Source organism: Eretmochelys imbricata, chromosome 26, assembly GCF_965152235.1.
Source record: "Eretmochelys imbricata isolate rEreImb1 chromosome 26, rEreImb1.hap1, whole genome shotgun sequence".
NCBI classification, from domain to species: Eukaryota; Metazoa; Chordata; order Testudines; family Cheloniidae; genus Eretmochelys; species Eretmochelys imbricata.
In genome coordinates, this window is record NC_135597.1 from 303,568 (window position 1) to 447,746 (window position 144,179).

Below are 144,179 nucleotides of genomic sequence, written 5' to 3' on the forward strand. Positions count from 1 at the left end.
CCGGGCCTTTAAATCCACGCCTGAGCCCTGCTGCCCAAGCCCTGGGGTAGCAGCAGTGGAGCTCTGGTGGGGATTTAAAAGGGCCCCGGAGCTCCAGCCACCGCTACCACCCCGGGCCTCTAAATCCCCGCCGGAGCCCTGCTGCCGAAGCACTGGGGTAGTGGCGGTGGGGCTCCAGAGTGGATTTAAAGGGCAGGGGCGGTAGCAGTGGCTGGAGCCCTGGGGCCCTTTAAATCCCTGAAGGAGCCTGGCCGCCGCTACCCCAGGGCTCAGGCAGCAGGGCTCAGGCGGAGATTTAAAGGGCTCAGGGCTCCGGCAGCCGCTACCACAGTGGAGCCCCAGGCCCTTTAAAGCTCTGCCAGAGCCCAGAGCAGCGGTGGCAGCCGGGAGCCCCCAGGGCTCCTCAGTGATTTAAAGGGCCCGGGGCTCTGATAGCAGCAGCTGGAGCCCCGGGCCCTTTAAATCGCCCCCGAGCCCCAGGGTTCCCAGACACCTCTGCAGCTGGTAGCTCGGGGGTGATTTAAAAGGCCCTGGGCTCCCAGCCGCCACTACTGCAGCTGGAGCCCTGGCCCTTGAAATCAAGATTTAAAGGGCCTGGAGATTTAAGGCCCTGCTTCTTCTGGTTAAGGCCACCCCTCTTCCGGTTGAGGCCATGCTCCCTGGTCAGGACTCTGGCGTACCGGTAAGTCCTCTAACTTACTTTAACCCCTGAGTATTAGAAAACATGCTTTGTAGTGATAAACTAAATAGATTGAACTCTTTGAGTCTAACAAAGATAAGGTTAAGGGGTGACTTGATTACAATCTATAAGCATCTATATGGAATAATGGGCTCTTCAATCTAGCAGAGAAAGATATAACCCAATACAGTACTGGAAGTTGAAGCTAGACAAATATATGTGAGAAATTAGGTATAAATTTTTGACAGTGAGGGTAATTAATCATTGGAACAATTTACCAAGGATTGTGGTGGATTCTCCGATCACTGACTGTTTTTAAATCAAGCTTGGATGTTTTTCTAAAAAATGTACTCTAATAATTGGCTGGGGGGCGGGGGGGGAAGGGGAGTTCTATGGCCTGTGTTATACAGGAGATCAGATTTTATTATCACAGTGCTCTCTACTGGCCTTGGAGTCTATGATATAAAATTCAGCAGAGATAGCACCCCATTTATAATCATGTGAAACATGGACAGTTTACTGCAAACACATTAAATATCTTGTAAAATTTCATATGTGCTATATCTGCTCTATTCTAAAGCTCCACTGGTGAGACAAAGTCTCAAACATTGAAGTACTTGAAAAAGCAAAAACAACCAGCAACAGGGCAATGTAATCAAAGCTCTGCTTAGACCAGAGGTGGGCAAACTACGGCCTGCGGGCCACACCCGGCCTGCGGGACCGTCCTGCCCAGCCCCTGAGCTCCTGACCGGGGAGACTAGCCCCCAGCCTCTCCCCCGCTGTCCCCCCTCCCCTGTAGCTACGCCGCCGCACGGGCAGTGCAGCTTGAGCCCGCCCACCTACCAGGCTTTCCAATAAGCCTGTCCTGCCGCTCTGAGCGACATGGTAAGGGGGCGGGGGGAGGTTGGATAAGTCGCAGAAGGTCCAGGGGGACAGTCAGGGGATGGGATGCGGTGGAGATTTGGGGAGGGGGGCGGTCAGGAGACAGAGAGCAGGGGGGCTTGGATCGGGGGTGAGGTCCTGGGGGGTTGGGAGTCCCGGGTGGGGGGGGACAGGGAGCAGTGGGGGTTGGATAGGGGGTGGGATCCTGGGGAGGCAGTTAGGGACGGAGGTCCCAGAAGGGGACGGTCAGAGGACAAGGAATGGGGGGGCGTGGATGGGTCGGGGGTCCCCAGGGGCCTGTCGGGGGGTGGGGATGTGGATAGGGGTCGGGGCAGTCAGGGGACAGGGAGCACGGGGGGGTTTAGATAGGGGGCGGGGTCCTGCGGGGGCGGTTAGGGGTGGGGGGTCCCGGGAGGGGGGTTGGATGGGTCAGGGGTTCTGAAGGGGGCAGTCAGGGAGCGGGAACTGGGGGGGCGGATAGGGGGCAGGGCCAGGCTGTTTGCGGAGGCACAGCCTTCCCTACCCGGCCCTCCATACTGTTTTGCAACTCCGATGTGGCCCTCAGGCCAAAACGTTTGCCCACCCCTGGCTTGGACAGACAGGTCATAGTGTAAGAATGGGCGACGATAGACTCCCAACAAAACTTTTCTATGGTGAGCTGAAACTCAGAAAATGCAAGAGGGGTAGTCAATGAAAGCCCTGCTAGGACAGACCTCAGCAGAATCTCACCTCATGCAGCATAACTACTGATAACTTTGAAGACAGAGCCACAGACAGATCTGAATGGAAAGCAACTATCCATAAAAGTTGTAAACACTTAGAGGAAGACAGATGTGAAAAATCGATCGAAAAGACAGCCAAGTATCAAGTGGGAGCCTGCACATTCCTGTGTAGATATCTGTTTGTGATCTTGCTCTTCACGGATTGGACTATACAGCCACATAAGAACACACATGATACCATGACATCACTGTTAGATGCAACAGTTATCTGCCTATTATTTAGTTAGTTTTAATTATTAAGATACATTCTCACACTATTAATTTATTCTGAATTTAAAGCTTTTAGTAACATAGATCTATGGAAAGAAACTCAAACAGGTTTTAAACATAGGACCCATGAGCCAGATATGGTCTGTTTCTGTTATTTATTCAGCCTACATGACAGATTTTGCAGAATGCAAGTGTTCATGAAAAGAAGCATATCTCTAGCTCTTACTATTGTAAAGAAAATCTTAAAAATATGAAACACGTGTAGCCTATACATAACTGAGGCAGAGCGGTTTTCCTGAATCTGTACACAGCCTGAAATAACAGCTCTAAGAGACGTGAACGAGTCATCTAATTGGATTCCAACTCTTGAATCACGTCATGAGCCATATTTTAGAATAATAAAGGTACATGACTGATCATGTAACTTGCATGGTTATTACCACTTGGTCAACAAATCAGTTATTTGCGTGCACAAAAAAAACCAAATAATTTTAAACAGCAATTTGTCTTCTCAACAGAATTAATTTGGTACCCTTACTGAAAATAACTGAATATGCTGTACACCACAACACAGAATATATGGCAAAGAAGGCGACAAGAGTGTGAGTCCTTGTAGTCTCCCCCGTTCTAATGCAGCACTGAAGGCATTAACAATCCTTGGTCTCTTGAAAGCCACGCTGGGCAATCCACCTTCCTCCATCAGAGTGAAGTAGGATAACATTTTTTCAACAAATATGTTATGTGCCAAAAATGCACTTTTGATTGAGCTGAAACTATCATGAATTTGACCCAGTTAGTTTGGGCCAGCTTCAGGGAAGTGAGAGAGAGCATGTCCATTCATCTGTCAGCCTAGCAGTTAGAGCACTTACCTGGGATGTGGGAGATGTGAATTCAAATCACTCCTCTAAATCAGGCAGAGAGAAGATTTGAATCCACAACTCCTACCTCCCAGTGAGTGGCTTAATCACCAGGGAACTGTCATTTTCACTAACTCTCTCTCTTTGGTCCAATGAATATTTAAGTATTTATACAAAGTAGAACACCTTTAACAGGAGAGACTGAGAGTGACCCATCTCAGAATTGTCTGTAGCCTGGTGGTTAGAATGCTCATCTAGGAGAGTACAGCTCTCAATTGAATCCCTGCTCCAGTGTGGGGATTCAAACCTTAGTTTTTTCCTTCCCAAGCAAGTACCCTTAACCACTAGGCCGGGCGTGACCAGCCTGAGAAGGAGCCAGAATTTACCAATGTATATTGCCAAAGAGCCATGTACGTCAGCAGCCCCCCATCAGTTTCCCCCCACCATTCCCAGCGCCTCCCACCCACCGGCAGCCCTGCTGATCAGCGCCACCCTCTCCCTCCCCCACCTCCCGATCAGCTGTTTCGTGGTGTGCAGGAGGCTGGGGCTGGGAGGGAGGAGCGAGGGCACAGCAAACTTAGGGGAGGGGATGGGAAGGGCTGGAGTGGGGACAGGGCCTGTGGCAGTGCCAGGGGTTGAGCTGTGAGCACCCCCGGCACATTGGAAAGTTCACATGTATAGCTCCAGCCCCAGAGTCAGTGCCTGTCTATACAAGGAGCTGCATATTAACTTCTGAAGAGCTGCATGTGGCTCCAGAGCCACAGGTTGGCCACCCCTGCACTCGTCTAAAGGTCACACACATATTTGCTGACAAATTCTGAACATTTTTGGAATCTATCTAACTATTGTTTCTGATTTTTCAGTTTGCAGGTTGAACCAAAAAATAAATTATTTACCCAGCTCTAGATGTAAGATGCCTTAAACAAAACCTTTTGAAACCAACCCAAACCAGCAGGGGGCACCATTGAGATTTGCATGCAGGACACTGAAAGTCTGCTGTCTATACTTCTAATTCTCCTACCTCTCTAGGTGTCATGTAACAAAAATTAGATTCACACTGGTTCTCCCTATATTGGCCTAAACTCTCCTCTCCTCCCTTGATTTATCCAGAACCCTAAAAAGGCTAAATCCGCACCTGGAGAACATACAGATCATTGTAGACCTCTGTTTCTGTGAACAGATTTACACAAAAAGAAGTCTTTCACTGTGTCCTAAAAATGGCAAGACTCCAATTCTTCTTGTGTCTCCCATGTGATGTTTACACAAATGTACCAATATATATTTCAAATTTAAGGTGATAACCCTGGTGAATGATGTCCTTTCTCTGACTTGGTTTGAAAAGTAATTGAAAAAACCAATACATACCTCAAAAATACATGGTAATGTTATCTCCACAGAACCTTCAGCTAGTGTATCATGGGTGGTCTACAATAACACAAGTACGAATTCAAGGACTAAAGACAAGATTAAAACATGGAGTGTAATAAACTTAATGAGAATCAAGATATCCACCTCCTTAAAGTCCTCTGCAGATTCTCCCTTGTTTCTGATCTAAAACTGCTGTATACTGTTTCTGTGAACTATTAAACGGTTGCTGCATTTCATATTAGAAATAATTCAGAGGAATAATAATTATAACCATCAATTTAGGCCAGAAAACACAATTTTCAGACGAAAATTAAGTAATGTGAAATGAGACCCTGCCAAGCAGCTTCTGGGCAGCAAGCAGCAAAGAGCTGCTATTAGCATGTCTGAAACTCCATTGACATTGGAACTGTTCTTAAGTCCTCCATAGCCATAAATCAGTAACCACAGCATCTGTCCTTACTGGGATCATCCATGCACTTAGTACCAAGCAATCGGTTATTTATAAGTTTTCACTTTCCCTGTCAATGTTCAAGGGACTTCTTTTGGGGATTTTACTTCCCCTTTTCAAATGCAGTAAAGGCTTGAACTGAGAGGCTTAGGTTGGACTTCAGCTTTTAAAAACTCTAAATACAAATGATCTTCCAACTTGCTCTGTAACCAAAAGCTGAGAACCAGGACAGACAGAAAGCAATTTATGGTGAAGAGGGGTTAGAAGAAGAGTCCCAAAAGAGTGCTCTAATGGCTCAATGTGGAGAATGTGGAGTAAGTGCAGCTTTGGCTACCCTCCAGTTTAATTTATCTTAGGCCTTGTCTTCACTAGGAAAAAAGGAGTATTTTGCCATATATTAGCTTTAGGCTTTCCCTAGTTAGCATTTACCTCAACCTGCTAACATGTGAGAACTAAGACTGCCCTGTCCACACTAGGATGTTACCATGCGTTAGCTAATATATGGTAAAACACCTTTTCTTCCTAGTGTGGATGCGCACTTGGATTGGGAGATCTACCTTTCTATTTAGGTACTTTCTAAACCCCATTGCCTTAGCACCTGTTGCCTCCCAAACTGAAAGGATAATAATAGTCTCTCTTCCTTCCCAGCCTGTAAGAGAAATAATTTGATTAGTTTATAGGCAGTTTGTGTGCATGAGTGGGTGTCTTGGGTATCCATTTGTGTGTGAAGAAATTATTGAAGGGAAACTAAACTGAAGAGATGAGATTTACATTTAGAAACCAACTTAATTACATTGGTACAACTTTCTTGTAGACAAGATCTTAGTTCTGAATAGGGTGAGGCTTGGTGTCACTCATCTCTTGCAGAAGTGAGTTTCATCGTGTAGATCTGGCTGCTGTGAAAGTTCTGTCCCTCACACTCATGAGCCTCCTACTATTGGTCAACAGTTTCATTGTTTTTGTGGAAAGCATCTGTTGTGGGAGGTCATCACTGTGGACATCTTGGGTAGCCAGCGCCATTTGCATGGATGGTTTTGAATATCTGAACCGATACCTTGAAATAGACTCTATTCAGTGAGGACCAAATACAGAAGAAGGAACACTGGGGTGATGTGTTCACTAAGAAGACAACTGCATTTTGTACTGGTTGATGATTTTCCAGATGTGAAGCTTCATTCCTAGATATGAGTTGCAATAAAGGAGCTTGGAGGTACATTCATGGACACTACAAATTCTATTAGGCCAAATCTCATTTCTGCATTTCCCTTCTAAGAACGGTTTTGTTTTTCCATTGCAGGTAAACTCAGCCAGGAAGAAATTTCTGTTAATCTACTCAGGAAGATAAAAACACAAATACTAGAGTACATTTACTTTTTAGTTGTAAAAGTATATAGATGCAAATTACCTGTCTCTCTCATGTTCCTGGCAATTGATAACGTGGCCCTTGATGGTGAAATCTGAATGACCCTAGATTAGCAATTGGGTTTCTAGCACTGGCAACAAAACAAAAATATAGAAAAAAGGGTATAGATGAAATGTAAATGACGATTCAAGTGTTTTCTTCTATGATTTGATTATGCTATGTTTAAATATATGTTGAATTAATCCGTTCTCAATCAGAGACAAGTAGCAGAAAGGAACACATCATTTTACCGCTCATTAAACAGATTTTGGCAACTAGTACTCACACATTTCTTAGCTTTAGTTTATGCCCTTTTCTTTCTCAGCCTGTTACCCCGACAAATGCATTTCTGACACTCACATTCCCTCCATCCTTCAAAAATGGCTATCCCTCAGTCATACCCTCTTCTCTTCCAGGGAATACAAACCCTTTCCTCTAACTTTGGCTTATGTATGTACCCTCTGAGAATTTTAGCACCCTCACTGCTCTCTTGGGGGTGTGCCTAGCATAGCGTGAGCACTACTAGAAACAAGAGTAATGTTCAGTATCCTCTTTGCTATATGGAACCCTGAACTGTGTCCAGCACTCCAGGTTTGGTCTCGCTGACCCTGTGACCCTTTCTCATTTCTGCCTTATCCCTCTATCACTCTCTCCTTTTTGTGCTTTGATTTCTTGTTGGCTGAGCTGCTAAGTTTAGTTTTCTGTTATCATTGTTCTCCAGACCCTTCTTCTAATCAGTGCCTTGCTGATAGGGATAATTTAGGGCAGAATCCACTTTGTCCTTTTCAGTCCTATCCCTATTATATTATTATATTTTTCTACATTAAAACGCAAAAGTCTCTTGTCAGCTCCAGTCCCCATTTAGTGCCTTTCAAACCAATGCCCTGCTCTATGGTACCAGCTGGCCTTCCTAGTTATGTCTTCAGCAAATTTGCACTCCTTGCATATTCCCTTTTCTGTGTCATTGATATATTGTGAGCAAAACTGGGCCCAACAGCAATGCCTGCAACATGTTATTTGTCACTCCTCTGCTACCTGTTCTGTAACCATTTACTATAATTCGCTCATCTCTGTTACTAAGTCAATTGTTATGCAATTGAGTAATTCAGTTGCTAATATTAGATAGCCTTTTATTTTGCTGCTTCACTACTGTCTGTTCTCATTGTCACTTTCCAAAAGCAATTAATCAAGTGTGTTCAAGTAGCCTTTACTTTTGGAAATCCCTGGGTACTGTCTTTCTCTTACAACATACTGGTTTAAGAAGGGCACCCTTTCTGGCCTTCTGAATGAGCTACTTACATGCAATATATGCAGCAGAGTAACACCTACCTGCTTCACTGTGCAGGTCAGTTAATTATACATAAACACACACAGCCCTTTGTTACCTGTCCGTCTGAAGATCATTTCTCCCTCCTTATGGTGATGTCAGCTGCTTTTTTCCCCATTTCGGCTCTAGAGTTGGAGATGCCAGGAATATTTCTTTCTTTTCCTTTGTAAATCCAGAATATAAGTCACCCTTTATCAATGAGGCTTCTAAATTAGTCCAATGACTGTGACCCTCTGCAATGCAACATGCACACATGGTGAGCTGTTGGAGCACCATATCAATGAAAGGAGTTGTTACTGTATCACAACAACATTTAATTATACTTAATATAGCACCAAAGACGTACACGGAGCTGTTCAGTAGATAATATGTGCCTCTGCCCTGAGGAGCAGCTTCTCATCATTATACTGCTATTATACAAAAGCTTCTCGTTATTATACTGCTGTTTTATCACCAGTATCCTAACTCTGCCTTAAATATATTCCAAATAACATGCAGAATAAATTTAAATGACATGCCAAATGGCTTCCTTAATGAGAGGTGTATTCCAGGTATACATGGCAGAAACATGGACCTCTGAGTCTGATAGCTAGGATATAGGAACTCTACACCCATTAGGAGGTATTTACAGTAGTTTTATGGTCACTTTCTGACAGCTCTCCGTGATACCACTGCAAATTGTGCCCACTGTGTCTCTCCTCTTTTTTGCCTTCTGCACTTCCTTCCCTGCAGTAACGCCCAATTTCCTCCCTCTTCCCCATTCCACCACTAAACTTATAAACAATTAAGTAGTTAATGCAGACACTTAAAATGTCATCATTGGCCTTTAAAGTTATCACCATATTGAGATTAAGGGAGCAAGGCAGTTTGCATTTCCCAGAGTAGTTGTTTCATGTTGTGTGAAGACCCACGAAGAAAATATTGAATCTAGTTACTTGTTTCACATTTGGAAGGTTCTCTTTGCAACCATAAGAGCTACATATTTTTTAAATGAAAATTTAAATTCTGTAGAATTTGAATATACCACAAGGTGAGAAAAGTATCAAAATCATTTTAATCTTAATCTAGGACCACAAGAACTAAAATCCCTTAATTATAACCCTATGTTTTCCACATGACACCACTACAGGGCAGAGTTAAGAACATAAGAATATCAGAACGGCCATACTGGGTCAGACCAAAGGTCCATCTAGCACAGTATCCTGTCTTCTAACAGTTGCCAATGCCAGATGCCCCAGAGGGAATGAACAGAACAGGTAATCATCAAGTGATTCATCCCTTCGCTCATTCCCAGCTTCTGGCAAACTGAGGATAGGGACACCATCCCTGCCCATCCTGGCTAAAAGCCTTTGATGGACCTATCCTCCATGAACATATCTATTTCTTTTTTGAAACCTGTTATAGTCTTCACCTTCACAACATCCTCTGGCAAGGAGTTCCACAGGTTGACGGTGCGTTGTATGAAAAAATACTTCCTTTTGTTTGTTTTAAACCTGCTGCCTATTATTTTATTTGGTGAACCCTAGCTCTCATGTTCTGAGGAGTAAATAACACTTATTTACTTTTTCCACACCAGTCATGATTTTATAGACCTCTATCATATCACCCCTTAGTCATCTCTTTTCCAAGATGAAAAGTCCCAGTTTTATTAATCTCTCCTTATACAGAAGTCATTCCATACCCCTAATAATTTTTGTTGCCCCTTTCTGAACCTTTTCCAATTCCAATATATCTTTTTTGAGATGTGGTGACCATATCTGCACTCAGTATTCAAGATGTGGGCACACCATGTATTTGTCCAGAGGCATTATGATATTTTCAGTTTTATTATCTATCCCTTTCTTAATGATTCCCAACATTCTGTTCGCTTTTTTGACTATCGCTGCACATTGAGTGGATGTCTTCAGAGAACTATTCACAATAATTCTGAGATCTCTTTCTTGAGTGGTAACCGCTAATTTAGACCTCATCATTTTATACATAGATGTAAGCAGTGTCAGGATGAGCTCCACCCTGACATCTGGTGGTGAGGTGTGGCAAGTTGTGGAAAAGAACTTCAGGGGCCGATCTCATTTGCATAGGCACACCCACCACGCCTAGAATGAGACCATAGCTGCCCAAATGGTCACTTTGGCTGCTGTGGGATCCCCAATGTCTCTGTTATTGGGGCAGGAAGAATAAATTGTTATTACCCTGATTATGGGAACTGTGCTTGGAACTGTACGTGGCCTTTTGTTATGATGGAGGGATTCACCATCTATTAAGTAGCACTCGCTAGGCAAGGGTCATGGGTTCCAAAACTCTGTGAATTGAGAGAGGCTGGGGACAAGTATTAATGTTTGGTGGTATGGGCCCCTTGGTGCGGGCCTTACATGCTAATTGCACTTCCTCCTCTCTCCACTGTGGAATATCAGAGCTAATTTTGATTTCATTAGAAGTCTAGTTATAGGCTACTGAGCTCGCTTTGGGCTAACAGTGCACCAGCACTGGGGCTCCCCTACTACAAGCTGAATTCACCTAAGAGCTGAAATCACTGAGTGTTGTGTTAAGTAGTGGGAGAGCCTGACGATATATTGTGGAGCAGTTTGCAGGATGGCTAGAGTGCCTTGTGGACAGGCTGGTGAAGCAGTTCGACGCGGAGCAGTTTGTGGATAGCAGGAGCTGCTTGTGGGCCGTGGAGCTGAGCGAAGGAGTTCGTGGGCGGCTGGCGGAGCGGAGCACAGCTGAGCGAAGGAGTTCGTGGGGCGGCTGGCGGAGCGGAGCGAAGCTAAGCTATGGAGCGGTCAGCTTCAGATCATGTAAGGTGCCTCTTACCCCCGTCCCATCTCCACCCGGGTTGGGAGGTAAAGCTCTGCAGATAAACTTTCGAAAACTCTGGGGCTGCCCTGACCAGGGACAGAGATTTTTGGGTCATTGGACTTTTGGGACTTTGGGTGATTTGGGGTTGCTGGACTCAAGAACCTAAGGGAAAAGGGCATGCCCCAATTTGCTCGGGGTGGGTTTTTTTTGCTCATGGGTTGTGTTATGAATCCTGCTGGTGGTGTTTCCCTAACATAATGCCACATTGTTTCTCTCTGTTATTAAAAGGCTTTTTGCTACACTCAGACTATGTGCTTGCGAGAGGGGAAGTATTGCCTCTTGGAGGCGCCCAGTGGGGGTGGTATATATTTGTCCCAGGTCACTGGGTGGGGGCTCGAGCCGGTTTGCATTGTGTTATTGGAATGGATCCCCTAGATATTGAACCCGGCCCTTGTTGCTGCCAACTCTGACGGGCAGAAGGGTTACATATAGTTGGGATTATGTTTTCCAATGTGCATTAGTTTGCATTTATCAGCATTAAATTTCATCTGCCATTTTGTTGCCCAGTCACCCAGTTTTGTGAGAGCCTTTTGTAGCTCTTTGCAGTCTGATTGGGACTTAATTATCTTGAGTAGTTTTGTATCATCTGCAAGTTTTGCCACCTCACTGTTTACCCCTTTTTCCAGATCATTTATGAATATGTTGACTAAGACTGGTCCCAGTACAGACCCCTGGGGGACACCACTATTTACCTCTCTCCATTCTGAAAACTAACCATTTATTCCTACCCTTTGTTTCCTATCTTTTAACGAGTTACCAATCCATGGGAGGACCTTCCCTCTTATCCCATGACAGCTTAGTTTGTTTAAGAGCATTTGGTGATGGACCTTGTCAAAGGCTTTCTGAAAATCAAAGTACACTAAATCCACTGGATTCTCCTTGTCCATGCTTGTTGACCCCCCTCAAAGAATTCTAGTAGATTGGTGAGTCATGATTTCCCTTTACAAAACCTATGTTGACGTTTCCCCAACAAATTATGTTCATCTCTGCCTTTGACAATGAATGCTGTTTGAATTCATCAGGACTTGTCTACACGTAAAAGGCTGCAGTGGCACTGCTGCAGCTGTAGCTCTTCAGTGTAAATACCACCCATGCTGATGGGAAAAGTCCTCCCATCATTGTAGGCCTCCCCAAGAGGCAGTAGCTAGGTCGATGAAATAACTGTTCCGTTGACCTAGTGCTGGTCTACACCGGAGGTTAGGTCGGTATAGCGATGTCTCTCAGGGGTATGGATTTCCCTGAGAGACATAGCTATACCATTGTAAATTCCTAATGTAGACCAGGCCTTAATTGTGCATTTCTTACCCGAGAGAGACAAGGTATGTGAGGTAACATATTTTATTGGACCAACTTCTGTTGGCGAGAGAATCTGGTCCAAGAAAAGATATGACCTCACACACCTTGTCTCTCTAATATCCTGGGACTGACATGGCTACAACTACACTGCACATAACATTTCTTATCTTGACATCTTTGGATTTCTTTCAAGTGTAACCTTAACTAGGAATTTTGTGGATTTATTATGCTTCATTTGGGGATAATTATAATATCCCCATTAGTTATATTTTTACCCTTAATTTACTAATATGTATTCTCAAACTCAGTTCCACCTTCATGTAGGTTTTTTTTTTTTGTCTGAGAATACATATATGACTCCCTTTTAAGAACTATCCCTACTATCTCTGCAGGAAAGTCCTTTCCCCTTCCCCAAGATCAGGGGTGAGGCATGCGGGATGGGTAGTGTTTGTGGAAAGCCTGCCCTGCTGTTCCGCTTTAGCTGAATAGAAGACCAAGCCAATGCCTTTCATCAGCACTAAATCTACACAATTATTTAAAGCCAAAGATGATATACAATTTAGCTAATTAAATCATTTGCATAAAAAGTCTCACATGGAACTGCACAAAACTTGGCAGCTCTAACCATTCCCTATTTTCTGCACAAGTCAACAGCCGTGCTGGGCATTTGGGAATACCGAGGCATTGTTATGACAAAAGGCCAAAAGGTAAATGAACTCTAGAAAAAAGCATGAAATGTCACAGACATGGCCACATAACCGCATTGTAACAAACTGTAAAAAGTTCATGATTTTTCCCAAACATAATTAAATCAGTGTGTCTAATTGGGATCATTAGGGCTTTTATCTTCTGCTCTCTATTGGATAAAATTGAGAGTCTCTGCAGTTTGAAAGGGTCTTATCTGTATTGATGAAGTCTGCCCCAAATATTATGAGTTGGTCTACAGACTTTGTGATTGTGAGCTGAATGCAGAAGGCCATCTTTTCCGCAGTGGTTTTTCATCTCTAGAATGGTCAGAAATTTCAGCCTTTCCTTCCAGACTTTGACATTTTCACAGTAACCTAACTAACCTTGTCCAGGAAAACCAAAATGAACGGTTCTCCCTCATCCCTTTCCTAGTACAAAGACCACACAGGCCTCCCCAACCCCCAAGGAACTGGCCAGTCCTGAAGCAATGAAGATGAGCCAATGTCCTAAAGCTTATTAATTGCTCTTAGTTTATTCATTGTACAACATCCAGAATCCTTCAGCAAGGAGAGATTAAAAGTAAAGATGTATTATTTATTATAGTATATTTATATTTTCTATTATACATTAAGGTCCTGACCATTCGTGAACATTAAAGATCCTGTGACACTTTTTATAACATTATGGATGTTAACCCAGATGGCCTGGCCAACTTCCAGCTTAGGAACTACATCCAGCCTTCCTAAATGCCCCCTCTGCAGTTGGATACAGGATTCCCCTTCACTTCCTCTCCAAAACGGTTATGTAGTGTTAGCGTGTACTGTCAGACAGCAGCTGCCTTTGACCCCAAAGCAGATGCATGTCAGTTTTGGGTGAAGTGATCCTTGAGTAGAGCTTGTGTCTCTGTTTAAGGCTGTAAACTATTTGGGATCTGTGGCTAAAAAGAGCTCTCTGGAGTAGGAAGAAGAAAGAGCCAATTTAAATGCCAGATCATCATTATGCCTCTAATATAGCACAGCTGTGGGTCAATGGGTTGAGAACTCTATGTCTGCACAGACCTCACCTTTACATGGATTTTGAGAGAGTTGGATGTTAATTGATCCTAATAGATAATATGTTTATACTAGTAGATTTTATTTGAGGGAGAAATCGTAAACATTTGATATTCAACATAAGGATCTATGTGAATAAAAGCAACAATATTACCAGGTGAAAATGGCTGAAAAACAACAAGGAATGGATAGTAATGCATGTTATTTTTAATCACCATAATACTTGTGGCATTAATGATGCCATGCATATTATTATTATAAAAATTACTATTAAATAAATACCATTTGTTTGGTTTGGGTAAACCCCTAAACAAATGGGATATTTGTTATCACAATACTTTTTCCTTTTTAAAAGAAACAAGTTTTCCTGCATTGGCTAAGCCTGCTACAGAGCCGTGCCAAACAGAAAATACAGCAGGAAACTCTGTAAACAGCTCTGTACAGGTCTTTTCTTCTCTATAACTTTGTCATGAAAAATCATGGACTCTTCTTTCCCAAGATAACTTTTTATTTAAACAATAAAATAATTAAAGAGTCCTGCCCAGGCAAAGAAAAGCAATGTTAGTATTACTATTTTCCATTCATCTATTTCCAAAATCTTGTTATTCTTTCTGCATTTAAAAAAAAAAAAGAACTGTACATCTTTTATCTGCACAAGTTCTCATGCCAACTCATAAGCAACCCTACAGTAAACTAATGAGCACACAACAGAACAGTTTTTGTCAAGGAAATAGATTTCCGTTTCAAGCTTCCAAGGAGTTATGGAAAACTAAATCATAAAATTATTATGTAAGATACCTTGAAAAGATCCTGTAAGCTCTTCTGGCCTTTGAGAGACACCTGGATCAGTTGGGACACTACTCTGAAATTCAAACTTTTCCAAGAATGTTCTGGTGTCCTGCTAGTACCTGTGAAGAGCAATTTGCAGTTACACAACTGTTTACTGCTGCAGAAACGCAGCTTGACTGCTTCTGAGCTGTCAAAGTGGAGACCATATTTCATTCTAAACTAAATAAAAGCTCTTCCCAGGATTGCTGGGGATTTTACTATAAACCTAAAGGGGAAACTAAAAGGAGAAGAATCCAGTGAAAGATGCTTCCAGCGCTGAATTCAGAGTGTTGTTGGCTAGTGTAGGAAGAGCCTGAGGAATCAAAAGTCAGCAAAAAGCCACAGCTGAGTTAAGAAGTGCACAGCCCAGTGAAAGATCGGTGCAGCCACAGCCAAAGGACTGGGCATTTGAGAAATGATGTTGCCAAAGTGTACATTATCTCGATGGGTAAAACAACTTTTTATTATCTGCAGCATGCCATATGCAATGATCTTGCTGGTGTAACTGTCAGCTTGTGCTGTGAAAATGGAAAGTGGGGCGAGGGGGAGAACAGGCAGTATTTGACTTCTGAAAAAATTCCTTATTTTAATTGTATCACTTTGAACATTTTCTAATTTGATACTAGTAAATCCAACCTAACGTAATCAGAGGAAGGCATCATTCAGTTTCACGTCTGTGTGTTCAATCCTTTCAGTTTCACTTTCCTTACCTTCAACTCCTGGAAATTATCCTCACCTCTTCATTATCTTTCTCATATTCATCATTACAGCTCTGGGACCACAGGACCTGTGCAGCACCCCCACACCTGAGCCATGTGGGTTTGGGGGAAAAGAAACTGCAGGAAGGAGCCAGCTTGGAGCGGGGAGGGGAGAGGAAAGGGAGGAGGCCAAGAAATTCTTAAGCCTGCAGGAGCAGATGCAGAAGTCGCTGGAACAGGGACTTGTGGACACGGATGTCACACTCCTTTCTGCTTTCGGACTCTGCCCTTCAGCTGCTTACTCCAACAACTTCTGCCCCCTTCTGTCTCTTCTGCCTGCCCTGCATGCTCCCCTCCCTGCCTTCGCCTGTCCGCTGTGTTTCCATTTAGTTAATCCCATAACAATTCCCCCAAAGAATTAAACAACCCATCAGATCCCCACAAAACAATCTTGACACCAGCATGACATTTGCAAACCATCACTCTGCTTGTGAGTTTGGTCTTTTCCCCTAACCTTTGCCTGTGATGTCAATTTAGACTGAAAACCCTTCAGGGCAGGGACTGTCTAGTACTCTGTACAGTGCCTAGCACAATGAGAACTTGTTCTCGGTTGCTCCTGAGGCAGTACCATAATGCAAATAATAAATAGTAACTCACCCAAACAGTCCCTTTTAACTTGGATAAATTATTGTGGTTAATGTTAAACAACTTCCTCTTGCCCCAAAAGAGAAGTTTCTGAATTCAAGACATTAAACGGAAAGAAAATTAGAAAAAGCCACAAGTTTACTTTACTAATTCCCTGTCTCAAAACAGCTTACAATAATAGGACAAACCTATTCTTGCTTTTATTAAAATATACATTTAAATACAAGAAGGTCCACCCAAAACTACAGAAGACACCTGTCCTGCAAGTTATTGATCACAATCACAAAACTGCCTATAACACTGTATAGATAAAATTGTGTTTGCCTAAGGATACAAACCAAAAGTCAGATCTAAAGCAAACTAAACTTTCTAAAAAAAAAAGGAGTCCTTGTGGCACCTTAGAGAAGGACTCCTTTTCTTTTTGCGAATACAGACTAACACGGCTGTTACTCTGTAAACTTTCTAAGGAACTGTGAATAACACAGGGAATGAGACCATACAGTACATGCAATGCAAAACAAAAAAGCAGATGAAACTTGCAAAGGCAAACGACATTATCTAGAGTGAATATCCTTAATCCTGGAAAATGAGATTTTCCTCAAATCTTACACGTGCTGGTTCAGCATCATAGAGGTGCAGCGCTGAGAAGAACCAAGCCCCAATCTTGCAATTAGAGCCATGAAGAAGAGCCCTTGTACTCACACAGAGCCCCACTACCTTTGAGACCTAAGTTTGTATACAGATCCTGAGTCTTTCCAGGACAGAAGGCTTGTCTTTCTGGTAACACACAAAAGCTTGTAGTGTGTTACCTTTTCGGGGGTGGGGGGGAAGGATGATGAGATGTCAGAAACTCAACACAAATTAGAGTCCCAAAATATCTGAGCTAGAGAGCATTCCCAAAACATGCCCTATTGTGACTCTTAGGCCACATCTACACTATGGGTGCTACAGTGCTGCAGCTACACCACTGTAGTGCCATAGTGTAGATGCTTCCTACAGCAACGGAAAGGGTTTTTCCATCCATGTAAGTAATCCACTTCCCAGGGAAGTGGTAGCTAGATTGGCAGAGAAATTCCTCTGTCGATCTAGCTATGTCTAGATTGGTGGGTAGATCAGCTTAACTATGATGCTAAGGGTGTGAATTTTTCACACCTCTAAGTGCCCTACCTGTGTCGACTTAAAAGTTAACTGTAGAACAGGCCGTACTCTTTTACACCCACTGCAACAAAAGACCGAGGCCTGGGCTGCACTTAAAACTTAGGCTGGCACAGCAAGGCTGCTGAGGGTCTGAAAAATCCACACTTCTGAGCACCATAGCTATGCCGAGCACACCCCTGGTGTAGATGCAGCTAGGGCAATGGAAGAATGCTTTCGTCGACCTAGTTACCCTTGCTCAGAGAGGTAAAAACAGTCTCCGGTTTGTTCCATCTTCACCACTCCAGCGCCACCCGAGAATTGAAAGTTTATCTGAATGGTCAGAAGGTGAAGCATGAGATGAAGTGAGCTGTAGCTCACGAAAGCTCATGCTCAAATAAATTGGTTAGTCTCTAAGGTGCCACAAGTACTCCTTTTCTTTTTGCAAATACAGACTAACACGGCTGTTACTCTGAAACCTGAAGTAGAACCAGTCTATCTAGGTGTGACCTTAGACCACACACTGCGTTACCATACCCACCTGAAGAAAACAGTGCAACAATCGTCTTAGCAAACTGGCAGGTTCGTCATGGGGTATTCGTGCTCCAACTTTGCGGACGTCAGCTCTTTCCACCTCGTATTCGGTGGTGGAGTACTGTGCACCAGTTTGGAGTCGATCATCACACACCTAACTGGTGGATACGCAGTTACATGCCGCCATGCGTATCATCTCCGGCACCCTGCATCCGACTCCACTCCCATGGCTTCCAGTTCTGAGCAATATTGCTCCTCCTCCTATCAGACAAGAGGCTGCCACTGGCAAGTTAGTGGAGAAAGTATGTGCCAACTCAAGCCTGCTGCTGCATAATGATCTTTTTAAACCACTAGCTGCGTGTTTGCTGTCATGTTGCCCATTATGGTCTCATCTGCCACGGCAGGATGTTAGGGCATAAACACTCTGGCTAGAGGAATGGATATCTGTTATAATCCCCAACCAGTCCCTTGCTGCCAACCCCACAATGTTTCCACCTGGTTTTGACCTGCCCCATCGCCAATGGTCCCTGTTGAACAGGTTCCGGACCAGGCAAGGTCTCTTTGCAGCCAACCAGTATCGCTGGGGCCTTCATGACAGCTCTTTGTGCAGCTGTGGTGCAACACAGACGATGACGCACATCGTCGATGAATGCCTGCTGACTAAGTTCAGCGATGGCCTACTGCATCATGCCATAGGCGCTGACTTCTTCTGGCACCGGTGGGTGCTCAACCCCCCTCCCCGGACATACCCCGACTCCACCCCTGCCCACCCCCATTCCAACCCCTTCCCCAAAGTCCCCACCCTAACTCCGCCCCCTCCCTGCCCCTATTCAACTCCTTCCAAAAATCCCCGTCCTGGTCCCGCCTCTTCCCTGCCTCCTCCCCTGACCGTGCCACGTTCCCGCTCCTATCCCCTCCCTCCCAGAGCTTGCTACAGCTGTTTGGCGGCAGCAAGCGCGGGGAGGGAGGGAGGGAGAAGCGGAGATGCGGCATGCTCAGGGGAGGAGGCGGAAGCAAGGTGAGGCAGGGGGAGTGGGGTGGGGAGCTTGGCTGCTGGTGGGTGCAGAGCACCCACTAATTTTTCCCCGTGGGTGCTCCAGCCCCGGAGTACCCACAGAGTCAGCGCCTATGCATCACGCCACTGAAGATGCCATCGCTTAGCTAGATTATTATACACATGCTAAATTAAATAAGGGAGGTGAAGTTCCTACAGTGACAGAAAAAAACTTTCTGCTACTGTAGTCCACATCTACACTATGGGGTTACAGCAACATAGTGAAGGCCCTGTAGCATTTGCAGCGTAGACAAGTCGTGACTTGCTGCACATTGATCTAAATTAAGAAGAGTGGAACTGCATTCATTTGAACTGCATATCTTCCATCATGCAAGAAACTAAGAGATGTCAGTGTTCATCTTAGTGATCTCATGCATTCAGCTCCTCCTGCCAAGAGATTCTAGGTAAATTAATTAAAGAGTCAAGAGAATAACTTTATAGCAATTTTAGGGGATATGTTTTTGAAATTAGCTATAAACCATTCCATGGAAGAAACCCACTAAAAATAGAAGGGAATCCTCAATCAACAAAACTGGTATAGGCTAGATAGAGGTGCCGCCCAAGCTAAATTAGGCTTTACTATAGTTTAAAAATTCTACACCAGTTCAGCATTCAGAAGCCAGAAAATGCCAAATTAAAGTTGCAAGTGCAACTTTAACTGTGCCTCCTTGTGCATGTATGACATGCAGCCCTTAATTCATAGATTTTAAGTCCTGAAGGAACCATTCTGACTTCCTTTATACCACCGAATTTCACCCAGTAATTCCTGCATCAAGCCCATATCTTCCAGCTGAGCTACAGCATCTTTTTTAGAAAGACATTCAATCTTGATTTAAAAACTTCAAGTACTGGAGAATCCACCACATCACTAAGTAAGGATTCTCTTATCGGTATAGGTAATTCACATCCCCAAGAAGTGGTAGCTAGGAAGAATTCTTCTGTCAACCTAGTACGGTCTACACTGGTGGTTAGATCCGCATAGCTATATCTCTCAGGGGTGTGGATTTTTCATACCCAGGAGAAACATAGCAATGCTGATGTAAATTCACAGTGTAGACCAGCCCACAGAGAGCTCCTTGGCCAATACTTTTAAAACTCTTGGGTGCAAGTCATCCAATCCTGGTTTACACTACAAAATTAGGTCAACACACACTGCCTTGTGTTAATCTAGCTGTGCATGTGTCTACACTTAAATTTGTTTCCCATTGATGTAAGTGCCCTGTTATAGCAATGCAGTGACACCACTTCCCCAAATGGCATGGAGCCACGGTTGACACACTGAGGTCAATGCAGCGTGAGTATGAGTATAGCTGTTGCGTTACTTATGTTGACCCTAACAGTCCACCAGCAGCTGTTTCACAATGCCTGCCACTGACCACTCTGGCCACAACTGTGAACTCCAATGTTCGGTGTGAGAGACCAGGAGGCCTCCCTCACTTTAAAGCCCTGCAAATTTTTGAAATGCCTTTTCATGATTGTCCAGCTTGGTGAGCACATCTAGCAGCTCTCCAGCGTTATGTGCAACCGCCAAGCTGACCAGGCCAGATACACACTCTAGAAATGCTCTGGCTTGGCGTACACAGAAGATATTGGATCTCCTGGGCCTGAGGGGACAAGAGGCTGTGCAAGCACAGCTATGGACCAGCTACAGAAGCGTGGACATCATACAAGCAGCCTGCACAGAAGGGACAGAGGTTGCAGAAGAAAGGGTATAATAGGGACCAGCAGCAGTGCCACGTGAAAGTGAAGGAACTGTAGCAGGCAAAGCACAAGGGCCAAGGAGGCCAACAGTCAATCCGATACCAAGCCACAGACCTACCATTTTTACATGCCAAACTGGGTGGAGATCCCACCACTACACTGCACACCACTGTGGATACCTCCAAGAAGCCGAGTCACAGGCCATTGGTGTGAACAGCGAGGACAAGAAGGAGATAGAGAAGAGGAGGAAGAGGAAAACATGTGACTGGAGAGGCTCAGTTATGTTGTGAGCCAGGACCTATCTGAGACTCCACCGCAGTCCAATCAGTCCCAACAATAAAGCATGGGTGAGCCCAATGCAGCGTAAGAAATCTTAAGTAATGTGTATTTGTATTTCCCATTACAATGATGTATTGATGGCACCCCAAAACATGGGTGGTGGGTGAACCGTGGGCTTGGGAAAGCTAGCCCCCGGCAGCCCGCCTCCCTCTCCCCGGGGCCCTGCCCCCCCCCCCCAAGCCCCTTACCCCGCCAGAGCCCATAGGGTCACCCCCAGCCCTGGAGCGGCAGACAGCTGAGTGCAGGCCCCCAGCATGGTGGGCAGGCAACGCGGCTCTCCCGCCCCAGAGCGTGAGGGGGCCGGACAGCACAGGGCAGGCAGCATGAGCAGCATTTCCAGCCACCCGCAGTACCTGGCTGCAGGCCAGCCCCCACTAGCCTCAGAGGTAGCAAGGGCACTGGAGCCCTCCCAAAACTGGGGGGAGCTGGGAGCCCCTACCCAAGGTGGAGGTGAAGGCAGCTCCCTGCCAGGGCAGGTGGAAGGACCCAGGCCCCCCGCCCAGGGCAGGTGGAAGGACCCAGGCTTCCCACCCCTGCCCACGCAGCTCTCCCCAGAGCTCCAGCCGGAGTGGGGGGCCTTGGAGCCGCAGCCCGGCCATGATAAGAGCCGCGCTGCAAGGTTTGGGGAGCTGTGGCGGATTCTCTACCTGCCCGCAGTGTGAGGGGCCCAAGCAGCCCCTGGCCTGTGTCCCTGCCCCCCGGATTCCCTGCCCGCCTGGGGAAGGTGGAGGGTCCGCTACTCCGTGGCTCCTCACAGCTGCCCACGCAACTCTTACCAAGGCCAGGCTGTAGCTCCGAGGCCCTCCCCTCTGGCTGGAGCCAGGTCAGGGAGAGCCGCGTGGGCAGATGTGAGGAGCCAGCATGGAGTCGTGGACCCTCCTCCTGCCCTGGGTGGCTGGAGAGTGGGGACGTGGGCTGCGGACTGCTCTCAGCTCCCCACACCCTGAGCAGGTGGAGGGTCCACGGTGGCTCCCCACAGCTGCCGGGGCTCCCCGGCCAGGCTCCACACTGGCCTGGCCATGGGGTGAGGCCTCAAGAGGAAGAAGAGGAGAGAGGGGCGGGGTCAGCCCTGGCGAAAAGTGGTAGGGCCAGGCCCATCCATTTTCAAAAAGTAGGAGGGCTATAACCCCCTGGTTCTGGTGCCACTGGCCCAGGGCCCGAGCCACAGGGAAAGGAAGAGCCGCAGCAGAGTGCAGTGGGAAGCTGGAGGAAGCCTGGGGGTGGAGTGTGGGTGGGGCCACGCAGGCAGTTTGGGTAGGCTGAGCCTTCCGCTGACTTTGATGCCCGCTGCCCTGCCCAAAACAGGACACACCTATCAACTTTTCATTAATTTACTTGTGCTAGAAGAGGTAGTGGTACAACAAAGAGATGTAGCATTATCTGTACATTCTGCTACATACATATATCATTCATTCAAACAAACAAACAAACTGCTCTGCATGGCCCCCTCTCACCTGTGTACATGGGGGTGGTCCCTTGAATCCTCCTGAGAGATTTTGATGAAATGTTCATAGAGGTACTCTGCAATCCTCTCCTGAAGGTTTCTAGGGATGGCAGCATTACTTCTTCCTCAAGGGTAGGACACTTTCCCATGTTAGTTAGCTGCAACTTCGGCAGGCACCATTGTAGTACACAGGCTAGCAGCATACAGGCCGAGGCAGCTTCGGGATGCCAGCAGCAGCTGTGTTCTCTATGCCTTTGTTACACTCAGGAGTGAGTTATCAGCTAAAATTAACTCTGCCTGTGGAAAATGGTGCCAGTATTCAGTGCCAGTATTCAGTGCCACTGCTTAGTACTCATAGTAGCATGCAACTAAACATTTCCCTCCTCATTTCCCTTACTCCTGGTAAGCTATACTCACCACGACTGGTGCTGTGAGTGGGGACGTGCACAAGCATTCTGAAGCAGAAGTGTCAATAAGCATGTCTTGTTTAAATCTTTAGAGGAGCAAGGGAAGGGAGCTCTGAATCTTAACTTTTACTTTCTGTTGTGACTATATTGACAATGGTACCTCTGTATGTTTTATCTGTAGCTGCTGCTGTTGCGGCCTTAAGGGGTTCCCCTTCCACACCTGTGGGAAGGGGAGTCAGATAAGGAGAAAAAATAAGACAATTTGGGATGACATGTTCAGTGCAATCCTGCAAGCCCGTGCTGCATCAGACTGTGAGCACAGGGCCTGGAGGGTGAACACTGCAAACAACCTGGAGAAGGAAAGAGCAGACAAGAGAAAGGACCAGGAATTTCAGCAGTAAAAGGAGAGGGAGATGCACCAGGATGTAATGGAGCTTCTCCGGCAGCAAACACAGATGCTGCAGACTCTTGTGGACCTACAGGTTCAACAATTATAGGCTCACCTCCTATAGCAGTCCATGGAGAACTTATTACAGCATCTCCCTAAAGCGCCCTCAACATTCCACCTGATATCAGGGGCCACATATCTACCCCTACCATTCCACACCATGGACATTAAGGACAATCACAGCTTCACAGGCATTGACCTGTGAAAGCGATGGTTGCTATATGTATAGGTAAAATGGCATGAATATTTTTTCCCTTTGTTAAGGTCCGTTCCATTAATGTATTAAGTTTTTAATGTATTTGTTTTTAAACTGCACAAACTTTTCTTTGCACTGGTTTTGTTACTGAATAAAATTCTATTATTTGGAAATTAATCTTTATTAGTTCACAGCATAAGCTGCGGAATGCCTAGCAGTTCTGAAAGCACCCACTTGTTACTGTACAGGTATGACATACCTCATATGACCAGTAACGGTGTAAAAATCCTAAATGTACAGCAAGCATAAAAAAATTCATAGGTGAATTAACAGCATTATATTCATAAATGTACACCACATAATTCCTAACACGCCCCAAAAGAGAAGGGCCAGGTAGAGCACAGTACAACAAAATGCATTACTAAAAAGAAAAGGAGTACTTGTGGCACCTTAGAGACTAACCAATTTATTTGAGCATGAGCTTTCGTGAGCTACAGCTCACTTCATCGGATGCATACCGTGGAAACTGCAGCAGACTTTATATATACACAGAGAATATGAAACAATACCTCCTCCCACCCCACTGTCCTGCTGGTAATAGCTTATCTAAAGTGATCATCAGGTTAGGCCATTTCCAGCACAAATCCAGGTTTTCTCACCCTCCACCCCCCCACACAAATTCACTCTCCTGTTGGTGATAGCCCATCCAAAGTGACAACTCTTTACACAATGTGCATGATAATCAAGTTGGGCCATTTCCTGCACAAATCCAGGTTCTCTCACTCCCTCACCCCCCTCCAAAAACCCACCCCCACAGTATGCCAACATTTTTATGGCTGATTTAGAACAACGCTTCCTCAGCTCTCGTCCCCTAAAGCCCCTACTCTACTTGCGCTATATTGATGACATCTTCATCATCTGGACCCATGGAAAAGGAGCCCTTGAGGAATTCCACCATGATTTCAACAATTTCCATCCCACCACCAACCTTAGCCTGGTCCAGTCCACACAAGAGATCCACTTCCTGGACACTACAGTGCTAATAAACAATGGTCACATAAACACCACCCTATACCGGAAACCTACTGACCGCTATTCCTACCTGCATGCCTCCAGCTTTCACCCTGACCACACCACACGATCCATCGTCTACAGCCAAGCTCTGCGATACAACTGCATTTGCTCCAACCCCTCAGACAGAGACAAACACCTACAAGATCTCTGTCAAGCTTTCTTACAACTACAATACCCACCTGCAGAAGTAAAGAAACAGATTGATAGAGCCAGAAGAGTTCCCAGAAGTTACCTACTACAGGACAGGCCTAACAAAGAAAATAACAGAACGCCACTAGCCGTCACCTTCAGCCCCCAACTAAAGCCCCTCCAACGCATTATTAAGGATCTACAACCTATCCTAAAGGATGACCCAACACTCTCACAAATCTTGGGAGACAGGCCAGTCCTTGCCTACAGACAGCCCCGCAACCTGAAGCAAATACTCACCAACAACCACATACCACACAACAGAACCACTAACCCAGGAACTTATCCTTGCAACAAAGCCCGTTGCCAACTGTGCCCACATATCTATTCAGGGGACACCATCACAGGGCCTAATAACATCAGCCACACTATCAGAGGCTCGTTCACCTGCACATCCACCAATGTGATATATGCCATCATGTGCCAGCAATGCCCCTCTGCCATGTACATTGGTCAAACTGGACGGTCTCTACGTAAAAGAATAAATGGACACAAATCAGATGTCAAGAATTATAACATTCATAAACCAGTCGGAGAACACTTCAATCTCTCTGGTCACGCAATCACAGACATGAAGGTCGCTATCTTAAAACAAAAAAACTTCAAATCCAGACTCCAGCAAGAAACTGCTGAATTGGAATTCATTTGCAAATTGGATACTATTAATTTAGGCTTAAATAGAGACTGGGAGTGGCTAAGTCATTATGCAAGGTAGCCTATTTCCTCTTGTTTTTTCCTACCCCCCCCCCCAGATGTTCTGGTTTAACTTGGATTTAAACTTGGAGAGTGGTCAGTTTGGATGAGCTATTACCAGCAGGAGAGTGAGTTTGTGTGTGTATGGGGGTGGGTTTTTGGAGGGGGGTGAGGGAGTGAGAGAACCTGGATTTGTGCAGGAAATGGCCCAACTTGATTATCATGCACATTGTGTAAAGAGTTGTCACTTTGGATGGGCTATCACCAGCAGGAGAGTGAATTTGTGTGGGGGGGTGGAGGGTGAGAAAACCTGGATTTGTGCTGGAAATGGCCTAACCTGATGATCACTTTAGATAAGCTATTACCAGCAGGACAGTGGGGTGGGAGGAGGTATTGTTTCATATTCTCTGTGTATATATAAAGTCTGCTGCAGTTTCCACGGTATGCATCCGATGAAGTGAGCTGTAGCTCACGAAAGCTCATGCTCAAATAAATTGGTTAGTCTCTAAGGTGCCACAAGTACTCCTTTTCTTTTTGCGAATACAGACTAACACGGCTGTTACTCTGAAACCTGTCAAAATGCATTACTGTGGCTTACCATTAAAGAGCTCTTTCAAAGCCTCCCTGAACCGTATAGATCTGCATTGAGCTTTTCTAATAGCCCTTGTGTCTGGCTGTTCAAACTCAGCAGACAGCCGCTCCACCTCAACCATCCATCCTGGTGGCAACTTTTCCCCCTTTGCTTCACAAATGTGCAGGACACAGCAGGAAGGAAGAACCATTGGGATTTGTTTTTCATCGAGATCCATTTTTGTGAGTAAACAACGTCAGTGTACCTTCAATTTACCAAAAGCACATTCAACTGTCATTCTGCACCTCCTGAGCTGGTGGTCGACTCTTTCCTTGGCGCTATCAAGGTGGTTGGTCTACAGCTTCATGAGCCGGGGGCAAGGGGTAGGCTGGGTCCTCCAGGATCACTATTGGCAATTCAACATCACCGTAGTTAATTTGCCATTTGAGCAAGAAAGTGTCTGTTTGTAGCTTTCTGAACAGTCCTGTGTTCTTAAAGATATGAGCATCATGGACCTTCCCTGACCGGCTAAAATTGACGTCAGTGAAGCAACCCCAGCGATCCACCAATGCTTGCATAACCATAAAAAAGTAGCCCTTTTTGTTGATATACTCTGTGGCAAGGTGGTCTGGTACCAAAATAGGGATGTGTGTGCTGTCTATTGCTCCACCGCAGTTTGGGAACCTCACTGCTGAAAATCCATCCACTACGTCCTGCACATTGCCGAGAGTCACAGTCCTACATAGCAGGAGATGATTAATGGCCCTGCACACTTGCATGACAACAGACCCCACAGTGGATTTTCCATCTCCAAAATGATTTCCCAATGAGTGGTAGCAATCCAGCTCTGCGAGTTTCCACAGTGCAATTGCCACTAGCTTCTCTACTGCCAGTGCAACTCTCATTTTAGTGTCCCGGCACTGGAGTCCTGGGGCGAGCTCGGCACTCACATCCAGAAATGGGACCTTGTGCATTTGAAAGTTCTACAGACAATGCTCCTCATCCCAAACCTGTATTACAATACAATCCCATGCAGGTGCAGTGCTCCAGCAGCAGCAGCTGCTCTGTGAATGCCATCAACAACCTTGAATTGTTTCTTTCTATGTCCCGCAGCAGCTTGTCCTCCAATAACTCACCATGTTACCTGCTCATTCAGTTCTTCTTGCAGCTCTACAAATACTGGAGGAATGCATGTCCTGTCCTTGTAATGCTTATGACAATAGTGGAGAGTCCGTCAGAGATGGCTGACAGCGAGGAAGGCTGTGTGGCTTTGTGGGATTTTTAAAAAAGGTCTGAAAAGTATGGGATATAAGTGACATTATGAGACGGAGACAGTTGCATGGCGGGAGGTTAACCCCTTGCTACCAGTCACCCCTGAACAACTCCTTTCTGCCCCACAATGTATTGCCAAAACTTTCCAAAAGACAGTGTGCTGGATGGTGTCAGGTTGCGCACTGGGATACCGACCCATGGAGCACTGCACTGTGCATTGACACAAGCACTCCTGGTGAATATGCACAGCACTGACACAAGAAGCCAAGTATGCATGAATACAAGTGCCATACTAACTGTGACAGCTTTATGCCAACATCACTTGTGTAAGTTTGTAGTGTAAACATGGCCCCACTCCTACATATTTAAAAAGTTTAAGGTCAGGTCTATACAAAGTTAAGTCAACCCAGCTACGTCGCTCAGGGGTGTGAAAAATCCACACCCCTGAGTGATGTAGTTAAGCGGACCTAACCCCTGGAGTAGACCAGCACTAAATCAATTGAAAGATTCTTCTGCCGATCTGGCTACCATCTCCTGGGGGAAGTGGATTAACTATAGTGACAGGAGAACCTCTCCTGTTGCAGAAGTGAGTGTCTACACTGAAGCACTGCGGCTGTGCCGCTGTACCATTTCAAGTGTAGACGAGCTCCAAGTTTAGCGGATGCTGTTTGGCATCCTCCACAGTTACTGTTGAAATAGAAAGTATTTCTTTAATACTGTAAGATATGGATATGCCATGCCACTTCTTTACAAATACAGGACAGAAATATTTATTGAACACTTGTCCATTTTACCATCCCTGTCTAGTACTGGGCCTAGATCACTGCGGGGGTCCTCCAGTCCCGCTAATTATCTGATCACACATGATTCCTTATCCCCTCTCCCTCTAACCCCCCATCCCTCCCTCCAGTTATCTATCCCCTGCCCCATTCCTGTCAACCCTTCCTCAAACCCCATCCACCCCTATCACTCCTCCTGCTTGTTCATCCTCTCCCCAAACTCTTCCATTCCCCCAACCACCACCCAAGCCTTTCCATCCCTCCCACAGCCCTCTCCCCAACCCCCTCCATTCCCCCATAAATAAACCCCTCCCCACCCCCCCGTCCCCCACAGACCCCCCCCGTCCCCTCCAAACCCCCCGCCCCTCCCCATCCCCCTAGACCCTTCTCCCCAAACCCCTCTTCCCCCCAGACCACTCCCCAGCCCCTCACAACCCCTCCCCCAGCTCCTTCCCTCCTCCGGCTGGCCCGCTCGCTCCCCTCAGGCGCGCTGCTCTCGGCCCGGCACCCCGGCGGCTCCCCGACCCCGCGCAGCCAGGCTATTCTCTCGGCGAATCCCCCTCCCGCCGCAGGCGATTCCCCTCCATCGCCCCCTCCCCCCGCCGCAGCGCTCCGGACCCAAGATGGCCGCCGTGTCAGTTTGGGGCTTCGCCGCCGTCCGGCCTCCGGCTCGCGGTTTGCGTCTCTCGCAGGCCCCGGTAAGTGGCGTCGTCTCGGCCGCTCTTGGCTCGGGTGCCCGGCGCCGCGGGGGCCGGGGGCCGGCGGCTGGCCGGGCCCTGCCGCCCGAGGGAGCGGGAGGCCCGCTGGGTGCTCCAGGCCCCGCGGCCTGTTCCGGCCCCGCCGCCGCTCTGCGCCAAGCCCGGGCCCGGCCGCCGCGCTCCCCCGCAGCGCGCTCCAGCCCAGCAGCCGAGCAGGCGGCGCCCACGGGAGGCCGCGGATGAGGCCGGCGGCGCGGGCCGCGGCGCTTGGGCTGAGTCGGCCTCCGACTGCGGCTCCTGGTGGCGCGGCTCCGGCGGGCCCGGCGATGCGGGAACACTGGTCCGGGCTGGACTGCCCATTACTAGGGGGAGGGCAGCGCCGTGCCCCCGGGGTGCCGTCTGCCGCTGGGGTCGGTGCCCTGATTCCCCGGGAACAGAGTCCGGGGTGTCCAGCCGGGGGCGCCATCCCGTGGGCACTTCTGTACTGTGGCCCACCCCATAGCACGGGTGGGGAGCGGCTGTGACAGGTGCAGGGGTACTTGTGGTGCAGCTGGAGGATGAGTGAGTGACCTCTGGCACTGGGGCCATCACCCCTGTGTGACACCAGCCTCAGCCTGGCCTCGCTATTAAGAGTGTTCAAGGACAGTGAAATGTCCTGATGGCAGATTGCAGGGTCCCCTTCCCTGGGGTCCATGTATGGGGTGGCTCGGGGCATCCCCTGCCAGGTACAGTTTAAACAGAAAAGTGCAGACAGGTGTATGCGTGGTCATACCTACCCTTATGTTTGTTATAGTGGTAATACAACCCTTATTTAAATACTATTTTCCTTCTGTGTAGATTTTGTTTTAGGCAGAGGTTCTAAACTTCTACCTAATTATTAAACTTAAACCTGTATGTGGGGGACAGTGTACATGATCTAATTTTGGTGTTTTAAAATCCTTTGTTACTGACAGATTCTCTAACAGTTACTAGAAAGCAGGGTACGGGAAGGAAGAGCTAGAGGTAATATGTTGACTAACTTGGAACTTATAAAATCTCACCTATAAAAATGGTGATGTTTGCAATAAACTGTTCACAACTCCTTGAATGTCAATGCAAGAGGCAAAAAGTACCATCTGCCTGTGGCAGTCAGAATCCTTTAGTTACTTTGTATTGAAGTCTCAGGTTAAGGCTATGTCTTCACTGCAAAATTAGGTGCGTTTATTGCATCAGGATAGCTGTCATGATATAAAATTGTAATGGAGGTAAGGCACCAGGTAGTTTTTACCTTGATGTAGCTAACTGAGGTCAACCCTATATCTCCCACCTGGGAGTTATGTTGACTAGCTACATCCAGGCAGAAACTACAGTGCTTTATCTCCAGTAGGATTTTACATTGTTAGCTGTCTCAATGTAAAATCCAAACTTTGTTTTTAAGTGAAGACATAGCCTAAATGTTACTTCAGTATTGTTATAAAATGTGCTTCAAAACTTCAGTGATAGATTAGAAGAACTTACAATATTCTTGTATATTTGTGAATATACAAACTGGAATGGGACACTTGTGACTTTCTTTGTGGGTGTGACTATTTTCTCATTTTCTTTCAGATTTAATGTTCCAGTTTTGCTGATGTGAGATTGGAAATCCAAAGCTGAGGTGAGAAGTGCTGAGTTCTTTACAACTTCGTGAAAACCTTGCTCTGGAGCTGTTGATGGATTTATTGAAAGCATGAAGAAATTCCTAACAGAATATATCATTTTTCTACTTTCAGTTTAAAAATATTAATGTTTGAGAAACAGAGTAATTCAGCTCCAAAAACGTGTATGCTATGGTTAACTGGTTCCCATCCTCCAAAAATCTGTTTTCCCACGGTGTGAAACTTATTCAGCATCGGGATAAAGGATAACGACTCTATGGATATACAGAATTCTTCACCATGGTAAAACTCGCTAACCCGCTGTATACGGAGTGGATTTTGGAGGCGATCAAAAAGGTGAAGAAGCAAAAACAGCGCCCTTCAGAGGAGAGGATATGCAATGCAGTGTCTTCGTCCCATGGTTTGGACCGTAAAACTGTTCTGGAACAACTAGAATTGAGTGTTAAAGATGGAACTATATTAAAAGTCTCCAACAAAGGTCTCAATTCCTACAAGGATCCTGATAATCCTGGGAGAATAGCACTTCCTAAACCTCGAAACCATGGAAAGTTGGATGGTAAACCAAACGTGGACTGGAATAAACTGATCAAACGGGCAATTGAGGGCTTGGCAGAGTCCAGTGGTTCATCCTTGAAGAATATTGAACGCTTTTTGAAAGGTCAGAAGGATGTGTCTACATTGTTTGGAGGTAGTGGCACTTCCATTTTTCACCAGCAATTGCGACTGGCTGTCAAGCGTGCTGTTGGCCACGGCAGACTCCTTAAAGATGGACCTTTGTACCAACTCAACACTAAAGCAGCCATCAATGCTGATGGGAAAGAGAGTTGTGAGTCTCTTTCCTGTCTGCCTCCAGTGTCGCTCCTTCCTCATGAAAAGGATAAGGTAAGAGCCAAGTATACACCAACATTTCCTTGGAGCTGATGAAACATGGTGATACAGGCTCAAAATTTGAGGTCACTCTCTTTAATATGTAACTGGTAAGTTGAAAATGGGCAGGAGGCTTTGAGAACTCTACAGCAAATGAATGGTTCTGTTTCCTCCCAGTTTCTGAGCATGAGCAGAGAAAACCTCATGATTGGTAATTTGTGCCTGCCGCTTGGAAACTGCAAATGACAAATTTCCCTCCCCAGTATTCATGGTGTTGAATCAAAGGATTGGTTGGAGACTCTCCAGAATACAAGGTTGTGTATAAAGAAAAGGAGTACTTGTGGCACCTTAGAGACTAACCAATTTATTTGAGCATGAGCTTTCGTGAGCTACAGCTCATGCTCAAATAAATTGGTTAGTCTCTAAGGTGCCACAAGTACTCCTTTTCTTTTTGCGAATACAGACTAACACGGCTGTTACTCTGAAGGTTGTGTATGTATATGTATATGTTTAACTCCATTTATATCAATAGGAAAAGTAGAGAATTATCCTCACACACTTTCAAATTGGATGGATTTTCAAATTGGATTAAGTTTCATTTAGCTACCAGCCCAATTCACTATTTTGGACCCATTATTTTATTATTTATTTGTATTCTGATACCATCTAGAAGCCCTAATCATCTATCTGAACCCTATTGTGCTAAGTGGTTTTTTTGCACATAATGAATGAGGGTTCTTGCCTCAAAGAATTAAGTTTTAGCTTCTGAAAAGTCAACAGTTGGATAGAGCAAATGAGGGAAGGGATAGGGTACAGGGAAGGTAATAGTGGAATGAACACTTCTTATGTATCTTAATGAAATCAAGTTATTTTTACTGTGTCATACAGAAACTCAGGTATAGACTCATTGTAAAATGAAACACTTATCTTCTGTATTTTAGTGTCTCCTTTTCTGTGAAAAGAAAAGGAGTCCTTGTGGCACCTTAGAGACTAACCAATTTATTTGAGCATGAGCTTTCGTGAGCTACAGCTCACTTCACGAAAGCTCATGCTCAAATAAATTGGTTAGTCTCTAAGGTGCCACAAGGACTCCTTTTCTTTTTGCGAATACAGACTAACACGGCTGTTACTCTGAAACCTGTCCTTTTCTGTGCTTATTTTTGGCTTGTTTCTTTCTATTCCTCTCTCTGTATAAGATTTTTGACCTCTCCAACTTCATCATCAAGTTGGCAGAGTGAAATTGACACCCAGTCAGTTTCTTTCTTGCCCCTGTTTTACCTTTGGGGATGTTATGTCAATGAGTTTATTTTCAAGTAAAGACAAGAGTTGCCAACAAAGGATCTCTTTGCACTGCAAGTCTCTAATGCCTTCTGCAACAGTGCTGAAAGTGTCTTTGTCCCATCCACACCACTGGCTAAATTATTTTCAACTCTGATGGAGGGGTCTTGTTGCTGACGTCCTTTTTTACTGATGAGATCTCAATGCCTCTCTAATCAGCTTCATGCTCCAGGCAGGGTTCTTTCCTATGGTCTTAAAAAGCTTTGAGGCCTTGATGGCATTAGGAAGTTTCTTTTCTAAAATTTCCCACTACTGCTACCACTAGTGAAAATCCACCAATGACTGTACAGGTGAGAGCACTATTGTAAACAGAGCACTGTTACTTTCAGCACTGTGGGACGTAGACCTGCACTGAGTAGGATTAGAGAACAGTATACTTAATCCCTGTGGCTTCCTGGAGCTCTGTCTACTCTAGTCTAAAATAATGTTCTTACTATTAGTAAAGTCTGGTCTACACAGTTTTTGTACTACTTTAACAATATTGGTTACTAAACCAAAATAGTTATAGCAGTATGGAAATGTGTGTACACAAGCAGTAAAACCAGTAGCAGCTGAACTGATGGTAGTAACAGTGGGAAACCATAGCACATCTTAGTGTCAGCTGTCTGACAGAGAATGTCTAGGCTGTGGAGCGGGTTGTGTATTAATACTGTGGCACCAGTATGATCCTTCAGTGGGATTATTCCATGGCAGTGTCTTAAAATGAGGGTGTGTAAATGCAGTGAAGGAATATGGAATACCACAAATCCTGTGTCTTATTTTTTTTGTTCCCCAAGTATATCCCCCAGTAAAACATTAATGAAAATTTCAATAAAGATGATTTAAAATGCCCAACCCCCTCTGGAATAATGAACACATGCACTTCCTTGTAACTGCTCAGATCTGAGATTTCTCCTGTAACCTCTGCACTGGAGCTATGACAGAAAGTTCATCTGGCCATGTACTGAAGAAAACTATAATGACCAATCCTGCTGACTTTAACTATGCTCCTTCTTGAACTCCACAATGTTTCTCTTCAAATACTCTTGGCGTACGCTGCATGACCCATGCTGAGTTTCTGACCTGCTTCACTAGGGTCATTACTGCCAGTTCTAGTTGGTCTGCAGGTCATGACATAGTTAAAGCCACAGGCATTTGGGTGATGGGGAGGGATGTACTTGTAATGTGACAAAGGCAGGACATCCAACTTTTTGTAATTTATTTGAATGTTAAAGGTTGAGAAAGATATTCTTTGATTCTGTTGCCCTTTTGTTTTAATGAATCTGATGTTTATTGTCAGCCCTGGAGACTTTAGTTCCGTTATCCACAGAACAAGTACAGTACGAGTAATGGTAGTACAGTGTTCCCCCTCATAGCCTTTGACTGTGATATAGTGAGATGGCTCAGGTTGAGAAGAGAGCTCAGTCTCTGTATCCAATTCAGGGCATGGATTTGCTGCTGAAACTATCAACAAGGTGGTTAATTACCCAAAGACCATAACTGAGACTATGTCAACACTGCAATTGAAAACCTAAGGCTGACCACTGTCAGCTGACTTGGACTCAGGCTCTGGGGCCATTTAATTATGTGTAGATTTTTGGGCTCAGGCTGGAGCCCTGGCTCTCTGGGAACCTGCAGGGGAGCAGGGTCTCAGGGCCCAGGTTCCAACCCGAGCCCGAACATCTACGCCGCAATTAATGGCTCCAGAGCCTGAGCCAGAGTTAAATGACATGGGCCAGCCATGGATGTTTAATTGTAGTGTTATCATACCCTTTGAGTGTGAAGAACTGTCTAGTAGGAATTGACCTGAGACACAATTTATTTCCTTTGTAGACCATGTATGGAATAGCCATTAGTTGGTGGTTACTTTCACTCACTGCTGTTCTGGGCTGGATTTGAACTAGCAATCCAGATGTGAAAGGCTCACTGTATTATAATCAATCCCCTGAGCTGTTCATCCTACCTATGTTTTTAGAAGAGTGATAATTGTATAATTTTAACATTTATTTGCAACAGATGAACCTCAATCAGTCTAGAAAAACTATGAATAAAAGAGAGATCATTTGGGTTTCCCCACTGCCACTTTCTCTTAACCTTTCATTGTATTTAAATAACTGTTAAAGGGATGTTGCCAGTTTAAAGAATCATATGGTTCAAATTTAGGATCCTAAAGCAATGTTTAGTTATCTAAATAACGCTGGCCTGACTTTCAGAGATGCTGAGCAATAAGAGTTTCCTCTGAAGTCAGTAAACACTGCAAGTACTCAGCATCTTTGATGAATGCGCCATACTTATTTAGGTGCTTAAATATGGATTTAGGAGCCAAGTGTGGGCACTTGATGTAGAAAATTTTACCCAGGAATTTTTCAATGAACTTTCTTTGCTATACTATTAATAATGCTTTAAGTTAGAAACAGGACACTTGACAAATCTAATTTATGTCTTTTGCAATTTAGTATGTGCATTTCTCTTAGCTTGAACAATGAAACTGAAAACCAAGTATCAATTGTCTATAACTAGTTTCTAGTCAGTTTCACTTTCAGGTTCTCATGTTAAGTGCACAGTTATGTTTGGGTTGCAAACACTCCAGGGGAAGGTTTATTTAAAAATGTTTCTATTGACGTGTAAAGAAAACCTCTTTTTGTAAAATATAACTTTTATGCCAAATTTTAGCTGAGTGTCCTTTTAATACCGCATAAGCATTCAAGGCAAGGAAAAATCCAAAACATAAACTTTGGCTTCAGAGATTAATGCAATAGAAACACCCTCCCAACTGCTAAGTCTGAAGTCTCCCAGAAACATTATCTAGATTTTGAAACGGATTTTCGATGCAGAATTCAGCACTGAGGTTTGGTATCATCTGTTTATGATGATAGTTAATGATAGACACCTTAAAGTTCTAAAGTGCTGTGCTTGCCCTCATTTCTGTTCTCTAGTAGGTGGAAAGTATTGTCTTTTTTGTTATTGTTGTTCACTTCTCTATGCTTTATTCTGTAGCTTCTGTTGGCCCTATTTTCTGTTGGGGTAGGCTTGTACAGTAAATTGGAGAGCAACAGGCTGAAATGTTCTGGGATAATTGGGGTGTGGTTAACATGGCTGTTTTAAGATCGTTTTAGTTTTTACGTGATAAGTTTCTGTCCTACCTGCTATTTCTTTACTTCATATATCTGTGCAGCAATACTTTTATTTCTGTGCTTAACTTCAGGTACAAAAGTTTGCAAGTGTCTGGCAATAAATGTTAATTTCTCATAAGATTACTTGTGTTTGAGCTCTGTGGTTAATTTGACTGAATTGTGAAACGTAAACAGTAATTCATATCTAAGTAAGTTTGCATATATGAAGTATGTGTTATGTACTGTGTTTAATGCTGGGAAATTTCCTAGAGCTTTTGGGAGATTCTGGATATTTGTAGAGGGAATTGCAGTATTTCAAAAGAAAGTCTTCCCTGGGTATTGAAAATCTCAAAATAAGCAACTTTGGATCAAAAAGCAGGGATTTCTAATTTTTCTTGCCAAGGGACTGCATTGTATTCTAAGCACCTGTTAAATCTGCACGTCTGACCACAGGTTTCTGGTTTAAAGGCTCTTCATCAACTGATAACATTTGTCACAGGAGAACTCATTATTAACTACTTCTAGTGTGGTAGCTCCTGCAGGCCCCAGACTCCCTGTGCTAGGCACTGTAAAAACACATAATAAATAAGGTCACTGCTCCAAAAAGCTTACAGTTTAAGTATAGAACAGGTGGTTACAACAAACATGGGGGGAAGCACAAGATAACAGTAAGATTGTTCTAATCTGTGTGATAAGCATCCTTCACAGCACACTAGCTACCTAGTCATAGCTAAAAGAAGAGGAGTACTTGTGGCACCTTAGAGACTAACCAATTTATTTGAGCATAAGCTTTCGTGAGCCACGGCTCACTTCATCGGATGCATTCAGTGGAAAATACAAAGTGGGGAGATTTATATACACAGAGAACATGAAACAATGGGCGTTCTCATACACACTGTAAGGAGAGTGATCAGTTAAGATGAGCCAGCTCTCCTGCTGGTATTAGCTCATCTTACGTGATCACTCTCCTTACAGTGTGTATGATAACACCCATTGTTTCATGTTCTCTGTGTATATAAATCTCCCCACTGTATTTTCCACTGAATGCATCCGATGAGAGCTGTAGCTCACGGAAGCTTATACTCAAATAAATTGGTTAGTCTCTAAGGTGCCACAAGTACTCCTTTTCTTTTTGCAAATACAGAGTAACGCGGCTGCTACTCTGAAACTAGTCATAGCTGAGTTTTTGACTCTATTCTATCCTAGCAACAGTAGGAGCAAAACACTACATCCATAGTTCCAAGATCTCAAAACGTATAGCGGACACATACTATCATGATTGAGCCTGACAGAAGGTGAAGCCTAGCTGTGAGGGCTGTTTGGCACAATCTGTAAGTTGCCTAGTGTGTGATTGAGGGATTTGGGAGCAAGGACAGAGGTTGAACTAGTGCAGTGGTTTTCTCCCTTTTTTCATTTGCAGACCCTTAAACAACCTGTGAGAAGCTCAAGTATATTGCATTACTTTATTAATGCAGTGTTAAGGTTGCATAGTTTAAAAAAAGTCAAATGCAGAAGATAATCTTATTACAGCAACTATAAGTTGGCCACATAGCAGATGTTGCATATTTTATTGTATTTTCTAAACAACAGAAATGTTTAACAAGCAACAGGAATAAAATTTACTCATCTCATATGCAACATGTCAGTTATTTTTGCTGTACGACCTTGATTTTAATGTAACTTTAAGATTCCATCAATGTAGTTTTTTTTCATTAATAAGATACAATATTCTACCCTAATGGTGCTAAAGGTTGCAGTACAATTATATGTGGTGCTGTGGACTGTTACTTTAAGTCTGTTTATGATACAGTAGATGTTATCCCTGTTTTATAGACAGGTGAACTGATGCCCAGGTTTACACTGCACATTAGTGGCAAAGTTCTTATAGAACCCCAAAGTCCTGATTCCCGAAATTTAGGATTCTCCAAAAGTCATAAAGAAATTGCAGGCTGGCTTATTTTTAACCAGCATTGCTATTTGACTTGACCGAATAATGTTTTCATAGTTAACTTTTATTTTGTCCTGATGAATGATATTGCTTAGCGGAGAGACTGTCCCTGTCCTAGTGGCCTGTTTTCAGGAATTAAACTGTACTATGGAATCACAGAATCATAGAAATGTAAGGGTGAAAGGGACCCTGAGAAGTCATCAAGTCTAGCCTCCTGTGCTATTGCAGGACCAAGTAAACCTGGACTATTCCTGACAGTATTGTCCAGTTGTCTTATACGGTAGTTAGAAAGTTTTGTCTTATAGTTAGAAAGGTCTGACCCAGTATGGCCGTTCTTATGTTCTTCTGAGTAGTTAGAATGTAAGAATGGCCATACTGGGTCAGACCAACAGTCCATCTAGCACAGTATCCTGTTTTCCAACAGTGGCCACTGCTAGATGCTTCAAAGGGAATGAACAGAATAGGACAATTATCAAGTGATTCATCCCGTCTTCCAGTCCTAGCATCTGGCAGTCATAGGCTTAGGGACACCCAGAGCATGCAGTTGCGTCCCTGACCATCTTGACTAATAGCCATTGATGGACCTATTCTCAATGAACTTATCTAAATCTTTTTTGAGCCCAGTTATAGTTCTGACCTTTCACAACATCTCCTGGCAACGTGTTCCACAGGTTGACTGTGCATTGTGTAAAGAGGTACTTCCCTTCGTTTGTCTTAAACCTGCTGCATGTTGTTTTCATTTGGCAACTTCTGGTTCTTGTGTTATGTGAAGGGGTGGATAGCACTTCCTTATTCACTTTCTCCACACCATTCATGATTTTATAGACCTCTATCGTATCCCACCTTAGTCGTGTGTTTTCCAAGCTGAACAGTCCCAGTCTTTTTAATCTCTCCTCATACGGAAGCTGTTCCATACCCTTAATAATTTTTGTTGCCCTTCTCTGTACCTTTTCCATTTCTAATGTATGTTTTTGAGATGGGACGACCAGAACTGCACACAGTATTCAAAGTGTGGGCATACCATGGATTAATATAGTGACATTATGATATTTACTGTCTTATTATCTACCCCTTTCCTAATGGTTGCTAACATTGTGTTAGCCTTTTTGACTGCCACTGCACATTGAGCAGATGTTTGCAGAGACCTATCCACAATGACTCCAAGATCTTTCTTGAGTGGTAACAGCTAATTTAGACCCCATCATTTTGTATGTATAGTTGAGATTATGGTTTCCAGTATGTATTACTTTGCATTTATCAACATATTGGTGAGGAAGCTGGGCATTTCCGGCATGAATGAGAATGGGACAGTCTTTTTAAAATCATCTGGAAGGACCTGTACCGCTTGTGATTCCCATTTCTACTTTCCCATTTGATTCCCATTTCTACTTTCCATGGAATTTTTATTATGTCAGTTAAAAGTAGAGAGGGTTGTGTTATTCTGAAAATATTTAAACACTATCCTGTAGGAGATGTTCCTATAATCACAGAACTATGCACAAGCAATTCTGGTGCTGAACAGTAGGAGAGTTTCTATCATTGAATAGTGTCATGGGAGAAGTGTTTACTTTAGTGCAGTAATAATCTGTTTGCCATAAGGAGCATATCTGATATGGCTGTGCAAAATTAGTAAGCAAACTAGCTGCTATTTGTATCCGTCTATATTTATTGCACTATAGGTTTGTCACTTGTATTGGAGAATATAATGGACACAACATCCTTAAGGTCTTGTTCTTGTGGGGCTCTCCTGCCCCATCGCAAAAAACACAGAGGCAGCTCTAGGCCAGGATTGTCAAAGTTAAAGCTAAACTTCATTTATCCAAGAAGAAAACTCACTTGTCAAAGGCAGATATGCGTTGTGGATGGTCTGGGGAGGAGGGGGCTTTATTCACATGCTGGAGACTGTGCACAAAGGATCTGCAGCAGCTACAGTGATGTAATTAGACTCAGAGTCTAGTTGTGCTGGCATTGGCTCCCAGCTGGAGCAGGATTAGGATTTGCTCTGTTCCAGCTTGTTCCTTGGAAAGGGGAGACTGTTCTCCTCTGACAGGAAAGTCATGGCTTCTAACAGATGGCCTCCATCTGCACTTTGTTTAACTCTGGAAACCCAAGTGTCATAAAATTACTGTAAACTTGATTTGCTTGATTTAATGAACAGGTGAAGTAGTTTCTAATAACAAAGGTGTCAGAAATGGATTCCGTATTTGGGTTTCCTTGATAGTAACAGGAGACAATGCACTATGAGGACAGCACAGTCTGTGTGGGACTTTGTCAAAGGGCGTGGCTGACTCTGGAATATTGGTGCTAAAAAAAAATCCAAAAGTTGGTGAGCCTATGCAAAGACATTGGAGTGTTGTGGTGATAGAGTTGTCTCAGCTGTGCACGTTAGAAAAATTGGGTTCTAAACAGCATATTTGGACACAATTTCAATAGGAGTTGAATACAGGATACCGACCTTTAATGAAATGAAATTGGCCCAGCATGTTGGCTGGAACCCTAGTGTTTGTACTTTCTATGCAGCAGACTGTTGGCGGATGTGGAATGGCACATCCCTGAAGTGCAGTTAATAAAGGAACCTTATTTATCACAGAGAGCTTTAAAATATGGACAGACTGGGAGGGTGGATGCTGGAGTACGTTGCTAAGTACACAAGAGCTTGATTCTGGTGTTAAAGCTGTTATGTAAGGAGAACAAACAGCACTGAGAATGACAGCAGGTCACCAACTCGCCTCCAGGTTCCTGGCTAAGTTGATGCACTGCTTTCGTTTTTCCACTCCCTGAATGTCACTGCTGTGGTTGAAATGAGCTAGTTAAGAATGGTTTAAACTTTGGATAAAATAATTGCCTATTAGCCAAAGGAAAATTCTGAATTCTTATTAAAAAAGAAATACTTGATATGCTAGCAATAGAAAATATGGCAATACAAATCCTGTGTGTGACAGAATTCCTTTGACCTCTGCTCTCTCTGCAGAGAAGGTAGGTCGGTGTGTATTGCTGTTTGCATTTCCAAAGGATCATGAACTAAATTTGACCTAGAGAGCTGTTATAAGTAGTGTTAATCTCCATTCTGTTTTACTTAGCAGCTTTGTCCCTTTATTTTCCAAATCTGAGGACTACAGTGAGAATCCTTATCCCCTAAGGGATCTTGGAGGATGTGTGAATACCTTTCTGTGGAGCAGATGCCAGTTCTGCTGCCCACATCAGGTGGGATACTGTAGGAATGGTGTTAGTTTAAAGCCTGTTCATTATCCAGAGATCCGCAGTATTTATCCGTAATACAGTAAAACCTGTAGACTGCTTAAGAAGTTTCGCCATAGTAGTGTAGGCAGTGTTAGATGTGTACCACACATGCTGGAATTCTTCTGAATCACCTATGCTTTCTTAATTGTGCATACTCCCTTATCAGTTCAGCACATTTTTAAGAATTAATTGGGCAGAACAAATTCCATATCTCACTGTACTGCTATGTACACAGAGTATTGTTACTTAAAAGTGGGACTGGGAGTTCGGATTCTCCTGGCTTGTTAGTTCCTTTACTGGGCCCTGGGCAATTTAATCCACCACTTTGTTTACTTACCTATAAAATGGATATTGCCGAAATTACAGGGGTTCTGCGAATCGTAGAAAGGGTCACCCATTCTGACTCCTTGCCCTTGCTTTCTAGTGTTTGGTCCAGTCTGGTTTTAGAAGTCTCAACTCTTTTGCACAGCACCTCCAGTTGAGGGGTTGTGAACTTGTTTGTTGTGGGATTTTTTTCTTTTTTTTAAGATTTTTTTTAAAGAATGGATTCTCAGCCATGTGGATTCTTAAAATCTTCAAGGCTTCCTCCTAAGTGTTTAATGTTGGTGGGCTTTGAATGAAGGCTTGTGTCTGCCAACTTATATGATTGGAGTGAACTCCCTGGGAGAGTATATGAAAGAAAAAGAGGGAATATTACTCCTAAATGGTCTGTGTAAGCTTCAGGATGTGATGACCATTAATATACATACAAAAGAGAGATAGTGGTATCTGGGTTATCTTCGTCTACATAGAGAAAAATAGAAAGATATTTCTTGTATTGTATTTGGATGTGTTACAATATTGTATATTCTCTTAATTGTCCATCAGTAAAACTGTGGTGACTAGCTTACCTCTCAGTCAGCAAGGACGTTTCATCTGCCTGTAAGGCAAACAGGATACCTGTGCATATCCAGTCTATCAGCAGCAAATATGTTTGCTGGTGGTGGAGGGGATCTTTTTGTATGTGTCAGGGCTTTTTCTGTGCTGTGGAGGACTGATCTATATGCTTGTCCAGTCAGTACATGGGATAGGGGAAGGAGAGTGAGTCTGAAGGCTTTGTGCTGTGTTGAACATATTAATGAAGACTATGGCTCAAGGACATGAGACTTGGTTAAATCTTGCTGTGAAGGGAGGCCTGAGAAAGCTGTTTATAGTGGCTTTTGGTAGAGAAGGGGTATATGTAGAGTTAGTTCTTTGCATTGCATAATTAGGTAAACAGAGCTTAACTGTAGTTGTGAGGCTGGATCACATAGTTTCACGAAAGCTTATGCTCAAATAAATTTGTTAGTCTCTAAGGTGCCACAAGTACTCCTTTTCTTTTTGCGGATACAGACTAACACGGCTGCTACTCTGAAACCCATAATTTCACCTGTGTGGTAGGGCTGAGTAAATTGGAAATAGAATTCTTAAATTCAAATTTTTCACCAGACAGTGAATTCTAATGTCTTTTTAATCCCTTTGTAACCACTCTGTCTTCATCAGGCAGTGTTTTTATGTAGGGCGCTGTATCATATTGGATGCTCCTGTGTTAATGGCAGTTCAGATTCAGACTCTGATCAAGGTGTTGTTTCTTACCTGTGACAGGAATGACTAATCATGGCCTGAAGCTGTAATAGTACCCAAAGCTAGAAAGAGTCACTTTGATTGTGGAAATTATTTGAGTAATGACCAGAAGAAACCTTGTTATTGTTAGAAACGATAAAAAGACATTTATTTACTGGTGTTCAGCAGGGGTTGGGATTTGGAACCAACATAATGCTGGTGGTTTGGTTGATATATTTCTCTGCCATGGCTGTATAAAGCTATGGCCTCTTGGAGAAAAATCTCACTAGCTGAAAAGGAGTGTTATGACCAGCTACAATTTTCAGACTCCTCACGCGTAAAGATGACACCATAGCTTTCGTGAAAAATTGGGGAAGTACCTGCAACAAGAGCAAGGCAGGGGATATTTGCAGAATGCTGCTTTGGGTAGAGAAAAACTTCATATTATTATCAGTAACTAGTATTAAGAGTCCTGAATCAAAGGGCCAGATATGATCTGCATGCAGACTGGGGAATTGGAACCCAACTCCATACTTCATTGGCTGATAACTTGGAGATGGAGACTTCTTCCAGGTGAATCTGACCTCTGCAAACAAAGTCCCCGACTCTCAGAATTGAATCAAGGACTTGTTGGTCCTGGGAGAAGTTATACTCGCGTGAGCTTGGGATTTTCTCCTCTGTTAGGCATACTATCTACAAGATTGTCAGCATTTGAGCTGATGTTCTAATGGTTCTGGAATGGTTCAGGAGATGTATCCAGAGCTATATAGTGCTGATGGTAATTTGGGAGTCTCAGTCATATGAGACAAAGGCCCATTATCAACAAACACTCCAAGCTCCCCTGCCGCATGTCATGGGTTTAGAATTGGTGTGTTTCAAAGGTGAATTGCAAATGAAAAAACATTTTCTATTTACTTAGATATCTATATTGTCCCCATCATGCTATAAAGTTCCTTTGTGATGACTTACTAGTAAATTTTTAATTGCAAAATAAAAATTTGTTTCTCTTTGTCATATGTTTGAAATTTCATCCCCTGACTCCATTTCTGCCGTTTTTTCAGTTGGCCTTTCACATGATGACGTAGCTGCCATGAGTTCAGCCTTGATGTGCCATGCTAAAATATGAGCAATTATCTTCCCTATCTCACCTCAGCCCCACAAATATGGCACTCTTTCAGATGTCCCCTCCAGTGTGACATAAGCCCCCCTTCATAAAAACAAAAAGAGCAGGTATTTGTATTGTTTTTCCTTTTAGCTTCACATGCCTCTTACATTTACATTATGAGAAGGGATAAATTAAAAGAGCTTGTGTGACCATTATTTTATATTTCTATTGCCATCTCTCCTTTTTCTTGTCTGTAATCCCTGTCCTCACTTCCTGCCTCTAAATTATTTTCGTTGTCCTTCTTTGGACCCCAGCTTTTTCAGGTGTAGTTCTTGAGATGAGGTGACCAAACTTGACCACTGTATTTAAGGTCAGGATGTATTGTCTATTTGTATAATGCCATAAAGACAAATGTTGTATTTTCTTTTATCTTCTTAGTAGTGCAGTGTAATAATTCGGCCTCCATGAGAATGTCTGCACTTCAGCTGGGAGAGTGCTTCCTAGGCCAGATAGACATGCATGCGGTAACTCTGCTCACGTTAGTGTACGAAAAGTAGCAGCACAGACATTGTGGCAGGGGCTAGCCACCTGAATACAAGCCTGCCCAACACCCTAGGACCCTAGATCTATGCTCAGGTGGCTAGGCTGTGTCATCGCTAGGCCTCTATCAAATTCCGGCCATGAAAAACATGTCACGGACCGTGAAATCTGGTCTCTTCCCATGAAATCTGGTCTTTTGTGTGCTTTTACCCTATACTATACAGACTTCATGGGGGAGACCAGCGTTTCTCAAAGTGGGGGTCCTGATCCAAAAGGAAGTTGCAGGGGGGTAGCAGTATTGCCAGCCTTACTTCTCCGCTGCCTGCAGAGCTGAGTGTTTGGAGAGCAGCGGCTGTTGGCCGGGCACCCAGCTCTGAAGGAGGCACCCGCAGCAGCAGCGCAGAACTAAGAGTGGCAATACCATACCGTGCCACCCTTACTTCTGCTCTGCTGCCTTCAGAGCTGGCCCGCCAGAGAGTGGCGGCTTCTGACTGAGGGCCAAGCTCTGGAGGCAGCAGTGCAGAGGTAAGGGTGGCACGGTCTGGTATTGCCACCCTTACTTCTGCGCTGCTGCCTTCAGAGCTGGCCCGCCAGAGAGTGGCGGCTTCTGACTGAGGGCCAAGCTCTGGAGGCAGCAGCGCAGAGGTAAGGGTGGCACGGTATGGTATTGCCACCCTTACTTCTGCGCTGCTGCCTTCAGAGCTGGCCCGCCAGAGAGTGGCGGCTTCTGACTGAGGGCCAAGCTCTGGAGGCAGCAGTGCAGAGGTAAGGGTGGCACGGTCTGGTATTGCCACCCTTACTGCTGCGCTGCTGCTGGCACTGGCTCTGCCACTACTCTCTAGGTGCCCACCTCTGAAGGCAGAGCCACCGCCAACAGCAGCGCAGAAGTAAGGATAGCAGTACTGCAACCCGCCCCCCCATAACCTTGTGGACCCCCCAACTACTTTTTGGGTCAGGACCCCTACAATTACAACACTGTGAAATTTCAGATTTAAATAGCTGAAATCATGAATTTACGAATTAAAAAATCCTATGACCATGAAATAGACCCAAATGGACCGTGAATTTTGTAGGGCCATAGTCATTGCCCAAATATGGACCCACAGGGTTGGGCAGGCTTGTATCCGGGTGGCTAACCCATGGCTCTGCATCCACGCGGCTGTGTTTAACATGCTAGCTTGAGCAAAGCTGTATGTCTCTCTCATGAAGAGCCAAATCACTTTGCTTTTGGGCAGCAGTCTATCAAACGTGACTCACTTCAGTGAATCTCTTCTAAGGAAAATGCCCACCAACATGCAGGTACACAGAGGAATGGATTATTGCAGTGGAGCTTTCCTTCAAATACTTTCTAAAAATAAACTGCTGAGGCTATTTCCTTGGGCACAAAAATGTATTTTAAGTAGTTTCTGGTGTTTTCAGTTCATGCTGCCTTATGATTGCCCCTTGATCATCTTGTTTGCAGAGAGCAGCAGGAATTGTGATTTGTTGGCACTCAGTGAGAGGAGGAGTGGTGGCTGATTCTGCAGTTCCTAAACCTGCACCCAGCTGTGGTCCAAAGCAGTCTTATAAAATGACCTTTGCCTACTAGCCCTGTAGGGCTTTTCAGCCACAGTTCTCAAAGCTGTTTACAAGGGAAGGTAAATATCATTAGTTTCATTTTACAGAGGAGGAAACTGGGGGCACAGAGGTGAAGTGATTTTGCCAAGATTGATAAGGCTGGGAATAGATTCCCAGGTCTCTTGGCTCCCTAATCCATTGTCCTGCCCACAGGACCATGGTTTCTTCCATTCCAAATAATTTTCTTCACAGGATACGGGTGTTACTTCTCTGGTTCCAGACTTTCCCCTCTTCTTGCAGTTGCTGTCACATGAAGCAGATATTGGGTCAATTTGAGCAGCAAGTACCTTTTGAAATAGCATTGAGTATTTTGAACCAGAATAAATGGGTTGTGGCTTAGTCCTATCTGGTAAATGTAATACACTATAGCTGTGGCAGTTCTCTTAATAGTCACTGTGTGGTAGGTTATACATTCCCTTACAAGAGCAACTCAAACACCTAAGTGTACGTTTGTACAATGTGATTTTAATTCTGTGCCTGCAACGTTTCAGTGCTTCTATTTCCTAGCTCCATGACTATGTAGGTCCTTCTTCCCCAAAGCAGGATTGTGTACTAAACCTTCTGGTGTATGTGGACATATATGCAGTAGAGGTGGTGCTGATATCTGATGAGCATCTGACAGCACTGAAATGTCTGTAGGAAGCGGAGCACATTCAAGTTGTTGACCATGACTTGCACTGATTCTATGGGTCACTGGTGTAACCCAGGAGGTTTTTCTGTGGGGTTATAGGATAGATTTTTTTCCTCCATGAATTATGCGAGTTGCAAAATCAGCCACTAGTAGAATGCAATGTTTTTGTAGCTGTATTGGTCCCAGGATATTAGAGAAGCAAGGTTGGGAGGTAACACCTTTTACTGGAACAACTTCTGTTGGTGAGAGGGACAAGCTTTCGAGCTTACACGGAGCTCTTCTTCAGGTCTGGAGAAGAGCTCTCTGTGTAAGCTCAAAAGCTTGTCTCTCTCACCAACAGAAGTTGTTCCGATAAAAGATCTTACCTTGCCCACCTTGTCTCACTGGCTGAAAACAGTCTTTTTAATTAAAGGCTTTTTTCCTTTCCATAGGCAGTTCTCTTCCTGCAGATGTTTCTAGGAGGGGGTGCAGTCTCTGAATCTGTACAGCACATTGGTTTTCTAAACATCCTTTGTATAGTAACAGCATGTGCTGAGAGGTTGGCAGCCTATAAAACACTGTCACTCTCTCTCTCTCTGCCTCCCTCCCTCTCTGGATCTGATGACATTACACAGATAGATGTGCTTGCAAGAAAAACAGCAGAAGGAGTTTTGAACGTCTGCCAAAAATCTGCAGCATGAAGCTAAGCTGGCTGCTTCTCATCTTGTTTTCCCGGATCTCTTATTGTGTGCATGTATTCTTCACTTGCCAGGATTTTCTTTGCTGAGCAAACAGACCAGCAATGAGATCTCTCCATCCTTACAATTATGTTTTCTCTGATACTCTCCCGAGGCTCCCATCTCCATTCAGCCTTATTATAATTATCTTAATAATATTAAAAATGTTGTATAGGGTGGGATATTAAATACAAAAATTGGAGCTGATTGGACATGTAAAAGTGTTTGCTTTTAGTGTCTTGTTTGTTGAGTCTCAGAATTGATGAAAACAGGAAGTCTCCTAGTTGTGAAGGAAAAGATTTTTCACCTTGTGCTGCTGGATCAGGGTTAAATTCTTTCTGTTTTCTTTGAAAGAGTGCTACATTTACAAGATCCCTTACTGTAGAAGACTGTGGGCAAGAAGGTGAAAGAATCAGTGATAAGAACAGCACAGAAGATCAAGAAAGAGATAACTCAGGTTTTTAATTGTACTGAGACTTCTTAAAATTCTCTTAAGATAAGTGAGTTCTATGTGAACTCTCTGCAGGCATCAGCTGCATGAAGTAGACCAATGCTTATTCCCAAAGGAAGTACCATAACGCTTTCCCCTGCTGTACTAGTGGGTTACTTTAATAAATGGCACGGCGTGGCTGCCAAATTGGATTATCCACAGAGGGCAGTGGCTGCTGGTTGAGCACAACTATCCTGAGTGAACTTGTTTTCAGTGGAGGGATATACACTTAGTTCCTCCACTCCAGGCTGCAGAAAAAAATTGTATTTAAGGACAAAAAAACCCCAATTTGCAAGATAGTTAGTGCATCCAGCTCTTAAGCTTTGCCAGTTGTCCTCCTGCCCTGTCCCAAACATACAGCCACATACATTTTCCCTCCTGGGGAGAGGAAGAGAGAGAAGGAAAGAGAAAAACACATGTGACAGAAGCTTCACATCACTTCATGCACCACTGGAAAGCATGCAGATACCCCTTTGATAGGCATGATACAAGAACTTGAATAGAATAGCTGGAAATCTGACATGCTTATTTTTATCTGAAACAGAAACTGTTAATGAGATTGTCTGAAACCATTCAAAAGTGAACTGCAAAACTAAATGAAGATTTAGTTAATATTTTAGGTTAGTAGTTGTGGAATGCCCCTTAAAACATGGTTGGTTGTATTTAGTACACATCTGGGATTCAATTTTTATTTTAGTTTTGCAGTTCATCTTTAATAACATGCTGGGTTGCGTCAGGGTGTCATCTTACACAATGTTTCATCTGTCTGAGAACTTGTGTAGGAGATAAACAGAAGCATGATGCATATGCACATTTTAATGGTAATGAGTGGTTTTATATTCAGTTGTAATATGGGGGATAGGAAGATCCTGCAGCAGAAAAGTTTGTCCTTTACATGAGATTTGGCCCTTTTCAGCTTCTCAGGAAACTCCCATTGACATAGTCTATAGCTCTCTGACAGGAAGTTTCAACTATATTTCATTTATGGATGAAATCCCCGTTGAGGTCAATGGCAAAACTCCCATTGACTGCAGTAGGGGCAGGATTTCACCCCAAATCTTTAGTATTCCTGAAATATTTTAAAACAAAGTTGCTTCCCTGGCAAAGATAAAGGCATGGTTACCAATCACTGAGAAGTGATCTCTGAGATGGGTAAAGTATGAGAAAAGCACATGTAAAAGTGGGAGTTCTCTTCTGTGGAGGTGATCTTGGAAGTTAGTTCCTTGGGAGGAGGATGCTGGGATAAACAATGTAATGAAGTACACTCACTGGAACATGCCTCTCACACCCACCTATTAGTTAATTAGACCCTTGCTCATTAGATTGTACCTCTCTTGTTTGCTCCTGCTTGCTTAGTGCCATAGTGTAGCCTGCTGGACCTAAATCCTGCAGTAACCACCCTCAATTTCTTATGGTCAACTGCACTAGATATTATGAAATTTTGACAACTTCAAGTAAATTCAGAAACAGGTTTTTATTTAAAAATGAAAACAAATACTGCAGTCAATTTAGTATTCCATGTGTTTATTTTCATGTTAAATTAATTTCAGATCAGTTTTTATAACGTTTCCACTGCTGCCCCCAATATTCACTTGATGATGTGGCACTGGACTTGTATTGGCAACGTTCCTGGTAGGTAAAAGCAATCAGGAAACACAGGAATTTGTCAGAGGAAAGATGTAGCTTTTGGCTACTGGATAAAGGGCTAGTTGGGGACATGGGGAGAAGTGGCTTGGGATTTTAGCACTTAGAATATGCTTGAGCTGGAGAGGACATGCATATCCATCTTTCCTGGCCCTGGAGTAGGATCATAGAGGACTAGAAACTTGAGTGGTGGCTTGAGCTATCTGCCCCTGAAACCCTTGGCATAAACCAACTATCCCCATGCCACTACTACATTCAGCAATGATGGATACATGTTAACTGCTTGTTTCTGCCAAAATGATTGAACAGTGAAATAGCAATGATGGCCTTTAAACTGTCAATAGGTTTCAGCATAAAAAATATACTGAATTGGATTGGCACATTTCACCTGTCAGTGATTGCTTTAGACACACTGTTCACATACTTAGACTATATCTACACTTCAGCTTTTGTCAGCAGAACTTACATCGCTCAGGGGTGTGAATAAACCATGCCCCTGGGTGACGTAAGTTACACCAACATAAACGCCGGTGTGGACAGCACTATGTCCATGAGAAAGCTTCTCCCGCCGACATAGCTAATGCCTCTCATGGAGGTGGGTTTATTATGCCAACAGGAGAGCTGTCTCCTGTCAGGATAGAGTGTCTTCACCAGATGCACTGTATGGGTAGAGTCCTTAGAAAAGAAATTTTGCCTTAGGTCAGAGATTCAGATTTTAAAGTCTTTTCTCTCAATCATGATGGCTACAAAAATTTAGATTCTAGACATGGGTGGTGGGTGAACCCCGGGCTCAGGGAGGCTAGCTCCCTGGCTCACCTGCCCCTTCTGCCCGAGGCCCCTCCCCTCCCACTGAAGCCCAGGGGTCCCCCCTTCCCCATGCAGCCACCAGCCCCACAGGCTCAGGCCGCCCGAGCACGTCCCACCCCCAGTGCACTGGTGGGACAGCATGGCCCCCAGCCCCGGAGCGCCGGGTGGGCGGGCGGCGTGGCCCCCAGCGCCGGGTGGGCGGGCGGCACGGGCCTTCTCCTCCCCTCAGCCCCAGAGCGCAGGCCAGCTCCCATTAACCCCAGCCTCTGGCCCCGGCCCCAGGGGGAAGAGCCCCCCGCAACACAGTGCCAGGAAGCAGAAAGGGGCTTTTGAGGGTGGAGCAGTGGGCAGGGCCACACAAGGCTGTTTGGGGAGGCTCAGCCTTCCCCTGCCTTCAATATCCGCGGCCCATGATTCTAGAGCACATTTCTTTGGCAAATAATTGATTCTAGCAAGGATCATGTCTATTTCACTGTGTTGCAGAGGAATGAGTACAGTTTTCTCCTATGTAAGATTTTAAAATTACAGAAAGGTAGGATTTCCACAGTCCCTTGCTGATTTTAAATATTGCCTCCCCAGATGCCTTATGAAAAAAGCAATATGCGTAATGTGAAATCTTAAAGTAACATTTTTCATATGTATTTGTATAAAACAAGAGTTATGAGGTGGAAATGTAATTCTGTGAATGAAAATACTATTGGGCATAGGGCCCTTGACAAGGAAATATTTTCCGTGTTCTGGATATTAGTCATCCCACTGTGTAAGGAAGTATAAGGCACAGCATCTGAACAGCTGAATGGTGTTAATGTAATATACATCCCCGGAGTTTTGGAATACTGTATTATCATTAATACGTAAAAGTTGAATGGGGAGAGGCCACTTAGTTAGATACACTTATCCATGGAAACTTGCTCCCCCCCCCCCCCCAAAAAAAAAAAATTGTGGAAAAAGGAGAACTTTTCAGATTCTTCAAAGGGAATGAATAGAACATGGCCGTTTTCAAGTGATCCAGTCCCAACATCTGGCAGCCCTAGCTTTAGGGACACCCGGAGCATGCGATTGCGTCCCTGACCACCTTGGCTAATAACCACAGATGGACCTGTCCTCCATGAACTTATCTAAATCTTTTTTGAGCCCAGCCATAGTTTTGGCTTTCACAACATCCCCTGGCAACGTGTTCCACAGGTTGTGCGCTGTGTGACTAGTACTTCCTTTTTTTTGTCTTAAATCTGCTACATATTAATTTAATCGGGCGACCTCTGGTTCTTGTGCTATGTGAAGGAGTAAATAACACTTGCATATTCAGTTTCTCCACACCATTCATCATTTTATAGACCTCTACCATATCTCACCTTAGTTGAGTGTTTTCCAAACTGACCAGTCCCAGTCTTTTTAATCTCTCCTCAAATGGAAGCTGTTCCATACCCTTAATAATTTTCGTTGCCCTTCTCTGTACCTTTTCCATTTGTAATGTATGTTTTTTGAGATGGAGTGACCAGAACTGCATACAGTATTCAAGTGTGGGCGTACCATGGATTTATATAATGGTATTATTATATTTACTGTCTTATTATCTACCCCTTTCCTAATAGTTCCTAACATTGTATTAGCTTTTCTGATTGCCACTGCACATTGAGCAGATGTTTGCAGAGACCTATCCACAGTGACTCCAACATCTTTTTCTTGAGTGGTAACACCTAATTTAGACCACATCATTATGTATGTGTAATTGGGATTATGTTTCCCAATATGCATTACTTTGCATTTATCATCATTGAATTTCAGCTGTCATTCTGTTGCCTCGTCACCCAGTTTTGTGAATTACTCAGCACTGAATTACATGTATGTATGTGTGAAGCATCCATCACCCTAGTAACTGTGGACTTGATTTTCAGAGGTGCTGAGCGCCTGTGGCTCACGTTGCCTTTAGTTAGAGTATTGGGTGCTCAGCTTTTCTAAAAATCTGGACTTTGTGTTCTTTATATCATAAAAGTGTCATATTTAACAATCAAAAAGACAGAGACACAAGGTAGGTAAGGTAATATCTTTTATTGGATCAATTTCTGTTGGTGCGAGAGACAAGTTTTCAAGCTTACGCACTACTCTGCAGTCTAAAATGTTGTCATAACACTGTGAATCTGGATAACATGGTGAGTCTGGACCATTGCTGAAGAATTCTGCAAATTTTTATGAGGGCAGGTAAGTGTTATCCCCATTTTATGTATTAATAAACGGAACCAGAGACTAGTGAAATTACTTGTCATCTTTCCCATTAGTAAATAGAAGGGAATTCACTTTCTGTTCCAGAAAAACAGTGCATGCCTTTTGGGAGTGTACTCTAGGGGAGTCGAGCACTTACCATTAAAGGGAATCACTCTTTATTCTTTTATTTTGGTTACCTGGTTTGGGTTCTGGCAGACCTCTTGCAGGCATGAGTTCTAGAATGCACTGCTGCTGACTTCTTGTATTAAAATGTGTGAGGGATTTTTATTTAAAACAAGGCTTTAATTTCTACTTTAAAAAAATACTGTGTGCTTTTTGCATTTCTTTATGCTTTGGTTCCCTTCCTAGGTGTCAGCATGTTTCTGTGGGAGGTGAGGGGACAGAGAAATAAAGAAGCAGGAAATACACACATCCCTTTGGAATGAAGTGGTAAAGCTGCCAGCTAAAATAGCCAATCTCATTAAAATCAGCTACAATCCTGAAGGATTGGAGAGTAGCAGCTGTTGTACCTATATTTAAAAAAGACAGTAGGGGTGACCCAGGGATTATACAAGTAAATCTTACTGCTGTTCCTGGTAAACCAGTTGAATTTACAATTAAAAATAGAACTATAAAGTACTTAAATCACGGTATGATAGGGACTAACCAGCACAGATTCTGCAGTGGAAAATCATGCCTCACTAATCTACTTGAATTCTTTGAATGTGTCAGGATATTGGTGGATAGACGGGAACTAGCTGACATTTATTTAGATTTTCGAAAGACCCTGGAAAAAGTCTTTTACAAGGGATTCCTAAAGAAACTAAGCAGTCAGGTGAGAGGCAAAGTTCTGTATGGATCGGAAACTGACTGAGATAAAAAACAAAAAATAGGACTAAATGATTAGTTTTCACCAGGGGAGAAAGTTAATAGTGGGGTGATGTTAAATATATTTATTAATTATATGAAAAGGGGGGTGAGTTGTCAGGTGGCAAAATGTTCAGGTGACACAAATTATTGAGGTTAATTAAGCCCACAGAAGACTGAAGAACTTCAAGAAAGATCTAACTAAGCTAAGTAAAATGGTTGCACAATGACATACGAAAGTCAGTATGGATAAATGCAAAGTAATACATATTGGAGGGAATTATTTGAACTTCTCATACACCTTACTGGGTTCTAAATTAACTGTTCAGTTCTGGTCTAGGGATGTAAAATGTTAGCCGATAAGCATTAGTTTTACCAGTTAACCTGCCTTACCTGTTAACCCCCAGGCCGGCCGGCTGACCCCAGTGGCCCTGCGCTGGCCGACCCCAGCCCCAGCCCAGGCGGCTGGAGTCGCCCCAGCCCCTCTCCTTTTAATCAGTTAAACATTTAAACTATATAATTTTAATTGTTTAAACGGTTAACTTTTTAAACAGTATTTATATCCCTATTCTGGTCATCACAGCTCAAAAAATAAAATAACAGAATTAGAGAGGGTTCAGAATCTGACAACAAGAATGGTTAGGATCATGGGAATACTCATATATTAAGGGAGATTGAAAAGGCTGGAACTGTTTACTTTGGAGAGGAGACAAATAAGAGGGGACATGATAAAAATATACAAAATAATGAATGGTATAGAGAATGCCAGTTGGGATCTTCTCTTCACCAAATCCCATAATACAAAAACAAAGAGACATTCAATGAAATTGTAAGGTTACAAATCCAAGACTGAGAAAGGGAAACTCTTCTTCACACAGTACTCTATTAGCCTGTGGAATTCCTTGCCATAAAATATCACTGAGACCAAGATCTTAGCAGAATTAAAAAAAGGATTTTGTGTGTGTGTGTCTGTACACACACACACACACTCTTTCTCTCTCTAACATGAATGTACACACACACACACTCTAACATGAATATCTAGAGTTGTTGGGGGAGCAGGGAACTGTTTAAAAGGCTTATAAACCCTGTTTCAGGGCAGGCACCAACCTCTAGCTGTTGGGGATTAGGAGGAAACTTTCCTGTTGTCAGATTGTCCCATAACTACCCCACTTCAGAGCTCTTGCACTTGCACTTTCCTCTGTAATAACTGGTACTGGCTGCTGTCAGTGCCAAGATTTTGGACTAACTGGGTTATGGGTCTGATTCACTATCTTAATTCCTTGTGTTCCTAATTGAACTCCTTTCCTTTTAGCTTTACTCTTGCAGACTAACTCATATTTTTAAGTCAGTTTCAAAACTTGTGTAGCTTGAGAAAATTGAGCAGCAGCAGAGACTGACCCTGGAGTGATTCACTGTGCAGAAGTATTGTAGCAATGACATGTACACCAGATGTACACAGGCCTCCCACCAGGAGGCTCTAGAGTGGGGTGAAGTGAGAAAGTGGTGGACTGTTTTTCCTTTCATCTAGCTATTATGTCCCACAGGCAGAAAATAGGAGGGACTGCAGTGCAAAGTGCTTGAGGCCCTGCAATGGCAGGGAAATTATTAAGTGAGATATACCCACCCAGATAATTTTGGCAAGTGTCCCACATGCTGCAGAGGAAGATGACCCAACTCAAAATTTTTTGTTTCAATTTTGGGCAATTTGACAAAAACAAAGGAGAACTAGATTCATAAAACGGTAGGGGGAAGGAGAAAGCAGACTCTCTATAACCATTGGCAGATGTGCAGGTAAATGAGCCTCTGATAGTGTGGCTGATGTGATTAGGCCCTATGATGGTGTCCCCTGAATAGATATGTGGACACAGTTGACAACGGGCTTTGTTGCAAGGATAGGTTCCTGGGTTAGTGTTTTTGTTGTGTGGTTGCTGGTGAGTATTTGCTTCAGGTTGGGGGGCTGTCTGTAAGCAAGGACTGGCCTGTCTCCCAAGATTTGTGAGAATGATGGGTCATCCTTCAGGATAGGTTGTAGATCCTTGATGATGCGTTGGAGAGGTTTTAGTTGGGGGCTGAAGGTGATGGCTAGTGGCGTTCTGTTATTTTCTTTGTTGGGCCTGTCCTGTAGTAGGTAACTTCTGGGTACTCTTCTGGCTCTGTCAATCTGTTTCTTCATTCACCTGCACATCTGCCAATGTGATATATGCCGTCATGTGCCAGCAGTGCCCCTCTGCCATGTACATTGGTCAAACTGGATAGTCTCTACATAAAAGAATAAGTGGACACAAATCAGACCTCAAGAATTATAACATTCAAAAACCAGTTGGAGAACACTTCAGTCTCTTTGGTCACTCGATTACAGACCTAAAAGTGGCAATTCTTCAACAAAAAAACTTCAAAAACAGACTCCAACGAGAGATTGCTGAATTGGAATTAATTTGCAAACTGGACACCATTAACTTAGGCTTGAATAAAGACTGGGAGTGAATGGGTCATGACACAAAGTAAAACTATTTCCCCATGTTTATCATCTCATCTCTCCTGCTGGTAATAGCTCACCTTACCTGATCACTCTCGTTCCAGTGTGCATGGTAACACCCATTGTTTTATGTTCTCTGTGTATATAAAATCTCCCCACTGTATTTTCCACTGAATGCATCCGATGAAGTGAGCTGTAGCTCATGAAAGCTTATGCTCAAATAAATTTGTTAGTCTCTCAGTGCCACAAGTACTCCGTTTCTTTCTACTTTTTATAAATAGTCATTGGAGCAAGGTTCTCCCAGCTCTAATCACAGTCCTCAACCAGATTGCTTGCATATCCTTTACATATTTTCAAGCAATTTATGTTTGGAAGGAAAATAACCGTTAGCTGATATTTCAGCAAATATCTGCCTTCTTTAGGGCCATATCTGTTTTCATTTTAATACAGTGCCCCAAAATTTACTAGGCATTTTACAGATATGTAAGATGACATGTCCTTGTCCCAAAGAGATTACCTTAATAAAAAAACAAAACACATACAAAGGATGCACAAGAAGTAACATAAAAAGGTGATTGAACTGTTATGATTGGCTCATAAATTGTGCCATGATTTTTACGATATTTTTACATTTTAAGATTAGTGTTTGTAATAGACTGCAACCCTTATGTATCTTATAATTACTGTTAACCTAGTCATATCACCTCTATCTAGATTGTGTAGGTTTAATTAGGATACCTGCAATCTTCTAATTTATTATTAGTCAGTAAATCTTGTATCAAAGTGGGCAATAACCCACAGTACATATTTAGTCAGGTTCAGATTCTGCAGAGATTTATGTGTATGCTTAGTTTGAACTTGATCTCATTGGAACTACGTATGTGTTTAAAATTAAGCACGTGTTTGCAGAATCAGGGCATAAGGTATTACAAACAGGAGTTCACTATTTAATCATTCTCAGTCTATTTCCTCTTAAGTCTTGTCACTTAGTAACGTCAATTAATTGTAGTTACATGAGCATGATGAAAGTATATATAACATCTAAATTAAATAAAAATCTTACCAGTTTCTGAAAAGGTTACATCATTAAAATAAATTATTTTCTAGTCTCAGTATTTAAGTCAAATATAGCCCTAAAATGTCAATGATTGTTATAATCATATCACCTAAGAGCTCTAGTCAGAGACCAGGACCTCAGTGTGCTAGGTACTGTACAGACACAGAATAAAAAGACAGTCCCTGCCCCATGGAGCTTACAATCTAAGTATAGAACAAGAAACAACAAATGGATACAGAGAGACTGATGGAGTAGAAGGAAACAATGACACAAAACACCCATATATCACGAACCTAATCTGGCCCTATTGATATATGTATGTGGTCCACATGATAGGCTCTTTGGAATAAACCAAAGGTCCCCAAACTATGGCATGTGTAAATACAAAACTAACACTAATGCAACATTAAGGTTTTGAGATCAAACACTCAAAAGTTAGAAAAGTCCAAAATTAAAGTTTCTCTGGCAACATTAACTTGACCATATTGCACATCTAGCACATTTCATGGTAATTCTGTCAGATGTTGCATTTAACAAGTGTGAGAGAGAGAGAAAATTCTTCAGTGCCAATACTGCAGTGCATGTGTGCAAAATGGACAAACTAATGTCTTGGGGGAAGGAATTAAAATCTGTGGGTTACTGGTTTGTGTCACTTACATTCTCTTTGAGCTTCACCAGAGGGCTTGAAAATTCTTGAAACTAACATATGTGCACTTAACTAGTTGTGCATGTGCAGTTGATCTGTTTAAATGTGCACATGTAGGTTTAAGGTAGTTTTCTGCTGTATATACTGAGTTTGCAGTTTTCAAATAGCCATACCTTGATTAAGACAAAACCAGTCCAGATTGCTGGTTTTCATTCGAGGATTATCTCCTTTGTTTCATGTTTCAAATTTAGCTGTTTGGCCAAAGACCTATCTTAAGTATGATGACAATTTTTTTTTCATGGTGAAAGTTTGAAGGGATATTGCTCAAACCTTCAGCAGCAGCAAAAAAGTGCAGTTTTGGGCAGAGATCAAGTACAGAAAATTTGATTCAAGGTTACAGTGTTAAGAAGTTTTTTGTGTATGAAAGCAGCCAAGGTCTTTATTTGAAACGGTTTTGCAACCAGTCATCAGTACAATGAATCAATAGCTGTAAATTTTTAGTCCACTTCTGTTTATAGTGTTATAATACATGGGAAAGAATGAACTAACATAGATCTCAGTTCTGCAATTAGATTTGTGTACCTGGACCTTTGTGCATGTGCTAAGCCTGATTTGACATAGCACATATGCAGGGGTTCATGCTGGTGTATCTGATAGCAGAGCTGTGGCATGATGTGTTGCTCCATCACCTGTGTGTGTTGTTTCTGTTCCCTTGTCTATGTTGTCTCTTTAGAGAGTAATTTCTTCAGGGTTAGAACTGTCTCTTGTCTGTAAATCACCTAGCACTCTCGGTGCTGTATTATTTGTAAAAATACATCTCTCTCAAACTATTGTATATAAATGAATTCAAAACTAATATTCCAGTTGTATAATATAATTTATCTCTCTGATCAAAATGATTGAATCATTCCATTATAAATTTATGGAAATAGGACAAGTTAGAACTGAGGAGAAAATAAGATTATTATTACTAGTGAAACTTTTTGGATATTGCTTTAACAGTATATTGTGAGTATAGTTCTTTAAATTCATAGATCTCAGAGTTCTTTCTAAAAGTGGGTGGTGGCATCCCAGTTTTACAGATGGGCTAACTAATATACCAACGGGTTAAATCACATGTTCGAAGCCATACTATGGGTCAGTAGCAAAGATGGGAATACAACACAGGTCTTCTGACTCTCAGCCAGGTGTTTAGTCCATTAGACCACAGCTTTGGACCCTGGGCCAAATACATCCCTGATGTAACTCCTGAATGTCAGGGGAAATACATGGATTTTTACTGTAATCACCAGAAACGGGCACAGTGTTCCAGTTGTGATTTCCTGTTTCTTTATCCTGTGTGATGTATGTACCTGCAGTCTGCTGGTGCCTCTGTGATGCACATATACATACAAGTGGGAGAGCAGGCTGCTAGTAGTTTAATTACAGCTTTGCATTCTTTTGACGTTGTATTCTCTTGCAGTGGTGACTTCTTTCTATGTGATTTGCATTAGCAATTCATATTTCCAGATGACATCTTAGTGTGAGACTTGAACACTCTTATGGCTTTGAAGAGTAGATCAGAAATACTTCAGGCTTATTGGAATGTATGAAGTAATTTTATCATCCTACAGTCCTTTAAAGATGATGAGGCTTCATTACCAGTAGCCTGTAAAGTTTTCCTTGAGATATGTGAGTGACTGAGATTAGGATCTGACACAGAATTCAGTCCTAAAACGATGAAGTTTATTGTTTATATTGAGTATTTATCCCAGCTCTGTTAGAACAGAACTTTTATGTTCAAAGCAAATCTGTAAGTACCCTTAATTGTTTAAATTTTACTTTCTGCGTTGGTGGTGTTTTGCCACCTTTGAAACAAAGTAGCATAATATAAAATCACAACTTGGATGTAATTGTAGCGCTCTCTTCTAGTTACATTGCTTCTGTCAAATAGAATTTAACCAAAGGAACATTAGCATCATGATAGCCCTTAATTCTGACTGAATTGGAAATCTATACAGTTTCATATGTTGGCATAGAGATATCATTATTTATTGTCTAATGGTCAGTTATGTAAAATAGTTTTCTGTTAGCAACAGCATTTATGTTTCATATACTAACTTATGTCAGAAAGATTATTCTGATGTAGTTCAGATTCATTATGCAAATGGACCATAGGACTTTAGTCTGAAACAAAATATCCCTTTGGAGGGGAGATGAGAGAATGGGGCACAATGAAATCCAAGATGTGAAATGGTCTTATTTTTAGTGATCAGGTTGCTGGCAGAATTAGACAGGTAGAATTGAAAACAAATTAACATACTAGTTTTAAAAGAAGTTCATGAATGAGAAATATTTTCTGATTAAAAAATGTTAATGATTGATCTAATCTATCTCTGATTATAAATAATTAATTAAAAATGTCAGTAATGGTTGTTTTGATGAGTTTAAACCCTAAAAGGATTGTACTGCATGTACCATTGCTTTGAAAGAGAATAGCTATTCTTGTTGGGATTCTTATTGAGTAGGAGCTGCAGTGGCCCAGAGGACAGAGTACAAGACTAGGACTAGAGGGATGTGGGGTCTGTTTCCAGCTCTGCCACTGGCCTGCTAAGTGACCCTGGGCAAGTCACTTCACCTCTCTGTGCCTATGTATCCCCATTTGTAAAATGCAGATAATGATACTTTGCCTCCTTTGTAAAGTGCTGTGAGATCTTCTGATGAAAATAGCTGTGTAAGAGAGAGGTGGTAATGTTATGGCAGAGATCATGTTTGTTTAATAATAAGGTGATTTGCACTTGGAGTAATAAATGCTGCATAGAAAGAGGACACTGCAGCTAAGGAGAGGCAGTGGGATAAAAACATCTGACAGGAAAATACAAAAGGAAGAGAGTAAAGGCAATTTCCTAAAATGTCTCAATTCACATAACATAAATTAATGCACCAGCAAATCATATATTTCCCAGAACTAACCTTGAACAACTAACTGTCTGGTATCCTACGCCTAACCAGGAATGGAAAGATAAGGTTTGTGGGTGCCTGGTATTATCCTCTCCTCTCGCAATTTTAAATGAAGACAAGGGATCCATGCACATCACCATCCTAACTGTGGATGGAGATATTTACACATGGCTCATTTTACCTGGTTTTCCCTTCCATCAAGAAACATGTCAAACCCTGCCTAGCTTCCTCCTTCAAACAAGAGAAGAAAGTGTCTGTGTGTTGCGTCCATCTATTGTCGTGTTGTTTGGTCTCTTATCCAGAATTCTAACCAAGAATGGAGGAAATGGAAGGGAATCCCTTAGCTATCCCAGGGATATAATTAGATACAGAACCAGTGGGATAGCCACTTGGACATTTCTCAGTAGGTTACTCTTAAAATCTCCTTAATCTGAGGGTGAGGATTAAAACTTCTGATTTTATCCATACATTTTTTGTTTTTTTTTTTTTCCCCCAAGTAGTCATTCCTTTCCAGATCCTGCTATGCAGTTAGCATCTAGCCCCAAGATACACACTGTGGGAATTTTCTACAGCATTTGTCTTGAGTGCTTCCATCTGGTGGACACTGTGGAAAACACAACCCAGTCTCTGTCTGGTGTGTGGTGTGCACTGAAGTCTGACAGAGAGAAGTGACAATAGCATCCCCCAAGTTGTATTACTGTTACATAAAATCAGTCTTTTGCTTGCAAAAAGACCACTGTTGGATTGGTCCAGCTACATTGAAGCATCTTGTATATAAATGAGATCTGCGCATTTCTTTCTGGCATAGAGTTGCATCCAGTAGTAGATGTGATGAACATCTAAGATTGTATAATATATTGGAGCACTTTAGTATGTGATTGTGTAATTAAAAACTGTATCTTAATGCAGATGTACAAAGGGGGGCACACTGAAAGTACAGAATTAAAGTTGGGAAATGCCAGAATTAAGGTTGAGTGCTTAACCTGCAACCTTAGTGTTCTCTTGATATAGTTTTTTAATGGAATTTTATGTGTATGTTAATTTCCTCTTAAAGCTACAATTCCCAGCCACATCAATACAATATATGTTGTATCATGGGGTTAGCACTAACTTGTATATAATTCTATATAATTTTTCCTCTGCATGCTATGTAAGTTGTATAATTAGTTGAAAATTTGTTCAACGGGCTATAGATTGATAAATTATTGAGCACTTTGATCTCTGCTTTTCCCTCACAGCCGGTTGCTGAACCAATTCCCATCTGCAGTTTCTGCCTTGGTACAAAAGAACAGAATCGTGAGAAAAAACCTGAGGAGCTCATCTCGTGTGCTGATTGTGGCAACAGTGGTAGGTGACCACTTGTAGTGCTCCTGGAAACAACTGTATCTCTCAAATGCGGCCACCATGGGCCTTCCTTGTGGCCACAGCCTCCTGAGCTGTGATGAGTGGGGGAGGAAGGGCAAAGTCCCACCCCCTTCCCCTCCCTGTTGCTCCTGGATGCACTGCCTTGGTGTTGATTGCTGGGGCTACCAGCAGGGATTGGGCCCTGCCCCCTCTGGAGTCACCTGGGGCACAATGCTGTAGGAGCAGGCAGCCAACAAGTTTCCCGCCTTCCCAGGGGCGTTGGGCTTCAGCCCTGGGGTGGCAGGCTCTGGACATGGGGCTCCAGGCTCCAGCCCCCCCGCTACCTCCCTCAACCCCTGTCTCCGCTGGTCCCACTGCCTCCCCTGACCCTCCATCCAGGGCTTAATTTGTCCCCAGGCTTGCCAGGGTTGAGTAAGTCTGCTGTGAAAAGTGATACTTGTATGTTTGTTAATATCACTTTTCACAACAGACTTACTAGCTATCAGTAAATATATACATATCCAGATCATTATAATTTATGCATATTTATTTGGTTTTCCTAAAGCTAATTAAGTATTTTAGGAAAAAGTGTGAGAGTGACCACCAAAAATTTTGTCCTGAGAACCTCTGATCTAATATGATGTGCCCACATGACTGTCCTGGATGGGGAACAATAGGGTTTGGCTAGCTGATCTTTGTGCTCCTTCAGCTTGGGGGACAGTTGCATTTAAGTGCCACATAACTAGTTCAGTAAGCCCTTTGTAAACTTTTTAGAAAGCTGTCTTCTTTATGGCTAATTTTGTCATTTCTTTGACCCGAGTTCAGCAAAGCACTTAGGCATTTAAGTAGGTACTTAAGTGCTTTGCTAAATGAGGCATTTATACCACACTTATCCAAGACATCCTGAAGGTGTAAATTTTTAACAATGAGAGTAATTAACTATTGAAACAATTTACCAAGACTCATGGTGGATTCTCCATCACTGGCAATTTTTAAATGAAGTACTGGATATTTTTTTAAATGATCTGCTCTGGGAATTAGTTTGGGGAAGTTCTATGGCCAGTGTTACACAGGAAGTCTGCCTAGATGATCACAGTGATCTCTTCACCAATTCCAGGGCCAGAAGGGACCATTGTGATCATCTGGTCCAACCTCCTGTATAACACAGGCTGTAGGACTTCTCCAAAATCTGTGGTTTCAGAGTAGCAGCCATGTTAGTCTGTATCCAAAAAGGAAAAGGAGTACTTGTGGCACCTTAGAGACTAACAGATTTATTTGAGCATAAGCTTTCGTGAGCTACAGCTCACTTCATCAGATGTATGTACCCAATGAAGTGAGCTGTAGCTCACAAAAGCTTATGCTCAAATAAATCTGTTAGTCTCTAAGGTGCCACAAGTACTCCTTTTCTTCTTCCAAAATCTGTCTCTCATCTTAGTATCCCACAGTCATCCTCTGTGCCTTTGTTCCATGTTGATGACTCACTTGATCCTTTAGCTGCTCAACTCCTTGCCCTCACCTCATTTTACCTGCAGCACTGGATCAGCTCTCCCATTGACCATAATGGCCACTCTAAATCTTGCCACTTTTTCTTGCATAACTTCTCTAAGACCCAGACTTTGCTGTCTTGCCTCATTTATATCCATTCAGAACGCTTGCTGGAAACATCAATTTTCAGACTCACTGCTATTTCTTCTCTACACCACATCAAATGCAAACTACTTATCTTCACTTCACCACCTATAATCTGTCTCCTCTACTACCAATGATGCCAGCATTCATTGTCCATTTGTTAGCCCAAATATGCTTATTTGAAAATTTTTCTCTCATGCTGCACCATATGCCTCGGAGAACTTCCCCTTAAACATCTACAAAGCCACCTCGTTGTCCCCTTGCCAATCCTTCCTTAAAACTCTGTTCTGCCATGATGCCTGCAAAAAACTTGACAGTGGTTAGGTAGCTGATGTACTGTGACCACTGCTTAACTTAGCAACCATTACTGTCTCATTGTTTCCTTGTGCTCCCTATTTGTATCCATCTGCTGTACCTTGTCCTGTACTTAGATTGTAAACTGTTGGTGGCAGGGACAACCTTTTTGTTATGTAGTTATAAAGTGCCTGCAGTGTGGCTGTGATCTAAAACGAGTTATAAATGACTACAAAAAATATCAAGTTAGAAGTTCACTTTAGTCATCTGCTCATGTGTTCAAAATGATATACAAAGGACAATTTAGCTATAAAAAAGATCTTTATTTGTCTCTATGAGAAAGAATCAATCAGTTCACAAAAATTTCTTCAGTTAAGTCCAAATGTATTCAACTAGGAAAGGGGCTGCCAAACTTCATGCAATATATCTGATTTTGAGCTGTAAGTTTATATGAGCTGGAGCACCAAGTCCTGGTGAGATCTGTGTTGAAATAGAAGGCGCTTCTGGGTATCTGAAACTGTATGTGAAAGATATGACTAATTAGGCCTCCTCTATGTCTGTCCCAGAGCAATGACAGCAGCAGAATTGCTTCCTTGGAGTTATCTATCCTTTTTTCATAGGTCATCCGTCCTGTTTGAAGTTCTCTCCAGAGCTAACAGTTCGAGTGAAGGCCTTACGATGGCAGTGCATTGAGTGCAAAACTTGCAGCTCCTGTCGAGATCAGGGCAAAAATGCAGTGAGTACTTCTGGAACCAAACATTTACAGCTTCTGCTTGGCTTATCTTTGGTTACCTAGTCAGACTCAGAACTAACCAGTACTCTGTACATTTATGGTTGGGAACTTGACGTAGCCTGTCTGGGGTCAGTGGCAACTGAGAGCTGGACCTGGTGCAGTCCTCTGGTGTGAAGCTAACCAGAGCTGTCTGTCTTTTTCGCAGGATAATATGCTATTTTGTGACTCATGTGACCGAGGTTTTCACATGGAGTGCTGTGACCCACCTCTCACCAGGATGCCGAAAGGTGAGGATTCTGTGTAACAAATGGGGGAATTAAAAGAGATGTTGGGAGAGAGGCAAATTGAAAGTATCGGCATATCAGAAAATAAGAGAATTCCCATCTCCTCCTTACCTATCTTTATCTCACTCATTGCACCACTTTTCCAGTATTAAAAGCCATAGAGTGAGGAGAGCATGTACTTTCCATGTAACCTTCAGATGAGAATCCTTTATTCTCTTCCTTTTCTACTTTCAATAGAAAGAATCAAAATGTTAAATTCCTGGTTTAAAAGTTTTCAGAGGTCTGAGGGGATGGAGGTTATGGTAGCAGATTATCATTATCAACTTCTTTGGGTGAGTGAGTAGCTTTGTGTAGAAGAAAAAAACTGATATGCAGTCCTTCAAGTGGCAGCAGATATTTCTGTTTGTGCAGTTAGTAGCTCCTGGAGCATAAGCTCAATTTATTCTGTTCTTCTCGTACCTCAAAGGCCACGTATAAGGGAAGTCTATATCGAAGTCTTCCCACGTGGTGTGGTGATGTCTCCACCTAGTTTGGAGGCACTATCCTTAAGTAAAGTAGGAACTCATTCAATGGATTTCCTTCTGTACTATTCTTCTGATAATCTGATGCCGGGGCTCCTCTATGCTTGCAGGAAGCATGCTTAAAAACTTACCTATAGAGCCTTTCTGGAGTGAGTGCTTCCACTAAGGCAGGATTTGAGTTTAGGTTGCTAGGACAGAAAGATAGTTTTCTTACAACCTTATAGTAATGGGGGTCTGTCAGACTGTTCTTCACTCCATCTGGAGGGGACCTGTACTCTTTCTTGCCTCTGTTTTTTCTTTCATCCTGTGATGAGGCTTTGTGTCTTACAGGTATGTGGATATGTCAGATATGCCGGCCACGGAAGAAAGGAAGAAAACTTTTACACAAGAAGGCAGCACAGATAAAACGACGCTATGCCAACCCAATAGGACGTCCCAAAAACAGGTTAAAGAACCAAAACACAGCGTAAGTTGCTTTAAGGAGAAAAAGAAAGTAGGGGCAGGGGAGGGGGAATAAATGGGACTTCTGTGGAGGGCTTAGTGTCCTACTTAAGGTGAATATCTCTAGCCCTGGTCTACGCTAGGAACTTACATTGGTATAGCTGTGTCTCAGGGGTGTTAAAAAATCCATACCCCTGAGAGATGTAGCTATACCAACCTAACCCCTGCCCTAAATTGATGGAAGAATTCTTTTGTCAAACTAGTTACAACCTCTCAGGGAGGTGAATTACCTACGTCGACAGGAGAATCCCTCCCATCTGTGTAGGTAGTGTCTACACTGAAGCACTACAGTGGCACAGCTGCAGTTGTGCCACAGTAACATTTTAAGTGTAGGCATACCCTTAGTACATAATTTTTTTCACAGTACTAATATTAACTGTTTTATACAGAATTTGATTTCTCAGACTACTGTGTACAGTCAAGGGGTGTTGGGGCATTTGTTCAGTTCTTCTTTCTCCCTTTGCTGTAACTAGAGGTTTAGATTTAAAGTATTTAACCCTTGTTACTTCAGACTAGCTTTGCTGGTTTACAGCAAGACTCTATTGCAGCAAGGCACCGCTCCTGTCAACGTAGGCTAGTTGCACTCTAGTCCTCTGGAAATATTGGTAGGAGTTAGAAAAGTTGTAGATTACATACACTGCAACAATGAATGAGAAATCTGAAACAGAAGTTGCTGAATGTGAGCAACCCATTAAAATGATATTTTGTGAGGGTCTTAAAGGGGCACTGATGTTTAGGTCAGTGGAGGGAGCATTCTCTTTTGTTCCTTCATTGTAGTGGGGAGTTCTACAACATAGTGGGCTTAGATGAGACCACTCTTAAGCCTAATAGAGTACAAGAAAGGCAGGTCATGTGTATTTCACAATTTCATGACTGCAGACTTAGTTGCAACATTCAGATACCAAGCTTGCATTTAAAAAAACATGTTTCTTGCCCCTATGAGTATGTCCACACAGCAAAATAAATCCTGCGCCTGACCCATGCCAACCATCTCTGGCTTGGGCTGCGGGGATGTTTAACAGCTGTGTAGACTACCAGGCTCGGGCTGGAGCCCAGGCTCTCGGACCTTGGAGGAGGGGACCAGACAGGGAGGAGGCAGGCAATGAAATAGCCCTGCAGCCAGAGCCCCGTGAGCCCGAGTTGGCTGGCACAGGCCAGCCACGAGTTTTTCTTTGCTGTGTAGACATACCATTAGGTTGCAAAGTAAACCTGTGAAGAAAATAGCAGTTGTTTCATTGATGTCTGCCTGAGTCAACAGATATTCTGAAACAACAGCTCGGAGAAGCATGAACTGTCTTATCCGTTTCAATGGGTTTTTAAGCCTAAAACCTAAAAGATGACAGTTTAAATCTCAACACTCTCTTAATTTTTTCACTGGTGATTGTTTTAGCAGAAACAGCCAGCTAATGTGCATATCCCACAGTCCTTAATTGTTCGCTCAGCTGTCAAAGCCTTCAGCTTCTTCCTGATGGTTTCTACAATGCAGGTGTGCTGGCAATATAAAATCTTTGGCATATCAGAAAATGAAGATGTGGGGACAGCATAAATAAACTGACTTTAACATGAACATTGCTAATACTGTGGCTGCAGTACAGATTGTATAATTCAATTTCACTTTTCATTCAGTAAAAACCTACATTTTTATATTTAAATAATCTGCTAGAGAATTTCCAGTAAGCAGGAATAGTCTAGGAATTTTGCTGTGGAACTTAGGCCCAGACTGTCATGCAGTAAACAGGGCTTTGATTACCACTTATTGAATTGTGCAGTTGATGTCTAGATACCGTGGTGATTGGCGTGGTACATAGATGTTAAACCAGTTTATTACCTTACCTAAATCTCTCTCTCTCTCTCTCTCTGCCACATCTACTGTCTGGCCCTTTTTTCGCCTCCTGGTTCTTTAGATCGAAAGGCCCCTTCAGTAAAGTTCGAACTGGCCCTGGTCGGGGCCGGAAGCGCAAGATCACTCTATCCAGCCAGTCAGCGTCATCGGCAGAAGGAGGATACCTGGAACGGATAGATGCCCTGGACTTCTACAGAGACAGCAGCACCACCTTGAAATTTAACAAGAAAACCAAAGGGCTCATTGATGGCCTTACCAAATTCTTCACCCCCTCCCCTGATGGGCGGAAAGCCCGAGGGGAAATGGTGGACTATTCTCAGCAATATAGGATCAGGAAAAAGGGCACCAGAAGATCTAGCACTTCAGACTGGCCCACAGGTAAAGGATCTGTCCCCTTGTCAGTCAAGGCAGCCTCTTTTAAGCCAGGAAAGGGTTCACTGAGGTAGAAGATATTGAACAGAGCTGGTAGATGGTAGAAATTTGATCTAGAGAGTAACAGATTCAAGTGCAAAAATGAATTGGACATCATAATAGAGTGACAAAGTGGGTGAGGTAATATCTTTTATAGGACCAGTTTCTGTTGGTGAGAGAGACAAGCTTTTGAGCTTACACAGAGCTCTCCTTTAGGAAACGTACTCAGTGTCACAGCTAAATACAAGATGGAACAGATTGTTTAGCATAAGTAGTTAAGACATATTTCAAGGGACTGTTCAAGGTGAAGTGGCCAGTTAACACCTTTCCAGTCATAGGGGGGACAGGTGAGGAAGCGGGGAGGGAGGGGGTTAAGTGGGTTATAGATTGTTGTAATAAACCAACAAGAGGGAGGGATAGCACAGTGGTTTAAGCATTGGCCTGCTAAACCCAGGGTTGTGAGTTCAATCCTTGAGGGGGCCATTTGGGGCAAAAATTGGGGATTGGTCCTGCTTTGAGCAGGGGGTTGGACTAGATGACCTCTTGAGGTCCCTTCCAACCCTGATATTCTATGATTCAGGGGGTAGCCATGTTAGACTGTATCCACAAAAACAACAGATTATGCCCAAATAAATCTGTTAGTCTTTAAGGTGCCACCGGACTCCTTGTTGTTTTCATAAATCCAGGGTCTCTATTCAGTCCATTGTTTTTAGTATCGAGCAATGTTATGAATTTAAGCTCCCAGGCTTGTCTTTTGAAGGTGTTATGCAGGTTCCCCCTGTTTTTTTGTTTGCTTTTTGTTTTTGTTTTCCTTTCCATCCTATGACTGGAGAGGTGTTAATGGGCCACTTCACCTTGAATGGTCCTTTGGCATGTGTGTTAACTGCTTGTGCTAAACAATCTGTTCCACCTTGTATTTAGCTGTGACGCAGAGTACATTTCCCAGACCTGAAGAAGAGCTCTGTGTAAGCTCGAAAGCTTGCCTATCTCACCAACAGAGGTTGGTGCAATAAAATGTATTACTTCATCTTCCTTGTGTCTCTAATATCCAGGCGCCAGCACGGCTACAACACTGCAATGATGTCATGATAGAATAGCAAGTTGGAGAATGGAAGATATGTATGTGTGTATGTATATGTATATATATATAAGCATAGAAGGTCATAGATAGATAGATAGATACAGTTCCAGTCCAAAAGGAAGGGACTAAGGGTGGCCTGAGAAATCTGTAAAGTCATGTCAAATATTGTTTGGGAAAAGTGAGTGACTCGGAGGCCAGGGCTAACTTAATAAAAGTTTTCTTATAAATAGGGAGGTGAAAGTATGAACAGGGAACAACTAAAAACAAACTTGTATGATAGAAAGAACCCTTGTGAGTTTCTTTTGTGTAGCATATGTAGAAGGTATGTACTGTTCTGGAATGTGAGAGGTTCTGCTTTGAGTAGTCCTGGACACATTCTTACATGCCACTAGATGGCACTCTGGAGGGCATTAACTCTCCTCACTCTAAGAAAAGGAGGACTTGTGGCACCTTAGGGACTAACAAATTTATTTGAGCATAAGCTTTTGTGAGCTACAGCTCACTGAAACCTGTCATCTCCTCACTCCGTCTCCAAGTTTCAAGCACTTTTTTCAGCTAAAGAATGCTGTCTGGGTTGCAAATCAAGTGACAGTGTTTATGCTCTTTTCAGTCTTGTGTAATTTCCTGTATTATATGTCAAGTAATATCCCCTTTTCCAAAGCACCAGAAACCAATAAGATGATTGATCACTTAATCACTGATTACTTTAACTGCCCCTGTATAACCAATGGATAATATTCAGCAATGCCATGCAGGAAATCTGTCTTTAGAAATAATTATTAATATGGATACAGTTTTGTTACAGTAAAATTAAGCAAAATTCACAGAACAGTCATGGCGGGGGAAAAAAGGACAAAATCAGGATATGGTCCCAGCAGGGCTGAAGACGAAGCCAGAGCCCCACCATGCAAGGCGCTGACAGCCAGAGCTGAAGAAGTCATGGAGATCTGTTAAAGTCATGGAATCCGTGACCTCTGTGACCAAATTGTATTCTTAATTATGAACATCAGACTGGTTGACTTTGGAAGTGTAAAATGGGCACTTGATGGTTGTGGGATGGGATGAAGTGCTGTAATCTCCACCACTCTCAAATGATCCCCAGCAAGCAGGCTGTTAAATTGCTGATGTGGCTGCAGGGACGGTTACTTGAATATTGAACCAAGAATGTTGTAGCTCTGTGGAGTTCAAGTGCCTTCTCTGGTGCTGGTGAAAAGATGGGAAAAGGTGCTTCCTGCAAAATGCAAGCCTTACAATTTTTACTCAGATTTTTCATAAAGTGGAATATCTTTTCTGGTGGTTGAGGGGTGTATAGCCCAGTCTGTTTTGGGAGGGGCAGAAAAAGCCCATGTTTGTTTGACTGGATCCCTGCTTACCAGACATAAAGCAGTAAGCCATATGTAATTTCCTTTGTTTCTAAATTCTCATTGTGTGCATGTCATTATAACAACATGAAAACTTAAGAGACCAGCTATTTAACCAGGTCCAGTATGTTTGCATTATCTCTTTCAGGGCCATTGATCCAAAACTATCTATTCCTGTATGGTCTCAAACATCAGAAACGTGGCAAAGTGACTAAGGCTATGTCTACACTAGAAACCTTACAGCAGCACAGCTGTACTGCTGCAGCTGCACCGCTGTAAGGTCTCCTGTGTAGCCGCACTATGCCAACTGTAGAGAGAGCTCTCTGGTCGGCATAATTAAACCACCCCAGCAAGCAGCGGTAGCTATATCAGCGGGAGAGTGTCTCCTTCCACATTGCTGCTTCTGTCAGTGTAACTTACGTTGGTCAGGGGTGTCTTTTTTCACGCCCCTGAGCAACCTATGTTTTACTGACAAAAATGCTAGTGTAGACATAGCCTAAATGCAGCTGAGCCTCTTCTTACTAGAATGCACTTATAGCTTTGCTAATGATCAGTGAGAAATTTCTCTCTCATTCACAGACAATCAGGATGGCTGGGATGGAAAACAGGAAAATGAGGAGCGGCTTCTTGGGAGCCAGGATGTCATGACTGAAAAAGATATGGAGTTGTTCCGAGATATTCAGGAGCAAGCGCTGCAGGTAAAGTCAAACTGTTAGTGTCTGGGAAATCTTAAACCTGTGGTATAAATATAAACGGAGAGAAAAAGAACTCCTACTGCTGAATCAGTCTGTCAGAGCAGCTAATTGCCCTATCCCCCTTTCTGAGAGAATGCATAGTAATGGGTAGTTGATTCAAGGATGCTGAACGTTGTGACTGATTAGCTTCACAAATTGCAAAAAGTTCATGAGAAGAAGAGGTTTATGTTCTAAAATAATATATGTTAATCATGCACCTTTGACCATCTTACATGCCCTCTGTCCACTCAGTAGTGCACACCTCCTGAGACTTATTCTAACATTCTAAGATCCAGCAATCATTAAAAAACAACCACCACCTGCAAGGTAAATGTTCTCTTCCCCAAATAAGGAAATCCTCCCTTCCCCTCAAACACTCCCTCCCCAAAAACAAACAAACAGACAGAACACCCACAGAAAACAAAACAAAAAAGCGTCTGCCTGAAGCCCAACATGGTCAAGATTCAGCTGTAGTCCAGTGACCACATTTTTGATAAAATCTGATATTTCAGATCTTGCAGTGCAGAAATCAGAAATATTTTGGCATCGAAAAGGAGAGATCATCATAGCTTCTATTTTTGGAAGATTTTGAGATATTGGACTTAAAAATCATTACATTTTTATTGACAGGTTTCAGAGTAGCAGCCATGTTAGTCTGTATCCGCAAAAAGAAAAGGAGTACTTGTGGCACCTTAGAGACTAATGTTAGTCTCTAAGGTGCCACAAGAACTCCTTTTCTTTTTACGTTTTTATTGTTGTATATAGTGTAGTTGTAGCCATGTTGGTCTCAGGATATGAAAGAGACAAGGTGGATGAGGTAATGTCTTTTATTGGACCAACTTCTGTTGGTGAGAGAGCCAAGCTTTCATGCTTACACAGAGCTTCTGAAGAAAAGTTGTGTGTAAGCTCAAAAGCTTGTTCCTCTCACCAACAGAAGTTGGTCCAATGAAAGATATTACCTTACTCACCTTGTCTCTCCAATGATATTTTTAGGTATTTTTGGTCAAACTGAGAAAGATCCCATTCAGAGTGAGTGAGAGACGGATATAAAAAAATATAAGCAATGTCTGTTTTATACTGTAAAACAATCTTGTGTGGAATATCTGTGAACATTTTAGTAGTATTTTTCCTGCACGTCCCCATCTTCATTCTCTGCAAAGTTTGAGATCTGGGCCTAAGGAAATAGAAAATCTATACTAAGTGCTTTGGGGGTTTGTATCTGTCAGGCACTGCCCTGCCCTAGAATCATAGAATATCAGGGTTGGAAGGGACCTCAGGAGGTCATCTAGTCCAACCCCCTGCTCAAAAGCAGGACCCATCCCCAATTAAATCATCCCAGCCAGGGCTTTGTCAAGCCTGACCTTAAAAACTTCTAAGGAAGGAGATTCCACCACCTCCCTAGGCAACGCATTCCAGTGTTTCACCACCCTCCTAGTGAAAAAGTTTTTCCTAATATCCAACCTAAACCTCCCCCACTGCAACTTGAGACCATTACTCCTTGTCCTGTCCTCTTCCACCACTGAGAATAGTCTAGAACCATCCTCTCTGGAACTACCTCTCAGGTAGTTGAAAGCAGCTATCAAATCCCCCCTCATTCTTCTCTTCTGCAGACTAAACAATCCCAGTTCCTTCAGCCTCTCCTCATAACTCATGTGTTCCAGACCCCTCATCATTTTTGTTGCCCTTTGCTGGACTCTCTCCAATTTATCCACATCCTTCTTGTAGTGTGGGGCCCAAAACTGGACACAGTACTCCAGATGAGGCCTCACCAATGTCGAATAGAGGGGGACGATCACATCCCTCGATCTGCTCGCTATGCTCCTACTTATACATCCCAAAATGCCATTGGCCTTCTTGGCAACAAGGGCACACTGCTGGCTCATATCCAGCTTCTCTTCCACTGTCAGCCCTAGGTCCTTTTCCACAGAACTGCTGCCTAGCCATTCGGTCCCTAGTCTGTAGCTGTGCAGTGGGTTCTTCCGTCCTAAGTGCAGGACCCTGCACTTATCCTTATTGAACCTCATCAGATTTCTTTTGGCCCAATCCTCCAATTTGTCTAGGTCCCTCTGTATCCTATCCCTGCCCTCCAGCGTATCTACCAGTCCTCCCAGTTTAGTATCATCCACAAATTTGCTGAGAGTGCAATCCACACCATCCTCCAGATCATTTATAAAGATATTGAACAAAACCGGCCCCAGGACCGACCCCTGGGGCACTCCACTTGACACCGGCTGCCAACTAGACATGGAGCCATTGATCACTACCCGTTGAGCCCGACAATCTAGCCAACTTTCTACCCACCTTATAGTGCATTCATCCAGCCCATATTTCCTTAACTTGCTGAAAAGAATACTGTGGGAGACCATGTCAAAAGCTTTGCTAAAGTCAAGATACAATACATCCACTGCTTTCCCTTCATCCACAGAGCCAGTAATCTCATCATAGAAGGCGATTAGATTAGTCAGGCATGACCTATCTGATTAGTTCAGGACCTCTGTCCATATATGCGGTTTGTAACTGAATGTAGTGCAGTTATTCCTATAGCATCATTCGTAAAGCTATGTTTTAGTCACAGGTGTTTTTAGTAAAAGTCATGGACAGGTCACGGGCAGTAAACAAAAATTCATAGCCCGTGACCTGTCCATGACTTGTACTATATACCCCTGACTAAATCTTGAGTGCTCTGGGGGTGGGGCACAGCCTGGGGGTACCGCTGCTGCATGGCGGAGGGGTTTGGGAAGGGTGGCAGGCTCCCTACCTGCCTCCACACGGCTCCCCGGAAGTAGCGACATGTCCCTCGGCTCCTAGGTGGAAGTATGGCCAGGAGGGCTCAGTGCACTGCCCCTGCCCTGAGTATTGGCTCCGCAGCTTCCATTGGCCATGGTTCCTGGGGGTGCTGGGCAGTGGTGCCTGTGAGCGGAGGCAACACACAGAGCCGCCTGGCCGCCCCTTTCGCCCCGGGATATGTTGCTGCTTCCAGGGAGCCCCCAAGGTAAGCGCCGCCCGGAGCCCTTATCCCCTCCCGTGCCCCATTCCACTGACCCAGCCTTGAGCCCCCTCCCACAGCCAAACTCTTGCTGCTGCTCGGGGAGCGGTGGCCCGAGACTGCCACAGCAGCAGCCGGTGTGGCTGGCCAGGGGCTGCCTGAGCCTCACCAGCAGCTGCAGAAGTCCTGGAGGTCCCAGAAAGTCACAGAATCTGTGACTTCCGTGACAGACTCACAGCCTTAATCATTAGGCATGCATAGCATTTTACAGGTAAACTGAAAGTACAGATTCTTGCCATGAGTAGCTTACAGTCTGTTAGACAAAGGTCAGATGGAGGCAGCAAACAAAATAGGGAAGGTGAGAGCTGCAGTAAAAGATTATAAAACACTTTTGATGCATACATCTCTTGTTGTTTATATTTTATGTTTCATCTTTGAGGGAGCTAAAAATGCACTGAATTGGCAGGTCATAGGACATGAACATAAGAATACCGGCGAACAAGATGAGCAGTAGGTAACAATAGAGCAGTGGATGGCCTTGAAGGGTGTTGCATTAGAAGGGTCAGAGTAGAGCAGGACTGGCTGATGGGGGCTGTTGTATATTTGGACTGCCTAAATAGTAGCAATTTGGAGCCTAAATATTAGGAAGTGTATTGTATGGAGCCTCTAGCTTCCTTAGAATGGTATTCTGTAAGTAATTGCTCTGTTTCTGGCCCAGGGTGATGATAGAATCATAGATCTGTAGGACTGAAAGGGACCTTGAGAAGTCATCAAATCCAACCCCTTGCGCTGAGGCAGGACCCAGTACACCTACACCATCCCTGACAGGTGTTTGTCCAACCTGTTCTAAAAACCCTCCAATGATCGGGATTCTAAAACCTTTTTTGGAAACCTGTTCCAGAGATTAACTACTCTTACAGTTAGAAAGTTTTGCCTAATATCTAACCTAAATCACCCTTGCTGCAGATTCAACCCATTAGTTCTTGTCCTACATCAGTGGACAGGGAGAACAAGTTATCCCCAACCTCTTATAACAGCCCTTAACATACCCATAGACTGTTATCAGGTCCATCTCAGTTGTCTTCTCTCAAGAATAAATATGCGTCATTTTTTTTAACCTTTTCTTATAGGTCAGGTTTTCTAAGCCTTTTATAGTTTTTGTTGTTCTCCTCTGGAGTCTCTCCAATTTGTCCATATCTTTCCTAAAGTGTGGTGCCTGGTATTGGACCCAATACTCCAACTGAGGCCTCACCAGTGCCAAGTAGAGCAGGACAATTACTTCCTGTGTCTTATGTTTACTCCTGTTAATGCTCCCCAAAATATTAGCCTTTTTCACAACTGCATCACATTGTTGACTCATATTCACTGTAACCCCCCCGATCCTTTTCAGTAGTAATGTCATGCCAGTTATTCCCCATTTTGTAGTTGTGCATGTGATTTTTCCTTCCTAAGTGACGTACTTTGAACTTGTCTGTATTGAATTTCATCTTGTTGATTTCAGATCAATTCTCCAATTTGTCAAGGTTGTTTTGAATTCTAATCCTGTCTTTCAAATGTTATAAGCATACTCTCCATTCCATTATCCCAGTAATTAATTAATATATTGAATAATACTGGACCCAGGACTGACCCTTGTGATGGGACTCCACTAAATACGCCCTCCAAGTTTGACAATGAACAGTTGATAACTACTCTTTCAGTACAGTCTTTAAACCAGTTGTGTACCCACCTTATAATAACTTCATCTAGACTGCATTTCCCTAGTTTGCTTATGAGACTGTCTCATGGGACTGTGTCAAAAACCTTACTAAAATCAAGATCTCCTGCTTTCCTCTCATTCAGTGGGCCAGTAACCCTGTCAAAGAAGGAAATTAGGTTGATTTGGCATGATTTGCTCTAGCCAAGTCCATGCTGTCTATTCCTTATAACCCTGTTATCCTCCAGTTGCTTACAAATTGATTGTTTAATAATTTGTTCCAGTATCTTTCCAGTTATCAAAGTTATGCTGACTGTTATATAATTCCCTGGGTCCTCTTTGTTCCCCTTTTTAAAGATACGTACTATGTTTGCCCCTTCTCACGTCCTCTTGGCCTTCATCCATCCTCCATGGATTCTTGAACAGTTCTAAAATCGCTTCAGCTAGTTCCTTAAGTATCCTATGATGAATTTTATCAGGCCCTACCAACTTGAATACATCTATCTTCTCTAAATATTCTTTAACCTGTTTTTTTCCTACTTCGGCTTTTGTTCCTTCCCCTGTTAATATTGATTGTGTTAAGTATGTGGTCATCATTCACTTTTTTTTAGTGAAAACTGAAGCAAAATAGTAAACACCTCAGCCTTCCTAATGTCATAGGTTATCATCTCTCCTTCCCTGTTAAGCAGAGGGTCTATACTTCCCTTTGTCTTTCCTCTGCTCTTAATGTATTTAAAGAACCTCTTCATATTGCCTTTATCTCTCTTGTTAGTAGGTATAACTCATTTTGTGCTTTAATCTTTCTGATTTTGTCCCTACATACTTTTGCTATTCTTTTGTGCTCCTCCTTAGCAGTTCATCCATGTTTCCACTTTCTGTAGGATTCCTGTTTGATTTTCAGGTCATTAAAGAGCTCCTAATGGAGCCATATTGGCTTCTTACTATTCTTTCTAGTTTTCCTTTGCATGGGGATAGTTTGTACTTCTGCTTTCAATATTGTCTCCTTGAGAAATTGCCAGCTCTCTGAACTCTGTTTTCCTATATAAAAATTGCATTAGCCTATATAAAATCACCATCTGCCTGTGGGCCTCTGTGTTATTCTGTCCATTTTTATAGTTTTCACAGTCTTGAATGATCTATTCCTTCTAAAATTACAAGTTTTGCTCTTTCCTTAAGTATAACTATCCCTACGCAGTTTGTTCCCCTTACTCCAGATATTTGGGCTTCTGTTTGTTTACCTTTTGTTGTTCCATAGTAATTGGAATGAACCCAACCTAAATATAGTCACTATATACAAAGAGCCTTAATGAATAATGAGTTGTGATAAGTCTGCACTAAACCACAGCAGTGAGATAAACCAAACTAATATGAGAGCCATTAACCCTTCAGATCCCAGCACAAATGCAGCAATGCTGTACATAATTGCTTATTTCTGATACTATTACATGGGTGATTTAAAAAAAACAAAACAAAAAACCCATAATAAAGTGCTGTAATGACTAGCTTTTTCAGTCAGAGAATTTTGGCTTAGAAAAGTAAATGAAAATCTGAATCTAAACTTCCAATAGTTTGGACAGAAATTTAGTAAATAGATGCCCTTGTCAAACAGTTGCCGGACAGAAAAGGAACAAGTTTTTGAAAAACAAACTTTGGATGTAATGTATTTGATATTGCAAATAATCTGGTGAAGGCAAATGTAATTTTAAAGTGAAGTAGCTGGTGGATTGGTTTTGGCAGGGATTGGGTTAAACTGTGGTTGAGATGCAGTTGATGCAAGTGCCTGTGTAGAGCTGAGCTAAATGCTGCACCTGAGCAAACGGAAATGCACAAGCCGAATGAAGTATCGCAGGGAAGAGACTGAATCTGTAAGTGTGTGAGATGGAAGTAGTGTAGGGGTAGACCACAGCAAGCCTGCGAGTTGTTCAGTACATCTCTTGGTGGGAGCTTTCTCCTGACCACTGCAATGTGCAAACAGCTGTACTGGAGCCGGGTCTCCACATTTACACTGGGCATTCATTTGGACGAGAGGTTGATTGTTGATGCGAGGGCACAGACGCAGGAGACATTGCCACAGGTGCACATTACTCTTTGTTCTTCCTTGAAACATGCCTGGAGATGCCTGGGATGATTGTGTTGGTGACTGACTGCCAACTCTGCGTTGTTGCTCTCAGGAACAGTGAAGGAAGAGTATGCAGTAGTGTTCGACTAGACAAGAATAGAGATTCCTATCAGAATACAGTGTAGGAGATTCTTCACTATGGATTTGCACAGATATTAAAAGATCCCTACTCCTTTCTTTATAAATTGGCTTTTGTTAACAGGTGAAATTTTCATGTTGCATATATCCAATTCTGAAAAGTGTTGGGTGATTGCACTTTCATTTCACCATGGGATCCAAATACTAGCCTAACACTAGTGTTAGCTTTTAGCACCAAAGGTTGTTTTAATCCAGCTAGCACAGGATTTTTTGTCTTTCAGTAAAACCTTTTTACTGTTCAAAGGAAGGTAAACTCACTCCTTCATTTAGCTCCCTTCCTATTAGAGAACCTTAGACAACCCCCCAGGCCTTTTCCTAAAAGGGAAGGGCCTATGGAATCAATAAGCTGAGGGAGAAAGGCATTTTTTCAATTAGTGGAACTTTTGATCATAAACAGATACCAAACTATAATTTTTGAGATTTTTTTTTGATCAACCTCTGAAAAAACTTAGCCTTGATAAGAATGGAAGGAAATATGAACCAAGCACCTCCGTTGCTGATTAACGCATGTGGTGCTTTTGGATAAAACTCTAGGACAGGAGGCTTTTGTTCTTTTCTGAATCTTGAGGTATTTTGTTCAAACGTGTACACCTAGGAGAGCTGAATGAATAATAATCTGAGCTTTCCTCCTTCTTCATTAGTCCTACTTAACAGATAGAGTTATACTAAATGGAAAAATCTGGATTTGGGATGGTAGCATCTCATGCCGTAACCCAAATGCCAAGGATGTTTTTAGCTATTTCATTCTACTGGAATACATTTATTTATAGGCATTTCACTGACACTCTTCATATTAATATCTGACAGCCTACTGCTAAGTGGTCTCATTTATTAATAGCTATGCAGTCCATGCTGAGACATGTGACAATGCAAAGTCACTGAAAACCTTTGGATTTTAACCATGTGAGTGCTGGAGCCTTTTGAAGTAATGTGATCATGGACTGACAAAAAGTTGAAAAAAATTGAGAGGGTGTGCAATTCCTGGATTCCAAAGCTTATATCCTGGAGAATGTTTGCCAGCAAACTCAGATAAGGAACTGTCAATAGGAGTTTGGGTAACATCTTAAACCAATGACCATACCCTGAATAGAGATTTGTTTGCCACTGTTGTAACTCACAGCAGTGCGTGTGGTGTGTGTGGGTATACATTATCACTGGATATATGTACGTGTATGTCCAAACACCATCAGCAGTTATCTATTTCTCTGCTTAGATATTGCAGTGGTGGGGACACAGAATCACCTAGACTGAAAGAAGATTAGGTTGAGTGATTTATAAGAGTGTTTGTTGAGTGCTGGCTATATCTGGGGCTATGACCTGCAGCAAATGTGGGTAATATTAAATGCATCTGATTGTCATGAAGGTGTTTGCTAGCTCTCCCGTCTCTGGATTGGGTGCCATACATGAAGAGTAAGTGGTATTGCTGTTGGCTTTAAAAGCGGATGTCAGCATCTTCCTGTTTCTCTGTGGAGCCATGTAGAGGAAGACAGACTAGATGGATATAAACATATTTCTCCTCCCCTCCTCCCCCCTGTACTCCTGAAACTGATAAGTATTTGATTTTCTAATTTACAAAAATATTTTTTTCTTGAACAGAAAGTAGGGGTGACAGGGCCTCCTGATCCACAAGTCCGCTGCCCTTCGGTTATCGAGTTTGGGAAGTATGAAATCCACACCTGGTACTCCTCCCCATACCCACAGGAATACTCAAGGTACACTGTGCAAACTCTTCACCTTCATTGGTGTTTACAAATTGTGTGATAGTTACTCTGGCAGGTGCAGAAATCCCAGGCTGGTGAACTGGAATTTTAGCATATAAAGAGCATATATGTGATTTATGATAAATAATGAAATGAGTATCTTGGGGTCCATTTAGGCCTAATCAAAAAATTGATAAATTCTCTCATGTCCCTATATACTGCAAGTATTACAAATGCTTTCGAAAGGTATCATAAGATGGATATGCAGAGAGTTGAGATGCTGTGTTCCCAAGGGAGAGAGCACTCCCAGGCTAAGTGATCTGGCAATACATTGTTACTAAACATGTAGATGACTGGAGAAGTTGAGTTTGAGGTCTCATCAGTTCTTTAGTTTTAGCATACATTACAATATAAACAATATTCATTAGCATACATTACAATATAAACTGTTAAAGCTTGTGCTGAGGTGAACTTCGAAATAATCTGATTTAGAGCTGTGAAATGGCAGGATGCATTCTTGAAGGAAATGGAAAAAGAAATAAGCAGAAAAGTTGCTAAGAATAATTTGTTTAAAATTACACTATATGAACTGTTGCTAAATTATTTTTGGTTCCAGATATTTATTTACAGTTGTCATCAGCATAATGCCTCACATTTACCAAACCCAAATATGGTAAATTTGTCTGTTTCCTGACCTAGGAGACTGCCATGTAGCAGAGAGTAAAATTTATTTGGTCGCTTTTATACTGTTTTCTATTCACTGAAAACCTTGCAAACTGTCTAAACCACAAGCTATTCAATAATCAGAAAAAAAGTCAGTTCAGAATGTGGACCAGCTTTAAATAAGACCATAGAGGGGAAAGAATGAAACCACAAAACACCCTCTCTCACCCAGTCATGCAGCACGGGGATCACTGTAAAAAATAATTCTTACTCTTCCAAATGCTGTGGGATTAGTTAAAATAACTGTAATTAACACTGTAGCTGGAGAGAGTAATTGGAGTCAAGTCAATAATAGCAGGCTCACCATCAACCCCATCACAGTGAATGACTTGAACAGAGAAAGGCTTCATAGAAATTAGAGATTGAATTTTAGAGACTGAAAATTACAAAGCCCTCCCCCCAATGCAGAACAGTTCCTTACAGTATTTCTCCAGTTTTAGCTGACACACACAATGGGACCTTCACCACTTCCATTGGATACTGTTTCACACTTTAGCAGAGCTCAGTACGTGGAACACTGTGTATATGTAAAATGTGTATTCATTATAGAATAAAGAAATGGGGTAGCTTTAGATTTATTTTATATTTTTGGCTGAAGTAGATATTTGGTTAAGTTGTTTGGTTAGTGAGACTGCTTTTATCATTTTCTTTTCCCTCAAGTTCTGTATTAGCAGGACTGAGGAATTTGGTACTTTTGTTATAGTTAATAAGCAAAAGCATACAATGTATTTATAGATTTTGATTTTCTTTACCTTTACTTACAGGCTACCTAAATTGTACCTTTGTGAATTCTGTCTAAAGTATATGAAAAGTAGAACTATCCTCCAGCAGCACATGAAGAAATGTGGCTGGTTTCATCCTCCAGCCAATGAAATTTACAGAAAGAGCAATATTTCAGTCTTTGAGGTAAGTTAGGAAAATGATTGATAACTGCTGCTTTCCTGTGTCATTTAAAATGTGACACTGATGCCTTTACAACATTCATATAGATCATGTGGGATTCATATACCCTTAAAAATATTGCCTTCTCTTTGTCCTTAAATCATTCAGCTCTGTAAAGAATGAAGAAGTGAATGATAGCCCTGAGTGTCATAGTGCTGCTAAGTTCATGAGTAGATTAGTGACCTCAAAATATGTTAAAAGCCGTAAATGGGGTTAATTTCTCCTTCAGGCTGATATATTAATATAACAGAGTGATCAGTGCCCCCTAAGTGTACCCTACCACTTTGACAATCATCTGAGCCACTATGCATTATCTGGAAATCCTTTCTTTAATGTTTGAGGGTTAGAATGAATTGAGATATCCAACAGAATCAGATAATTGTATGGTGATAAGTGTAATGACTTCATTTGTTCTCTGTTTCTGTAAGGTTGATGGCAATGTCAGTACCATTTACTGCCAGAACCTGTGCTTGCTGGCAAAACTCTTCCTGGACCACAAGACACTCTATTATGATGTGGAGCCATTTCTTTTCTATGTGCTGACACAGAATGATGTCAAGGGCTGCCACCTTGTAGGCTATTTCTCGAAAGTAAGTATTTTAGCATGGAATAATCTTGGATTCGGACTTGGAGCTGGACCTGTTCTGTGTCGGTTTGAAATATAGTGTTGCCAAAGGGTCTTTCGTTAATTGTGGCAGTCCTGGTCTTAGACAGTGTATGAAGAATTCAGGGACGTGTAGCAACTAATAAAGCCGAATTTCCTCTTCATATTGTTGAACAGAGCATATCCTCAAAGGAACTAGTACAGCACTTAGCAGCTCAAAGGGAAAAGTTTTTAAATGACTTCCTATTCCCTTGATGGTGATAGGTAGAACTGCTTGTGAAGTAAACATTGTTACCCACATAAAGCTATCTAAGCTCTTCCTCGGCAGAGAATGTCTTTTCTTGGTCTGCAGTTTGAACCTCCTTTCAAACCTTTTATTTTGTATGCTAGGAATGCGGAGTCCACTGATGCTGAATATATCTTAGTGTTCCCCATATAGAAGCCAGGCATAGGAAGCCAAACATAAGATTTCAAATAGCTACATTTTCAAGTCTGTTTGTCCCAGCAGTAGTTGTTTTGCTTGCAATCCTAGCCATCAGAGAAACAAGGCAAAAACCAAACAAAAAAACCCCAGTGGCAGTAATCAATGGTCATCTTTCAACTTCTAGACCAGCACACAATGGCTTGGATTTTGATTTCAGTTACAGTGGTGTGAATCTTGGTTCACTCTAGATTTACACCAGTGTTACTTGGATATGAGAATCTATCTCTATGTCTTTAGCACCTCCATTTTGGTGCTTTTGAGTGATTGGTGGGGACTTAAAAATGACCGTCAGTGTAGGAATTTATCTTTGTTTCTAAGTCGAAGAAGGTAGCAGATGTCACTGTCTCATTCTTTCCCCCCTCCTGGGGTGGTTGTTTCAGTAGTAATGACAATGACTTGGTACTGTTCCATCTTAACTCACTGGGGACTGTGCTTCGCTGCTGCGCATTGCTGTCCCCAAGGAGCTGTGACTGGGGCTTTCATTCTTAGTCTTTAGTTCAGGATTAATTACTAGGTCACACACAGCAGCTTCTTTTCTATCTCACTAAACCATTGTTTTTCAAGTTTCTTTCTCTTTTCTCTATCAGGAGAAGCACTGCCAACAGAAGTACAACGTTTCCTGTATAATGATTCTTCCCCAGTACCAGCGTAAGGGCTATGGCAGGTTCCTCATTGACTTCAGTAAGGATCACTTTCACATTCATGTTTTTTTCACCTTTTCATATTTGTTTGGCCTTTCATATTTTTAGACGTGGAAGATGTACAGGTATCCAGGAACTTTCTTGGGTGAAATACCTTCTCCAGAATTAGCTGTATTCTGAGAGCACCAGAAAACATCCAGACTTCTGGGCTCTGCTCTTTAAACTGGTGGAAAGCTAAATGCTGAAAACAAATACATGATTCTCCCTCTGATTCCCATGTTTACCACATAAGTGCCTCATGCCAAAAGCTGTAGAGATGCTCAGTGCAGAGTTTCTGGCAAAAGGTAACCCTACTTTAGTAGGTTTCAGAGTAACAGCCGTGTTAGTCTGTATTTGCAAAAAGAAAAGGAGTACTTGTGGCACCTTAGAGACTAACTAATTTATTTGAGCATGAGCTTTCGTGAGCTACAGCTCACTTCGTTGGATGCATACTGTGGAAACTGCAGAAGACATTATATACACACAGAGACCATGAAACAATACCTCCTCCCACCCCACTGTCCTGCTGGTAATAGCTTATCTAAAGTGATCATCAAGTTGGGCCATTTCCAGCACAAATCCAGGTTTTCTCACCCTCCGCCCCCCCTCCCCCCCCACAAACTCACTCTCCTGCTGGTAATAGGTAATACTTTAGTAGTTCTTTCTGAAATAAAGTAAACCCTAAAACTACATTGCTTGTTGAAACTGTCAGCAGCTGAACTAAGAGACTTATAGTTTCTCAAGCAGATGCTAATAATAGTTTGTTTATTTTATCTTTTGATTTAGAGTAATCAAAAACATCTATACACAGGCTCTGAGCACTCTGTCATTTGTATAAAATTACGAACTCAAATACAAATTTCAGTCAGCTCCTCTTACTGACCAGCAGCTCTAAATACAAACAATAACACCCCATTACATTGGCCAGTACCTCAGTCTCCACTGTCAGCTTGTCTGCACTTACCAGTACAACGATACTGGTATAATTAAACCACTTTACTTATACTGAGGTAACCCCTGTGTGGCCACTCTTATTCTGGAATTAGTGTCCACACAGGTTGTTATAATGGTACAACTATACTGGAATAGTTCTGCCAATAAATTTCCCTGGGTAGACCAGACCTAACTCTCTTCAAGGACCAGGTAAAATACATGGGCCCTACAAAATGCCCTGAAAATCAACAAATCTAGGTTATTTCAGATCAGGAGTGGGAGCCCCCGGCTCTGATAGGGAATGACTTGTCTGCCAGCAACTTCCTCTTTGTTCTGTCTAGCATCCTTGCCTCCTCTGATCACAAGTATGGTAGTATATCACAGGAAAATAGGCAGTCTTAGGCCCATTAGGGCTCTATAGGTCAGTACCAGAATATGAGAAGCTCAGGGATCTAATTGAAGTTTCCCAACATAATATTTTTTTTAAAAGGTTTGGGATTTTTTTGGTTTAGCCAAGTGGTGGAAATATGTGCTTCCCCTTGAAATCCTCAGTCATCATTTCAATCACGTTTTGTGCCTGGAATATTCAATTTCACAAGCACAAAAATATCTGGGTGTGCTCTGAGGAGAAGGTTACTGCTGTTTTAGGCTGAAGTCGGTTATGAAATAGTTCTTTTCCCTCTTGTCTTTCATTAATGATTAAAGACAATAGAGTGACAGTACACTGTTTTGTAATTACTATATTAGTGTACTCTAAAATAAATTTGAAAAGGATATTTAGAAGGCTTTCTGCACTTTAACTGCATGCTCAATATCCAGATAACAGTTCCAAGGCACTTTCTCATTATATTGTCCTTCTTCACCTGAAGAAGAGTTCAGTGTAAGCTAAAAAGCTTTTCTCTCTCACCAACCGTAGTCCAATAAAAGATAGCTCACCCATCTTGTCTCTCTAGGTTCAAAATAGGCAGATTATGCCATCTAGTGGTGATAGCTCATAATGTGTAATCAAAGCAGGATGCAGTTTATAAATGTCTGAATGTACTATAGAATAATGGAGGTTAGAGATGGAAAAGATCTGACCGATTATTCGGTGTCTCCTGTAGATGCAGGATATAGTCTTGGTTTTCAAACACTTTCCGTCCCTTTTTTGGAAGAATGCCACTGTACAAACTTCTCTATAATGTTGCCACTGGGATAGGATGTAACGTTTGGTATCTACATATGCCAGTCCTTGTGAGAAGTTGCTTTGTGTTTCCTTAGGCTATCTGCTATCAAAGCGTGAGGGCCAAGCAGGGTCCCCAGAGAAGCCATTGTCTGATCTGGGCCGTCTTTCATACATGGCTTATTGGAAAAGTGTAATATTGGAGTGCCTTTATCATCAAAATGACAAGCAAATCAGCATCAAAAAGTTAAGCAAACTCACTGGAATCTGCCCTCAAGACATCACTTCCACTCTGCATCACCTGCGAATGCTTGACTTCCGCAAGGACCAGTGAGTATAGCAATCGCACTGCTTCTCAGCTGGGATCCAGATACAACTGTACAGAGCTGGGGGAGGGGTCATATTCATACACTTGGGTGGTGTAACATCTCCCCTGCTCCCCAGGGGCTGGCTCTGACTGCTCAGACAGCATTAGCAGGACAGATCACACAGTAATATGCCAGGGTGAATGTTGAGAAGGGCAAATATATAATCTGAGCATCAAAGCCAAGTAACATACCATCAGCTCTTACACAATAGCAGTGATGTGTCTTTTTACTTTTCCTGTTTCTTTGTGGAGGTAGTATGGAATGGTGTCATTCAAAATCACATGAGCAAAGGTACTCTTTGTCCTGCAACAAAGGTCTTGTTTACATTATAAAAGTGACCATGTCAGCAGCTCAAGTTATAACACTGATGTCCCCGAACACAGTTAAAGCACATTTTTGTAGTTGGGACTTAGCCTTTTGACTGTGTTCTTGAGTAGCATTAAGCCTTTGATATGTACCCTAAGTAATGAGTGTGTCTCTCTCATCCTTTCCTTCCCTTCATTTTAGGCTGCCTCTCCCCCAGTGTATATACACCCAATCCCACAGTCTTAATACCCTCATCTAAGAACATAAGAATGGCCATACTGGGTCAGACCAATGGTCAGTCTAGCCCAGTATCCTGTCTTCTGACAGTGGCCGGTGTCAGATGCTTTAGAGGTAATGAACAAAACAGGGCAGTTTATAAAGTGATCCATCTAGTCGTCCAGTTCCAACTTTTGGCAGTCAGAGGCTTCGGGACACCCAGAGCATGGAGTTGCATCCCTGACCATCTTGGCTAATAGCCATAGATGCACCTATCTTCCATAAACTGATCTAATCTTTTTTTTTAACCTAGTTATATTTTTGGCCTTCACAACATCCCCTGGCAACAAGTTGCACAGGTTGACTGTGCGTTGTGTGATGTACATCCTTTCATTTGTTTTAAACCTGCTGACTATTAATTTCATTGGGTGACCCCTGGTTCTTGTGTTAAGTGAAGGGATAAATAGCGCTTCCTTATTCACTTTCTCCTCACCATTCATGATGTTATAGATCTCTGTCACATCTTACCTCAGTTGTCTCTTTTCTAAGATTAACAGTCCAAGTCATTTTACTCTCTCCTCCTATGGATACTGTTCCATACTCCTAATCATTGTGGCCCTTCTCTTTACTTTTTCCAATTATAATATATATATTTTTTAGATGGGGCAACCAGTACTGCAGGCAGTATTCAAGGTGTGGGCATACCATGGATTTATATAGTATCATTATGATATTTTGTGTCTTCTTATCTATCCCGTTACGAATGGTTCCTAATATTTTGTTAGCTTTTCTTTCTGCTGCTGCACATTGAGCAGATGTTTTCAGAGGACTATCCATGATGACTCCAAGATCTCGTTCCTGAGTGGAAACAGCTAACTTAGACCCCCATCATTTTGTGTGTATAGTTGGGATTATGTTTTCCAATGTGCATTCCTTTGTACTTATCACCATTGAATTTCACCTGCCATTTTGTTGTCTGGTCACGCAGTTTTGTGAGATTCCTTTGTAACTCTTTGCAGTCAGGTTTGGACTTGACTATTTTGAGTAATTTTGTATCACCTGCAAACTTTGCCACCTCACTATTTACCCCTAAAATCAAATGAGGTTGTAACATTCAACTTGCAGTTTGCTCTGTAGCTAACAATATCACTGTTAGCAGTGGCAAGGAATGGAAAGACATTAGTGCTGTCTCTGTAAAGCGGCGGCTCTGAACATGCGGCCCAATTAGCGCACAGCTGCGGCCCAGCTCAGCTGTGTGCTAAAGGCTCTGAGCTGCTGGCTGCCCTGACGCGTGGCGGGGTCCATGCTCCAGGTGGCCCTGCTTCGGGGCGGGCTCTGGGGTCCGGGCTGCCGGCTGGCCTCACGCAGCTGGGTCCAGGCAACCAACTGCCCCCCGGCCCCAAGCAGCAGGGTCTGGGGTCAGGTCCCTGTCACACGACCGGCTCTCCGCTCCTAGCCCCACTCTGTAGAGAGGTCTCTGGGCGGAGGGCTCTGAGCATAGGGGGTTAGGTGGGGGCCACTGTGGTTCTCAACCTGTGGCCCAGCTAATACAACGATAAATAAGTTGAGAACCGCTGCTCTAAAGACTGAAGGTGTCCTCCCTCCCAGTCTTAGGATATCTAAGATGATAGAATGTTGTCCCCTCAGACTGTCCTCTGCTACTTTTCCTTCCTGAAGTCTGACATGATGGGCATCGATTGAGGGTACAGAGTCCTTCTTTCATATCTTGCTTTGCATCAGTTTCTCTCTGTCTGTGTTTAAAGTGTGCACCACACATATGGCAGACTGAAGGATTTTTCTCTGTTCACAGATTTGTTATTGTTCGTCGGGAGAAACTTATCCAGGATCATATGGCAAAGCTCCAGGTGAATCTCCGGCCCGTAGATGTAGATCCAGAATGTCTGCGTTGGACACCTGTTATAGTTTCCAACACTGTTGTCTCTGAGGATGAAGACGAAGAGACTGAGGAAGGAGAAAATGAAGAGCAGCAGCAGAAGGAGAGAGAGGTCAGTGTAAGAGTGAATCTGTTCTCTGTATATAGACCATAGTGTGCCATTTGAGTCCTACTTGGTCAGCTCTTGTACCTCCCCAGACAATACGGTGTTTTGTTTCCAGACTAGAAATTTAAATAGGAAGCTATGGGGTTTTATTTAATGGTAGAAGACATCAGAATTTTGGTTAGGTTGCTTGTCTATTTTCAGATCAGAAACCAGAAAAGTGAAATCCAAATGGGGCATGGTCTGGAGGGAAGTAGAGCCCATCCTGGTGCAGTGTGGTTAGAAATTCCACAGGGACTGCTGTCACTGAACAATTACTAATTTGTTTTGACCTACAGAAATGCACAGGCCACACACTGTAAAAATGGAACCAAGGTTGTAATAATTTAGAAATTCTCCTATGGATTTTTTCCCTTAAATAATATTTGTTTTTTTCAAAAACATTAGACAACCTAGATATTCAAAGATAAGTTTACAGTTAAAAACGCAGAAGACATTAGCCAGTATGAAAATACACATTGAAGAACACCAAAGCAGTGTGACTCTGCCCTTGTATCACTGCCCACAAAGCATGGGAAACCAGGAGGCCATCATATCCTCAAGCAATTCACTTTGTCACGTCAGTAACAGCATTGAGGAGTGACCTAAATAGATTACCTTACTCTTGTTGACAAGCTGATTGCACACTGCTATAGCTTGTGAAATACACTTGAAATACACTTGACTCTACATTGCTACAGAAAATTACTTCTGTTGTCTTTGACCATATGCAATATATGAAAAAAGGGCTTTTACATCCCACTTCCTCCAAGGTTTAACAGATACTGGGCTTTGGTGTAAGATTATTATATTTTCATTCCAGCAGGTATCAGTAAACTAATATGGTCACTGGTAACAGAAATAAGCTGTCAGGCAGCTTGTGGGAGAACATTATCAAACTGGGATTTTGGAACCCCTTTGCAGCCCTTCGAGATCTATCTATTTGCCATTCTACAGTTCCCAGGAGTCATCCCTGATACCTTGTTCTGAATCCTTCAGTTTCCAGTACTGTCCCTTGTCTTGGTCAAGAGCTTTTTTAGGGTGGGGTTCAGGATGGAAACATAATTTAAATAAAATATGTGAAATTTATTTGTTTTTATTTAATTCAGGTGGTAAAATCTGTATTGTGGGAGAAGAAGGAGCAAGAGCCTTATTCTCCTACAGAGAGTGAAAAAAAGCCAGACGTAATTCCAAACAATTCTATACGGCCAAATAAACAAGTTCTTCCCCTGGACAGTCTTCCTGCAAACAGCCAGACATCACGGAGAGGCCGATGGAGCCGAAAAGGAAAAAAGCTGCAGGAGCCCTTTAGTGAGAAGGAACAGAAACTTCTCATGGAGGAAAAGTCAGCAGTCCCCAGTGGGCGATGCAGTGAATGCGAGGAGAAGTCAGCAGCCTCGCGGGGGCGATGTGGAGAATGCGAGGAGAAGTCAGCAGCCTCCCAGGGGCGATGTGGAGAATGTGAGGAGAAATCTCCAGCTGCACGGGGGCGCTATGGTGAAGATGAGGAAAAGTCTGCAGTCCCTCAGGGACAGTATGGCAAAGCTGAAAAGTCGTCAGCACCCCGGAGGCGATATAGTGAAGGCATGGAAATGTGGAGGGGGCAGCTAAAGAACAGCACCGAGCCCCTGAAATGCAGATTCACAGAGGAGTGTGACAGATTGCCCCGGCGCTATAGTGATGGGGATAGGACTCTCCTGAGGTGCTTTAGTGAGAGTAGCGAAGACGAGGAGGATGAGCCCGTGAGTCCTCGTTCAAACTCTCCACCGGTTCTCACCAAGCCAACATTAAAACGAAAGGTACGTGCTTCTTGTGCTCCTTCATCTCTGGCTGCATGCTGCAGTACGTGTTCTCCCTGGATTGGTACCATCTTGGGGTAATTGCTGAAGATACTTGGTTTAAAGCTATGCAAGTTACAATATAGCGTCTGATCTGCCTCTTTTCAAAGAATCTAAGAGACTGTCCTTGTTTCTCGAATGTGTGGAGAAGGCAATGTGTGGAGAACACTTTTGCTAACTCTTTTAGTAGAGGTTTCAGAGTAACAGCTGTGTTAGTCTGTATTCGCAAAAAGAAAAGGAGTACTTGTGGCACCTTAGAGACTAACCAATTTATTTGAGCATAAGCTTTCGTGAGCTACAGCTCACTTTTCCCCGTTCCCCTAGGCTTTTGATTTTCCAGTCTCTTCTGTTACAAAATACATCTATTTTATGTCATATACAACACAATAAACATGGAAATAGCATTCATTAGAAAAGGAGCTTCACAAAACAATGTTAACTAATCAGCAAGTTTAAAATAAATTGCAATGTGAGGACTTCACCATGCCTGACTTTGGAGATATGAATTCTATAAACATGACCAAGAAAGCCTTGTGTTTAGTGGCAGGATGCTGCAAACAAAAAGTAGAAGTCATCTTTTCGGCATGATCTGTGTAGATGGTTTTAATTCACATACATATGTGCTGAAATTATGTTAGTTAGCTGTTAGTTAGTTAGTTAACTGTTGGACAGTAAACCTGCCGAACTGTTATATAGCAGGCCATTGATGGATTGTTGATCCTCAGCTCTTACAAACAGATTCTGTTGTGTTACACTGGTGTAAATTCAGTTAACTTCATAGAAGTGTGGCTGAGTGAATAAAACACTGGACTGGAACTCAGAAGAGCTGGGTTCTAGCCCCATCTCTGCTACTAGCCTGTAGGGTAAGCTTAGGCAACTAACATCACTGCTCTGTGCCTCAGTTTCCCCATCTGTAAAATGGGGATAATGACTCTGATCTCCTTTACAAAGTGCTTTGAGATCTACTAACAAAATTGCTGTACGAGAGTGGGGCAGTAGTATTAGTAGTATTCCTCTGTATTTTCACCTTCATCGCTGAGGGGAGAGTCTGGGCCATGGTTTCAAGAGTGTCTAGATTTTGGAGGCTGAGCCAACGCAGACTGAGTTCAGAAGTCTTTTTTTTTCCATTTTTTCAGTGGTTTATTTTTGCTGTATGTGATCAAATGCCTTTTCCCCCTCCTCCCAGAAACCAATTCTCCATCGGAAGAGGCGAGTCCGTAAGCGCAAGCACCACAACAGCAGTGTTGTCACTGAAACAATCTCTGAGACCACAGAGGTACTAGACGAACCTTTTGAGGACTCTGACTCCGAGAGACCAATGCCCCGATTAGAGCCTACCTTTGAGATCGAGGAGGAAGAGGAAGAGGATGAGAGTGAACTGTTCACCCGGGGCTACTTTCGCCACTTACCCCCCCAGGATACCCTCAGGCGCAGACCCTCCTCTAAGAGGAAGTCCAAAGATGAAGAGGAGTCTGATGACACTAACGGTATGTTTCATGAGCAAGCTGTGAATTGGCACCTTGATATAGTTAAGGGTGCTGAGTGAGTTGATGAGCCTGAATCCCTCAGGAAGTGGTATACACTGCCGTGTAATTTCCAGATAAAATATCTAATTAGGCACAGATTACCAATCAAACCAACCTCTGATATTTATAACTCATGTGAAAAATGTATTTTTATATTTAAAGATCATCTCAGCATGTGAAGAGATAACAGGTCATCTTCACATTTCACCTATTCAACTTCCTTAGTGAAGGAAATATATGTGGCTGTAGTAATGGTTACGCAAATGTATCACTTAGAGAAATAAAAGCAAAGCAAATCGCAGCAACCTCTTACTCAGCCTCCCCTTACAGTGACTAAATAAAGTAGGAGGAATAGACAGTAAAGGGTCTATTTGGGATCTGTTCCTCATTTATATTGGGTATACTTGCCCTCAATTTCTCATCCTTCCCCAAAGTACTCTGGTACTAAACCTTAATACAGACAAGAAAAATAAATTTGGTCCGAACTGTGGCATTTAGTGTGCTGTAACACTATAGATGTAGCATCTCTCATTCAGGTATTTCACTAATAACCTAATTCACAGTTGTTATATGCTCCACTATTGCTTAATACATTGCATATACCCTGTGGGAGCTCTTTGATTGCCTACGTTTTATGAGGGCAAACAGCCAAATAAAAATAAAGGACCATAAGAAGGAGATGTTTGGTGTTCTCATCCCACCTTCAGTGATTCTTACTGGAACTTCCTAAGTAATTCATAGCACTCAACTGGCCTCTCATTAGTAGAGGAGAATCATCCCTAATTGTATTTACATGTTGAAGAGGTAATGATGTAATTCTGTCTATCTTTGCTATTTATATAGCACCAATCACCATTGTGTTCCTACAGTGCTAATCCCCATTTACATTAAAATTAAATTTAAAAAAAAGTGTGAATGCAACATGGATTGGGCAGAAAGAATAACAAAATGGCATAACATGCAATAGTTAAGATTAAAAAAAATAACTTGAGATGAGAAAAGATCTATCCGGTCCATTTTAAGCAATGAGACTTCCAGTACTTTCCCTGGGAAACTATTATATAAACTAATACATCACATTTCCAGGTTTCCCCTGATGTTTGACTTACATTTTTCTTCTCTTAATTTTATCTCATGTCTCCTAGTTATGGCTGTGTTTACCATACCAAATAATTCCTGTCCTTCCAGTTGTTGCTTAATCAAGCTACATATATTTAATTTTCTTTATCTTCCCATGTGACTTAATCCTGCTTGCCCCCAGTCAGTTCTGTTGCTTTTCTCCAAACTGCCTCAAATTTGTCAGTATCTTTCAAGTAATATGTTCCCAGAAATGAGCACACTATATCAGATATTGTTGCACTGGAATCATTTACTGTGTACTCCTGTGTCTTTTGATGCTGACGTCTTTGCAGATCCTGCAGAAAATGGCATTGGGCTTTAAGAAAAATGTGAATTTCTCTCATTTAACAAGATAACAATTTAAAGGTCATTATAACTAGTTCAGTGCAAGCCATTTTTGGAGAAGAATTTATAGATTCATCAAAAACTTGAATCAGTTTTTAGTTTGCTGCAGTTTGAGAAAGCTCTGAGCAGGTGCACAGGAGGAGGTTTCAGTCTCAGAAAGACTACATTGGATTCATTTACAGTCAGTTCACATTGAGAAGATTTTCTTCACAACCATAAAGGCTAGGAAGTTTTTTAACGAAAGCTCAGATTCTGCAGAAACTTATGTCATTCGCCAGAAACTGATGTCATACCAGGCAAGTGGATTTTTTAGGCCCTGTCTAGGAGGGATTTGGCTCAAATTTTCCAGAATAATTTATCTTTAGGCTAAGACAAACATTTAAAATGTTTTATTACGTCCCCAAAACGTCACCTTATGGTCTGAAATTTGGTCTCAGGCCAGAGGGTGAGTTGTGTCTTGGCCACATTGGGGCCACTAGATAGAATGGGGAAAGGGGTGGTACATTGTCCAAGGCCTGAATTTAAAAGGAATCTTGGCTTCAGAGATGCCTCTGTGAGCAAGTCTGTGCTCTAGAGAGACAAAATGTATACTTTCAATGTACTCTGCTCTCTAAATTACTAGCATTTCTAAAACATCCAATACCATAGTGTCCAGTCGTTTACATGAAGAGAGTGATCTTTTTTCCATGTAAGACTAAAATTCTTAGAACTTACAGTTAGAACAAGGAAGGGCAATTTTCAGTATGATTGCTACCAGGCTCCTTCTGTTTAGATTTAAGTAGACACTGATTTCGATTAGTCACATATACTACACAGATGTGCATGCGTATATATCCTTATAACAGAAAGCGTTACATCATCATAAGGGGACCAAGATATGATTGATTCACTATTGTTTTTACAGTGCCCAAAAATGTTCTGGATCCTTAACAGTACAAATAAAAATAAAAGGTCCATGCCCAGAAGAAATTAAAATTAAAATCTAATTATAGAGCTTACACAAGAAGAGGGTAACTAATAAGAAAGGTGAACAGAAGTGGAAGAAAAACACATTTACTCAATTTTGGCATTTGTGAATCTTGACGTTTTGGTTTTTAAAAAGAGGATGATATTAGTGACTTTAACTGGGTTATTATATAGGTGATATGGCAGTACTGCGCTTCTAGAAAGTTTCATTTCTGGCAATAACTTTGACTTTCCTGACATTTTGCATTTAAATTTCAGCTGGATTGTTCCATTCATTTGGTCAGCTTTTATGAAGGAAAAAAATTTCATAACCATGAAGGCTGTAATATATGGAATATTCAATTTATAATTAAAGAAACATTTTTATGGATTCAAACCCTATGGCATCAATCTCTCAAAAAATGTAAGGGAAGTGGTGGGAGGCCCCTTAAAACCTGTAAATCTATATTGAACTTATTGATATGGAAAATTTAAGTTCTTCTTCAGGTGCTTGCTCATGTCCATTCCATGTTAGGGGTGTGTGCTCACCACAGGTACCGGTGCAGGAAGTTTTTCCCTCAGTGGTATCCGTAGGGGACTGGCTCTGGTGCCCTCTGGAGTGGTGCGCACATGCACCAGTATAAGGGGTGCCGCCGGCTCCCCCCTCCCTCAGCTCCTTCTTACCGCCAGTGATGCTCCTCACCCATCTCCTTGCTTTGGGAAGTGGTTCTTTTTTCCTGTCACTCATTGTGTAAATAGTTCTTAGATAAGTATTTTTCATTGTTCTCTTAATAGTTAGCGAAATAGTACTGCAGGTAAGTTAGATAGCCCCCTAAGGGACTTAGCCCAGGGATGGGCACCAGGAGATTCCAGCCAGAGGCCTTCCAGGCTGCAAAAGACATCATGTCTTTGCTGGTGCCACCGATGCCCCGTCAAGACCTCGTCATCTCCAGAGGGAAGCCGGCACTGGGGCTTGTGCAACGGTCTCCATCGGTGCAGCATCATTCCACAGCGGTCGGCGTCGAAGCAGTGATTCCCAGGGATGCACTTCCGACCTGCCCACAACAACCAGAGCTCCTGGCACCATTTGCTGGACTCTTGGCATTGGTCCCCCGAGGCGTGGCATCACTCACCGAACAGGCGATGCAGAGCCGAAGCATGCCACTGGTCTCCGGGATCATGGCACCAGTCACCAGAGCATGGGCGTCGCTCCTCGGGGCAACAGAGATCATCCGCACCACAACACTGATCCCCAGAACCACGTGACTGGTCCCCGGGGCCGAGACGCAGATTCCCAGACTTGCTGCACCAATCTCCAGAGTCGAGACTGCATTCTCTGTTGCCCCATTGTCGGTCGCCAGACTCCCAGCGTCGTTCCCAGAGCTCTAGGTGTCGATCGCTTGTGTACCGTCACCGATCCGCCGATCTCCGCCACCAGTCCCCAGACAGGCGCACTGGGACCCTGAGCCCCAGCACTTCTTCCGCAGACGCCGGAATGGTAGACGCAGAGGGGACATGGACATGGCGTCAGTGCCACTGTGGTCCCCAAGGGAGGAACTTTCTTCCTCAGCCTCAAAGGCTGAGGAGATGGCGGGTTCCTTGAGCCAGGCACACCCAGCCAGATCTGTAGGGGTTCCACCAGGGCTACCTGCTGGTGAATGGCCCCGGGGTCAATGGCCTAACTCGTGGCACTTTTGGAACCCGTGGGGGTTCTCCTAGGAATCAGAAACCCAGATGCAGCGTTCAGTGTCGGGGGTGTCAGAGAGGAGGTCGGCAACAGTCCCCCACCCCCATCCAGATTCAGAGGAAGAGTCCGAGCAAGGTCCCCAGGAGCCCTCCGACCTTGGTGGAGGCCACCCATGCGGGGGACACTGAGCCAGCCCCTCCTCCCGCCCTCACCCAACAAGGCAGTGGCGGGACCGTCCCAAACAGTGCCACAGGACGATGCCAAGGCATACCAGGAGCTGCTAAAGTGGCCGCAAACCAGGGATGGGAAGCAGAGGAACTGGCAGAAACCTCTGATACTTTGACATTTTGCCCATGGTGGACTTGTCTAGGGTTGCATTCCCGATCCACGAAGGAATAGTAAAGATGGTGAAAGCCTTATGCAGACTCCGTCCTCTCTCCCGCCTATCTCCAAATGAGCAGAGTGGAAGTATTATGTCCCTGTAAAGGGCTTTGAGTATTTATATTCCCACCTGGCTCCGAACTCTCTAGTGGTCTCTGCGGCCAACAAGAGAGACAGGCAGAGACAACCTGGCCCAACTCCCAAAAACAAAGACGGCAAGAGGTTAGACTTATTTGGCAGAAAAGTTTATTCGTCTGCCAGCCTCCAGTTACGAGTGGCAAACCATCAGGCCTTACTCGGGAGGTATGATTTTAATGTGTGGCAATCTGTGGCCAAGTTCGCAGACTCACTGCCAGAGGACTCCAAGCAGGAGTTCCTTGTCATTTTAGATGAAGGGAGAAATGTGGCAAGGTCCTCCCTTCAGGCCACCTCTGACTTGGCAGACTCAGCTGCCAGGTCCATCGCTACAGCTGTCGACGGAGGCTCAACAATCAATTCAGAACCCACCTTTTGATGCCTAGCCCTGTTTGCAGAACAAACAGAAACAGTTACATGGGCTTAAGGACTCATGGGCTACTCTACGTTCCCTGGGTCTCTATACACCAGCCTCTTCTAGAAAGAGGTTTAAGCCGCAGCAACCTCAAAGACCAAGTGGTCAGGCCTGACCGGAGCTCTGCTGTAAGAAGGGCAAGGGCTACAAGCGCAGTCAAGGCCAACAACTAGCTCCTTCTTCCCACTTGGGCTCCTTCCACCACCTGCCTGGAAGCAAGTGGGTATTTTGAGGGTGTGCCTCTTCAGGGACCCTTCTCAGGAGCAACTTATCACCCAAGAGGGGCAAGCCGTCCTGCAAGTAGGGGCCGCAGAGGAAGTCCCCATGCATCTAAGAGGGAAAGGTTTCTACTTTTGGTACTTTCTGATACCGAAGGCCAAAAGGGGCCTGTGTCCCATATTGGACCTGTGAGGCATCAACAAATATCTCAAAAAGTTGAAGTTCTGCATGGTCTCCTTGGCCTCCATTATCCCCTTCCTGGAAACTGGTACACCGCCCTCGACTTGAAGGATGCGTATTTTTCATATTTCAGTTTTCCATGGACACAGAAGTTTCCTGTGGTTTGTAATGGAACGAGCTCACTAACAGTTCGTAGTGCTTCCATTTGGCCTGGCTACAGTGTCAATGGTGGTCACAAAATGCATGGGTGTTCACAGCTTATCTGAGGCGCCAGGGCGTTCAAATCTACCTGTACCTCATGGCTCATCACGGGTTGTTCAAGGGTACAAGTTCATCGCAGCGTCGATTTGGTCCAAGTCACTTGCTGAGCATTGGGTCTGTTGATAAACGAACAAAAATCCACATTGGTCCCAGTACGGAGAATAGAGTTCATTGAGGGCAGTTCTGGACTCTATCCGAGCCAGGGCCTTTCTCCCAGAACCCGGATTCAAGGCCATGTCGGATCTCATTACCCAACTCACTGGTCACGCAATCACCATGGCCAGGGTATGCATCTGGTTGCTAGGGCACATGGCGGCATGCACATATGTAATTCAATGCACACGACTACGTCTCAGACCCCTCCAGATGTGTCTGGCATTGGTCTACACCCCAGCCAGGCACCACCTGGACAGAGTCCTCACAATTCCACCACAAGTAGTTACTGCTCTGGAATGGTGGTCCAACCCAGTAAATATGCCCGAAGTAGTACCCTTTGCGACCCCAAAACCCATAATGGTGCTAGTGTTGGATGCGTGGGAAGCCAATTTGGATCACTAAAGACCCAGCGGTTGTGATCCCAGGAAGACTTGGCATTGCACATCAGTGTCAGGGAGTTCAGGGCCATCCATTCAGCTTGCAAAAAGTGTTCCTTTTGCAACTATTCCATCAGGTGATACAGGTGTTGACGGACAATATGGCCTCCATGTTTTATGTCAGCAGGCAAGGAGGAGCGCGGTCCTCTGTCGAGAAGCCCTCCGGCTGTGGGATTTCTTCTATCTGGAACCCCATATAAATAGAGGCTCTACATCTCCTGGCGTCCGAAACATGCTGGCTGATCGCCTTAGCAGGTCGTTCTTTTCTCACCATGAGTGGTCCCTCCACTCAGAAGTCATCAGAATGATCTTACAGAGCTGGGGAACTCCCCAAGTGGACCTGTTCGCCAACAGGCAGAACAGGAAGTACCACCAGTTCTGCTCCTTTCAAGAGCTTGACAGTGGATCGCTCTCAGATGCTTTTTTCCTGTCTTGGACAGAAGACCTGATGTACACCTTCCCACCAATCCCGCTTATCAGCAGGACCCTCCTGACAATTTAGAGGCACCGGGCCAAGTCATCATGATCGCCTCAGCATTGGTTCAGCATGCTCGTGGATTTGGCAACAGCATCCCCATGGACACTTCCTAACCACCCAGACCTGCTCTCAGGATCATGGGAGATTGCTGCATCATGAGATAATTGGCTCTGTGGATATGGGGAAAGCGGTGGATGTGATATATCTTGACTTCAGTAAAGCTTTTGACACGGTCTCCCACAGTATTCTTGCCAGCAAGTTAAAAAAGTATGGATTGGATGAATGGACTATAAGGTGGATAGAAAGCTGGCTAGATTGTCGGGCTCAATGGGTAGTGATCAATGGCTCCATGTTTAGTTGGCAGCCAGTATCAAGCGGAGTGCCCCAGGGGTCAGTCCTGGGGTTGGTTTTGTTCAACATCTTTGTCAATGATCTGGATGATGGGATTAATTGCATCCTCAGCAAGTTTGCAGATGATACTAAGATGAGGGGAGAGGTAGATACACTAGAGGGTAGGGATAGGGTCCAGAGTGACCTAGAGAAATTAGAGGACTGGCCAAAAGAAATCTGATGAGGTTCAACAAGGACAAGTGCAGAGGCCTGCACTTAGGAAGGAAGAATCCCATGCACTGCTACATGCTGTGGACCGACTGGCTAAACAGCAGTTCTGCAGAAAAGGACCTGGGATTACAGTGGATGAGAAGCTGGATATGAGTCAGCAGTGTGCCCTCGTTGCCAAGAAGGCTAACGGCATATTGGGCTGCATTAGTAGGAGCATTGCCAGCAGATCAAGGAAAGTGATTATTCCCTTTATTCGGCACTGGTCAGGCCACACCTGGAGTATGGCGTCCAGTTTTGGTCCCCCCACTACAGAAGGGATGTGGACAAATTGGAGAGCAACAAAAATGATAAAGGAGCTGGGGCACATGACCTACGAGGAGAGGCTGAGGCTGAGGGAACTGGGGTTATTTAGTCTGCAGAAGAGAAGAGTGAAGGGGGATTTGATAGCAGCCTTCAACTACCTGAAGAGGGGTTCCAAAGAGGAGGGAGCTAGGCTGTTCTCAGTGGTGGCAGATGACAGAACAAGAAACAATGGTCTCAAATTGCAGTTGGGGAGGTTGGATATTTGGAAACACTGTTTCACTAGGAGGGTGGTGAAACACTGGAATGGGTTACCTAGGGAGGTGGTGGAATCTACATCCTTAGAGGTTTTTAAGGCCCGGCTTGACAAAGCCTTGGCTGGGATGATTTAGTTGATGTTGGTCTTGCTTTGAGCAGGGGATTGGACTAGATGACCTCCTGAGGTCTCTTCCAACCCTGATATTCTAGGATTCTATGAACCTCGCCTCTCTCCACCTCACATCATGGATGCTGTGTGGCTGAACCCAAAGGAGCACGCCTGCTCTAGTCAAGTCCAGCGCATTCTGTTAGAGAGTAGAAAACCCTTCACTAGAGTGACTTACCTGGCAAAGTGGAAGTGCTTCTCCTGCTGGGCGTCAGAGCGGAGGACCCAGTCATCTCTGCAGTCCATTCTGAACTACCTGCTTCACCTAAAACATGAAGGTCTGGCCTTCTCTTCGATCTAGATGCACCTGGCAGCCATTTTGGCCTTCCATCCTCACGTCCAGGGCAAATCGGTATTCTTGCATGAAATGACGATCAGATTTCTTAAGGGCCTTGAAAGACATTTCCCCCCAGTCCAGGACCTGGTACCCCGATGGGACCTTAACCTAGTCCTTTCTAGGCTCACTGGCCCTCCCTTTGAGCCTCCTAGCCTCCTGTTCTCTTGCGCATCTGTCGTGGAAGGTTGTTTTCCTTTTGGCTATCACTTGAGTGAGGCGAGTCTCTGAGATTAAAGCCCTTTCCTCAGAGCCCCCTTACACGGTGTTCTTCAAGGACAAGGTTCAGTTGCCTCCCCATCCTGCTTTCCTTCCAAAGATGGTGTTGCGTTTTCATGTTAACCAGGACATTTTCCTCCCGGTGTTCTGCCCAAAGCTTCACGTGTCCAACGAGGAGAGGCGTTTGCACGCTCTAGATGTCAGGCGGGCTCAGGCTTTCTACTTAGAGCATTCCAAGCCCTTCCGTAGATTGACTCGATTCTGTCACAGTGGCTGATCGGATGAAAGGCCTCCCAGTGTCTTTTTAAAGACTTTCGTCTTGGATTACTTCCTGCATCTGTACTTGCTACGATTTGACACAGGTTGTACCTGCACTGATAGTGACAGCTCATTCAAGGCTGCATCTGGCAGCCTTCCTAGCACAAGTCCCTATCAAGGATATCTGCAGAGCAGCACACCTTCACGACCCACTACGCCATCACCCAGCAGGCCAGAGATGACACTGGCTTTGGCAGAGCTGTGTTGCAATCAACACATCCATGAACTCCTACCCGCCTCCACAGATACTGCTTGGAAGTCACCTAACATGGAATGAACATGAGCAAGCACTCGAAGAAGAAGAAAAAACGGTTACTTACCACCATGACTGTTGTTCTTCAAGATGTTGCTCATGTCCATTCCATGACCTGCCCTCCTTCCCCTCTGTCGGAGTTTCGGCAAGAAGGAGCTGAGGAAGGGGGGACCCGGCAGCATCCCTTATACCGACACACATGCACACCGCTCCAGAGGGCACCAGAGCCAGTCCCCCTATGGATACCACTACAGGGAAAACTTCTGGCCCCAGTGCATGTGGCAAGCGCACACACCTAACATGGAATGGACATGAGCAACACATCTCGAAGAACATCAGTTATGGAAGGTTAGTAACTGTTTTTTTAAAGAACCAAATGGGACAGCATGACTAAATGTCAATTGAATGGGAAGTAGGACAACACCTTTCAAATACTTTTGAAGTATTTAACACTAAAGAGAGAGACAAATTGTTTAGGGTGGCTCCATTGGTTTAAAGTCAAAGTATGAAAACATATAGCAACTAATAATTTTTCAACGATTTACTGCGGGTAGGATGGGTCCTACACGGTGCTGAGAGACTAATAGAAGTGTCAAAAACTTCCAACCTCCCCTTGACTTCACAAACTCTACTTGACAGCGCTCAGCACCTTGTAGGAACAGGCCCATAAAGAGCAAGGATGTCTGTGGTAAATGATGAAGACTACAGGCCACTGGTATAGAGCAATCTAGATCTCTGGGTTATCTGGGTTTAAGCAAACAATATGTGTGCTAATATACAGCCAAATATAAAATTACACTGTAGGAACAAAGAATGTAGGCCATACTTGCAGCACGGGGAAGTCTGTCATGGAAAGCTGTGACTCTGAAAAGTACTTCAGGCTCATGGTAGATAATCACCTGAACCTGAGCTCCCAGTGTGATGCTGTGGCCAAAAGAGCTAATGTGATCCTGGTATGTATAGACAGGGAAGTCTTGAGTAGGAGTAGGCAGGTTACATTATCTCTGTATTTGGTACTGCGACCACGACTGGAATATTATGTTCAGGTCTGATGTCCACAAGATTTATAGACTTTAATGTCAGAAGGGAGCATTGTGATCATCTAGTCTGACCACCTGCACATTGCAGGCCACAGAACCTCACCCACCCGCTCCTGTATTAGACCCCTAACCTCTGGCTGAGTTACCGAACATAAGAATGGCCATATCCAGTTCTCTTTTAAACCCTGTTATAGTCCTAGCCTTCACTGACATCCTTAAATCATGGTTTAAAGACTTCAAGTTACAGAGAATTCACGATTTACTCTAGTAAAAACCTTCAAGTGACCCGTGCCCCATGTTGCAGAGGCAGGCAAAAAAAACCCCAGGGTCTCTGCCAATCTGACCCCGGGGGAAAATTCCTTCCCAACCCCAAATACAGTGATCAGTTAGACAACAATTATTAAAGGACTGGAAAACATGCCTTGTAGTGAGACTCAAGGAGCTTAGTCTGTTTAAGTTAATAAAGAAAAGGTTAAGAGTGACTTGATCACAATTTATAAGTGCCAACTTGGGGAGCAGAAATAGAGGGCTCTTCCTTCTACCAGAGAAAGGTGTAATGCAATCCAGTACCTGGAAGTTGAAGGTTGATACATTCAAAATTGAAATAAGGTTCAAATTTGTAACTATTGGAACAGTTTATCAAGGGCTGTGTTGGATTCTTCATCACTCAAAACTTTAAATCAGGATTGGATATTTTTGTAAGAGAAATGCTCTAGTTCAAACATGAATTAATTCAAGGAAGTCCTAGGGCCTGTGCTATACCAGTGGTCAGACTAGATGATCACAGTGCTCCTTTCTGGCCTTATATCTATGAATCTATAATAACATTTGGAAAGTAGCTTAAATATGAAAAAGATCCATCAAAAAATAGACAAAAGAGAGAAAATTTTGGCTTCCTTTTATTATTTATGCAGAAACAAAGTGTTCTTCAGCTGCCAAATAAAATTACAGTAAAATCTCAGAGTTATGAACACCTTGGGAATGGAGGTTGTCTGCAACTCTAAAAAAATGTTATGGTTGTTCTTTCAAAAGTTTACAACTGAACATTGACTTAATACAGCTTTGAAACTTTATTTTGCAGAAGAAAAATGCTGCTTTTTTAACCATCTTAATTTAAATGAAGCAAGCACAGAAAGTTTCCTTACCTTGTCAAATCTTCTTTTTTAAACTTTCCCTTTTTTTTTTTTTTTAGTATTTTATGTTTAACACAGTACTGTACTGTATAGTATTTGCTGTTTTTGTCTCTGCTGCCTGATTGCTGACTTTCGGTTCCAAATGAGATGTGTGGTTGACTGGTGAATTTGTAACTCTGGTGTTCTATTGGATCTAAATAATTACTTTGATTTTTAATGAGTTTCAGCAATGACTGGTAAGAGAAATAGTTCTGGATCTTAGATCTCTTCTGAAGAGCAGAACTAAATGTAAACATGTGCAATGTACGTTCATGGGTGTGGGAAGTATCTTGCTCAAGTGGAATATTTTCCTATTAAAAACACATTACATTAATTGTACTTGCAAAGTTATGGTGGTCCTTTCTAGTTCTTCTGATCTAGCATATGGTATGTCACTGAATTTGGATTACATATTAAAGGCTCAAAACTCTGAAAAGATGTTCTTTGCAAATGCAATTAATTTAATGTGTTATTAATGAGCAAATGTTTAAATGAGAGAAAGGGTTAAAAATTCTTTGTTCTCTTTTATTGTTCATGAACATTGAATTAATATATGGGGTGGAATGCTTGGGACTTTGAAATGGGGGGAGGATTCCTTTGAAGGCAGGAAAGAGGAAACATTCAAGTAATTATGGAAAGTTTAAGCGGTATTTTTGTTTTGTGTTTCCAGGCACCCCTACCTTGAAGCCAGTATCTGTGCTCAGAAAATGTGAAGCAAAGATTTCTCCATTTGAGCCAGATACTTCCACACCCATGAAAAAGAAAAAGGGATGGCCAAAAGGCAAAAGTCGCAAACCAATCCACTGGAAGAAGAGACCTGGTAGAAAACCAGGGTTTAAACTGAACCGGGAAAAGGTGCCAGTATCTGCTCAGGATGAGGGAGTTGATGCTATGGTAACTAATTCAAAACCAGGGCGTAAACCCAAAATGCAGGAGAAAGAAGAGCCTCTTGAGAAGAAAGAAGAGCAACCCCTCGCTGAGGAAAAGAAGGAGGAAGATGTGCATATGGAAACAGAGGAGGTGGGAGAGGGAGAAGAGGAAGATACAACCAGCAGTGAAGTGAGAGCAGTTTCTCCTATGGACAGCAGCAGCAGTCCAGCAGCAGATGTTAAGGAGCCTGAGGTAGAGGAAGAAGTAGAGGAGAAGCCACGGGTATTAGAAGAGCAAAGGCAATCAGAAGAAGAACAGCAAGAATTAGAAGAACCTGAGCATGACCGTGAGGAAGAAGAGGATGAGGTTGCAGTAGTTACAAACCAAAATGAAGACCATGATGCAGATGATGAAGATGATGGTCATCTGGAATCTGCAAAGAAGAAAGAATTGGAGGAACTGCCAATTAGAGAAGAAGTAAAGGAGGAGCCTGATGTCCAGGAGTCTTTTTTAGAAACAAGCATACAGAGCAGTAGAGAAGAGGTAAAAGGCAAAAATGAAGCGGAGGCAGATTCTGAGGAAGAGCAGGCTTCCCATGAGACGTCAGTGGGCTCAGAGCATGTCCCTGGCTCTGAAGATGATCCTGAAGAAGAGCAAAATACTAAAGAAAGGTTAATTGAATTAAAAGAAGAGGAAGAGATTCCTCATAGTGAACTAGATCTAGAAACTGTCCAAGCAGTCCAGTCCTTGACGCAGGAGGAAAGTAATGAACATGACGTAGCGTACCAGGACTGTGAGGAAACTCTTGCAGCTTGTCAGACTCTGCAGAGTTACACTCAAGCTGATGAGGACCCTCAAATATCAATGGTTGAAGATTGCCATGCGTCAGAACACAACAGTCCAATATCCTCTGTTCAGTCCCATCCTAGCCAATCTGTGCGTTCCGTCAGCAGTCCCAACGTGCCTGCTCTGGAGAGTGGTTACACCCAGATAAGCCCTGAACAAGGATCCCTGTCCGCACCTTCTATGCAGAACATGGAGACCAGCCCCATGATGGATGTGCCTTCTGTATCAGACCACTCTCAGCAGGTGGTGGATAGTGGCTTCAGTGACCTTGGCAGCATTGAGAGCACCACAGAGAACTATGAAAATCCCAGCAGTTATGACTCCACTATGGGAGGCAGCATTTGTGGAAATAACTCTTCGCAGAGCAGCTGCTCCTATGGAGGATTGTCCTCCTCTAGTAGCCTAACTCAGAACAGTTGTGTTGTCACTCAGCAAATGGCAAACATTGGCAACAGCTGCAGCATGATGCAACAGAGCACTGTCCAGCCTGCTGCAAACTGCAACATTAAGTCACCTCAGAGCTGTGTGGTAGAAAGGCCTCCAAGCAACCAGCAACCAGCAACACAGCCACAGCCTCAGCAGCAGCAGCAGCCTCAGTCACAACAGCCTCAGCCCCCACCTCCACCCCAGCAGCAGCCTCCGCTGTCTCAGTGTAGCATGAATAATAGTTTCACCCCAGCACCTATGATCATGGAAATACCTGAATCAGGAAGCACTGGCAACATAAGTATCTATGAGAGGATTCCAGGAGATTTTGGTGCTGGGAGCTACTCTCAGCCATCAGCCACATTCAGTTTAGCCAAGTTGCAGCAGCTGACAAACACCATTATGGACCCTCATGCCATGCCTTATAGCCATTCTCCTGCTGTGACTTCCTATGCAACCAGTGTTTCTCTGTCCAACACAGGATTGCCTCAGCTAGCTCCATCTCATCCATTAGCTGGGACACCGCAAGCACAAGCCACCATGACACCCCCACCAAACTTGGCATCCACCACCATGAACCTCACATCACCTCTGCTTCAGTGTAACATGTCTGCTACCAACATTGGTATCCCCCACACACAAAGGTTGCAGGGGCAAATGCCAGTTAAGGGGCACATTTCCATTCGTTCTAAATCAGCACCACTGCCCTCTGCAACTGCACACCAGCAGCAGCTCTATGGCCGCAGCCCACCGGCAGTTGCCATGCAGGCTGGCCCTCGTGCACTAGCTGTTCAGCGAGGTATGAACATGGGGGTTAACTTGATGCCAACTCCCCCCTACAATGTCAATTCCATGAATATGAACACCCTGAATGCCATGAACAGCTACAGAATGACACAGCCCATGATGAACAGCAGTTACCATAGTAACCCTGCATACATGAACCAGACAGCACAGTATCCTATGCAGATGCAGATGGGAATGATGGGGAGCCAGGCCTATACCCAGCAGCCTATGCAGCCAAACCCTCATGGAAACATGATGTATACTGGCCCCTCCCATCACAGCTACATGAATGCTGCTGGGGTGCCCAAGCAGTCGCTCAACGGACCGTACATGAGAAGATGAGCGAAATGAACTTGCAACCTAAAAACTTAAATATATATAAATAAAGGAACCTTTTATACTGACGAACCAGAGAAAATGGACCTTTTCCCAGTTAAAAATATTGCTGTAGATTTAGAGGGTTTTTCTTTGGTTTATTTTATTTTTTAGGAAGCCTGGTCTTTATTCTTTTTTTGTTCGTTCATTTTGGGTTTTTGTTTCCTTCAGAATCCTGAAACGTTTTACAGCTGAAGTCATTTTCAAATGGTTTTAGGGGGAAAATGTGCACAAAAATCTTTTCATAATTTAAAGAGAGCCTTACTTTGCTGACCACACAGACAGAATATCTTTAACAGTGAATCATCTTTTTAAATTTTATTTTCAAGTGTATGTTCCCCACTCCTTCCTCTTCCTCCTGTATGTCCCTCTGTGTGCAGCTCCCAATGCTGCAGTCATTAAAATGTCAGACATCTCAAAGGGTAACAAAACCCATCCCTCTAGTCCCCACTTTGCATTTCCTACTTAAGTCCAGCAGGAGGCACTTATGGGAGACTCAGAAGGAGACATGGAGGACAAACTAACTCTTTATTCCAATGAGGCAGGAAAATTTCTCCTCTTAATCCTTTCTGACCTTCTTACCCCTTAGTACAATTTGGAATTATATATAAACATAAATTCTTCTCACAGTGATGTCTTCATAGATTGATTAATTGAAATACAGTCTGTATGTTTCATTCTGAAAGTATAATGTCACTTTAAAATGTTCCCATTCAGCACACAAACACATTGTCAGTCTGAACTAGCATTAGCATCTCAAAGGAGAACTTTATGGAACCCTAATGCAGCCACTAGAAGGATAAGAGATGGTTACTGTGCATCAGAAAGAGACGAAAATGGCTACAGGGTCTCATTTTGACAACCTGCAAATCAGCCATAACTCTGAGATCCCAAACTCTTCTTTAATATCTGCTTTGAAATGCTAAAGGTCTTGGTTCTGAGCCTTGGAGTCTGACTGAGCTCGAGCAGCCATTGCCAGTAGTCTGCCTCTAAATTCCTTTACTCACATAATCTTGGAAGATGAAGCGTACGTTTAAGTGACTTGACAAGAAACCTACAGAGTCTGTGTCACTATTCCATTCCTGTGCATGTGGGGAGAAACTGCTGAGTGTGTCCTTCTTCCAGAGGAGTCATGGTGTTAAAACAGGCACATTCCTGCTTTCCCAGTTTCTTTTGACATCATCACCTTTGAGTCTGTGTGTGGGAAGTGAAGGGAGTTTCAGCTCCTCAAGGGAGGAAATGGGAGTGGGACAATCAGCATACCGCAGTGAGACCTAGTCAGCAGGATTTTGTAGTGTGCTTGTGCACACCCCAGTTCCCATTTTCTTTCTGCTACTCAACTGTGTATGATAAAAGAGAGTGACCGCACCTGTTGGCATGCCATCAAATACAAAAAGAAGGGACATTATTTACCCTTTAGTGTAAAGTTCTCTTTTATTGTATATTCTGTAGAGATACAGACAATAATAAAACCCAATTAGTTGTAAACAAAATAAAAAAACATCCAAATGAAGGTTTGAGGTTTCTTCAGATGCACTAAAACGGACCTTTCTTCAATAACTGCCAATATAAAAAGGCAGAATTCCAAGGACTTCCACTCCTTATTTCTTTGTTTTGAGCATGTGCGAGGCTGTGTAGGATCCCGTTTCTCTGTATATACTATTCCGGTTTTAACTCATCCATGTAGAAAGCGCACCGTGCTGCCCTCTCCTTCCTAGATCTTCAGCTGTTTCATTGCTTCGTGGTTGCGGGAGGGAAGGCGGGGGAGCAGGGAGAGAGAGGGTTAAAGACAGGAGGAGAAGCTGTTGAAATGAGGGCCGTGAATTTAGTTTGTTTGCTGTTTGGTTTGGGTTTTGTATGTTTTTTTTAATCAATTGGGCAGCTCCCTTTTCCACAAGCCTTTGTGACTGTAGAACTATTGTAGAAAAAAAGTTCTTTTCTATATTATAAAAGAAATTATCCAACACAAGTAATATTGGTACCTACCATTTTTTCACTTCTGTTTAAAAAAAATGTATTTTTAGCAAAATAACTTGGGTAATCTTCTAAAAGAAATTTAAAAAAATCACTGTTAGTGACTTTGATGCCTTTTAAAATAAGAGCTTTTTCATTTCATTCCATCTTTAAAATTTTTTATCTTTGTTGTAGAATATTAAAAACTATTTTAAGAAAGATAAAAATTCTCTTTAAAGAGATCTCTAGAGTGTGTGAATAGAGCTCCAGATGCCTCTAAAAGCCGCATGTACAAATGAAGCTAAGTCTATTCCTGTCTGTTTATATTTGCTTTTCCTGTTTTGTAACCTCTTTGTACTTTGTTCATGGTGACTTGTAAGCTAAGGGGAAGGGGGGCCTAGATGCCTTTGTAATTCTCCATGTCATGCGCTCCTGGCCGGCGGGCCTCCCTTCCTCTCCTTGTATGTAATATCACTTTTTTTCCCCTTTCTAGCAAGTACTTTCAAAAGAACTCTGTACATTTTAACATAAAAAAATAAATTATGTTGAGCCATTTTGGATGTCTGTTGTGCATGTGGAATTTTTCTTCCTCCAGAGCATTTGAGAATTTAATCCTGTAACTGTTGCCAGGGTCTGTAGATTTAATTCCTTCTTGTATGACTGTTGATCCAGAAGAGGTACAGTACCTTAGGGAGACTGTGCACCTAAATCCAAGAACAATCTCTGCCCATAATGTTACCTCCTCTGAGTAGAAGCTGCACATCAAAGAAAACTGAACCTTTCTCTCAAGACTGTAAGGCCTGCTCTTGGAAATCAATTCCTTTAAACCCCCTCCCTGCAAGCTTGCCAAAGCTTTGACTAAATTGTCAGCTTCTTTCTTCCTGCCCAAAGGGATGAGGCGGGTGGGGAGTAATAGGTGGTTTGGATTAGGGTGACCAGACAGGAGGCGGGTGGGGAGTAATAGGTGCCTATATAGGACAAAGCCCCGAATATCGGGACTGTCCCTATACAATCAGGATGTCTGGTCACCCTAGTTTGGGTGTATGAGGGGTTCACCCCAGCTGCCTATCTGCACAGGCATTTGCATCCCAAAAAAGTAAAAACCAGAACAATAGGCAACTTAATTTTATTTGGAGAAATATTTGTTGTCAGCCACAGTACAGGTGTGATAAAATTGAGATGAAAACTGCCTGTTGGTTCCCTGGCATTGCATGCTGCCTGGTATTAGTATGTCTCAGCTACAAAGTAACAATGATTACACAAAGTTTGAAAATATTGGTGTGGCCCCTCTGAGTTACAACATGTTTTCTGTTGCCTGTGGGAACAGAAAAACCGATGTTGGAAACCATGTTTTAACCCTATAAATTACTTAGGCTAATACCATAAAAACATGATGGTAATGTTTTTTTTCTGTCCACATATATGAATTAATTATAAACCAGTCAGACCTATCTCTGCTTCCATAGCCCCCATCAGCAGAGTATCTGAGCACTTCTGCAAAATGGGGGATAACACTTCCCTGCTTTGCTTATCCCCCTTTTTGCAGATGTGGGAGTTGAAGCACAGAGATTATACACAGGGCACCTGTAATGGCGCCAAGAACTGAACCCAAATCAGCCGAGTCACAGCCCAGTGCCTTAGGGTGACCAGATGTCTTTATTTTACAGGGACAGTCCTGGTATATGGGGCTTTATCTTATATAGGCCGCTATCACCCTGTCACAATTTTTCACACTAGCTATCTGGTCATCCTACGGTGTCTTAGCCACAAGACTGTACTCTTCTGCCACTTGACCATGTTTTTACAAGAGTATTAAATGTGACCATTTCTTTTATGCAGACCGGGCCTAGTGCTCCCTCTTCAGGAAAGTTATCAGGAGAGAACAACCTCCTGATTGACACTTTGCCAGTTTTTGTACTTTGTAAAAAGAAAAGGAGTACTTGTGGCACCTTAGAGACTAACCAATTTATTTGAGCATAAGCTTTCGTGAGCTACAGCTCACTTCAGCATCAGATGAAGTGAGCTGTAGCTCACGAAAGCTTATGCTCAAATAAATTGGTTAGTCTCTAAGGTGCCACAAGTACTCCTTTTCTTTTTGCGAATACAGACTAACATGGCTGCTACTCTGAAACCTTTGTACTTTGTGACAGCTTAGGAAATGCTTTCTGTCTCTGGTCAGCAGTGAGACCTTGGCAAACTCTGGAAAGATGGGGAAGGGGCTTCCACTATAATGGTGGCTTCTCGGATTTTCAGACTATTACTAAAAGTTAAGTTAAAAATTAGTGTAGCAGTAGGAACCCAGTTTCTGGCCTGAGCTGGCTCATAACTGCAACATTCAATTAACAGTCCCTGGTTCTTGACTGACTCTTCCCTTTCAGCTCCCTGGCTACTGTTGATTTTAAACTCAGAGCTTTGCTGGGGTTTTGTAAGAACAAGCAGATTTTGTTGAGGATGCAAACAAGCTTGCATATAATGAGTTTAAAAATGAGGTCAAGAATCAGTTTTCAGTGGTAAAATCATCTTGAGGTGTTTGATTTGTGCTTAAAGAAAAGAGCAGAAAAAAGAAAAATAGTCTCAGTACAGAGAGAAATAATTTAATACCTGTGATCCAAGCTTTTCATGAAGTTCCAAGTTTCCTTTGGTGATTTACACTGAGAATAATTTGGATATGAAAACCAGAAATCCTGTCCAAGCAAATCACTGGCAATGTACATGTGCTGTGCACAAAGACCCTAACACATTAAGACAGAATTAGATCAGTCCAAGAGTGCTGAGGCCTAAACAAGTGTCTGTCCCTGCTTGTCTATTACTAGATTTGGTGGCCATATAAGAAGAGCTCTGGTCATGAGCACCCTGCAGCCCCAAGGAGCTTTTAAAGCACTAGATGGAGGCAAAGTTTCAGTAACTATCTTTGTGATTATAATGAAAATTTCACCTAGGTGCAAATTTTGTAGAAAATAATTTTATTAATTTAGGCCTCTTTTTCTGTTTAATTTTATCTTCAAACTTCTGTTCATTACTCCAAATTCTTGGAACATCCTATGTGAACCGATTTCTGATGATGAGTTGTTCGCTAGTTACTGCAGTGCTCTGCTATTAATTACTTGTGTGATTAGTTGTGTATGGCATGATTTATGGATTCTGTGCCCTAATTGGATGCCAAGCTTTCATAAATAGGGTAGGGAAATCTGAAAGGTCAGATACTTCCACCCCCAACATTTCCACAGACACATTTGCACAAGTATTTGAATGATTTTTCCACAAACCAAAACCAAAAAACTCTAGTGAATATTTGTGGAAAATTAACAAAAAGGACTTGGAGGGTCAGTAAAGTGATTTTGGGAGTTTTAATCAAACTGTTCAAATAAAACTTTCCAGTATCTCCGAAGATCTGATAAGAACAAACGCTGAATTACATAGGGTGAGGCATTGCTGCTAGTCCCTGAAGATTGTCTCCTTAAACTCGTTACAATGATTGTACGATATAAATTAATAAAGATTTAGATTAAAAATTAATCTTACAGGACACACATTTGTTCCATTTTTTCCAAATGTTTTTAGGTTAGTCAAACATGAAGTAGATTTGAGAGAAATAGGGTGATCTGAGCTGAAGTTTTTCACTGCAGCTTTCAGTAACTGCTTGTCTTTAGCAAGGTGCTTCAGTAATGTTACAGCTAACAGCTGTCAGGATTTCTGCTGATACTGTATGTGCACATATATTTATATTTTCATTATAATCACAAAGCTATATATTTAGTGTTCCCGCATCAGTGCAAGCGTTCAGGTTGAAAGAGCCATTCTCTTACAAAGCAATCTTTTCAGTCTTCCTTCACTCTCTCAACAAATGTTCCTTATAGAAAACTTCTTGGCCTTTGTCTCAGCCCCATTTTTTAAACAAAACTGGTTCAGGACCTTTTGAGTGGCGCACGCAAGGCAGCTTTTAAAAATTTTCTTATTTTTCTATGTTTACTTGGTTGCATATTTTTGCACTATGTACAAAGCATCATGTGAATTCATAGGGTTTATAATTTGACCATTAAAATGTCCTTAGGGTTGAATGGTTGTTTGCAAAGAATTATCAATTTTCAAAGCCATAATTAATTTTAAAGGTACAATATAAAATCTAAAAATAAAATAATTATCAATTGAGGACACTTATCTGCCCTCCAGCGACTCTCAGTGGCTTTTTCTTCAATAATTAAATGTGATGAGCGATTAGGCCAAAACATGGTCCAACTGCTGTGGGTATTTTAAATTAAAATGGCCAAGATTAGCGTCTCCTTTGTAAAGACATCACTTTTTCCAAGTCCTATGTGTAGTTACTTTGAAGTAACAAGTTTGTAACAAAAACGGATAAGCGTAAAGACATTCCAAGTCCTTAGCTACTTTCCTTGTGTCTGGGTTTTTATTATTACTACATGCACTGGTACATAACACCTCTCGCCTCATTTTAGGAGACCCATTCAGTACTTAATCAGAAACAGGTCAGGAATGAGGAGGGTCAGTGCTAATGGTGAATTTAAATTCAGCTGTTTCTGTGTTTCCCAGTTCTCCAGGTGGTTCAATCAATTCTAGAAAGAAAAGCAAATCTCTGTATTTGACATAATAGTTTGTAACAACTTCCCCTCCAGCTTTGTGGCCCCCCAGGACAAAAATAAGTGTTTATGGACATCTTTGAAAGAGGATTACAGAAATGTGTATTTCCAGAGTTAATGAGCTGATAACAGTAACTCCTACTTCAAAATGGACTGCATTGGCTTCTTTCTATAAACAGCCGTGCCGGTTCTTATAATGGACCCACAGCTGAGGGGGTTGCTTCTTGTTAACTCAATGATTACTACATTCAGGGGCATGAGACTGGGTGATCCTGGGAGCAGGGACTGGAGGCTTCCCAAGGCTTTTGATATTGTCTTCATGGAATCCTATCATATCGTAGGATTGAAAGGGACCTTGAGAGATCATCTAGTCCAGTCCCCTGCACTCACAGCAGGCCTAAGTATTATCTAGTCTTGCAGGACTTCATAAGCAAACTAGGGAAATATACCCTAGATGAACCTACTATAAAGTAGGTTGGAAAACCATATTCATAAAGAAGTTACCAATGGTTCACGGTCAAGCTAGAAGGGCATAGTGAATGGGTCCCATGAGGATCTGGCCTGGTTCCAATTTTATTCAATATCTTCATACATTATTTGCATAATGGCATAGAGATTACACCTATAAAGTGTGTGGACAATACCAAACTGGGAGGGGTTGCAAGCGTTTTGGAGGACAGGATTAGAATTCAAAATTATCTTAAAATGGAGAACTGGTCTGAAATAAACAGGAGGAAATTCAATCAGGACAAATGCAGAACACTACACTTGGGATGGAATAATCAGCTGCACAAATTCAAAATGACTGCCTAGGAAGGAGTACTGCATCAAACGATGTGAGGTTATAGTGAATCACAAACTAAATATGATTCAACAATATAATCCTGCTGCAGAAAGAATGAACATCATTCTGGGATGTACTAGCAGGAATGTTGTAAGCAAGACATAAGAAATAATTCTTCCACTCGACTCAGCACTGGGGAGGCCTCAGCTGGAGTATTGTGTCCAGTTCTGGGCACCATACTTCAGGAAAGATGTGGACAAATTGGAGAATGTCAACAGGAGAGCAACAAAAATTATTAAAGGGCTAGAAAATTACCTATGTGGAAAGATTGAAAAAACTGGGTTTGTTTAGTTTGGAGGAGAGAAGACTAAGGGGAGGACATGATAACAGTCTTCAAGTACATAAAAGGTTGTTACGGAGAGGAGAGTGATAAACTGTTCTCTTTAATCTCTGAGGACAGGACAAGAAGCAATAGGCTTAAGTTGCAGCTAGGGAGATTTAGGTGAGACATTAGGAAAAACTTCCTAACTGTCAGGGTGGTTAAGGACTGGAACAAATTGCTGTGTTGTAGGAATCTCTGTTGTTGGTGGGTTTTAAGAATAGGGTAGACCAGTGGTTCGCGAACCCCTAGGGGTTCGTCAGAAAAATGTCACTCATGGCGGCCAGAGGACCCCGGGCATTGGAGGCAGCAGGTGGGACCCAGTTGCAGGGCAGACAGCCCAAGTCCTAGGGAGAGCGGAGCAGGGCAGTTGGGGCTGGCAGCCCTAGCCCTGCCCCCGTCAGCATGGGAGCCGCCCGCCCAAACCCCAGCTCTCCCTGCGGGGCTGGCAGCCCGAGCCCCAGGGAGAGCAGGGCCGGGCAGTTGGGGCTGGCAGCTTGAGCCCCAGCGGTCAGCAGGACCTGCAGCCCAAGCTCAGTGGAGCTCAGTTGACCGGGGCGGTCAACAGGGTCCAGCAGGAGGAGCCCCAGAGAGTGCAGAGGAAATTTAAACTTAAATCCCTAGAAATATGCATTTTTAGGAGGTGGTTCATGAGATTTCACAATTTAGTGAAAGGGGCTTGTGGGCTGTTAAAGTTTGGGAACCACTGGGTTAGACAAATACCTGTCAGGGATGGTCTAGAAGATAACAGTTAGTCCTGCCTCAGTGCAGGGGACAGGCCTAAATGACCTGCTGAGGTACCTTCCAATCCCACATTTCTATGATTCTGTCAGGTGACCTTTTCTTTTAGAATCTTATTGTACAAACTATTATTAAACCCTTCAGTGAGAGGAAGATCAGGGAGGCTTTTCAGAGCTGCACACAGGACCCAGAGCTGCATTGGAGCTGAAACTGGACAGCAACAAAGTAAAAGACTGTAAGTATCTTGCTGCATTGGCCTGATCAGCTGCAACTGCAGTCTGTGTATTGCTGTGCATTTAAAACATGCACTCTGTGGATGGTCTTTGATGTCAGTAGGTTTTCTCTCAATCACTTTGATACCAAGTGGACCAAACCCATCACCACCCAACTCTTTCAATATGCAGGGAGGAACTGCAGTGCAACTCTGCAGCAAGGTATGAACTTCCACCCAGGATATCAATAGTGTGAAAGAGGCTAATAGAAAGGAGGAATGATCTGAAAGGGGGCTGACAGATCTCAAATCTCACCAGTGAGATAATTATGGAAAGGCTAAAAAGAATAGAACCATCTTAATTAGGTTCCCAACTCAGGGAGAGAGCTCCTCACCAAGGTCCTGCCACTGCAGTAATTGGGCAATGCTGACAGATGGAGGCCGGCTAAGCGTACAGCAGCTAAGGTTTGGCCTGCAGCATCTTTTATCTTTTATCTTCAGAACATGTCAGCCAGAATGATTTAGGCTAAAAATAACAGCTTGAAATTGAGCTCTAGAATGTAAAAGCCTCTTGCCCTGACACAGGGCACCCTAGCAATTTAATTGAAAGAGTTAGCTCCCTACCAGGCAAGGTAGTGCTAAGGCTACAGCTTCCCTTTCACAAGTTGCAAAATTAACTAAATATTTGCCCAGCAGCTTGAACACACACCGCACAATTTCTTCCTCCTCTTCCTCTTCCAGTAGAGGAGCTCTTGTCCACAGAGGAAATCAGTGTATGTGGCAGCACAAGTTGGGCTTTCTCATTTTTGTCTGTTTCTTTTTACTCCCTTGTCTGACTGTATCCATTCAAGACCATCCATCCCAGGCTGGCTGACTCTTTAAGGGGAGATGCGCTCAGCCTTGCCTGTGACCCTGCAGTTAAACCCAGTTGATCCTGATCTGCACTCAGTTACAGATCCCAGCTGTGAAAGGGTCAGAAAGAACTACATAGAGAGGGATGAGAACTCTGTGAGGGGGAGACTCAGGAGATTGAGACAAGGTGAGTGCTCTCTGAGAAGGGCTGGTGCTGAGGCAGGCTGGAGAGAACCACAGCGAGTAGGTTAGGCTCCTGTGAGAGGGCCTGGGATAGAGGCTGTAAGAAGCAGAGAGGCAGTGCTGAGCAGAAAGAGCAAAGAAGAATGCTACAGTCCCTGGGAGTAGTGGACTCCAGCCCTTTGGCCACTCAAGTAATCTCCTCTTATGCCTTGTAGGTTAACAACAGGTGCACCCTGATCCCTGAGCCCCCTTGCCTGTGGTATCCAGCCCCTGGCACTGCTTCTCACAAAATTTCCAGATCCTCTGCACCCAAAAGTGCAGTGTACCCCAACTTACCAGTTCTACCTTAAACTCCACAGCGCTTTGTGAGCACTTATGATACAGCAAAAATAAGTTTATTTAAGAAAGAAAAATGATTAACTAGAAGAGCTAGAGTGGTGGAAGCAAGTGGTTACTATACAAAACAAAACCTAACACGCAAACCTGGGTGGACACTTATTGATGGTTACTTTTCTTGTCTAATGGAGTAGATCTTTTTCCCCAAGAGTTCAGTCTCTTGAAGAGCTGATTGGGTTCAGACTAACTAGGATCCAAGCATTCATGAATGCCCCCCTGCTCCTCCCAGGGTCTCCTCTGTGACTAGTTGCAGCGTCATTCCCCGCACTGTTACACTGAAAATAGTCTTTGTTTTTGATTATAGATGTGGCAAACACCTGTCCTATTTGTACATTTTCTTTTTTACTTCACATGGTTTTGACATGGTTTGTTGTTGCCTCTATTGCTTTCCCATTCAAAGTTTTTGTAGTGTCCCAGACCAAACAGCTGTGCCCTGCTCTGCATCACAGGCCAGACAGGGCCAAGTGACAGTGCCCTTTGCCTGAATGTCCCATTACTGAAACCTCCAGGTGACTAATCTTTACTTTTTACTTTCAAATCCATGTACCATACTCTCAATGTAAATACATTATTCCTGAAATATTACCTGTATATACATCTTACAATTGTCAAGCTTGACAAGTGATTAGCTTTCTGTAGGTATACTTACATGGTATTCTTTACGAGGTGAGAGTTGTTTGCAAAGAACAGGGGGTCCTTTGCCAAAAGGTCTCTGTGTCACAGCAAGCAGTAAAAAGCTATGAGCCATCCACTGCTTAAGTCCTTGTTCTACCCTGCTTTTCATCAGTCTAAATACCTTCTGAGCAGAGGAATCACTGGGGCAGGGCAGAGTGGAGGAGAGTGAGCTGACTGACAGACCTCCTAGGAAGCACACTTTGCAAGTCCAACCCCCTTTCACTCCTCAATCCTTGCCATGATGCTGTAGTAAGGATGTGGAGGTTCCTCTTCCCTCACATACAGTAGCCCCTGTGGCCCACTTCTCCCAGACCAGGAGGCTGGAGCACAAAAGAAACACAATTTTAGTTATCCACTACTTCGTGTCTGGGATGTCGGATTTCATAAACCCTCAGCATCAGAGAGTCTGGAAATGCCCTGTCCAGTGACATGGAGACATACACCAAACAACAGACACTTGAGTCTTGGTGTGAAAATGCAAACCTGATGTTCCAGAAATACACTTCAGTGTCAGTGACCCAAAAGAGCCATCTACAAATGCACCACTGGCCTCCAAACTCTACAGCACCGGCCTGTTGGACCCAGAGCGCTATGGGGGCACATGCTTGTCGAACCTGGAGCACTGTGGGACTGCGTGTGGACCCAGAGTGCTGTGGGGACATGCTTGCACGGGCCTGTTGGACCTCGAGTGGTGTGGGGGCACACGTGTGTGTGGGGCCATTGGACCTGGAGCACTGAGGTGGGGGCGCATGTGCAGGGCTCTTGGACCCGGAGCATTGTGGGGGGCGTGTGCGTAGGCCCATTGGACCTGGAGCACTGTGGAGGCGGGTGGGGGTGCGTGCGTGGGCCTGTTGGACCCGAAGCCCTGGGGAGGAGGGCAGCGCGTGCGTGGGCTCGTTGGACCGAAAGCACTGGGGTGGGGGGCGCGAAGTGCTGTGGGTGTGCGTACTTGAAACCCCACCCAGCTCTACCTGAGAGGGGCTAAGCTGTGAACACTCGACCAATTTCCTCACCTGGGGCTCCAGCCCACTGTGCCCACGAGGGGCCCGTTCCCCAGCAGAATGGCTGTTCCAGGCCGCCGTGGCTTCGCTGGCGGATACTGGCGTGGGCTGAGCCCGTGCGATGCGGTGGCTGTGGGAGCCTCGCTGTCCTTCTGGGGCTTGTGTGAGGGAACGTCTGACGGCTCATTTCCAAGCCCAGCAGCCCCCCGTGGGACTGGGACTGTCTGGCCGCAGGAGAATAGGGCAGGCGGGACAGAAAGCGTCGCCCGTGGCCTGTTGCCTGCCACTTTGCAGCCTCTTAGCTTCACAGTTTGTTTTCTGACACTGAGCCCAGACCCCATTGACATCCGGGAGGGGGAGGGCACAAGCCTGCCCACATCTCAAGGGCCCTCCCCCAGCTGAAGGGGAGGAGCTATTGAACCTGGTGCTCAAGCGAGTTCAAGGGACAACGGAGGAAAAAGAGGGACAGGCATGCGGTCCGTGGGCAAATCAGGAGCACCCACAAGGTGTCTAGGGAGCCAGCGGCCGCGGCCTAGAGCCGCTCGGCCCAGACGCATGAGTGAAGGGACCAGCGAAGTCGGCCCCGCAGTCGCAGAGCACCTCCACGTCCAGCCTCTCCTCCTGTGCAATGGCTGGCCAGGAGGAGGTTGACAGGGAGGTCTCGCGGCTGCGTAGGGCCACGGATCCTGAGCCCGGAGGTGAGCAGGCGTTACCACAGCGAGCGTGCCCCCGGGGCTTGGGCTTGTGTCAGGGAACGCTTAGGGTCACGGAGAACGTGGCCTCCAGGAAGCGCCTGGAGGGAGAGGGTGGCGCGGCACTGTCGGGACAGTGTCTCTGCTCTCGCACGCAAGGCCGGGCACATCGCACAAGGGAAGGATACGGTCCCTGCCCCCAGAGCAGGTGAGGCTCAGGGAGGGAGACAGGCTGCCTACATGGCCCCATAGTCCCTCTACCCACAGCTATGATCCAGCAGGGGAATGAGGTTGATACTCTGTCCTCAGCGCTGACAAATCAGCCTGCAAGGGGGACACTGGGCCTTGAGATATTTCTCCTCTTCATTTAACAGCGAAGAGCCTGACTGGGTCTGTGCCCCCCGAGGGGAGTCTGGGGGGAGGGGCTACCTGGGTTTGAGTCTGGTCCTGGGCCCAGCTGCAGCGTGGGCCTCTTTGGGGAGGAGCCTGACTGGGCCTGGGTGGGGTTGGGGGGAATCTTTTCGGGGAGGGGCCCAACTGGGCCGGGCCCCAGGGGCAGGAGGTCTTTGCGGGAGCACGAGGAGCCCCTCTCGCTCCCATTTTGCCACACAAGGACCAGGCACAACAGCTGAAGAGTGCCTGAAGAGTGAGGCCTCCTTGGGCTCATGAGGTGACAGTCCTGCCCCAGGTGCAGGAGGTACCGTGGCCCTGTAGAGCCAGACAGATCAGGGAGAGCATGCCCCACCTTCCCAGCATCTCCCAAAAGGGCAGGGCCAGTGCCAGAGTCTGTGCACTGCCGTTAGCTGGTGCATTCTCTGTCTCTACCTGGGGCCTCACTAGATGCCAGCCTAGGCTTGGCTCCATGGGAGTCTTGACATCTGCTTTTGGGGCAGGCCAGGAGCACGGGTGGTTTGTTGTTTTTATTCCAGCAGTGCCGTAGGCCCAACAAGGCACCATGTGGCACTAATGCACAGGGAAACGTGGCTCCAGCCTGGAGGAACCTACAATTTAAATATGGTCTAAATATGGTTTAAAAATAGTCTTTGCAACTGACCTCACATGCCCCCTTGTGCCCTTCCCCTACTCCCCCTTTCCATCAGCACTAGCGAGGGTGTTGATCCCTGTTGCCTCCCTCTTCCCCACCGTATGCACCCAAGCTGCTGCTCTCAATCCCCCAGCCCGGGTCACTAACGGGTGCAGTTAACTGTTCCACTGACATCATGGTTCTGAGAGTGTGGGCTCCTCCGGCTGCTGGTTCCACTGCTCTCTCTCTGGCTCCCCCAGGGGAGCAGGCGTCTGAAGGAGAGCGCTGTGCAGCGCGAAAGCTCCTCTCCCCACCAGTAGAGGTGGGTGCAGTGACAGAAGTAGGTAGGGTTCTGATGACGCTGCTGGTCAGGGGACAGCTCCTTGACCTGCGCCCCTTGCTCAGCTGGCGGTGTGTGGGGTGGTGCCCTGTGGGCTGTGGCTGTGTTCCTGGAACTTCTCAGTCAGGCTTCCAGCTGCTCCAGTGCTTCTTTCTCCCCTTTCCATGCCTGTTCTTCCCATTTATTTTTATTACCCTTTGCCTTTCAGTACATTAGCTCATATTGGCTTATAGGCCTCATCCCATGTGTACCCGCGTGTTAGGCCCTTACACGCACGTGTGTGTGAGGTTCCCCTTGTCTGGCTCTATTTTAACTCTCTTTTAATTTGTTTAATTCTTTCCTGTTTTCTATTTTGGTTAATGTTTTATTCTCCCTTGGACAGTGCGATGGAAGCTGAGCATCGAAGGAAGAGGTGGCCAGTGGCCTCTACAGGTGAGACACTGGAGAGAGGGCAGAGGTGCACGCATATAGGAGCTGCTATCCCAGTCAGACCAGGGATGCATCCAGGCCGGTCTTGTTTCTAACTGTGGCGAGGAGCAGGTGCAAGATGCCCCATGCTCTGAATGCTGGTGGAACCTGCCCATACAGTCAGTAACCCATGTCACTTAGTGGCTTAATCCTGCCCTGAAACAAGAGCCGTTTTATCTGTTCTATAAAATATCCCATTATGTCCCCTCAGGTGATCTCATTGTCCATGTGAACATCCAATCTGCTCTTGAACCTACAGAGCTCTGGCCTCCATGGTATTTTCTGGCAATGAGATCCACAGAGTAACTGCTGAGTTTAAAATGCTTCCTTTCATCTGTTTTAAATGTGCTGCCTTTGAAGTTCAGTGTTAAGTCCATTAGCTGTCCCTGTTATTCGTCTATCATGAGAGGGTGAATAAGACCTTCCCTGTCCCAGTGCCTATTCTCTGTACCTCTGTCACATTGATGCACCAAACAGCCCCACTCGTCTCAGGCTGGGCTGAGAGGCAGGGTTTGATGTTAGCTATACAGAGCTGGTTGCTGGTGCCCGAGGCATGCATAAAGCTGCCAAGGCAGAGAGTGAAGAGGGAAGGGCCTCTGACTGAGTGGAGAGGCCCTCAGGAAGAAGACAGCATGGTGGGGGTGAGAATCAGGAGCTCTTGGAGTCATGGGAATTGGGGAGGAGACCTGTCAGCACTGAATGTAGCAGGGGGAGTGGGAAGGACAGGGCTGGAGAAGAAGCTGTTGGGCTGTGCTGGGAGAAGGTGTCTGGCACCTTAGGTAGGCAGTAGGATGGCAAGAACAGGAAGAGAGGGAGGCTAAGTAGCTGTCTCTAACAGGCCAATGGGCAGAGAGGCAAGCGGGTGATGGGGTGGGGGCAGTATGAAGGGGCAGGGAGCCGAGAGCCAGAGGCTGGTGGGACACAGAAGAGATAGAGGCAGGTTTACAGGAGCTGAGGCCTGGGCAGAGGTGGGGGCTGGGAAGGTGTAAGGGAGCTCCAGGTTCTTAGCACCTCTCGGGTCATGCCGGGTTGCTATAGCACTAATTGCAATGCCGGGAGCATTCTGGATCCTGCAGCATGAGCATGGTGAGACTGCTGAGAGGGGAGCAGAGCAGCGGACTGGCTGAGGAGCAGGGTGGCTTTCCCATACAAACATCTCTTGTGACACAGACTGAGGAAGCAAGTTCTGGTGCCCCAGGGGCCAGGTACAAGAGCCACCAGAGGCCAGCAGACTTACAAAACGCAAACATAAAAAGTGTTTAAGGACATTTCCAGTCTCAGCAAACAGCTTGTGACCAGGGTTGTTCTCAGCTCTCCTGCTGCAACTTTCTCTGAGACTCTGCCATCTCGCTGTGGCAGGAGCATCAAGCTGAGCCTGGCTTTGCTTTGCTCCCATTCTCACGGTTGTACAGAGCCTGCAGCAGGTGTCTGGCGCTGCGGGCCTCCTTTCCGTTCTGTCCCAAGTTAAGGGGTGAGGATGCTCTTCTTCCCCCATGCCAGGAGAGAACATTGGGCTTTTCTTCTGGAGCAGCCCAAGGAGCATATCACAAGACAGGGGAGCCAGCTCTGCAGCTGTTGGGATGTGATGAGTGTGCATAATGAGCCAGCCCCAGGAGAGGCTGTGAGCACGCATGGCCTGCCTGCTTCTGCCTCATTCATCATTTGCTGGTTATTTGCCAGTTAAGGAAAAACCTAGGACAAGCACTACAGAGAACAAATCTTGAGTTTCAGCCTTCTGACCTCAGCAGTTTGAGCCCTGACTCCTGCTGAGTCTCCAGAATTCTATTTCTGTCCTTGTCCAGTCACAACCCCCCACTGCCCCGATTTACCCGGCCACCTCTGAACGTGCAAGGAGCCCAGCGTTCAGAGGTTTCCATCTGAACTGGCCTCAGGTGGCTTTCTCTTTCTGTTATTGTGGAATGATGCATTGTGGGACTGTTCTGAAACCAATGCAACCCTCTGAATTGCTGCTTGCATTTGATGGGGAGAGGGACTGTGGAAGCCCAGGATGGGAACTGCAATTCAGCCTTGCAGGTGCCTCACTGGGGCCATTTGTCCTCTTTCAGCGACGCTGCTAACATCCGCCTGCTCAGGGAGTCCTGTCCTGGACTCTGTATAGGCTAACGGCAGCTGCAGCAGGAGATGGGAGCAAGTGAGAATGCAGCTAACTGGTGCAGCTGCTGCTCCAGCTTCATGCTGCAGGGCCTAGGGGATGGTGAGTGTTGCAGAGACAATTTCACTCTTTCTCTCTCATTTAAACAGTTACCAGGAAGCGGCCGCTGCTAATGCAGGGACAGTGCCAGAGCCCATTTGCACCACACACTTAGGCTCTGAATCAGTCTGGGGTTAATCAGCTCTGCTTTGCCTTCTTCAGAAGGACCCTAAATCATCCTTTGCAGCATCCTGCTCCTGCAGCTGCTAGTAGCTACAGTCACATGCAGATGCTTCCCCTTTCTGAGCCTGAGCCCTGCATAGGTAATTTCACTGTGGGCTGGTGCTATGGAGGCTCCACTCTACCCACCCCGGTGAATTGGTTCCTGGCTTGCAGAGGCCAGGACTGCTCCAGGGGCAGTGGCTGTGAGGTTGTGGACCTCACAGCCGATGAAGTGAGCTGTAGCTCACGAAAGCTCATGCTCAAATAAATTGGTTAGTCTCTAAGGTGCCACAAGTCCTCCTTTTCTTTTTGCGAATACAGACTAACACGGCTGTTATTCTGAAACCTGTTGTGGACGCTGTGACCCGTGCCCTGATGGTAGGGAAAGGCACCAGGCAGCACCCAGGTGTGGAGGGAGGGTTAGCCGGGGGACAGTGGGCTCCAGGGACGAGGTTTCCTGGTTGGGCAGAGGCCTGTCATTTGTCTGTGAAGTGCCCAAGTGTAATGAGGAGACAGGTGCAGGGACTGCAGGTCTTGATCCCTCTTCTCTCGGTGCAGTACACGCAGACCCCATGGTTCAGAGCATTCCACAGTGCCCCTCTGCACCCCAGAGCATGGGAAAGGGACATGTGAATGGGCATAGGCTACATGGGGAGCAGCCAGGAGGGGGAACTGCTTCTGAAGAGTGGAGCCCAGGCCTACTGGATAAAGGGGCTCGAATCCAGGAGTTGCAGCGAAGTATCTGTACCAGGAAGGGTTAATCTGTCACTTTTACCATGATTAGTGAGCAGGGTCCCTGTAAAGCCCCTGCTGGGGGGGCAAAGATGGAAGCTGGCCCCCCGGTTTAATCGCACATGCAGGGGCTGCCTGTTGGTGGTGTAGGACCGAGATCAGGTCTCGATTTCCCTGCTGGAGTCCTTCAGGGGCAGTTCAGGCAGAGAGGAGATAGACAAAGGCTTCTCCCCTGTGTGTTGGGAATGCTGGGGCCTAGATTCCAGCCTCCTGAGGTGATGTCACATGCACTTCCAGCCCCTAGGGCATTGCCCAGCCAGCCAGTCTCATGAAAACACAAGAAATTAGCTTTGAGGCAGCAAAGAACAACATTTCTCCTGCTTGGAGCTCACCTTTTAACCTGTCTCTGTTTGGGGTTTCTGGGGCCCAGGGCTTCTCCTTTGGGGAGTGTCTCAGAACTGCCCATAACTAGATTGGCCCGGCCCTTAGCACAAATAGCCATCTCCCTGCAGCCACTGTCTTTATTGTGGTTCTGTTTAATCTTTTAAGATACTGCGTTGGTTCTGTGGCAAGAAAAGCCTGAACAGAGATGTCCCAGGTGTCCGCTCCAGGACCTCAGACCCAGCATTGCTAACCCCCAGCATTCACAAATTGTAAGTCAGTCCCCAAAAGCACAAGATTGACTTAAAAATCACAAACTTTGTTTTTAATAGTAATAACTATTGGGTTTTTTTCCTTTGCCTTCCAGTTCCTGAGCCCTTTGGTTGTACTTGCTTCCTGTGTGTAAGCTTTCCTCTGCAACCATGAGATCTAGACACCTACTCTGTTTGAAATGATAGCCAATTGTTTAGTACAAGCCCCTGATTCCAGGAACTTGGGCTTTAAGAAATATACCTGAAATCATGAGAAGTCTCAAGAGCTCCCACTAGCTCCTGCTGCCTTTATGCCCCATCCATCATCTATGACATCAGGATGACATTGTCCTGTGACCATTGACATCACCAGAAGGTGTGAAATGTCACAACGTCCTTAGTGCCACAGAGCGGCGATAGCTCAGGGGACCCACAGCTGGGAAGGCAAAGGTCTGCAGGTGAACTGGCTTCGCTGCCAATCTGGCAGCAGAGACATAAGCAGAGGGGCACCGAGCCCATTCATTGTAGTTTGCTGCCATGCTGAGGGCCCCTGTGGCTGAGACCCCTCAGCTGGCCCTGCTGGTGCAACCTCGTCCCTTAGACAAAAGCGTGATTTCTTTGTGTCGCGGTAGGGTTCCTAGGTGGTCAGACAGCTCCATGGAGGGGTTTCAGACCTCTGTCATTACAGCTGCTGAGGACTAGCTTTAGAAGTGTGTGCCAATGCTGTGTCTTATTTCTGCATGGCCCCTGGCCTAACTGACTGGGGTAGAATCCAACAGTGCTGCCATGGAACGGAGAACACAGCTCTTGGGAAATCACAGTTCTCCTCTTTCCCGTATCTCTTTTCCCCAAGCCTGGCCCCTTGTGTCCTTCCTGGCCCCCTTCTCGCTCCATCCCAGCATTCTGGGAGGCACAGGGACTCCCTGTGATGGGCCTCAGACCTGCTCTGCGGGTGTGGAGTGGGGAATATTGCTTTGGAGAGCGTCTCTAACTAGCCTAGCAATGGGGAGTGGGTCTGTGCAGCAGCATTAGCTGAGGACTGAAGGCTGATTCCAGCAGCTCCCTGTAGAGCACAGGCTGTGGTTTCACCACCGAGCTCTGTGGCTCATGTAGGAATAAGGGAAGATGCTGCCTGTTACCTAAGAGTGTGTGGAAGGAACAAATCTTCAGAAAAATTCTCTGAATGCTTCCTGGCCCATCACGGAGAAATCAATCCCTGCCTTTTAGTGTCATGGGGCAGGGCCTGTGAGGGTCTGTCTACACTGCAATTAAAAATCCATGACTGGCCTGTGCCAGCTGGCTCGGGCTACAGGGCTATTTCATCGTAGTGTAGACCTTCGAGCTTGGGCTGTAGCCCTGGCTCTGGGACCATCCCACCTCACAGGATCCTAGAAACCTGGGCTACAGCCTGAGCCCGAACATCTACACCACAATTAAACAGCCTCTTAGCCTGAGCCTGTTAGACCTAGCCAGCTGGCACAGGCCAGCCATGGGTATTAAACTGCAGTGTAGACATACCCTGAGTGCCATGGCCAGGGCCTGCATCTTGCTCTGGACACTGCAATAGGAATAACATCTCTCTCCCATCTGGTGATTTACACAGCTACAAAGGCTCACAATGCAAAATGCTCAGAGATTACCGTACAATATGGGACAGAGATGCTACAAGTGAGATCAATGCAGGCAGCCACTCACTAGCATTCCGTAATGTCTCAACATATTCTTATAACTCTAATCACTATTTTAACAATAGTAACACCCAGGTGAGCCAGACGGATTCCAACCATGTATTTGTCAGTGTTCCATTGAGGCACAGGGACCTTGGCATAAACTGGCACCTGCTCTGCCAGCATCGCACATCGCATGGGGTAGGATCCCCCCTATTTCTAGGAAGGAAGAGAGAACCAGGTTGGGGGCTGGGCACTGCCTTACAACTGGACACAGCATGTGTCACTGCTGGCCATTCCCACCTCTAGGATAACAGCCTTCTGCTGCTGCAGTGCTAATTAATTTAGTTGGTCTTGTAGCTCAAGCAGTAGAAGTTTGTGCTGCAGTACTGAAAGTTTAGTATTCAAACCCTGCTGATGATGCGTGACTGGGGGTGGTTATGACTGTACATAATAGAATTTCATTTAAAAAACCTTGGAAATTACATACAAGACATATATTAAAAGAAAGTTGTTTCAGATTGCAAAATCAAGCATGCAAAAATTAGGAAATACCAGATACACAGTTATCCATGAAAACTTAATTCAACCTCCATGTGCATATGTATTATGATGCAGTCTTTAATTACGTGATCATATACTGTTTTTTCCCACAGGATCTCTGCCTCATTCAATGTATAGGATGAACGCACAAGGGGCAGAGTTAAGGTTGCCTGGACAACACTGCATCTGGAGTTTCCTAACTTTCAAGTGCTTGACTTTGCAGCCTTCATTAACTTTTATGTTGTATGCAATGTACATACTGCTTTGTGTTGCTATAGAAGGAGTCACAGCTTTATCTAGATTTAAGTGTATCTTTTATCCTTGTGAGCACTGCGCAAATGACACAAGCTGTTCTCCGGAAGCTCCATACACTGATAGCCACATTCCTGTTCTTCACAATCTAGAAGTGCCCTTAAAAGTTCCACTTAACTCATACTGTCAACCCCCCTGCATTCTGAGAACCCTTGAGGCAGGGTCCCTCTTTCTGCTTTTATCCCACCGCCATGTGTGGAGGGGAAGAATCAGCTGGACCTGAAAGTGAAGAGAAATTCGCAGAAGATGCAGCTCCATGCAGGACAATCTATTCTGCCAAGGCATTAAGTTCCCCACAGAAGGCTGAGCCGATGCAGTTTGAATCTCAGTATCATTCTGCAGACTCCCAGATTCACTTCCTGCCAGCATGAGCAAGCTGTGAGTAACTGAAAGAAATAACCTCTGAGAAACAGCCAGTAACCCAAACTTAGCAAGGGCCTTGGCAGGGAAAGGTACCTCTCCAAACACTTGAACTGTTTCCCTTCTTAGTGTTGTTTGTGTCTAGGGTAGGGTGAGACTGTTCCTCTCAGAATGGGCAATGAGTGATGGGGAAGGTATGCGGGCAGTGTAATTGTGTATGACAGTGGCAGGTTTGTGCAGTGTTGGGGAGAGCTGTATGCACTAAGACCAGGGTATGCAGTGCTGGCGTGTCTGACTACCATTGAAGCGTGCATTGCTATATGCAATGTCACCACCATGTTCCTAACCCAAGAGGTTGCCCCAAAAGGTCCATCCCAGGTTTTACATTGATCCTTGCACAGGCTGGGGCAGGACTTTGGGAGGTCAGTCAGTGCACTCTAGATACCCATGCAGTGCAGAGACCATCTGGAAAACTCCTAGCTATGCATCTTTCCATTCCATCAACTCTTCCATAACCATGTGATAGTGAACAGAGGCAGGCAGGCAGGCAGACGAGAACAGGAGGGGAGGTGGTAGTGTTGGAGCGGCCCGGGGTGCAGAGGCCAGGAGTGGGGTGTGTGGCACACGATGGATGGGGAGATAGAGGGAGCGGGAGGCAATGGGGGAACTGGCAGAGAGGCAAGGGGGAGCTGATGGGGAAGCTTTGAGTAGGGGAGTGACAGGTGATTGGGAGCAGAGGTGTCCGTGAGACACTCTCTCTGTTAAGAAGTGAGTCCAGACTGTGGAAAAGTTTGCAAGGCCTTGAGTTAAGGGGCTCCCAGGTCCTGGGGCTGATTGGCTTGGTGACCCATCTCCCTACATGGGGATGCTTGCAGCTGCGAGCTTTGGCAGGTGAGCAGAGGTGAAAACTGCACACGGAACATTTTCCCTAGAGTCGTGGTGGATTCTCTCTCACTGACCATTTTGAAGTCACAAGTGGATGTTTATCTCAAAGGTCTGCTGTAGGAATTATTATGGGGTAGTTCTCTGGCCTGCGTTGTGCGGGAGGTCCGACTAGCTGGTCACAGTGGTCCCTCCTGGCCTTGGAATCTATGAATGGTACGAATGGTGTGACCCATTTGGTGCTCACCCAGGGATCCCAGAAAGCTCCCAGCGGCACTCATTGCCAGGGCTCGTGCTCTGCTGGGTGGCACCTGGCAGGACAGGAGCCAGCCAGGGACTGCAGTTTACTTTTCTGAGGCTGTGTAGCCAAAGACAGATAGAAACCATGGTTTCTCTCTTCCATTCACAGTCAAGATCCCTCCCCTCCCCTTGCTGCTCAAGAAGGATGCTGCTGAGCCGCACTCTGCTCTGGTACTTGGCACATCCCTTGCAGTCTCTTCTATTTTCCAGGCAGAGATGCTGCCTGTCTCCTGAGCGTGTGCAGTGATTTCCCCGTCGCTCTCCTTGAAAAGAGCTAGAATGTAACCTAGAGAGTGAGCAATGCTGCTGCTGCACGCAGGGTGACTTAGAGGGAGAGAACGGGAGAGATGGGAAAATGTGCCTGCATCAGCAGCATTGCAGTGGTAAAGCCATTGACTGGCTATATGCATGCTAGTGCTTGCAATGCACTGCTCCAGGGAGCCGAGGAGTCAAGATGAAACGCACCAGCCTCCTCTTCTCACTGCCTTTTTATTGTCATCATGCATTAATTGCTGAGAGTTATTTTCCTTCCGGTAGCCAGCTGCCTGCATCTCCCCTGGTGCTGCAGGAGAGACAGTGAGCGGGAGAGAGCGCGCCACCGGCCAGGTCTCCTGTCCCACAAGGAGGACTCTGAATGATGTGCCAGGATAGTCAGGCTCTGCTGCAATGGTGCACAGAACCTCTGGAACAGCTGGATTTAGGATTATTAATGCTTCATAAAGGTGCCCTGGACTTCATCTAGCAACTAGCTGGAGGCATCAGCTGCCCTTTCAGGTTTGCAGTCTGCTCTTCATCGTCCCGTCATTACTGGTGTTTTCATCTGGGTCATCAGCATTCCAGCCAGGTGAAGGGACTTTCTCTGTCCGGGAGTGGACGGTGTCTGGCAGGAAGGGCTGGTGTGAGCTCTGGGGAGGATTCCAGCTGTGACCCACCATGGCTCAGGCAGCCAAGCAGCTGAAGAAGATTAAAGATATCGAGGCTCAGGCTCTGCAGGAGCAAAAGGAGAAGGAAGAATCCAACCGCAAGCGCAGGAATCGCTCCCGGGACCGGAAGAAAAAGGTGAGTGGGGCTGGGGTAGGCAGCTCTCTGCACAGATCCCTGTGTTGTCAGCAGCGGGAGCCGTTTGCCAAGACACAGAGCAACTTTCAAGGGCAGGTATTTGCTGTTTGCCCTGAGAATTCAGGGGATTTACATTCGGTCTCATTCTAAGCCAAGGCTTTCATGATATGCCAGTGACAGATTTGATCTCCAGGGCAGAAACTCTGGCTTGTAGCTTCATGCAGGCACCTGAAAACTGCCATCTGTTGGCAGAACAGAGAGGGCTGGAGACGCGCACCCCCTCCCAATGTAAGCCCTATATGTATAACCTGCCAACCCCCACCTTCCCCCCGCTCTCCGGGTGCTGCCAGCACTCTGCAACCAGACAGAAACAAAAGGGGGCCCATGGCTAAAACCAGGAGAAAAGGATGGGGAGGGATGGGGTGACACGTCTGACTGGGTTCCTTCTCACATCACCCGAGGGGCGGGAGGGGGAATTCCACCCCAAGGGTCCATCATCCGCTGGCCACAGGCACAGTGGGGTGCATGGGGCCATAGATCAGTGCAGACTGTCTAGCTTTGCCTCCACCAGGCATGCCCGGAAGCCCCGGAGATGTGCCTGGATACAGCTTCTCTTTGAAAAGTTGCCTGCCTGAATCTGCTTGCTGCCTGCCTCCTGTGGGAGAGGGAATGTGGCCCAAGCACTATGCTGCCCCTTGGAAGTATATTTAAATGGGACACCTTGGGGGCTCCACAGAGCTTTTAAAGCAGGGCCTTGGGGTGTCCACCCTGCACAACCGCAGAGAGCAGCAGTGAGGAGAGAGGTAAACTGAGGCGGGAAATCCTAGGGAGAGTTCCTGTGCCATGAGGTCGGGGCTCAGAGACATCCCTGTGCCCCCCTTGTGAGGAGCCATAGCTAGCAGCTTGTCAATAATTGCTCCCAGAAAGGCAGCAGTTCCTGACAGTTTTCCTGCTGAGATGAAAGGGGCAGCCTGGGCTAGCCTGCTCTCCCCTGCGCTGCTGCTTGACTTCAAAGGCCTTCCAGCTGGGCAGCCTCCATCCCACTCTGTGTGAGCAGCATGTTGTTGCCTAGGGGCTAGCACAGGCTGCTGGGAATTGGAACTCCTGGGTTCTGCTTCTGCATCTGCCACTGACTCACTTGTGGCTTCCCCTGTGCGTTGCCCATTATAAGGGGCAGGTCGCTCGGCCCTCCCGGATGGATTCAGCAGGGGCTGCTCAGGTCGGTAAAATGCCTGGGGCTCCTCAGGTGCCAGCTGAGGGCATAGCACCCTTCTTGTTGAGAGACACAAGCTGCCCCGGCTGCAGGGAGAGGTGGTGGTAGTGGGGTGAGAAACTGGAGCAGGTCGCTAGATAAACACAAGCAAGGTGTAGGCAGAGAGCTCTGCTCCATGGGCAGGTCAGATCCTGTGGCTCCAAAAGAGCCTTGTAATGCGCTGCTTGAGACCTGCACAGCCTGGGAAGCAGCGAGCAGGGTCCCCTCGGAGAAAGCAGCAGAGCCCTGGTACTGGAGCATCATGGGAGAGGCTCCCTGCAGCAGCTGGCATTGCCCAGGCAGTTAAAGGGCTCTCCAGGCACCTCTCTGTAGGCAGTAGTTCTCGTGCATGCCTGTCGGGCGGGTGGGAACTGGTTGGCCTGTGGATCTGTGATTACAGTCCTGTGCTAGGCCTCTGAATGGCATCCCTGGTTACTTTCACTAGGTCCCCTTGGAGACCAGGCCAGGTGCAAGGATGTTCTCTGTGCAGGACTTAATGCAAGTCCATCTGCCAAGCAGTGAGTGGCAGCCCTGGGCAGCTGGGAGCACTTAGCTTTTAGGAGGTCAATGGAGGCTTTTATAGCAGACGTGATCTTTGCAGTCTGGAGACCCAAGGGCCCTGTGGTCGGTGGGGGGTGACTCTCTGGTACTGTGCCCTCTTAAGTGGTAACTGCTTTGTGCATAGACAGGCGGCAGTGCAGTTTACGTTGCCAGAGGGCTGTGAGAGAGGCCTTGGTGCAAATGAGAATTGGAGTCAGGTGATTCTGATATAACAGATGTTACAACATCCATCAGCCCCATCACCAGGATTGGGCCTCTTGTAGCAGCAGTGTGAACAAAGACACAGGTCTGGGTGTCTGATTACAGCTCAGTGGAGCTGGGCTGGAGGCTCCTGGGGTCATTCTGGGTTTCTGTTTCATGCTTGGGGTTTTTGCAGTATCTGTTTGGGTATCAGGTTCCTGCCTTTTGAGTCTGTACTGGGCTTTCTGGGAGTCTTGGATTTCAGCCTATCTCTCTGCAAGGCCACATAGTTGCCCTCCTTCAAACTCACTTCTGCAGCCAGGCCTACAAAACGGTTGACAATTGGATGTGCTGTGACCAGTGCCGGTTATGCTGACCAGTATCGTCTCTTGATGTCCCTGTGCTCACCCGTCTGTGTATCCACTTGTCTTTGGGGTGGGGACTGTCTTGTTCTGTGTTTGTAGAGGGCCTAGCAGTGGTGCCTTAGTGTCTTGATACACACATGGTTATTAATGTTAGCATTAGTAATTGAGAGGCAAACTGGAAACACAGGAACTGACGAAGTAGGGCAGACCAATGGTTTGTCTATTTCAGTATCTTGTTCTGACAGCGGCCAGCATCTGATACTTCAGAGGAAGGTGCAGATGTCCCATGAAGAAGTTTCTTCCTAGCCCCTCTCAGAGGTTGCTTTAAGCTCTGGAGCCAGGAGGGTTTTAAATCCTTTAGAATTTCTTTACCTTCTCTGATGTATTGGTGAATATTTTCATTAGCCATATGAGTGTCTAATCCTGTTTGAATCCTGCTAAGTTCTTGGCCTCCCTGATATCCAGTGGCAATGAGTTCCACAAGTCAATCGTGCATTGTCTGAAAAAAGCTTTTCCTTTTCTCAGTACGTTTGTTTCTTCTCAGTTTCATTGTCTATCTCCTTGCTTTTCGTATTATGAGAGAGGGTGAATAGGCGTGCCCAACTGACCTGTTCTATCCCATTCATCATTTTGGGTACCTCTCTTGTGTCACCCCCTTATTCATCTCCTCAAAAGTCCCACCAATTTTTTCAATTTCTTCTCATACCGAAGTCTCTCCAGAACTCTAAAAATGTTGTCACCCCGCCTGGATTCCCTCCCCCCCCCCGCCCTTCTCTCCATATCCTTTTGGAGTTAGGGTGACCATTTCTGAGCACGTGATGCCTGCAGAGGGTGTACCAGGGATTTATACAATGGCATTCTAACATTCTCACTATTATTTTCTGTCCCATTCTATATACAGCCTGACCACAGCTGTGCACTGAGCAGAGGTTTTAGCTGAGCTGTCTGCTAAACAGCTGGGCTGCTCTGAGAGGGTGATTCCAGAGCTGGTGACTTGGGATTTAGGTTGGTATCTTCCTGGGAGTCTGAGTATGGCCCTGGGAGCTGGATTTCCAAGCAGCATGTTCCATTCACACATTTAGCTGACGTGTTGAACCACTAGACATGTTGATGTCCAGCCAAAGCGCCAGTGGCTTTTCTGCCGGCTTTGCTGACAGACAGGTGTGACACAGAGAGACTGTGAGCAAGGGAAGGTACCAATTAAATAATAAAATCAATTAATCTCCATTGGAGAAGTCACCAAGCACGGATTAATCAGGCTGGCTGGGACAGCTTTCTACTGCTCCTGTCGTACCCCAGATCCAGATTTCCGACAATTCTGTATTTGTAAAACTCATGGGGAGGGCTGGAATATCGAGATAAATGTCTGTCGGATCCTGGTGGCTGGGTCCTGTGGGCGTTCTCTGTATTTGGGCGGCGCTTGCTGTGGGGCAAGGGGTTAACAGGCAGATTTGTGTTCCCAGCTACTCACTCGGTTCTACAGGTGTTTTCAAGGATTCTGCGTGGACCGTGATAGGGGTGAATGGAAAGACCCCTTCCCTTCATTGCATTTTTACTGTGCCCAGCGGGGAGAGATGCCGTGAGAGGTAAACAGCTCTAAATATGAAATCACCACGGCATTTAGGAAGTATGGGATAGCTCTTGTAGATCTCCTGCCTCTGCTAGTGACTCATGGGAGATGGCTCATGACCCAAATGCAGCCTGTTTTAAATCACCCATTTGTAAGAGTGGAATCAATGTAATGTTTTGGGATGGTTGGTGAGTCAGAGTCTGGTATCTGTGGGTTCAGCCCATACCCGTAGTACCGACAGACTGTTATCAGGCAGGCTTGTTATTGTGGCTGTATGTCAAAAAGAGAACGAAGGGAGCGGGCCCCCTTTTCAAGGGCACCCCAGAGGTGATGTGGTGCTCAGCAAACTAGGTGCGTAAAAAGGTACAAATGATGTAATATGACTCTGCACTAACTCTTCCAATCAGATTGGGACCCAGATGTGCATGTCAGCCCTTTATCTAATGTGTGTCTCTGTGAATGAGCTGTGATGCGATCAAACACACGACAGGGAGACAGAGGGCCAGCCGCGTCTGCACCTCATGCTGATGGATAAATGGTTCTGGGTTTCTTGAACTGAGACTCGTTTTTAAAATATTCCATTTATATTTTCAACAAATTGTTCTCCCCGTTAAAAGTTCCTGATGCTGCTGACACCAGAGTCCCATATTGCTGTGGGGAGGGAACCGAGGGCTCAATCCAAAGAGCAAAAAGAAGCGGCTTTGTCTGAAGACGGAGAGTAATTGTGCTGCTGGGCCTGTAAGCTCCTTGGGGCAGGAACCTGCCTTTGATGCAGTTTCCGTGAAGCACCTGGTGCCCTTCTGAGTGATATAAAATAAATAATAATCATAGCACTTCAAAGTAAGGGCAGCAGTGCCAATAACATGCAGAAAACCCCTGTACTAAGAGAAATCAGGAATAACAGAATTTCCCAGAGAATCTTTATCAATATTTAAATGATCTCCATTGTTAGCTGTTGGGAGGTGACCGTAAAAGACCTTCTTCATTCACCCAGTATGTTCAGAGTGAATTTTTGTTTGGTTGAAGTTAACATGTTATCACATCTATTCCCCTTACTATGTTAAAATAAAGTCTACAGAGAATTTAGTGCTGCAAACATGTTTCAAAGATGACTTTCTGCTCAGTAACCACAGAAAATATAGCTAGAAAAAGAAATGACATCCTCAGAGACAAAAATTCTGTTCGAAGTGTCGACATAAAATGTACAAGATCAAAGAAAATATTATTGTTTTAATCACAATATTTAAGAGCGATCCCCTTTGACTCCCAGGTCACCCACATGAGCCTTTCGTTACCAGTCAAGTAACAGTAAGTGTTCAACTAGGTTACTGAGGTCAAGCAGAGGGTGCCAACGGGATTCTGAAATCTCTCTGAATGTGGAACTGACTCAATTTTTTTTCTTAAAGTGGGAAACAAAGATTAGGTTAGCCATTACTGGCCAGTATCCTGCATACACTCTGGTACCAGGCATAAAATATTCTCCTGAGCAAGGGCTCCAGAAAGGGATTTTGTAATTTCCTCCTTATACAAATACTGATTTTATCACCTGTTCCTCTGTGAGGCTTTCTGCAACACAACCCACCTTCGTTTCCAACTAGAGAGAGGCTTAAAAATGTGGAAAAAGAAAAGGAGTACTTGTGGCACCTTAGAGACTAACCAATTTATTTGAGCATAAGCTTTCGTGAGCTGTAGTTAGTCTCTAAGGTGCCACAAGTACTCCTTTTCTTTTTGCGAATACAGACTAACACAGCTGTTACTCTGAAACCTGTCATTAAAAATGTGGGTGCCTAAAACTAGGCCCCTAACTAAGTGGACCGCTTTTTAGAGGTGCTGAGCACTCACAGCTCTCTTGAAGTCTGTGGAACTTCAGTAACATCTGGCTGCATTTTGCCCCGCTTGGCCTAATTTCTATTTAAGATCCTGTACCTGCAATTCCCTAAGCCCTGTCTCTCCCGTTTGCTTTCAAGTTTGCCCCCAGTTAGCGAGGAGTTGATAGTTAACACAAACAATTCCTCCTTGGTATCTGAGACTCTTCCACCTGTTTTGAAATGGGCAATTCCCAAGAATCGCTGGCAAAGGGAGAGACATACACCACCCTTAGAACATAAAGGGAAGCAGTATGGGCCAGTGGATAGGACATTGCCCTGGGTTCTGTTCCTACATTGGCCACTAACCTGCTGTGTGACCTTGAGCCAGTCACTTCTCCTCTCTGCCTCTTTTTCTCCTCCTGCTCTTTGTCTTATCTACTTAGATGGTAAATTCTTCAGTGCCCATGGATTTGTACAGCCCCCAGCCCAACTGGGTCTCCGTGCGGCTCTCGATGCAAAGGTCAAGGTATTACTAATAAAGCCTCAAAAGAAGCTCACTGCACAAAAATCTACGGAACTCACGCTCCTACTTTTCTGCTTCCACGATACAAGCAGTGCAGCTTGGGGGCCTGCGGCCGCATTCTAAGCACATACTATGCTGGCCCCCATATTCTGTGTCATGTCCTTCGTGCAGGCTGCAGCAATAAATGCTTTCAAGAGGTGGCTGATGCAGTTACAACCTGGAAGAAATCGCAGCAGGAGAAACAAAGAGTGACGCAGCAGATAAGGGGGATCAGAGATTGTCAGCTGGTATCTGAAATCGCAGAGATAGAGATAATCTGTTCCATGTGGCAGGAGAAGCCTCTTCCATAACTAAGGATGAGACTCTAGGAAGGAACAGAGCCCCGTCTTCGATAAATGAAGTGAAAGGGGCAGAGGGGAGAGAGACTGGGCTGATGGTTTTCCTCATGTGTAGTACCTCTGTTAAAGCCTCCTGAGGTCAAACGGTGAGTGAAGACTCCAGTCTGAGGTGTGAGAGGTAAGTTGAGGTGAGGCCAGGGGTGCAGGCAGTAGTTGAGAGCTGTGAGGCCAAGGGGGAGGCAGAGAGGTGCTCATTCTTTGCATATGTAAGAAGCTGCATGGGTGGGCGGGGTTGTCCTTTCTGGCCATCGTATAGCTGTAACAGGAGAAGCCAGACACCCCGACAGGATCACTTGGTGAGTGCACGAGTTGCTGGAGCGTGAAGCTGGTGGCTGGAGCTCTGCCAATAAAATGACATTGGACCTGTTCCTGTGTGTGCCTGGATTGACATCTCCCAGGGCAGTCAGCGTGTGCTGGAGCAGAGAAGGCTGTGGAGGAAGCAGCTGCAGTGGCCGAAGCCAGAGGGAATGACTGAGTTGGGGCTGCAGCCTGCTCAGAACACACCCTGCTGTTCCAGAGTGCGGCTGGGCGTTCGACAGTTTACGTGTCCCTCAGTGGATGTTGGGCCTACTGAAGACAGCCCCTGGGCTGGGTTCTTGCACCGAGTGGCAGCAGATCCTGCCATGGAGGAGATCTTATTCGCAAGCACCTGGTGCTGATGCCGTGTGTGGGGCTGTGATGGTTAGCGGGGCTGCATTCCCTGGTGTGTTTCAGAGAGTGCAGCTGCTTTGCTTCCTTCTCCTCTGCTCCTGCCATGGGGGCCATGGCTGAGATCTTCAGATTTCCCATCGGCTAAACTCCTTCCTGCACTCGCTCTGGGCTGGCACCAATGGGACACCATCAAATGCTGCAGATGGTGAGGCAGGTGAGGTCAGGAGAGGCCTCTCTGAGCTGATAATGTAGCAGTGCGGGTGCCAGGGCACTGGGGTTCCTGCCAGCAACCCCCACCGCCACCACACAACAAACGTACTACTCAGGAGCACTCCCCCCAGTGCAGAGCCGGGGCTCAGACTGGGTCCCAGCCCTGGAGTCCCTGTGCCTGGCTCTGCAAAACCACAATGCTCCCTCCATGCACAAGGGCTCTTGTGAACTGCAGCTGGGTGGCGGCTGTGAGGACAGATGCCAACTCTGGCTTTTACCTCTGCTTATGCACTGGAGAGGTAGGAGAGATTTTCCGTTCTCTGCGAAATGCCCCACCCGAAGCAGAAGGCACTCAGGAGGGCAGACTGGAGTGTAGTGGTATTGTTGTCATTCGTTGTATTGCAGGCCCCCATGTGCTAGGTGCTGTACCAGCACAGAGGACAGGATGTGCCCCGCCACTTGCAGGTAGACAAGACCAACACGCACAGCGAATAGTCCAAAGAACTGAACTTCTTACACTTTCTCCTGTTTCCTCCCTCCCTGCCCTTCCCCTCTGTCCAGCTGCCAGTCAAACTCCACCATGCCTGGCCCCATAGGAGAACAATCAGCCTGACTCTGAGCGGGAAACCAGGAAGGACAACCTGCCCCAGGCTCTGCAAGCCTGAGTGGCCTGAGCATCACCTGGGGCCAGTCTCTGGCTGCTGCCGGGGTTGGAGGTTTGACGAGGGCCGTGTGTTTCTGAAATGAACAGGAGCTGCCAGGCTGGATCCAAACAGTGGCCCGTCTTCCCAGTTTCCTCACTCTTGTCCGTAGTGGAGGCATTAAAGGACAGTGCAAGAAGCCCTGTGGCAGCCAGTGAATGAAGGAGCCATTGTTCCCTAAGCTGGCTTTGTGGATGGTGGAAGTAACCGACTGGCTGGATATTTACTTTTTGCTTCAGCCTTCCTTCTCTGACGGTTGCTGTGAAAAGGCTTTTTCCTGCCAAGACCTGTGCTTAGGGCTCTGTATTTCTCCGCCTGGGAGCAGCTGATGCCCAGGAGGCACTAGACTTTGCTCTTCCTGTGCAGTGCCGTGGCGCGATGTGTCCCAAACAGGTCAAGGAGTCTTTGTGCTGCAGGTTCTAGTGAGGCCAGTCGCCTGCAGCAGGGTGAATGTTCCAGTCCTGGCAGGTAACTGCAAGAGTCGTGGGTTTGTTTTAAGTAGCATTTCCTTTTAAAGGGTTTAAACTACAGTGCTGGGGGCAAAGCAAGGCACATGCCGTGATCCAAGCCTAGGCGAGCAGGAGCCAAGTGAGATAAGCAGCAGCGTGAGGAGGGAGCGGATGCGGCTTAGTATTCAGCCACTCTGGGGCACCGATGGCATTCACTCACTACTGTGTGGTTGCTCAGCTGCAGATGCTCCAGACGAAGACCTAGTGGAAGGTCTGCTCTTGGTTACCTGGTGAATTAAGCAGCTTCTGCCTCCATCGCTGGAGGAAAGTGAGTCCCACTTGGGGAGCAGCACAGCTCCCTTGATTGTTCTGCTGGCAGCACATACAAGAATAAGGGCTATGGTCCTTGTCTCCTTAGGAATTAGAAACTAGCAAGCACCCAGGAAGATAAGGTGCTGGAGAGGGTAGTGGGTCCAGGGCTGCTGGAAAGAGACCCCTGCCTGCACCAAGGCCCAGCACTTCGCCTTCCATTTGCTGGTTCTCTCTACCTTGGCTGTTGGGTTTGGCTGCCTCCTTTGGCACAGGGAGCAGCATGTGCCTGCAGCTGAGGTTGAGGCCTTCCTGGCATGCACTTAAGAGCAGCCTGGCTGCTGAAAGCAAGCAGGAAGGGGAATGGGACCAGCTGGCTGCCCCAGGAAGGGCAGGGCTGGGGGCTGCTTCTTGAGACAGCCCCAGTGAGAGCACGGCGTGGGCCTGGGAGGTGCTGGGCACAGGCCAGGCTCAGGGCGTGTCTTGAAAAAGGGATAGTTCTGTGATGGGCACCTGCTAGTGTGATGCGAGGAGGGGATTGAGCTGGGTGCTCTGGGCTCGGTTCATTCCCAGAAAGGCTCCCGGTTTGAGCTCTGTGTGAGTGCGACGTGATGAGTGTTGGGGATGTGGCAAGCTCTGTATCACAGAGGCGCCTGGTAACCTCTGAGGGCAGGATGAGGTGTCTGCCACGATGCTCCTGTGGAGAGGTGGGGTTGGGGGAGTTGTGGCACTCACTAGCACAGAGTCCAAAACCTGCCAGACCAGATCCTGCTCAGACCGTGTGCGGAATACGGTCATGTGTAAGCTTGGATAGAGCCCAGGCGTTAGCTGGATTCTCAAAAGGACTTTGCAAACTAAGGGGCTGTGTTAAGAAATCCTTAATCATTTCTGGCTAACCTAGGTGTGAGCACCAGCACCAAGCAGTGGAACTGCTGCTAGCATCACGCAGTCCCTGGAGGAGTGAGCGCTGGGCTGCAGGTGACTGACTGTGGCTTCAGCCACGGAGTGTTGGTGAGCAGGGGTGAGGGGAGGCGAGCCGTAGTGCGTGTGTGTGGGGGCTGCAGCGGGATGAGCTTGCTGCTGTGCAGAGGTGGAGGGGTTGCGGGGAGAAGCAAGCCCTTTTCTCAGGTGGACAGGCATGCAAAGGAGTAATGCAAGGTGATGGTAACACTCCAGGCTGCTCTCTCACGCTTCTGGGTGAAGCGAGTCCCATCGGGATTCCTGAGGATGACATAGGCTGGTGCACAGCAGGAAGGGTCAGCCCCTCTGACTGGGGAGGCTCAATAAATATGCAGTCTGCGTTTCAGGCTGGGCTGGGGAGTGAAGGGGCTCTGTGTTCTGTGGGGAATGAGGACTTGCTGTGATGCAGTTTATCTGCCGAGTCCTGTACAAATGAAGACGCTGTCAGGAGTAAAGCTAGCACCGGTGCTCAGTTTTATTACCTTCCACTGCAGGCTGGAGCCTATAAAGGGTCCCTGCCCCCCCAAGCCAGCTGGTCTCCAGCTCTGTCTCTGAGATGCAGGACTTGCAGGAGGAGACTCATTCAAACTCACCCTCAACTAAACTGTTTTTCTGATTTCACACACTGCTGTTCACAGTCACCCTCTGGCCATTTCATTAGGCTGCAATGCTGGTTATAATGGAAGCATCTGGGCTCCCAAGGTCTGTATTATATCCAGTGACTGCATTAAGTATGGGGGGTGGGGGATGGATGGTCAAGAACGGGATGGCATCAGTGTGTGCAGGATGGGAGAGCAGTGTAGAAACTAGACCATGCTCGGTCCTCCTCGGCAGCCGTTTTGGTTAAGGAGGCTCGTAGGTATTCAGGACCCATGCTTGGTGCTGTGAGTATTGCCTGTGCATGGGACACTGGCCTCTTTCAGAGACTCCGTTTGTTCAGAAGATTAACACAGCTTCTGGACAATTATGTAGTAACAAAACCTCACTGCTGTTTGCCTGCTTTCTCCTCCATCCTTGCCCTGCTCTTCACAGCGTGGGTGGTGCCTGGGAAGTGCCCGTTAGAGCCATCACCGCTCTCACAATGCAAACTACATGTGTAACGGCTGTGTTTTACTTAGGAGCGCAGTCTCTTTCCTTGTAACCAGTTGTCTGGAAATGCTGAGGTCTGTTCTAAGTGGAGAGCAGCTTGTCCCGTGCTTCACTCGCCAAGCGTTTGAGAGCAGTAAAGGACTGCTTTGAGCAGGGGGTTGGACTAGATGACCTCCTGCGGTCCCTTCCAACCCTCATATTCTATGATTCTATGAAAGGACTAGGAGCCTGCTCCGTTGTCCTTTCCTGACATTTCCAGTCAGAAGTGAGCCAGAGTGCACAGGATTGCATGGGGGGCTGGAGGAGAGAGAGGAACCAGCTAGTAGGTAAAACCTGAGCAGAAAATAGGTGTCTGACTGGGAGGGATGTTGGCTCACACCTGACCCCCACCCTGTGGGACTTAGCCAGTGTTTGGGAGGAGGGGGCCCAAGGAGGGGTAGTGATGCCAATCTGCATTGCTGCTATGCAGGCTGTTAAATTATTCAGGTAATAATGGGCTCCAGTATGCGCCTGGTGAGCCTGCCAGAGATGAGGGGATTGGACAGCGAGGGGGAAAATATCTAAAACCTTGCAGAGTTCAGGAATCTGATTGCGGAGTAATTCCTGGTCCATGGGCCGCACCCATCCCAGCCAGGTGCTTGCCCTTATCCTGCACTCCAGTCAGCAGGGCTAGGATACCAGCCCAGCCCTACCTGCAGACCCTGGTGTCTCATGCTGCAAGGGGGACAAAGGGACATGCTGTGCTCTGAAGGACCCATGTGTGCATGTGCAGGGCTCTGCGTTTGCTGTAGAAAGATGCCTGCAGGTCACGGCTGCTGCTGCAGAGGCATGGCAGCCGGAGTACAGCTCAGAGGAAGCATTTACAGAATGCTAAAATTAGAAGTTTTGTTTGAATTATGCTACTTTGGTTTAATTGCCTAAGTATGTCAAGGTTCTTCAGAAACCGACCCGCTCTGCCAGCCTGGAGCCCCACAGGGAGCTTGGTGCAGGAATGGGTCAGTTATTAGACAGGCTTCTGGGCTCGCTGCCCCACTTCCATCTAGGCAGCAGCCCTTGCCTGCAGCTCTTGACAAGACCCTGATAATGTCCTGCCCTGGGTAAGATCATTGATGTGAGAAGCTCATGTGGGCACAGAGCTGCAGCGCTTCAGTTCTCGCCATGGAGCTCACGGCATCCTGGGGGCTGACAAACACCTCAGTATAATGGGACTGCACAAAGCTCCAGAACATTGTGCAGATTCGCGCTCCCTTTCCGACGCTAAGCCACATAGCATTTTCAGACATAATGCAGCTGGGAGCAGCAGAATTCTAAGTCTCTTTCCATTCAGGGGCCAGGATGCTGGTGGATTTTGCTGAGTGGCAGAAATATGCCCACAAGACCTATAAATCTCATTGTCTCTGCCTGTGCAGAGACTGGGAGAATAGGGGAACTGCCTATTAAATCTGTGGTTTCCAAACAGTCCAGTTCCTGGGATTGTTAGTGAAACACAATCGACAGTAGAACCAAAACACCAGGTATTGAGCAAAGAGTCTGGGGAGGTGGAGGGAAAGAACATAGCAGCAGGGGAGCCTTTAGACAACAGCCAAGGTTTCTATATTTATACAGAGAGATGGGGGGGGAGAGAGAGTGAGCGTGTGTCCGGATCATTGAAAAGGCTTCTGTTTCAGCAGAAAGGTACTGCAGCAAGGCAGTGAGTGGGCATGCAGGTTACTGTCCTTTGCTGCAGTGTGGTGACAGGCCTTGCACAGGACCTGGGGGGAGGGGTTGCACGCGCATGCAGCCAGGAAATGCAGAGTGCAGAAGGCTGAAACCTCCTGTGTTTGCGTATTGCTGTATGGGCTGTGTTAGGTTGCCCACTGCTCTGTGGTTCCTACAATATTTCTTAGTACTATTATAATCTTGCATCTGTTCAGTGCCTCTCATCCAGAAGAATGGGACCCTGAAGTGTTTTTCAGATAATTTGTGTATCCAGGGATCATTTTATTTCTTTCATGCAGCCACGTCTGCGTAGGAGCACACTGCATCTTTCTCAGCACCTGCAGATTAGAAAAAGCAATGAAGAATAGGATAAATCCCAGTGCAAATCTGTCGGCAGGCATGGTGGGGTGAGCTAAGGACATGGTGGAGATCTATAAAGAAAATATATCGTCCTTCCCCAAGAACTTTGTGTGACGTACATGCTGGGAGGCAGCACAGCTTCCCTCTGCCATGCACATGTGTCACTAAAGGCTCTGGACATCAGAGAGGTTTGTGATTAATATCTCTAGGTTCTTATACCACATTTATCCCATAGTATTTGGGAGTTCCATGGTATTTGAGGGCTTCAGCCCAGCCGAACAGATGCCTGGATTCAGTGTGTTCTTCCATGGGATGTGGCCCCAGGCATGGCCAGCTATGTGGGTGATTCACTAGGGTGGGGTCCCCTCTACATTCTCATTTCAGGGAATCTGTGTAGACACACAGGCCCTGTGGTTCTCCCTAGCTGGCTGACACCTCCTGTCACCACACAAGGTCTCCTGACATCTTGGCCTAGAAGAGGCAGACCTGGAGGGTTCTGCTGATTGAGGATAATAGTTGAGGATAATAGTCTGAGCCCACATGCATTGCCATTTAAAACAAACAGCCTGCAGCAAGCCGTCCTTCTTCGGAAGTGCTGCAGTCTGTCCAGTGATGGTCTCGAGCCAGGGTGCTGTGCTGGGAGGGGGAAGAAGGGGGAAGGAGGATTGGTGGTTCATGAGGCTTACTGGGTCCTTCCCTTGCTAGTGTGTGGCTCTGAGTCTTGTTATTTGCCTGGTAGGATGGAGCCCTTGGAGTCCATTGTGCTAACGCAGTGGGTGCTGGACAGTTTTTAAAGTGTTTTATTCACCTGCGAGATGATGCTGGCTCCTTCTGAACGGTCAGGTAAAGCTCTAGCGAGGCACTCTTGGAATGACTGTGTTATCACTTTCCGAGCTAACCCTTGGCCGTGCTACTGGAACAGGCAGCCTATTGCTCTGCAGCATGGCCTGTTCTCGTGGCAATATTGGTGTTTGCATAGAAATACGTTACTGGGGGGCTTCTGTAGCCAAATATAAAACTTGACTGACTCAGCTTGCCAGGCTGTCCGGAATGCTTCACGCACATGGGTGCCAATCTCAGGACAGACTGTTACAAACCAGGGCACAAACTCCTAACTGGCTGTTGTTCTTTAATTAGATTTCACCAGCCAAGTGTCAAGCATGAACTCCTCAAGCACTAGAAAACAGCCTTAACATGGCGTTACAGACAGGCCTCTTGGGCACGCCAGTCTGTCTTTCCACCAGGGTGAGCCTGCCTTTGTGACAGATGGTCACTTACACCAAAAATCACAGTGCTGTTTGGGTAACTCCCAGTCCAAAGGACTAGTCACTTACCCCAGGTCAGTTGCACTTCAGATCACACACCAAAGACAGTGTTTGTAGCCAATCCTGTAATAAACTAACTAAAGATTCACTAACTAAGAAAAGGAAACGAGTTATTTTTAAGGTTAAAGCAGGTAAACATAAACACACCAGTGAGTAACAGTCTAAGGTTCTAAATGACAACAGAAGCTGCTGTAATGAGCAAGCTGTATATGTCCTTAGCTATATATGTCCAAGCTGTATATGTCCCTAAGCTAAGCAGCTGGGGATCCCTTGCTTATGCTTAGAAATATTTCCCTCTCCAAATTCCAAGCAGCATAGTGATGACAATTTCTTCTTGACAGGAATTTTTATTCCCTTCTCCCAGAGTTCAAGCTATGAAGGGACGAGCATTTGTGCACATCCCCTCTTCAGAGGTGTGGGGAAAACAATCAACAAAGTCTTCTGTCCACTTATGTTCCACAATGGTTTGTCTGGAGTCTATAGGCCTTCTTTTGTTGGGCAGGAAATGGCACCTCTTGTGGTAAACTAGGATTCCACACTTGGCAATGCTTCTCTCCTGACTGTGGGGAGAGAGTTTCATTGCAAACACTTAAACATTACCTTATCACATGGGGCACAGAGATTATAAGTGTATTGATGCCTGCAGCAACTCACAAAGATTTCCTAAAGGCCAAACACTGAACACATCTCTCTAACTCTGACTATTTTAACAATACTAACACACACGTGAGTCACACTGGCTT

At 44.8% G+C, this 144,179-nt stretch overlaps 1 protein-coding gene and 1 long non-coding RNA gene across 4 annotated transcripts; one reads left to right on the top strand and one right to left on the bottom strand.

The window, feature by feature from the left end:
• Nucleotides 1–2,691: 2,691 nt before the first annotated feature.
• Nucleotides 2,692–26,861, bottom strand: LOC144257794 (uncharacterized). 2 transcript variants are annotated; one of them, XR_013344592.1, is made up of 5 exons: nt 25,832–26,861; nt 22,237–22,523; nt 14,648–14,757; nt 8,014–8,188; nt 2,692–6,719 (listed from the first exon to the last, which is right to left on the bottom strand). It is a non-coding gene; the product is annotated as an uncharacterized LOC144257794 (long non-coding RNA). The 2 variants fall into 2 exon arrangements; XR_013344593.1 differs by lacking the exons at nt 22,237–22,523; nt 25,832–26,861 and adding an exon at nt 16,033–16,307.
• A 1,606-nt stretch (nt 26,862–28,467) lies between these two features.
• Nucleotides 28,468–108,385, top strand: KAT6A (lysine acetyltransferase 6A). Of its 2 annotated transcripts, XM_077805942.1 has the most exons (18): nt 28,468–28,553; nt 30,141–30,189; nt 30,305–31,072; nt 61,236–61,344; nt 63,885–64,000; nt 64,203–64,284; nt 65,133–65,268; nt 67,208–67,524; nt 70,579–70,697; nt 79,269–79,384; nt 80,860–81,001; nt 81,466–81,627; nt 82,713–82,806; nt 84,999–85,230; nt 87,601–87,796; nt 88,936–89,625; nt 90,851–91,151; nt 103,240–108,385. In XM_077805942.1, the coding sequence occupies exons 3-18, from the start codon at nt 30,470–30,472 to the stop codon at nt 105,837–105,839; spliced, it is 6,015 nt and encodes a 2,004-aa protein (XP_077662068.1). In that variant the 5' UTR covers nt 28,468–28,553; nt 30,141–30,189; nt 30,305–30,469; the 3' UTR covers nt 105,840–108,385. The 2 variants fall into 2 exon arrangements, with proteins under 2 accessions (XP_077662068.1, XP_077662067.1); XM_077805941.1 differs by having other exon boundaries at nt 30,141–31,072.
• Nucleotides 108,386–144,179: the final 35,794 nt, after the last annotated feature.

Excerpts from the sequence above, each read along its gene's own strand:
- KAT6A (XM_077805941.1), top strand. The coding sequence starts at position 30,470 with ATGGTAAAACTCGCTAACCCGCTGTATACGGAGTGGATTTTGGAGGCG. Across the intron at positions 64,285-65,132 it reads TCTCACCAGGATGCCGAAAG|GTATGTGGATATGTCAGATA; the intron begins GTGAGGATTCTG and ends TGTGTCTTACAG. Across the intron at positions 70,698-79,268 it reads TTCAGGAGCAAGCGCTGCAG|AAAGTAGGGGTGACAGGGCC; the intron begins GTAAAGTCAAAC and ends TTTCTTGAACAG.